This window comes from Panthera tigris, chromosome E1 (genome assembly GCF_018350195.1).
Source record: "Panthera tigris isolate Pti1 chromosome E1, P.tigris_Pti1_mat1.1, whole genome shotgun sequence".
Classification (NCBI taxonomy): Eukaryota; Metazoa; Chordata; class Mammalia; order Carnivora; family Felidae; genus Panthera; species Panthera tigris.
The window spans coordinates 14,089,555-14,233,733 of record NC_056673.1 but is presented as its reverse complement, the minus strand read 5'-3'; the positions used below and the strand labels follow the sequence as shown (position 1 = coordinate 14,233,733).

Sequence of the window (144,179 nt, the reverse complement as noted above, 5' to 3'; positions counted from 1 at the left end):
AAAGAATAGCTAAATTCATTGTAGTGTATTCACACAATGGAATACTGTACATAGTACAAATGAACAAACTGTATACACATCAGCATGGATGAATCTCAGAACAATAATATGTGAAAAAGTAATTCATAGAATAAATACATTCCTGTTAAATTTAAAATAAAACTAGGGGCACCTGGGTGGCTCAGTCATTGAGTGACTGACTCTTGATTTCAGCTCAGGTCATGATCTCACGGTTCATGAGTTCAAGCCCCCCACCCGGCTCTGTGCTGACAGTGCGGAGCCTGCTTGGGATTCTCTCTCTTTCCTTCTCTCTCTATCCCTCCCCTGCTTGAGTGTGCATGCTCTCTGTCTCTCAAAATAAATAAGATAAGAGGGGCGCCTGGGTGGCTCAGTCAGTTAAGCGTCCGACTTCGGCTCAGGTCATGATCTCGCAGTCCGCGAGTTCGAGCCCCGCGTCAGGCTCTGTGCTGACAGCTCAGAGCCCGGAGCCTGTTTCAGATTCTGTGTCTCCCTCTCTCTCTGCTCCTCCCCTGTTCATGCTCTGTCTCTCTCTGTCTCAAAAATAAATAAACGTTAAAAAAAATAAGATAAAATAAAATAAAACAAAAAATAAAAATAAACTTTATATTGCTTGGAGACTTGTGTGTGAAAAAAGAAAAGTAAAATATTGTGGGACAAATTCAGAAGAGTGGTCACCTCTGGGTCAGGCAGGGGATGAAACATTTGAGACTGGTAGTGTTCTAGTTCTTAAGTAGGGGGGTGGGCTCACAGGTGTTTGTTTTATTATTATGCACATGACTGTATATGTATAGAACATTCTTTTGGCTATATCAAATATTTTAAACTATAAAAAATAGAAAGAAATTTGAAATCCCCTGGCCACTACTGTGGTCTCTCAAAGTGATTTATCCTTTGTACCCACCCCATTTCTCCTCCAACAGGCACTGTGGACCAGGAAGTAAGATATCAAGCCTGAAGAGGCCAATACAAGCTTGCAAAAATCTACCTCCATCTCACCATTCAGAGACCTATTCACCTCTTCTGCCCCATCTCAGTCTGTTTCTCATAGACTATACCTGTCACTAAGTAAAGGCCTCTTTTCCCAGCCAAATATGCAGCCAAATATGATTGCATATTTAGCTAGTATGGCATTTTTCTGTGACAATAGTACTGTGCTTGGGACATTGTTTTCTGAACAAGCAAGGCATCTTAGCACTTACTTTTTCTTATCTTAATGCATCACTAGCACCCACTCTTTTCCATTCACCAGTCTCACATCCGGCTGGGTCATCCAGCTTCCTTTTGAATCTCCAGTGATGGTCATCTTCCACTCCCTTCCTCATGGCCTCTGAGCTCAGCAGCAGGCCTTGGGGTCTCCTGGGCCTTGACGGTTCTCCCTCTGCCATGTTTCCTAATTCAAAGACCACTGAACCTTTGGAAGAGGGGCAGAGCTCCTGAGGTGAGGTTTTTCCTTGACTAATGCAGTTGACTGGATTAGGAATTCTAAATAGGCAAGTTCCAACCCCCCCCCCACTTGCCTCCTGATTGTGTGACTTGGGGTGGGCGCCTCATTCCCAGGGAGCCTATCGTTTGCCTAAGAGACGGAGAACATTGTCTTTTGGGATGTTGATAATGTGCCAGGACCACTAAGAAGTGGAAAAGAACTTGAAGTTCATCTAGTTTAACCCACTTGTTTTAAAGAAAAACTAAGGGTAGGTTGGGGAAGAGACCTGGATGGGCTACGAATGATTTAATGGCAGATACTAGAGTAGAAGCCAGGCCTCCTGTCTTTCCATTATCTTCTCTCCCTGTGGCTTGCTGAGGCATAAAGGTGAGGGAGGAGGACATACAGCCACTTAACTTAGTCCTGTCCCAGCTCCATCCAAGGCCAAGACACTCAACTCTTAGAAGATGTTGCTTTTGAAACTGCTAATGAGGCTGACACGATCTGGGGGCGGAAGGAGCCTGCCTCACCTATCAGCTGGTCCATTGCATAATCTGGCAAGCTGAGACCTGAGGCTCTTCCCACGTGAGGCCCAGCTGTAGAGAGGAAAGGTCAGGGTGCAGAGAATAATAAAAAATCGGGCACTACCTGTACCTCTCTCTCAGACGCTACCTGCTCTCCCCACAGGGGCTGGGGTACATTGCGGGTAAGAGAGGCCCAAGGAGAAGCAGGGGTGGGGAAGCAAGCTCTCTGCAAGAGTTGAAGGGGAGCAGGGCTGGTCCTCCTCCTCACCGTCAAAGGGGTCTTCTATTTTGGGAAGAGAATTTATGGACAAGGTAGAAAGGAGGAGGAAGAAGCTTTTGGCTTGCTCCTTCCTTCAGCTCATGGGTTGAGAGTTCGTCTATGACATGGAGAAATGGGAGGTGAGACAGAGGAGCTGAGTTGGCACAGGAGGCTGCCAGTGTAGAATCTAATGGAGGCAGTGGAGACTGACTCAGTGCGAAGATGTCTGGGGTCCCAATTTGGTCCCCTGACCTGTGAGGCAGCAAACGGAGAGGCCGGGACTACACATGACCTCTCACAGCCCTGACACGCACACAGACTGCCACACTTCAGCCCCCATCTGAAACATAGCTGTTATTCAGGAATTCCATCAAAGGCCCCTGAGCAATTAGACTTAAAAAAATTATTTAATGGTCATACACATGACTGTAATACAAAAGGGAGTTTTTTTTCACTTAATACTGCAGTGTATACAGCAAGTCTGGGCTAGATCTTACAATCTGAACACAGGTATTTAAACTTTTCCACGTTGTTTCTGTCTCCAATGGACAGAAGTTCTGTAATTGAGGCCTTGCTTTTCAGTCACTAGAGGAGCCTTTGTAATTGCCACAAACTTCAGCCCTCAAACTCAGTTGTATAAGAAAGAGAGCTTAGTTAGGTGTTTTTTGGGGGGGGGGGTCCCATGAATTATATACTGTTTGGGGAGGATTTTTTGTTGGGGCCTCCATTGGGCTTGCAAGCAGTGGTCCCCACAGGTCACAGCGGTTCTGTCACCTGTTTCCATTCCCAACAGGGCGACATGGGACTCTGTCTCCCGGTGCAGGGAGTGGCCACGCCCTCCCAGAGGTATCACAGACTCTCAGCCCTCTGCTTTTTCTTTCTTTCCTTTCATTAGCCTGGGGGGAAACACGGATGTAGGATTATCAAAATATTTTGAAACCAGGCCTCTGACATAATAAGGTATGGATTTTTTTTAAAGTACATTAAATACCAAGATCTAGTGATGGATATAATAACTTTATACTTTCGAAGCAGTGACAAACATAGAGAATATTTGAACATATTGCAGCAACCATAAATAGGATATGAAAATTGTTGATTTCGGCTGATGACAGATGTGCAGGTAACGTTAGCACAACAGTGGTTTGTCGCCTGCATACATAATTGAAGGAAATACTACATTTCAGGTACACATTAGTGAAAATAAAGATGTAATTTTTTTCCCACCCAAGTTCAAGGGCCCCAGGTCATAAGAAACCCTTGTCAGAAGAAATCCATCCCTTCTCAATCCCTATTTCTTCAATAGAAGCCACGAACGATTCCTGAGAACAGTAGCGCAAGACCTATTATCTGCTTGAACGAAGGGGAAGAGTCAGTGCAAGGTTAATATCTCAGAGAAACTTTCCCATTTTACCTTCACTGGGGTTTATTTTCTCCCAGTTTACATACAATCCTATTATGTCTGATAATCTCTTTAATTACCTCACAAAAAAATAGAAGCAGTACATTAGAAAAAGGGATCGTAGGGGCGCCTGGGTGGCTCAGTCGGTTGAGCGTCTGACTTCGGTTAAGGGTCACGATCTCAACAATTTGTCAGTTTTGAGCCCTGCATTGGGCTCTGTGCTGACAGCTCAGAGCCTGAAGCCTACTTTGGATTCTGTGTCTCCCTCTTTCTTTCCTTCTCCCATGATCATGCTCTTTCTTTCTCTCTCTCTCTCTCAAAAATAAATACACATTAAAGATATTTAAAAAAGAAAAAGAGATTGTAGCTGCTAAGAAAACACACTTATGACACCTAAGTAGCCTGCGAACAGCCTGAAATATAGGGGGATTTTTTTAAGGGAGACAAGAATTCAAAAACTATGGAAAATTGGAAAGATTTAGTTGGTATAGAAGCAAATAACTATATGTACTTTAATTTCCTTAATTGCCTCTTTGAAATTACATAATAACTGATATTCATCTCTATGACCCTATATTCTGAAGAAAAAACTAAATAATGCATGCTTGTTAACCTATACTTAGGAAGAAGGATGTAGAATATTTAGCATGATTTCCAACAAGATGATTAAAATAGGCAAGATAATTAAAATAAAAATTACTCCCCTGGGAGTAAAGGGCAGGGGAGTGGATTTGGGGACCACTGGAGGAGAACCCATCTCAGTTCAGATAGCAACATCAACAGCAAGTTGTAGAGCATGGAGAACGGGGTCCAGTTGACTCCCACCCATCTAGTGGTGGTCAGGGAGTCCTAAACCTCAGAATTCTGAAATCTTTTCTCATCAAAGCCAAACATCCTCAACTTCCCTCTTGACCAGGGCCTGCCAGAGGGAGCATCAAGAGAGTGAGTAAGGACTCACACTGGAAGACACTTCTGAGGTTGGCTGGTTCAACACCTGCCTATTACGGACGAGGAAACTAAGGCCCAGGAGATGAAGTTAGTGTAAAATCAGCATTGTTTCTTCCTCAAAGATGTTGGTAGAATTCAATGATAAAGCCATCTGGGCCTGGAGTGACTTATGGGAATGTTTTTTAAGTCATAAGTGTAGAATTAAAAATTTTCCATTTCTTCTTGTGTCCATTTTGTAAGTCTTACTTTTTTCTCATAATCTGCCCATTTCAATGAAATGTAGAAATTACTGGAATAAAGTTGTTTGTAATATCATTTAAAAAATATTTGTCAACTCTATAGTGATGTGCATTTTTTAAATTCCCGATAATCGCTATTTAAACAGTTTCTCTTCTTGGGGCACCTGGGTGGCTCAGTCGGTTAAGTGTCTGATTCTTGATTTCGGCTCAGGTCATGATCTCACAGTTTGTGGGATCGAGCCCTATGTTGGAGCCTGCTCAGGACTCTCTCTCTCCCTCTCTCTCTGCCCTTCCCTTGCTCACACACACTTTCTCTCTCAAAATAAGTAAATAAAACTTCAAAACAATAAAATAAATAAACATTTTCTCTTCTCTTTCTTGATCAGTTGTACCAAGGGTTTAGCAATTAGTCCTTTCAAAACACTAACATTTGTCTTTATTAATATTCTCTGTTGTATGTTTGCCTTCTGCATTAAGTTCTGCTCTTAATAATTGTTTCTTCTGTTTTCTGTGGGTTTAAATTTTTTTTTAATGTTTATTTATTTTTGAGACAGAGACAGAGTGTGAACAGGGGAGGGGCAGAGAGAGAGAGAGGGCAACACAGAATCTGAGACAGGCTCCAGGCTCTGAGCTTTCAGCACAGAGCCGGACATGGGGCTCCAACCCATAAACTGTGAGATCATGACCTGAGTTGAAGTTGGATGCTTAACCAACTGAGCCACCCAGGCGCCCCCCCGTTTTCTGTGGGTTTAATCTGTCATTTAAAAATACTTCTTGGGACACCTGGGTGGCTCAGTCAGTTGACTCTTGATTTCGGCTCAAGTCATGATCCCAGGGTTGGGGGATTGAGCCCTGTGTCCAGATCTGTGCTGAGCGTGGAGCCTGCTTAAGATTCTCTCTCTCTCTCTGTCTCTCTCTGTCTCTCTCTCTCCCCCACCCCTGCTCCTCTCCCTTGTTCACACACTCTCTCTGTAAAATTAAATAAACAAACATATGAATGAATGAATGAATACATAAATAAATAAATAGGAAAAAAGAAAAAAAAGAAAAATACTTTTTGACATGACTGCTTCAAACATTGATTCTTAGTCTTTCTTCCTTTCTAATATATGTACTCAGGCTATACACTTTCTGTTAGCACAGTTACATACCACAAGCTTTGGTATGTCATATTTATATTATCATTTAATTGAAATTATTTCTCATTTCCATTGAGAGTTCTTCTTTGACCTATAGGTTATTTAGAAGTGTATTTAAAAATATTTAAGCATACAGAGATTTCCTCGTTAAACTTCTGTTATTCATTTTGAGTTTAATTACACTGTGGTCAGTGAAAATGCTCTAAATGATTTAAATATTTTAAAATTTGTTGATACAAATATTGTCAATTTATTCAATTTGGTAAATGTTTCATCTGCCTAATATATACTAATTTGTATTCTCCAATTGTTGAGTATTCTACATGTGTTAAAGAAAGCAAGTTTTTAAATTGGTTTTTGAAATCTTTTATAACTTTTATATCTGATTTTCTCATTTGCTTCTTCTTTAGTTACTAAGAGAGGAGTATTAAGACTTCCAATTATGAGTGTAGATTTATCAATTTTCACTTTTTGGTGCATTAATTTTTGTTTGCTGTATTTTGAGACTATGTTATTAAGAGCATGGAAATTTAGAATTGTTACATTGTCCAGATAGTTGAATATTTCATTATTTGAAACGTCCTTATTTATCTCCAGTGATGCTTTTTGCCTTAAAGTCTCCTTTGTCTGATAGTAAGATAGCTACACCAGATTTTATGGTTCTTGTTGACATCTGCATGTTGTATCTTTTTTTTTATTTGAAGTGCACAATTTCACTTTCCTTTTTAAACATTTAAATTCATTATGTGATCCAATTAGCAAGTTAAAAATAGATAACAATTAAAGATATTTTCCATTTTTAATTTTTTTCTCTCTCTCTCTCTCTTTGCAAAATGTTTATTTAGGGGCACCTGGGTGGCTCAGTCCCTTAAGCCCCTGACTTCGACTCAGGTCACGTGAGTTTGAACCCCATGCCGGGCTCTGTGCTGACGGTGCAGAGCCTGGAGCCTGCTTTGGATTCTGTGTCTCCCTCTCTGTCTGCCCCTCCCCTGCTTGTGCTCTGTATCTCTCTCAAAATAATAAATAAACATTTAAAAATTTTAAAATAAAATAAAATGTTTATTTATTTATTTTGGGAGAGAGAGAGAGCATGAGAGCACAAACAGGGGAGGGACAGAGAGAGAATCCCAAGAGGCTCCTGGCTCATACTCAGCGCAGAGCCCGATGCGGGGCTTGTGTATGGCTTGAGCCTAAATCAAGAGTCTGATGCTTAACCTACTGAGTCACCCAGGCGCCCCTCCCATTTTTAATTTTGGTGGTCTATTTACCTCTTTTCTTTCTTTCTTTGTTTCTTTGTTTCTTTGTTTCTTTGTTTCTTTCTTTCTTTCTTTCTTTCTTTCTTTCTTTCTTTCTTTCTTTCTAAAGATTTTATTTTTAGGTAATTTCCATACTCAACGTGGGACTCAAACTCAAGATCTCAATATCAAGAGTCACACACTCAAGGGTGCCTGGGTGGCTCATTCGGTTAAGCGTCCGACTTTGGCTCAGGTCATGATTTCACCGTCCGTGAGTTCGAGCCCTGCGTTGGGCTCTGTGCTGACAGCTCAGAGCCTGGAGCCTGTTTCAGATTCTGTGTCTCCCTCTCTCTGACCCTCCCCCGTTCATGCTCTGTCTCTCTCTGTCTCAAAAATAAATAAACGTTAAAAAAAAATTAAAAAAAAAGAGTCACACACCCAGCAGCACATTATTTACTATTTGATTTGAATAAAAATAAATAAATACTATAAAGAAAAAAAGAGGCACACTCCACCAACTGAGCCAGCCAAGTGGTCCTGCTTTTCTTCTTTTAAAAATTTTCTGTTTTGGGGTTCCTGGGTGGGTCAGTCAGTTGAGCGACTCACCATTAATCTTAGGGTCATGGGTTTGATGCCAGCATTGGGCTCCACCCTGGGCATGTAGCCTACTTAAAAAAATAAAATAATTTTTTTTTATTTTTTATTGTGGTAAAATACACATAACACAGATTTTGCCATCTTAACCATTTTTTACCTTTGTTTCATCACCTGTATTTTTTAACTTATATATATATATTTTTTTTAATTTTTTTTTCATTTTTTATTTGAGAGAGAGAGAGAGAGAGAGAGTGCTTGAGCAGGGAAGAGGGGCAGAGGGAGAAAGAGAAAATCCCAAGCAGGGTCCATGCTTAGCATGGAGTCCAATGCGGAGCTGGATCCCACAGCCCTGGGATCATGACCTGAGCTGAAATTAAGAGTCAGACACTCAACCAACTGAGCCACCCAGGCGCCTAAGATATATATATATCTAGTATACATATAAGTTATAGGCTTATATACTATAAGGTATAATATATATTATATTATATTATATCATATCATATCATATATAGTTTATATATATAATATAGTTTATATATATAGCTTATATATAGTATATATATAAGTTATAGGCTTATATACTATAAGGTATAATATATATTATATTAATATAATTAATATAATATATATACTTAATATATATTAATATATAAAATATATTAATATATAGTAATTTATAGTCTTAATATATATATTGTAGCTTATAGTCATCTTTTTAAATTTTTTTAAAGTTTCTTTATTTTGAGAAAGAGAGAGAGAGAGAGAGAGCATGTGCACAAGTGGGGGAGGGGCAGAGAAAAGGAGAGACAGAATCCCAAGCAGGCTCCATGCCATCAGCACACAGCCTGATGTGCTGGAACTCACGAACCCCAAAATCGTGACCCAAAACAAGATCAAGAGTCCAACGTTTAACTAACTGCACCACCCGGGTACCCCTATATATATTTTTTAAACTCAAGTATAATTAGCGTACAGTGTTATTTTCATTTCAGGTGTACAATATAATGGTTCAACAATTCTATACATTTCTCAGCGCTCATCAAGATAAGTGTACTCTTAAATCCCATTTACCTATTTCACTCATTCCCACCCCCCCCACCTCCCCTCTGGCAACTTGTTTGAAACCAATATGTTTCTCTGTATTTAAGAGTCTGTTTTCTGTCTGTCTCTTTTTTCATTTGTTCATTTGTTTTGTTTCTGAACTTCCACATGTGAGTGAAACCAAACAGTATTTGTCTCTCTCTGATTTGTTTCACTTAGCATTATAGCTAATAATATGTAGCATTATAGCTAAGTGAAATAATTATAAATAATTATATAATTATAGCTCCATCCATGTCATTGCAAATGACAAGATTTCATTCTTTTCTATGGATGAGTAACATTCTGTTGTGTATACATACACACATATTCCTTATTTATCTATCAATGGACACTTGGGTTGCTTTCATATACTGCAATAAACATAGAGGTGCACACATCTTTTTGAATTAGTGTTTCTGTTTTCTTCGAGTAAATACACAGTAGTGGAATTACTGGGTCAGATGGTAATTCTATTTTTAATTTTTTGAGGAACCTCTATACTGTTTTCCACAGTGTCTGCACCAATTTATATTCCCACCAATAGTGCAGGAGAGTTACTTTTTCTCCACATCCTTGCCAACATTTGTTATTTCTAGTGTTTTTTGTTTGTTTGTTTTTATTTTTGTTTTTGTTTTAGCCGTTCTGACAGGTGTGAAGTGATAGCTCATTGTGGTTTTGATTTGCATTTCCCTGATGATCAGTGATGCTAAGCATCTTTTCATGTGTCTGTTGACTATCTCTATGTCTTCTTTGGTCTGTTCATGTCTTCTGCCCATTTTTAAAATTGGATTATTTGTTTTTGGTGTTGAGTTGTATAAATTTTTTATGTATTTTGGATATTAACTCCTATTGGATATATCATTTACAAATACCTTCTCTCATTCAGTTGGTTGCCTTTTTGTTTTATTGATGGTTTCCTTTGCTGTGCAAAAGCTTTCTATTTTGGTGTAGTTCCAATAGTTTAATTTTGCTTTTGTTATCCTTGCCTTATGAGACATATTTAGAAAAATGTTTCTGGGTTGCCTGGGTGGTTCAGTTAGTTAAGCATCTGACTCTTGATCTCAACTCAGATCTTGATCTCAGGGTCATGAGCTCAAGCCCCACATTGGGCTCCACGTTGGGCATGGAGCCCACTTAAAAAAAGTTTCTAGGGGTCCTGGGGGGCTCAGTTCATTAAGTGTCTGACTCTTGATTTAGGCTCAGGTCTTGATCTCATGGTTCATGGAATCGAGCCCTGCACTGGGCTCTGCACTGACAGCATGGAACCTACTTGGGATTCTCTCTCACCTCTCTGTTTGCCCCGCCCCCCACTCATGCTCCCTTTCTCTCACTCTCTCAAAATAAATAAGTAAATATTTTTTAAAAAGTTTCTATTGCTAACGCCAAAGAAATTACTGCTTATGTTTTCTTCTAGGAATTTTATGGTTTCATGTCTCATATTTAAGTCTTCAAGTCATTTTTAGTTTATCTTTATGTTTGGTGTAGGAAAGTGGTCCAGTTTTATTCTTCTGCATGTAGCTGTCCAGTTTTCCCAACACCATTTGTTGAAGAGATTCTTTTTTCCATTGTACATTCTTGCCTCTTCATCATTAATTAATTGACCATAAATGCATGGATTCATTTCTGGACTCTCTATTCTGTTCCATTGATCTATGTGTCTATTTTGTGCCAGTACCATACTGTTTTGATTACTACACCTTTTAGTGTATCTTAGAATTTGGGATTGTGATACCTTCAGCATTGTTCTTCTTTTTCAAGATTGCTTTGACTTTTTTGGGTCTTTTATGGTTCTATACAAATTTTGGGTTTGGTGAAAAATGTTGTTGATTTGGTGAAAAATGTTGTTAAATCTGTAGATTGTTTTGGGATGTATGGGTGCTTTAACAGTATTGGTTCTTCCATTCCATGAGGATGGAATATCTTTCCATTTGTTTATGTCTTCTTCAATGTCTTTCTCAATGTTTTATAGTTTTCATCTTAACCGATTTTTTTTTAACAGAGGAAGATTTTTTAATTTTTTTTCTTAAAAAAGCTTCATTTTTAAATTTAGTTTTCAGACTCTGTGCTTATGCTTTCAACGCTTTCACAATGATTTTCCGTTTCTCAGTAAGGAAAGCACATTTAATCCTGTCACAAACACACTTAGCACACATGGAACCACCATAGGCCCTGCTGATGTGTGCTTCATTTTAGACAGCCTCATAAGCTCATGTCAGAGCATGAACTCCCCTAAGTCGTGAACTCCACACACCACATGTGGATTTGGTGCTGTCCCACACTTCTTGATATAAAGGTACACGATTCTATTACCAGGGATTCAGGACAGCCTAGCTTTGCTAGAGGCTCTATCGTAGGACAGACTACAATGGTCTATCATATGCTGGACCATATCAATGCCTATGGACACCATCCCCAGAAGAGTCATCTTAACCATTTTTAAGTGTACAATTCAATGACATTAAGTACATTCACATTATTGTGAAACCAATCTTGAGAACTCTTTTTACCTTATAAACTGAAACTCTTTACCCAGTACTGCCCCTTCTTCCTCCCCCCAGCCCCTGACAACAACCATTCTACTTCTATCTCTATGAATTTGACTATTCTAGGTATCTCATATAAGAGGAATCATACACCATTTGTATTTTTGTGACTGATTCATTTCACCTAGCATAGTGTCCTCCAGGTTCATTCATGTAGTAGAATATGTCAGAATTTCCTCCCTTTTTAAAAAATGTTATGTTTATTTATTTTGAAAGAGGGAGAAGGGGAGAGGGGCAGAGAGAGAAGGAGACACAGAATCCAAAGCAGGCTCCAGGCTCTGAGCTGTCAGCACAGAGCCTAATGCGGGGCTCAAACTCATGAATTGCAAGATCATGACCTGAGCTGACTGAGACACCCAGGCAGCCCAGAATTTCATCCCTTTTTAAGGCTCAGTAATATTCCTGTGTGTGTGTGTGTGTGTGTGTGTGTGTGTGTGTGTACATACCACATTTTTACCACATTTTGCTTTTCCATTCATCTGTTGATGAACACTTGGGTTGCTTCCACCTTTCAGCTATTTTGAATAACGCTGCTGTGAATATGGGTGTACAAATATCCCTTTGAGGCCCTGCTTTTAATTCTTCAGGATATATATACTCAGAAGTGGAATTGCTGGATCACATGGTAATTCTATTCTTAATATTTTGAGGAACCACCATACTGCTCTCCATCATTTTCTATTCCTACCAATGATACACAAGAATTCCAATTTCTCTACATCCTTGCCAACACTTGTTTTCTGTTTTGAGTTTTTTTAAGAGTAGCCATTCTAATGGGTGTGAGGTATTATACCATTGTGGTTTTGATTTGCCTTTCCCTAGTGATTATGACGTTGCATATATTTTTGTTTGCTTTTTGGCCATTTGTATATTTTATCTGGGCAAATGTCTATTCGAGCCTTTGCTTATTTTTAAATTGGATTGTTTGTTTTGTTATTGTTGCTGAGTGCATGGTTTTTGCATTCTTTTATTTCCATCCTTTCTGTACCTTTATATTTAAGGTGTGCCTTTTGTAAGAAGCATAAGCTTTTTAAAAAATCTAGTTTGAGGGGCGCCTGGCTGGCTGAGTTGAAAGAGCAAGTGACTCTTGACCTTGAGGTCACGAGTTCAAGCCCCACACTGAGTATAGATATTACTTAAAAATAAATAAAACTTTTTTAGGGGCACCTGGGTGGCTCAGTCGGTTGAGCATCTGACTTTGGCTCAGGTCATGATTTCGAGGTTCATGAGTTTGAGCCACATTGGGTTCGCTGCTGTCAGCCTATCAGCACAGAGCCTGCTTCAGATCCTCTGTCCCCCCTCTCTGCCCCTCATTCACTTGCACTCTCCCCCCCTCAAAAAAAATTGAATAAATAAATAAATAATAAAACTTTTTTAAAAATCTAGTTGGAGAATCTTTTTCTTTTAATTGGAGTATTTAGCCTAATTATAATTACTAATTATTATCTATTGCTGCATTACAAATTACCCCCAAATTTAACGACTTAGACCGCAGTAAACATTTCTTGTCCCACACAGTTTCTGTGTGTCAAGAATTCTCATGAGGTTTCAGTCAAGATATCGGTGAAGGCTACAATCACCTGAAGACTTGACTAGAACTGAAGGATCCATTTCTGTGATATCTCAGTCACATGGCTGTTGGCAGGAGGCCTCAGTTCCTTTCCAGGGGACTGTTTGAGTGTCCTCACAACATGGCACTCTGGCACTCTGGCACTCTCCCAGAGTGAATAACCCAAGAGAGAAAGCAAGGAAACATGTGTGTGGGCTTTCATGATCTGCTCTCAGGAGTCACAGACTATCACCTCCAATTATATATGTTAATTAGAAGCAAGTCACTAAGTCACTTAAGACAAAGGAAATTAGGCTCCACCTTTTGAAAGGAGAAGCAGTCAAAAAGAGTGTGGATATATCTGAAAACCACTGCCATCCCTCTGGCCATCAATTATTTATATTTTTCATACATGCAAAATGCATTTACTCTTCTATGGTCCCCCAAAGTCTCAACCTGTTACAGCATCAATTCCAGGTCAAGACTGTCATCATTTAAATTAGATCCAGCGCACATAAAGCTCCTTGGGTCTGGTTTCTCAAGTATAGCTCCTCTCCATTGGAAAGCCTGTGGAGTAAAGAGATAGGTCTCCAAAGATTCAACATATGACGTCAGAGGGTAATTGCTACAGACTCTCCCATTCAAAAAGGGGGAGAAACAGGAGGCACCCAGGAGTCGATGGATCATAGAAATTCTGAAATTCAGCTGGGCACAAGCTGGTAGCTCCTTGATTAGGACTTAAGGTCTCAGAATAATCCTGCATGATTCCTGGCTCCACTAAACTCTTGTTTCTGCCATCTAAGTCATCCTTTTTCATCCACAAAAGATAGATTGTATTTTTAACGGAATCGTTTTTTTCCCCTTTCTTACTGCTAGTAGATTTGGGTGGGGAGGGGTTGCCCACAGGCCTCTTTTCATTTTATGTGGTCTTGGTCCCATTCAGTCCAAACTGGCAGTAGTTCTGCCAATGTAATAATTTAAAATTTTTTGTGGGTCTATTATTGATCTATTATTGGAATTTCACTCCCTTAGACAAAAGCTATATCCACAAGTCTTCTCTAGATAATCTTTACTCTACCTTGGGATTTTGCTGAGACTGTGGAGGATGAACGGTTATTCTATGAGATTGCTACCAAGACTACACATATGCAAACACACACACACACACACACACACACACACACACAGCTGATCCTCACCCTAAACAGTTCCAACATGCATGAATTTCAGTTACCATGGTTTAATTAAATAATACCAGTGCCTCAACAACATAGTTCTAATTTTATTTGCCACAGTTTATTACCGGTGAGTAATTAATTGTATAAAGTACAAACTTCACTGCTAGCGATTTAGTCCATAAATCACCATGTGAATAAGGTGCACATCATGATCAGTGACTAGTCCTGTCACTTCTTTCAAAATCTGTTGGTGACTGGTCATTGTATATCTGTTATTCAATTCACTCACAGCCAGCAAAACCTGTACCTGCGTTTCCTCCTTGTCTCCCAGGGATAAACACGTACGATGTTTTACAAAAATGGAAAATTGAAAGAGAGAATTGGCCAACAAAATGATAGTGAAACAAAGAAACTAGAAATGAAAATGTTAGCAGTGAAACTGGATGTGATTAGATTTGAAGATAGAGACAGCAAAGCAAAGATAGAAAGAGACCTAGACCTATATGAAGCTATACTGCAAATCAGACTGAAAAAATCTTGATGAACATGAAAAAAACAGGTAAAGGCACTTTAACAGCTTTTAGTTTAAACTGCACAAGAAACGGAGGCACCTGGGTGGCCCAGTTGGTTAAGCATCTGACTCTGGTTCAGGTCATGATCTCATGGTTCATGGGTTTGAGTCCCGAATCGGGCTCTGTGCTGACAGCTCAGAGCCTGGAACCTGGCTCAGATTCTGTCTCTCTCTCTCTCTCACCCCCTCTCTCCATCCCCCCCTCAAAAATAAACATAAAAAAACTGATTCTCTCTCTGCCCTTCCCCATGTACACGTGTGTTCTCTCTCCCTCTAAATAAATAAATAAATAGCCCAAGAAACAGAAAGCCATTTATTTGCACTTTTTTTTGATGTTTATTAATTTTTGAGAGAGAAACAGGGCATGAGTAGGGGAGGGGTAGAGAGAGAGGGAGACACAGAATCCAGAGCAGGCTCCAGGTTCTGAGCTGCCAACACAGAGCCTGACATGGGACTCGAACCCTCCAACTGAGAGATCATGACCTGAGCTGAAGTCGGATGCTTAACCGACTAAGCCACCCAAGTGCCCCTATTTGCACTTTCGATTGAAGAACATAATAATTTTTTCTGAATCAGTTTGGCTAGCGTTCAGGCCAGAGCATTGAAGTTAATAGCCACACTGGAAGAAAACAATCATTGCAAGGAGACTGAAGAAAACCCCTCGACTGCTGGTAATGGCTGGTTCTACCATTTCAGAAATCAGCATGAATTGATTAATATTAAGCTAAACTGGTGAGACTACTAGTTCAGAGAAGGGTGCTGCTGTGAAATTTGCACCCCGATTCCAAGGCAGGTAGTTGTGACAAAAACATGAATGTGTCATCGAGGAAATGATGCTGGCAAAAAAGAGTGAATGTTACGGGAGCTCTCAGAGAGATTTCATGACACTGAAAGCTCAGAGGATAAAGTGTTGGAAACAGACCCAAACTTAGAAAGGAATCGGACAGTTCAATAAGCCATAGAAAAGACGCTTGCTCTATAAGTTACATGATTAGAAGGCAAGCACTGTTGTTTTTTACAAAGAAATAAAACATTTAAATTTTTCAATGTTTCTAAACAACTGTGTGCTAAATAAATATTAACTTTTCTTTTTTCATTTTCCTAATACACTTTTAACAGTAGTTTTTAATGTTTTGACCAAAATATTTAAAGGTCATAGAACAATCGTACTTTTTCTCACTGACTATTCAGATGGCTTTGAATGGTTTCAGCTTGCACTGTCTTTTTTACAGTCCTGCATTACCATGCAAAGCAAAGACTGCCTGTACATATTTATTACAGAGATTTGACCTTATTTAATTGTTAGCTGGTTAAGCAGTTTCTGGAAAGCTGTTGTCTTCACATCTGATGCAGCTTGAAATCTAAAGGGCAGGCATTTGGGAATGGACAATGGTTATAAAGTGGAGGAGACCACAGTAAACTGTTACTCGCAAGTGTGAGCTGAGGCCCATGACGACCGGCTGAAGCCCACGTCAGTTCTTGTTGCCTCTAGTGTTGATGGTGTGGGTGTGCTACAGAAGCCAGGGCTCTCTGCACGGAGCTAATCACCCACACCTGGCCCAAGAGTCAGAGAAGGTGAAGGAAGATTCAGGAGAAGGCAAAGCAGTTACATGCATGCCCACTGCCCCATGCTAATGAGATGAGACAGCAGTTAATTGGCAACATGTGTCAGCTACAAAATGGCTGCTGCTTCACTTCCGCCCTCTGAAGCTCCAACAAGAATCGCTCTTGTGGCCCATGCTAATTGGAAACAGACTGGAAGGGGAATTCTGGGAAATGTAATTCAGCCTAGCCAAGCCGTCAAACTTAACTCTATACCTTAAAAGTTATGAACACATGTCCTGGAAGTCAGATTTCCCAGCTTTGAATCACAGTTCCTTTAACTCAAGCTGTGCGTCCAAGAGTAAGTTACTTAGTCTTTTTGTGCCTCAGTTTCCTTGTCTATAACATGAAAATAGGACTTACCTTAGATTTGTGTGAGGTTTAAATGAGATAGTATATGTTAGCCGTTGATACTATATATCAGTATGTTATATATACCTATCAATATTGACCTTATATATTATATATCAATAAATTGTTATATATATAATATCAATATATATAATATTGTTGATACATAATATATCTTGTTGATATATTATCAACAAGATTTAGCCCATGGGGAAAGCTCAATAAATATCAATTATTATCAGTTGTGTGATCATGGGAAAAATCCTTTAATCTTTTTGATCCCCAGTTTTGTTTTTTTTTCTTCTTCATCTGTAAAGTGGGGATAACTTCCTTGGCTCATTTCAAAGGCTTCTGCTAAGAATCCCATGAAATGACCCATCTTAAAGTCTTATTCAAATGTGAATATTGGTGATGGTGATGATAAGCTCCTCTCTTAGCTCCTTCCAGCCTCAGGGCTGATACCTGCCCCATGGTGACCAATCTTATGCGGGCTCTTCAGTGATTATTCATTAGAAAAGTGGTTCTCCAGGGGGCACCTGGGTGGCTCAGTGGGTTAAGCGACCGACTTCGGCTCAGGGCATGATCTGAGTTTGCGGGTTCGAGCCCCACATCGGGCTCTGTGCTGACAGCTTGCACAGAGCCTGGAGCTTGCCTCTGATTCTGTGTCTCCCCCCTCTCTCTGCCTCTCCAATGCTCATGCTCTCTCAATAATAAATAAACATTAAAACAAAAATTAAAAAAAGAGAAAAGTGGTTCTCCAAATAGATCATATTAATGTAAGATGTTGATAATAGGGGAAACTGGGTGTGTGTGGGGGCGGGGGGGGGGGAGGGGAACTCTGTACTATCTTCACAAGTTTTCTATAAAACTGAAAGTGCTAAAAAAATATTTTAAAAACCCAATCTTAAAAATAAATTAAAATAAAACTTGGGGCACTTGGGTGGTGGTTCTCCAAATAGATCATATTAATGTAAGATGTTGATAATAGGGGAAACTGGGTGTGTGTGGGGGTGGGGGTGTGTGTGGGGGTAGGGGTGGGGGCGGGGGGGGGAAGGGGAACTCTTTGTACTATCTTCACAAGTTTTCTGTAAAACTGAAAGTGCTAAAAAAATATTTTAAAAACCCAATCTTAAAAATAAATTAAAATAAAACTTGGGGCACTTGGGTGGCTCAGTCGGTGAAAGCATCCAACTCTTGATCTAGGCTTGGGTCTCAATCTCAGGGTCGTGGATTCAAGCCCTGCCTACTTAAAAAAATAAAATAAATAAAACGTTAAAAAAGAAAGTGGTTCTCAAACTGTAGCAGGCATCAGAATCCCCTGGAGGCCTTGTTAAAATACACCTCGCTGGGCCCCGCTCCCAGAGTAGTGATTCAGTAGGTCTGGGGTGGGGCCAGAGAGGTTGCATTTCTAATAAGCAATGCTGACTTTGCTGATCTGAGGATCACACTTTGAGAACCACTGACTTCAGATTTCAACTATATGGGCTTTCCTGTGTTTCCCTTGAACAGAGGCTCCCATTCATCTTAACCTGTCATTTCTTGGCTCATTCTGCCCGTGACATTACCCAACACTGACTTACCCGGCAAGAAGAAGAAAAGTGATGACCAACTTAGCCACTCAGCAGTACAGTTAAACAGGGCCCAGAAAATCCCCTTTACCTTCTTCCCCCTTTTCTCCAACCTTTTCAAAGCTCTAGGCCATTGTAATAAAAAAACTACGAATAAATAACAAATAAGTCAACTACACTTCAATTTAAAAAAAGCTCTAGGCCATGGATCAAGCCATGCTTAAACTAATGCACACACATACATATTTAAATATATAAATTTCACTGTAAAGAAAATTGTGCTCATGGAGGAGAATTAAGAAAAAGTAGAAAGAGGAAAAAAAAAATTTAATTACCCACGGTTTTCCCACCCAAAGATACTCACTTAATATTTTTGTATATTTACTTTTTGAATTTTATTTTAACTGTATGTTTGGAGGTTTTTCTTTTTTCTTTTTTAAGTGTTTTATTCATTTTGAGGGAGAGAGTGAGAGAGCACGAGCAGGGGAAGGGCAGAGAGAGTGGGAGACACGGAATCCAAAGCAGACTCCAGGCTCTGAGCTGTTAGCACAGAGGCTGACGCCGGGCTCAAACTCATGAACCGGGAGATCATGACCTGAGCAGAAGTCAGACGCCCAACCAACTGAGCCACCAGGCGCCCTGAGGTTTTTCTTTAAAACACTGTTGTTATCAAAAAGGACACACATTTTTGTATACTGCTTTTTCACTTAACATTATATCATAAATATTTTTATATTATTATATAGTATTTGTAAACATTAGGGGAGTCTGGGTGGCAGTGAGTGGAACAGTTAAGTGTTTGACTCTTGATTCTGGTTCAGGTCATGATCTCCCAGGTGGTGGGATACAGCCCTGTGTGGGACTCTGCACTGGGTGTGGAGCCTCCTTGGGATTCTCTCTCTCTCTCTCTCTCTCTCTCGCTCTCGCTCTCGCTCTCCCTCTCTCTCCCTCTACCACTCTTCACTTAGGTTCTCTCTCTCTCTCCCTTAAAAAAAAATTAGAAAAAATTAAATGATTGCATAACTCTGCAAAGTTCCCCTCTTAATGTTCCAGTTTTCTTAATTTTTCACTATTGTAAAAGGAGGTCCAAACTTCACAGTTACAAGAAATCAGGTGAGGAAAAACAGAACTTTTTTTCTTTCTTTCTTTTTTTTTAAATTTTTAATGTTTATTTACTTTTGAGAGGGAGGCAGTGGGAGCAGGCGAGGGCAAAGAGAGAGGGAGACACAGAGGGTGAAGCAGGCTCCAGGCTCTGAGCGGTCAGCACAGAGCCGGACGTGGGACTCGAACTTGTGAACCGCTAGATCGTGACCTGAGCTGAAGTCGGACACTTAACCAACGGAGCCACCCAGGTGCCCCTAACTTTATTTTCTTATAACTGAACAAGTTTCCTTCTTTTTTTTTTTTTTTTTTTTTTTTTTTTTTTAAATTTTTTTTTCAACGTTTTTTATTTATTTTTGGCACAGAGAGAGACAGAGCATGAACGGGGGAGGGGCACAGAGAGAGGGAGACACAGAATCGGAAACAGGCTCCAGGCTCTGAGCCATCAGCCCAGAGCCTGACGCGGGGCTCGAACTCACGAACCGCGAGATCGTGACCTGGCTGAAGTCGGACGCTTAGCCGACTGCGCCACCCAGGCGCCCCAAGTTTCCTTCTTTTTAAAAAAAAAAAATTTTTAACATTTATTTATTTTTGAGAGACAGAACACGAGTGGGGAGGAGCAGAGAGAGAAGGAGACACAGAATCCAAAGCAGGCTCCAGGCTCTGAGCTGTCAGCACAGAGCCTGATGCAGGGCCCGAACTCACAAACCGTGAGATCATGACCCGAGCCAAAGTCAGTCGCCCAAACGACTGAGCCACCCAGGCGCCCCCGAACAAATTTCCTTCTTAAGCCCCCAGTCTCTAGAAACAAAAAACGTAGGTAGGTTACTTCCAGGTAAACTCAGTCATACTCAGAATCTTTCTGCTCCTCTCAGCTCTTTACCTCTCAATTACTGAGACACTTAAGGAAATGTCACCAAGAAGTAAATGGGGAGGGGACAACCTCTTGATTTTCATCTGCTTTGTCCCATGGCAGCCTCCTGTTTCAATGGAGCGGGCAAGCCACTCCTGTCCTGCTCGTGGACAGGCCACAGTGGTGGTGGTGTGGCAGTGGGAGTTGGGAAGCATCCCTCCTCTATGCTGACAATCTGCTGATATATAGCCACCTCCTCATCTGTCCATGTGGCATCCTCCTAACCCATGCGGGAACCCCTCCAGCCCTTCCTCCCACGAGGAGGAGAATCTAGGGGAATCTGTTCCTGATCTCAAGCCTTGCCAGGCCGAGCTCTCATTTCAATTCCATGGAATCTGTGCCATAATGCTGGGAGATTTGTAGAGAAGGCTTATTGCCTGACAAGGCCTTGCCCCGGAATCAAGGTCTTTTCAATCCCCAGTGAAAGTGGTGTGCCAAACTCCAGATGGGGCCAGGTGCATAGCCCCCATTAGTTTTGCTTCCGCTTCCAACTCTCCACCTGTCTTATTCTGTAATAAGGTCTTATCTTCTCTGGAGTGGAGGTGGGGTTTGGACATGTTTTGACAGGTCTCTTCCTACATCTCTTGGTCTCACATTTAAACACATGGCTTTGAGTTTAAAGGCTGAAATGTTGCTGCATTTCTTCTGGGGTTCTGTTCTGCAAATTCTTTACATGGCATCAAGCCTTACAAACTAAAAGGGAGGGTGGTGGTATTGGATTAAAAAGAAGTTGGGGAAAGGGAAAGAAAACACCAGTTATCATCAGATCATTATCCTTCCTAATAAACAATGCTGCAAATGGGCACATGTCACCAGCGACCTTTGAAAGAGTGGGGCAGACAACTGTGTATGAACTAAAGCCTCATGTCATCGAGGAAGGTAGGGGAGGTTCTGGAGGCTGAGGTACACAGAGTGGCATAAGCAGGGGGTCCATCCTTTGAACATTGGCGGCACTGTCCTAGGTATGATGAGTAATCCCCTGCCCCTCCTCCCTTTGAGCAAAGACAGAAGGCCCTGACACAAGAATGCCCTTCCCAACGCACAGGGACAGTGAGGATCTTCAAAGCAATTGTCCAAAGCAATTGGTTTACTCACACAGCCCCCGATTCCCAAAATCTATTGTGTACCTACCTATTATTTATCTACCTATCAGCACATACTTCTTATATGTGTGTAGTTTAGACCCTTTCTTTAAATATTTCCCCCAAGAGTGGAAATACTGAGTCAAAGGAGAAAGCTTGTATAATTTTGATGTTAAAGGAGAGATGGACAGCCATGGTATGTGGCTTAATATATGGTCTTAGTACGAAAAATGCCAAAGCTGTTAAATCCCAAAAGGTGATAAAAAAAAGAAAACAAACAAACAAACAAACAAAACAAAGGGTGCCTGGGTGGCTCAGTTGGTTGGGCGTCTGAGTTCGGCTCAGGTCATGATCTCACAGTCTGTGAGTTCGAGCCCCGCGTCAGGCTCTGTGCTGACAGCTCAGAGCCTGGAGCCTGCTTTGGATTCTGTGTCTCCCTCTCTCTCTGCCCCTCCCCTGCTCGTGCTCTGTCTCTGTCTCAAAATAATAATAATAATAATAAATTTTAAAAACATTAAAAAAATTAAAAACAAAAACAAAAACAAAGGGTGATCAAGCATCAGACATTGGTACAGAGATTTAATTGGTACAATCTTTCTGCAGGGAAATTTGTCAATATGTCAATATATACCACTATTTGACCTAGCACCTCCACTTTGGGAAATTTATTGGAAGGAAGGATGTATGTGCTAGGATGTTCAAAGTAGCATGTTTATAATAGTTAAAAAATAGACATTATTCAAATAGCTAATAAAGGGTTGTTGCATAAAAATAGTACATCCACATGAACGAAGAACATGCCATCATTAAAAATGATGATAAGAAAATGGGGTGCCTGGGTGACTCAGTCGACTAAACGTCCAACTTTGGCTCAGGTCGTGATCTCATGGCTCGTGAGTCCAAGCCCCACATCGGGCTCTGTGCTGACAGCCCAGAGCCTGGAGCCTGCTTTGGATTCTGTGTCTCCTTCTCTCTCTGCCCCTTCCCTGCTTGTGCTCTCTCTCTCTCTCTCAAAAATAGATAAACATTAGGGGCACCTGGGTGGCTCAGTCGGTTAAGCGTCCAACTTCAGCTCAGGTCATCATCTCACAGTTCGTGGGTTCAAGCCCCGCATCGGGCTCTGTGCTGACAGCTCAGAGCCTGGAGCCTTCTTCACATTCTGTGTCTCCCTCTGTCTCTGCCCCTCCCCTGCTAGCACTCTGTCTCTCTTTCTCAAAAATAAATAAACATTAAAAAATTAAAAATAAATAAACATTTAAAAATGATGATAATATTGACTGAGAAGAAAAAATATTCATAATGTAATGCTCAGTGAAAAGAGCAGATTAGAAAAAAGCATGTACAGTATTATCTTTCAAAAAATTATATAGCATAGGGGCCCCTGGGTGGCTCAGTCGGTTAAGCTTCTGACTCTTGGTTTCAGCTCAGGTGATGACCTCACGCTTCATGAGTTCAAGTCCCGTGTGGGGCTCTGTGCTGACAATATGGAGCCTACCTGGGATTCTCTCTCTCCCCCTCCCCATCTTGTGGTCTATCTCTCAAAAATAAACAAACTTAAAAAATTATATAGTGTACATATGCATAAAATAAAAAACCAGAAAGAAATATACCAACGTGTTGATGGTGGTTATCAGTAGGTGGTAGGATTATGCTGATTTCTCTTTTCTTATTTACTCTTTTCCGTATTTTTTACCTTACATTACTTTTTAAACCTAGAGTGGGGGAGGGGAGGGAACACAGAAAGGTAGCATATGTAATTAGGCTACTTGGAATATGTTATTTTATACCTTCTAATCTGTTATTCACACAAAATTCTACCTGCACTGAAATAGAGTTCTTGGACTCTATGCCTCTTTTCACTTTATGCAGCTCAAGCCCTGGTCTTCCTTTGAGCTAACTCCAGAGTTCTCTACTCTTGTCCCTTCCTTGCCTCTGCCTCCTTCCACACAGGAGCCCCTATTCTATTCCAGCCAGCCTTCCTTAGTCCACATTCTTTTGGAAAGTGGGCCTTGCCCTCTTGTGACACCACTCTGAAGTGGCTCAGCCTGGGAAATCTCCAAGGATCGTTGCCCTTTACTGACCTTCACTGCAGCCAGACTTGGAAGTCACAAGTCCCCTGCAGTGTGCCTGGCATGGACAAGTCTACCAGCCAAAGTGGCCCTTTTGGGGAGGAGGGGAAATAACCAAAGTCCACTGCCAAGTAGTCACCTGGGCTGGGCCAGTAATGGGTCCTGATAAGCTGGTAGGAAAGTTTGGTCTTCAACCCTTGGACTCCGGCCATGGGAGGACTCAGCAGAACTCAAGGTTCTGCTCATTCAGCTGGCTTTGGGCGTCAGATGTGCCAGCTCCTGCCCTTAAACCCGGAACCTGGGAGTGAGGGCGGGACAACTAGGAGGGACACCTCCTGTGAGTACAGGATGGGATCAAACCTCTCAGATGCAGCCCCTTCACCCACTGAGGGCATTCACTTTCCCTTCTGATTTACTTCTCCAGAAAAATAGGGCTGACGCCTTCGTGGTGACTTTGGAGCGTAGGCTCATATAGGACCTCAGCACTGGAAAGGCCATCAGACATCATCTTCTCCAAGCCTCTCCCTTTACAGCACAGAGAAGCACGGCGACCTGCCCAGTGATACTCAGTTTATGATGCAGCACGTACAGAGCCCAGATTTCACGTCTCCTAGCTCAGAGCTCTTGCGTTAGTATAATTCCATTTATCTTATTCACAAATGGGGTGTTTCTTTTTTTTAATCTTTAAAAAGTGTTTATTTATTCATTTTGAGGGAGAGAGCACGTGCACGCATGCACAAGTGAGCTGGGGAGAAGCAGAGACACAGAGGGAGAGAGAGAGAGAGAGAGAGAGAGAATCCCAGGTAGGCTTCCTCCTGTCAGCGCGGAGCCTGATGCGGGGCTCAAACTCCCGAACTGAGAGATCATGACCTGAGCTGAAATCCAGAGTCAGATGCTTAACCGACTGAGCCACCCAGGCACCCCACAAATGGAGCATTTCTAAAGCAAACTGTCTTATGCTTTGTGTCGTCTTACTCTGAAAGATTGGGTCAACACTGACCCAATATATGACTGTAAGCCATCAAAACTAGAAAATAAATGGATCTAACCTATTTTACAAATGAGAAACTGAGGCCCAGAGAGATTACCCAGAGTCACTTGGCTGTCCAGTTTCAGAGCCACATCTCTGGTTTATCCACAGCTATTTCTATTACTGACTGCCCAGATTCTTAGCCAACAAGGACTGAGAACCATGGAAAGCAGTTCTATGTCTCCAGGTGTACATAGTCACCAGGAACTCCTTCAGCAGATAACTATTCTCTGCCCCTCTGTTGTCTTTCTTTTAACTGACTGTTCTTGTGTTCAATTCCTGGAAAGATGAGTGACCCAGCATCTGTGGATGTTGGTGTTAAGGAATAGACATCTCACCTATGAACGAGTAACTGAGAGGTAGAGCTAAAGCTAGGGTGTGTGTGTGTGTGTGTGTGTCTGTGTGTCTGTGTGTGTCTGTGTGTGTGTGTTAGGAGGAAAATTTAGGCTGAGTTTGAGGGTGTTATGGTGACCACATTTTCCAAATAAAATATTGAGACTGAGGTCTAATGCTTCATTTTATTAAAGGGCAGAATATTTTGAAATCAGGATTGTCTTCTTTGTAGATAGTTTGCAATTCTGAAAGATACCTGTGAATGATTTGTTTATCTGCATCATCCAGGCCAGACAATTGCCAAATGTCAGAGCAGAAAATGACAATGAATCAATACTCTGTTCCCAGCTTCTAGGCTGGTAAATGTCTTAACAGTCCAAAATAAATGACTGTCCCCTCCCTTCTTGATGTCTCCAGAGGAATGATATCACATCCTGGGGCACCTGGGTGGCTCAGTCAGTTAAGCATGGGACTTCGGCTCAGGTCATGATCTCGGAGTTCAAGCCCCACGCTGGTCTCTGTGCTGACAGCTCAGAGCCTGGAGCCTGCTTCAGATTCCATGTCTCTCTCTCTCTCTCTTTCTCTCTCTCTCTGCCTCTCCCCCGCTCACACTCTGTCTCTCTCTCTCTCAAAAATAAACAAACATTAAAAGAATTAAAAAGAAAAGCTCCTACGTTTGTTCAAGGGGCTTGCTCTTCTCCAGGATGCTGCAAAATTCTCAATTTTCACCATCATCATTTTTGTGCCTTGCTGAACACCTTCATTCTTTCATTTCACCAAAAACACTGTATGCCAAAAACTCTGTGTGCAGCAGACTCTACTGAAGATTTGAGGTAAGAATCACAACACTTTACAGTCTGGGTTCCGGCTCAGAATTGAGCATTAGACATCAGTGCCCTAGAGAGCCACCTGCCATTCCCCCAGCTGAAGGCATTTCTTGATGTCCGTGTGTTTGCCATTTTCCCCACGCCTGCCCACTAGCCTACATGGTGACTTCATGCCAATTAGAAAAAGATGCCTCCTCCGAGTGGGGTTGAGGTAACACCGGCCCAAAACGAACGTGTGTGGGCAAGAATGTGTGGGCGACTGAAGAGTTTATACTCCAACTTACCTGGGCAGCTGCTACTCCATTCTGGCCAATTGTAGCACTGTAGAAATGCAAGGTAGCGTTGCCAGGCCTTGCAGAAGAAAAAAAAAAAAGCCAGAAACCTAGGTTTTCATTTCAAACTCCATTTGTTAATAACTAATAGGCAAATCAAACTATTGATTTTTTAAAAAGTATTTATTAAGTACTCACTATATGTCACTAATGCACTTACTTCCTTAAGCACCTTAGAGATATTAATTATTTGGTCTTTATAACACCTATGAGGTGGTTACTATCATTATCTGTACTTTAGAGATAAAAAAAAAAAAAAAAAAAACTGAGGCAGAGAGATTAAGTTGCCCAAAGTCATATGGATAATAAGTGGCAGAAGCGAGATTTGAACTTGGGCATCTGGCTCTAGAGACTACCTCTTAAACATCATGCTTTGCCACTATGTACTAAATTTCGCCCATGCTTTGCAAGTTTTGATCTTCGTTAGAGCTCAGTGCAATCCAACAGTCTTCTACGATGATGGAACGTTCTGGTGTGTGCTGTCCAGTATGGTAGCCTCAGCCACGTGTGTCTTGTTGAGTACTTGAAATGGGGCTGGTGCAACTGAGGAACTGAATTTTTTATTTCATTAAATTTTAAGAGCCTCAAAAATAAATAAATAAATAAATAAATAAATAAATAAATAAATAAATAAATTTTAAGAGCCTCCTATGGCTAGTGCCTACCATATTGATCAGTGTGGCACTAGACCCTTCTCTCTCAAACTATCAGTTTTTTCAATCCCTTGATTTTTAAATTTAATGTTTCAATGCCTTAATTTCTACCACTTTGTCCTCATTTTCTTTGTTTTTTGTTTTTTTTTTTCAAAAACACTTTCCTTGTCTTCAAACCATGTTCTGCAGGGACAGGGGTGGAGGCAGGCAGAGGAGTGGAGTGACATTTTGTATTCATCCTCTCACTCATGGGGCCCAGCAAACCGTTTTCTTCCACGAAAGAATCACCACTCAGACGGGAGTCATGCTACTCTCCTAGGGGCAGAAATGTAGCTGTCCCAGCTTTTGTTTTCTGGATCGTATTTTCCTCTCTTTGATGTATATTGCTATGCATGCACAAAAAAGATCAAGAAGATATATAACAAAGTGTTAACGGTGATGTTTAGGTAGGAGAATTATATATCACCTTTATTTTCTTTCTTACACCTTTTACATTTTTCCACAATGAGCAAGTCAGACTTGTGCAATCATATAAAATAGTTATAGAACAATTCTCTTCAGAATTTGAGGTCAGCAAAGGAAAGACTCAGGAAAGGAGCTTTGCAAACTGTCCAGGTGGGGGGAGGGGCTGCAAGAGGGGTGCACCGGGAGTGGTGGGGGTGAGCGGAATTGAGGGATTATCCGACAAGTTTGACTGTGCAGAAAATGGGATTGAGAGGACTTTACGGAGTCCTTCCTTGGAGGGTTTGGGGAGACTCACGGATTCAAACAAAGCTGAGCGTGTGACAAAAAGAGAATTAACTCCAGGGAAAACAAAAGAGAAATGTACTTCAGTCTGTCATCGTCGATATTTACCGTTCTAATAGTGAAGCCAGGATGTATGGCTTTAACCGAAATTGTGTTAAAAGACATTGAGAAGGGAGAGGAAGAGGTGGAGAGTTAAATCCTTCAAGTCCTTAACAGGGAGCCCATTCTGCAAATGAAATTTTCAGAAATAAGCTTGTTACTAGAGGTTATGTGTGTAAAGCCAGAAGAAACAGCTAATAAAGAATTAAAAGTGGCTGGATCTGACCCGCTGGACTTGAGGTGGGAGTGAGAGAGCACAAGGCTGCTGTTTTTCCTTTAAGCCTTTTTCTTCTATTTCACTTTTTAGCTTTTTAACTCTCTGTACCCATATTATTTTATAAAAGATAAAAAAATTTTAGCGGAATTAAAAAAAAAAAAAATCCCTTCCATGACCAGAAAACAGGTGTGGCACTACCTTGGCTTTCTCTTCTGGTGATGTCACAAATGGATCCCTGCTTCCCGCTCTAGTCCTGGTTGGGTCACATTTTTGTCAGGGATGGTGACCAGGATGGGACACCTCACCCACGCAGGTTGACTGACTAAGAGGGCGGGAAAGGACTTCCCCACACGCATGCCTTGGGTTCTGAGTCTTGTCTTGCTCAGGCAGCCACATTGCGGAGGGCATTTCCACAAGACGATCAAATCGCTACGGCTTATACAGCAGCAGGACTGTCACTCTCGGGAGGAACCCTACGGCCAGAGGACAGTGGCAGGAGTGTAGAGGAAGGAAGAAGCCCGGGTATAGTTCCGTCAGCTAACTCTCCAGGCCCTGCACACCTCACTGGGGCCCAGACAGGGCGACAGACAGGATCTAGTGCGTGTCTGCTCCCCCTGATGAAGAATCCAGAGACCAGGGCAAATTCACCACGTCCTCTCTGGATGATCCAGGCCCTTCTCCCCACCCAACCTCACTGGAGGCAGAGTGCCTAAGGAAGACAAGACAAGGTGACTGGACAGATCTTCTCTTCCTGCTTTTTCACTTTCTCCACCCCTGGAAGCCCAGCCTAGGAGTCCTGCCGGAAAACACTTTTTTTTTTTTTTTTTTGGTATGTGTGTGTCACAAAGTATGTATAACATACAATGAAGCATCGTAATCATTCTTTTTTTAAATTTTTTTTTTAACGTTTATTTATTTTTTTGAGACAGAGAGAGACAGAGCATGAACAGGGGAGGAGCAGAGAGAGAGGGAGACACAGAATCCGAAACAGGCTCCAGGCTCCGAGCTGTCAGCACAGAGCCCGACGCGGGGCTCGAACCCACGGACCGTGAGATCATGACCTGAGCCGAAGTCGGACGCCTAACCGACCAAGCCACCCAGGCGCCCCAAGCATCGTAATCATTCTTAAGTGTGCACGTCTGTGGCATTAGGTGCCTCCATATTGTTGTGCCACCGTCATTAGCATCCTTCTCCAGAACGTGTTCATCCTCTCAAACCGAAACTCTATATTCATTAAACGATAACCGCCCGTTCTCCCCTTCCCCAAACCCCCGGCAAATAGCATTCTGCTTTCTGTTTCTATGAAGTTACTCTAGGAACCTCGTGTAAGTGGAATCCCACTGCCTTTGTCCTTTCGTAGCCGGCTTCTTTCACTCGGCATCATCTCTCTAAGGCTCACCCGTGGTGCAGCACCTGTCAGAATGTCTTTCCTTTGCAAGACTGGATAACGTCCCATTATGTGCATATACCACATTTTGTTCCATCTTTCCATGGGCAGTTGGCTTACTTCCACTTTTTGGCTCTTGCGAATAATGCTGCTGTTAACACAGGTGTATCTGTTTCCTGTCCTGCTTTCACCCCTTTTGAGTATTTTCCCAGAAATGGAGTTGCTGGATCATATGGTAATGCTGTGTTCAATTTTCGAGGCATTGCCATACTGGTTTTCATGGTGGGTGCATCATTCCGCATTCCCATCAGCCATGAACGAAAGTCCCGATTTCTCCACACCCTTGCCAACACTGGTTTCTGTTTCGGGGGGTTTGGTTTGGTTTTAAAAATAGCCATCCCAGTGGGTGCGAGCGCTGATTTTTTTTCACTATCCCTTCCTACTTGTTCTAGGAGTGGTTTAGTTATAAAGACTGTGGGTTGAATGAAGCTGCGGTGGTCTGAGGCGGTCTGAGGTGCCCAGCCTGCACTGGGGGGTGCTGGGCTGACCGGGGACGGGTGGGCAGGAGGAGTAGAGGAGGTAGAATTTGCCACTTTGCACCCTAGTCCCGGAAGGGGCTTGAGTGACGGCTGGCAGCTCTGATTTCTGTGCCAGAGCCCGGTTCAAGTCCTCATTCTGCTTTCTCCCAGCCTGTGACCTGGAGCAAGACGTCAGCCTCTTTGCACCGCAGCCTCCTCCTCTAAACAAATGGATAACCTGAAACCTCCCTTCTAGAGCAGTTCTAAGGTTTAGGTGACAATGCCTAGAACACAGCGGGTACTCAGTACATGTCATTTGTTTCTGTTAACTCTGGCCAGGAAGTGCTATAGTTTTTAGGTCGCCCAAACGGCACCAAGGCCCCTGCTGTGGTCTGAATGTCGGTGTCCCTCCAAAATTCATAGGTTGAATCCTAACCCCAAGGTGATGATATTAAGGGGTGGAGGCTTGGGAAATGATTAGGTCATGAGGGTCATTAGCCCTCATAAATGAGATTAGTGCCATTATAAAAGATTCCAGAAAGATCCCTCACCCCTTCCACAATGTGAGGCTATGGTATAAAGATGGCCGTCTGTGAACCAGGAAATGAGCTCTCACCAGAAGGTGAATCTGCTGGCAGCTTCCTCTTGGACTTCCCAGCCTCCAGGACTGTGAGAATTAAATGTCTATTAATATTCTCAGCCTGTGGTATTTTGTCATAGCAGCCTGAGCTAAGACAGCCTCCTTTCCACACTTGGTCCACAAATCCTGGCGGAAAGCACCACGCTAGGCACAGGAGACACAGTGATGAACAAAATCAGACAAGGGCCAGCTCTCATGGAGTTTCTGATCTAGTGAGAGGGAAGATTTTAGCTGAATGATCACCTTAAATTTGAGAGTATGATTACAAAACAAGATAAAGGCTACTGCAGCAGAGACTCTAGTAGTCCCTCAATACCCACTCTGCCCTTCTTGATGAGTAATAGAACTCTCCATTTCCAGGTGGACGTATAGTTACCTAGAATAAAGACTACATTTACCAGCCCTCTTGCAACTAGGTGTGGTCATGTGGTAAATTCCAATCAATGGGGTGTAAGCAGAAGTGGTGGGTATTACTTCCAGGAAATGTTTTTAAATGCTGGATGCTTGCGTTTTCCCCTCTTTCTTCTTCCTGCTTGTGAGAATGTGGATGTAATGGCTGGAGCTCCAGCTGTTCTCCTGGGTCAGTAGGGGACCTTGGGAATGAAAGTCATGGGTAGTGGAGTAACAAGATAGAAGGGCACTATGGAGCCCAAGATTTCTGAATGCAAGAGAGAAATGAGCTTTGGTTTCGTTTAAGCCATTGTATTTGGAGTTTTTCCGTGATATGCCGCAGTAAGGGACGATAGGTGGTTTTAAGCATGTATAACATGGAATCTGACCCATACTGGGGGGCTTCTCTGAGGAGGTGATGCTTGAGTTGAGTTAGCCCAAAAGAGAGTGGGATGCAAAAGGTTTTCAAGCAAAGAGAAAGTCCCATGCAAAGACCCTGAAGTGGAAAAGAGCTTGGGCGTGTTGGAAGGAAGAGAAGGAAAGCCAGGATGGTTGGGACGAAAAAAGCAAGGAGGGAAGTGGCACAAAATGAGGTCGGAAAAATGACCACATAAGGCCCAATCAGTCTGCTAAGGCTTTTGTCTTTATTCCAAGAGTAATGGGAAGCCACAGAAGGGGTTTCAGCGAGGGGTTGCGGGGTCAGACTTGCTCTCCCTGAGGCTAGTGGTTGCAAACACCAGGAACGCAGTTAGCATCCCCCAGCCCCAGAACATCCTTGAGGCCGGGACCAAATATTGTGAATAAATTTGTTTGTTTGCTCTTTCTTTTTGAACTATTTCATTGTCGTGGTAAAATATAGAAGATAACATTTGTCACTGTAGCTATTTTAAGTGTGCAATTCAGTGGCTTTAATAACATCCACCATGTTGTGCAACCATTTCTACAATCTATTTCCTTTTTTTTTTTTTTTTTGTGAATGAACTTTTGCACTTAGTAATCATTTACCAACTGTTGTCTTGGCTTGAACCGAATCATTGTAGCCGAGATTGTGTACAAATTCCTAGAAAGTAGACTGTGGGACGTGTGGAGGAGATGACCACGTCAGAGACAGCTGGGGCCAGTCTGAGGAATGTCACGCCCTGGGTCAGCAGCACTGCCGATCAGTCAGGGTCACCAGACAGGTCATCTGGTATATTTTACTTAATAGGCAGAAAGAATGCATCTCCTGAACGGGAACCAGGGTAGAAACTGAAGTTAACTGATGTTTGGTCTCTTCCAAGGTCTTAGGAAAAACATCGAGCGCTGGTTGATCTACCAGAGAATGCGAGAGACGCGAAGAACAGATTTTGTGCGCGACACCGTTCTCTGGACATTCACAGTGGCGCGACCCGGACACACAAAGCCCCAGGATGGACGTGATGGGAAACAGTTCGCTTGCTTTCATTTTCAAATAAATGTATAGGTATTTGGAGACAGAAAGTATGTTATGAAGTTAGAAGGTAAAATATAGGGGCGCCGGGGTGGCTGAGTCGGTTAAGCGTCCGACTTCCACTCAGGTCATAGTTTTACAGGTTGTGGGTTCGAGCCCCGTGTTGGGCTCTGTGCTGACAACTCACAGCTTGGATCCTGCTTCCGGTTCTGTGTCTCCCCCTCTCTCTCTGCTCACACTCTGTCTCTCTCTTTCTGCCTCAAAAATAAACATTAAAAAAAAAAGATAAAATATAAAGCTTTTACGAGATTGTACTTGCTGCTTGGGGTCTTACTCTCAGGTTTCCAGGGATATTTGTCCCGTTCCCCTGCTAACAGTGGTATTTGAGCATAACATAGTGATTATAAATAAACCTCTCAAACCAAACAGCCCAGAATCAGACTCTTGCTCTGACATTTCTTAGCTATGTCATCTTGGGCAAATTATATAACCTGGCTGAGTCTCAGTTTCCTCATCTATAAAACAAGAAAAATGATTGTACCTAACTCATAGAGTTAGTTATGTGTTAAATACTTAAAAAAATGCTTAGCACATACAAAGTAGTCAATAAGAGGTGTTTTTTTTTTTTTTAGTTTATATATTTATTTTGAGAGAGAGAGAGTGAACACGAGCAAGGGAAGGGCAGAGAGAGAGGGAGGGAGAGAGAATTCTAAGTAGGCTCTGTGCTGTCAGTGCAGAGCCAGATGGGGAGCTCGAACTCCACAAGCCATGAGATCACGATCCGAGCTGAAATCCGGGGTCAGGTGCTTAACTGGCGGAGCCACGCAAGTGGCCCTCACTGAGAGTTTTCATTATTGGTAGTAGTGGTAGCATCAGATGGAAATGCTTCAGACCTTTGGCTCTTTTTTCATTTTTAAACTTACGGCACTAGCAGTCTTATCTGCTGATTGTAGAACATTCAAACAATGTGGAAGTAAATATTGGAAATGAAAGCAACTGTCCCCGTTACATTCCAGTGACTAGACCAGAGATAAACACAGATTACTGTTAGGTGTATGTCCTTTCTTCTAAGCATTTAAAAAAAAAAAACAAAACCACAAACGTTTTTAACTCATTCATTTTTTGGGGGGAGGGGCAGAGATAGAGAGAGATACAGAATCCGAAGCAGGCTGCAGGCTCTGAGCTGTCCACACAGAGCCCAACACGGGGCTCCAACCCACGGACCACGAGATAATGTCCTGAGATGAAGTCAGAGGCTTAACCAATTGAGCCACCCAGGTGCCCACCCCCATTTTTAAAAAATTTGAATCATTCATTGAGCACCAACCATGTACTTTGTATCATTACATTTAAAAATTTTTTAAATGTTTTTTGATTTATTTCTGAGAGAGACAGAGGGAGAGAGAGCATGAGCAGAGGAGGGGCAGAGAGGGAAGCGGACAGAGAATTTGAAGTGGGCTCCACCGTGACAGCAGAGAGTTCAATGCTGGGCTGGAATTCACATGAACCGTGAGATCATGACCTGAGTGGAAGTCGGACATAACTGGTTCGAGCCACCCAGGCGCCCCTCATTGTTACATTTTCAATGCCGTTCTTCTGTTGTCTTCTAGGGCGTTTTGGCCATGATGCTGATCATGGACTTCTTCCGGAAACATGTGACAGGTGGCATTCCTGAGAATGAATGAAAAAGACTGTGCTCCAGACCCAAAGCTGTGAGCAGTAGGCACTCTGTCCACAACCTCAATCTGGGAAAATCACTTCCACAAAGGATCTTTTATGAAGAATGTGATCTGATGAGACTTTGGGAGACTGGGGAGCCTCAGGAAAAATGGCCTTGTCATATTTCTTTTGTTCTGCTCGACTTCAGAGTTCTGTCTTGATTTTGTGATTCCATGTTTAATGTGTGAAAGGAAGCTGATTGGAATTTGAAAACTGATTGAAGTTGGTAGGTCTTTGACTTTGTTTCTCAGCGTTCCCCTCATCCTCCCCCTCCCTTTCTACCCATTGAGAAGCCACAATAGAGAGGGTCACAAGACTCCTTGGCAGTCACTTCCACCAGGCAGTTTTGCCTATGTTTGTCACCCAGTGTGCCTCATGCGTCCCCCACCTGCTTGCATGGTGTCCCCTAAACGTTGTTGGGGCTCCAATTGCACCGCATTGTGCTGTTAGCTTAGCTGTCTGTGTGTTCTTCCCTACATTAGACCTTCTTGAGGACAGAAAATGTTTTGTCTTCTCACTAGGTCCTAGCATATGGCACTTGATATTTACTAAATAAAAAATATATTGAGTAGGTGGTAGGGGTGGTCATTTGTTTACAAAGATGGCTGCAATAATTTTTCCCATCCTACCTGCAAGTCCATTTGCAGTGACTCTGCACTCCCCGTCGAGGGGTGGGGGTTAGTCCTTCACTCCTTGAATCTGGGCTCGGCCAATGGACGTTAGCAAATGTGATGCAAGCAGAAGCTTAAGAGCCGCTTGCACAAAAGGGCTGGCCCCTTTTCGTCTGTGTCCGTAACCCTGAGACTGAGATGTGAACAAACCCGAGCCAGTTCCACAGAGGCCATATGCAGGAGAACTAAGGACGCCAGACAGCAGGCCGCCTGTATCCAACTGGCCAACTGCGGACAAGTGGGTGAGGCCACCTTCGACCATCAGCCCCATTTAAGACCCCAGATGACTACAGACAGATGAATGACTCCAGACGGGACCAGCAGAAGAACAGCCCAGATGATACCAGCCCGAGTCGCTGACCCACGGAATCATGAACAAGCCAGTAAGTTTAGGGGTGGTTTACAATGCAGCAATAGATAACTGCCATTGAAGCGATTTTATAAGTGATTCTTCCTTTGTACAGGTTCTCTTCCTACTTTACCTTTAATGGCTACCTCTTGGTTTTGCTGCCCAGACTATTCACTTTCTTCTCGTAGCAGCAAGTAGATATTTTCAGTGGCAAAAATTCTTAGAAACGAAAATTCTGTATCAAAGTGTAGTAGACATTTTGATTTTCTTTCCAGCCCAAAATTTTGATAGGCTTAATGGTGGTAATTTTTCTTTTTTTTTTAAATGTTTGTTTATTCATTTTTGAGAGAGACAGAGAAAGTCAGAGTGCAAATGAGGGAGGGGCAGAGAGAGGGAGACACAGAATCCGAAGCAAGCTCCAGGCTCTGAGCTGCCAGCAGAGAGCTCGACACTGGGCTCAAACTCACAAACCGGGAGATCATGACCTGAGCCGAAACCAAGAGTCAGCTGTTTAACTGAGTGAGCCACCCAGGCACCCCTATGGTGGTAATATTTTCACACGCACACATGCACACACACATACACACACACATGTCAAAACTTACAAAATTGTGTACTTTAAATATGTGCATCTTATTTGTATGTCACTTATACCTCAATAGAACTCAAAATTTGGCAGGGCAAATAAATATAAGCTTTGATTTTACTATTTTAGGTGCACAGGTGTGCTGGACTGGCTCATCTAGCTTGTGGGATATAATATAATGTTATTATATTATTAATCATATATTAAATATATAATGGTGTCCTGTTGTACCTCTCTTCCCAACTCCATGTTCAGTGATGTCATTTTGGAAGCCTCAAATTGGCCATGATGGGAGTATTTATACCGTAGAAATTGGAAAACACTACAAATCAGGGCATCCCTCCCACCCCCAAGAACCAACTAGAAAAGATTTGCTAGCACTGTGCTATTTAAGGGTAACCACAAGGAAAATAAAAATAGATGCATCATTTATTTATTTATTTATTTATTTATTTTAATTTTTGAGTAAGAGAGAGAGAGAGACAGAGTGGGAGCGGGGAAGGGGCAGAGAGAGAGGGAGACACAGAATCTGAAGTAGGCTCCAGGTTCTAAGCTGTCAGCACAGAGCCTGATGCGGAGCTCAAACCCACTGAACAGTGAGATCATGACCTGAGCCAAAGTAGGATGCTTAACTGACTGAGTCACCCAATTGCCCCAATAGATGTATCTTCTAAATCAACAATAGAGAATTTAGTCTATACAACATAAGGCACTAACAATAAGAAGAAAAAAAAGAAATATGATAAGTAGAAAACACAAATTAAAGGGCACCTGGGTGACTCAGTAGGTTAAGCATCCAACTCTTGATTTCTGCTCAGGTCATGATCTCAAAGTTCTTGAGATCGAACCCCCCATTGAGCTTTGCATTAACAGTGCAGAGCCTTCTTGGAATTCTCTCTCTCTCCTCTCTCTGCCCCTCCCCTGCTCACTCTCTCTCTCTCTCTCTCTCGAAATAAATAAATAAACATTAAAAAAAAAGAAAATACAAATTAAGAGGCAGAAATAATTTATTTATAATATAAATATTTATTTGTAATAACTATAAATGTATTGAACTCATCTATCAAAAGAGATTGTAGCTGTATTAAATCAAACAAATCAAGCAAGTGCTATCCACAAAAGACTTATTTTTTTATTATTTATTTATTTGTTTATTTTTGAGAGAGAGAGAGCACAAGTAAATAAGGGGCAGAGAGAGAGGGAAAGAGAAAATTCCATGAGGGACAGAGAGAGAGAGGGGGAGAAAGAAGGGGAGAGAGCATGCAGCCCAAAGGGGGCTCACCCAATGTGGGGCTCGGACTCACAAACCATGAGATCGTGCCCTGAGCTGAAGTTAGAGGCTTAACTGACTGAGCCACCCAGGTGCCCCAAAGTTTTTTTTTTTTTTAATAATACTGTAAAGTTGAAAGTACAAGAATAAAAAAAGTTAAACATAGAAATATGAAACAAAGGGAAGCCATGGTAACAATTTTAATATTAAAATAGACAAAACAGAGTTCAAGGGGAAAAAAATGATAGTAAGAGGCAAACAAGAACAGAAAGAGACAATAGATCAAGAAGATATAATAACTACTAACATACATGCACCTAATTATATAGCCTCAAATTCTATAAAGTAATAACTGGCAGAACTACAATCACTAACAGATACATCAGCACCACTTAGGAACTCGTAATTCAAGCAGAAAAAAATAAGTAAGGATACAGATGATTTGGATAAAGTAATTAATCAACTCAAACTAGTATATGTGTATAAATAAATAAATATTGTAATATATGTATTATATGTACATGCCTCTCCCCAAAATAACACCCCCAAAAGTATACAATCTTTTTAAGCACACTAGGAATGTTGGCAACACTAATAAGGTATCATGTCTTTAAGAAAACCTCAATATCACATATACTAAGATTTCTGGCCAGAATGCAATAAAAAGAAAAATCAGTAAAAAGATAACATAAAAGATGCTCATGTCTGAAAACTAAAATTTATACCACTAAATACATCTTGTGTCAAAAGGAAAATTGTAATTTGTATTTATGAAATACTTAGATTTGAATGACAAAACAATATACATCAAAATATACAGGACATAGTTAAATAAATAGAGGAAAATGTGTAGCCTCTTAGTTTTATGTACATTTATTAGAAAGTAAATAAGCTAAGGGGCATCTGGGTGGCTCAGTCGGTTAAGCGTTTGACTTCGTCTCGGGTCAGGATCTCATGGTTTGTGAGTTTGAGCCCCACATCAGCAGAGCAGAGCCTGCTTGGGATTCTCTCTCTCTCTCTCTCTCTCTGCCCCTCCACCACTTGTGTGTGCACACACATACTCTCTATCTCAAAATAAATAAAATTTTCAAAAAAATTAAAAAAATAAAAGTAAGATGTTAGAAAAAAGTAACAGAGTAAACCCAAAGGAACAAGAAAGAAGGAACGCAAAGATAACAGATTAATAAAATGGGTTATCACAAGAAAATTAATAAAAAACAAATGATGGCTTTTCAAATCATATGAATACTGGGGGCACTTGGGTGGCTCAGTCTGTTAGGTCTCAACTCTTGATCTCAGCCTCAGGTCTTGATCTCAGGGTCATGAGTAAGCCCTGTATTGGGCTCTGTGCTGGCTGTGGAGCCTACCTAAGAAAAAATAATAGGGGCGCCTGGGTGGCTCAGTTAAGTGTCTGACTCTTGATTTTACTCAGGTCGTGATCTCATGGTAGTGAGGTCAAGCCCCACATCAGGCTCTGCACTGATGGCACGGAGCCTACTTAAGATTCTCTCCCTTTCTCCCTCGACCCCTACCCCCTAAAATAAAAGATGTTAAAAAAAGTTTTTTTAAATACTACAAAATCTCTGCTTAGGCTGCTCATGAAAGAGATGATACAGATAAAATAAAAACATAAGAGGGAAAATAATACAACCACAATAAATATTTTACAAATAATTAAAGAATATTATAAATAAATGTGTGCTGATAAATTTTATAACTAGATAAAAGTAAATAAATTTCTCGCAAAATCTAAAATGATAAAACTGTTATAAGAAAAATAGAAAACTTGAGTAGAATAAGCATCAGTAAAAAAAACAAAAACAAAAACAGGTAATAAAACACCTCTACCTACTTTTACCCACCTGAAGCAATCCAGATTCCAACAGTTTTGCAGGTGAGTTCTATCAAATATTAAAATAATAGATACAAGAATAAAACTAAATAACAGTAATAAACAGACTGAAAACTTTTTAACTCATTTTAGGGCTTAATATCATTACGTTTGTTTGTTTGTTTGTTTGTTTGTTTGTTTGTTTTAAAGTAAGTTCTATGCCCAATGTGGAGCTCAAACTCACGGTCCCAAGGTCAAGAGTCACATGCTCTATTGAGTCACCCAGGCTCCTACACTATGTGTCTAATTCAGATGATGACAATTAAAACACACACACACACACACACACACACACACACCACAAAAAAACTAAGATCTATGTCACTTAGGAACATAAATATGAAACTCTTAAATAAAATATTAACTAACAAAATCAATTTGTATGTAGAAGTAATAATACATCATGATCAATTAGGAATATAAAGATGATATGGCATTAGAAAACCTAGCAAGGTAATTCATTAACAAACTAAATAAAGTAAAGCATGGGATTATCTAAATAAATGCAGAAAATAATTCGATAAACTTCAACACCTGCTTATCACAAGAATTCCCAGAAATCTTAGAACAGAACTTCCATAACTTTGCTTATCCATCAAACATCTACAATGTACAAACATAATACATAACAGAGAAACTTTAGATAACATTCCTTTTAAGATCAGGAATAAAACAAGGGTAACTACTAAGGCTATTGGTGGTCAACAATTTGTGTCTTTACCAACACAACAGGAAAAATTTGAAAATTAGAAGTATAAGGATGTGAAGGTGTGGTAGATAGAATGATAGCTCCCAAAGATGTCCATGCCCTAGTCCCCAGAATTTATGACTGTTGCCTTTCATGCCAAAAGGGACTTTGCAGATGTGATTACTTTGAGGAGTTTGAGATGAGAGTATCTTGGATCATCTGGGTGGGTCAATGTAATCACAAGAGTACTTGTAAGTGAAAGAGAAAAAGAGGGGCAGAGTGATGCTATGTCCAGCATACATTAGGGACCAAGGGTGGACATGTGAGGAAGTCCGGGATAATAGTGCTTCAGGAGGTCTTCGAAGTAACTGATCTATGTTGGAGCAGGAGGATGGAAACTTTCAGTGGTCGCATTACCAAGACAGCTGTGTTTCACTTAGATGGAGAGAAGTTTTAGAGGTATTCTGCAGACTTGGAGCATGTGATAGGTACCTAGAAAAACAAACTAAGTGAGGTCATTTTTAATGCCAAGGAAAATACAAAGTCGTCAAAGAAAGGACATGGCATACAATATGGCTCAGCTGTGAACAACATTACATGGTTATAACAAGATAAGCACTGAGTGCCAATTTTTTAAAATGGTAATAAAACTATATTGGGAAGATGTGTATGTGAGTGTGTATCTGCGCGTCTCTATCAGCTATAAAATGGAGCAAAATTTTATTTCTATAGTAAGGGGTCAGTAGGTAACATCTAAAATAGGAATACTTAAGGGGCGCCTCGGTGGCTCAGTCGGTTAAGTGTCCGACTTTGGCTCAGGTCACAATCTCGCAGTTTGTGAGTTCGAGCCCTGCATCAGGCTCTGTGCTGACAGCGTGGAGCCTGGAGCCTTCTTTGGATCCTGTGTCTCCCTCTCTCTCTCTGCCCTTACCCCACTCATGGTCTGTCTGTCTCTCTCTCTCAAAAATAAATAAATATTAAAAAAATTTTTTTAAATAGGAATACTTAAAAATGACAGTGTAAATATCTTGTTTAGAGGTATAGAGAGACATAGCAGAAAAAGGAGCTAAGGAGATACAAGGGGTAGTTTCTGGGGAATGGAACTTAGGGTCAGGGAGGGATAGAGCGAGGAACAGCTGAACTTTATTATGAACCTTATAATTTTATTTTATTTTAGTTTAGTTTAGTTCAGTTTAGTTTATTTATTTTGAGGGAGAGAGAGAAAGAGAGAGAGCAGGGGGAAGGACACACGAAGAAAAGAAAGAATCCCAAGCAGGCTCTGTGCTGTTAGGGCTGAGCCAGACACGGGGCTCAATCCCACGCACTGTGAGATCATGACCTGAGCAAAATCAAAAATAGGACACTCAACTGACGGAGCCACCCAGGCACCCCTTTATTTTATTTTATTTTTTAAGTTTTATTTAAGTAGTCTCTACATCCCATGTGGGGCTTGAACTCGTGACCCTGCAATCAAGAGTCACACACTCCTCTGACTGAGCCAGCCAGAGCCCCTAGTTTTATTTTATTTTAAAATTTATGGACTTTTACTACTTTAAAAGTCAATTCTCCCAAAATTTACCTATAAATTAATGCAATTCCAACCAAACCAAAATTCCATCCGAATTTTTTGAGAAATTGAACAAACGTATTCTTGCTAAAATACCTAAATTAATTTTAGAGACAAAGCAACAAGAGGGGATTGTCTCAGTCACATTTTATGATCTACTATAATAGTCGTAAAACCAGAATGGCAATGCTACAGGAATGGATGGATCAACCAGAGCAACAGAGTTGAGAGCTCAGAAACAGACCCATATATCTATAAGGAATTTGATATCAGATAAAGACGACACCACAAGTCAATATGGAAAGGATGAATTTCCCAGTAGATGTTGTCAGGAAAACTGTCTCAGTATTTGGAGAAAAATAAAGTATGATTCCTATTACCTACTACTCCAGGGAATTGAATATCTATATGTGACAGCTAAAAGAACACGGAAAGGGGTGCCTGGCTGGCTTGGTCAGTACAGTGTGTGACTCTTGATCTTGGGGTCATGAGTTCAAGCCCCACATTGAGGAGTAATTGTACTTAAAATAAAAAACAGTTAACGCACACACACACACACACACACACACACAGGAGACCCACTAAAGTAATGGGTTACTAGAGTAATGGGTACCTCACAGATGGGGAAATGCAAATAATTCACAAGAATAAGAAAGAGATGTTCAAACTCCCTTGGTAATCAATGAAATGCAAGTTAAAACAATGAGATATCATTTTATACCTATCAGGGGCAAAAATTGGAGCGTTAAAAAACAGCAAGTGATGGGGAGAATCAGAGAAATGAAAATCCTCCCGTGTCATTATGGGAGTACAAACTGGTGCAGATATTCTGGAAGGAAATCTGGCAGAATTGAGGACGTCAAAGATGCAGAATCAACAACCAGCAGTCCCAATCCAGGGTATGTACTTCAGAGAGTTTCCAGGTCTATAAGGGATCACATACAGGGATATTCGCTGCAGCTCTGTTGTGAAAAGGAGGATTTGGGACATCCAAGGTGTCTGTCATTAGTGAAATACTGGGGTGCATCCTGTGCTCTTCAGCCGTGGACCTGTGAACTAGCTGTACGTGCAGCAGCATGAGCAGGTCATAAAAACAGTATTGTGCAAAGAAATAAAACAAAACCATCCTTAGACCATTACTATTCTGTCAATTTAAACATCTGCACAAAACAGCCGTATGTATTTTACGAGAATATATACATACATTAACACATCCAGAGGCGCATTTCAAACACATAACTGTGGGTTAATGTTAAGAATAAGGGAGGGCTAACATGCCTTACACAGACCATGTGTACTATGAACTGAGGAATCTGATGAACTCTACTCTCATCATGCAAGGCCTCCCCAGCCCCGGCTATTTTCAGCAAAACTCTCAGTGGAATTTCTTGCGGACTTGGCGACATAATTCTAAAATTTTTCCAAAAGAATAAATAGTGAAGAAAAGATCAGAAAACCTTGGGAAAGAAGAGCATCTAGTGATGAGTTGGCCTCCCAGATAGTTCAATGTATAAATAATGCAGCAGTCACCATAAGAGTATGTTACTGGCACAAGGATGGACAGGACAATCAATAGAAAGGACATAAAGGGAGGAAATAGACCCAAGAACTTAGCAAAAACTTGATGGTAAGAGTGGCATTCCCATCGGTGAGGGAGATGCTGAATTCCACAGCAAAATGTATTTGCAAAATTGGCTAATGATTTTGGGGGAGGGAATTAGAAAATAGATACAGCGATAATTGCTTCTCGGCCTTTTGGCTAAAATCAAGTGTAGAAAATATATACCGTGATAATTAAGATGTGTAACTAGATAGACGTAGGGTTTGAATGCCAGTTTTGCCACTGTTTAGCTGTGTAACTGCAGACAAGATACTTAACCTCCCTAAACTTCAGTTTGCCCAGATTTAAAAACAAAGTAATAAAAACAAGTACATCATTGTGAGGATTAAAAAAAGTAATGGGTGGTGAAAAATAAAAACACGGTGCCTGTCACATAAAATGTGCCTCATAAATGTTAGCTATTATTATTTCTACCCCATACCACATGCAAAGTAATGTGCAAAATGAAACCATAAACATTCCAGAAATAAAATAAATTGAGCATTATTATAATCTGGGGGAGCAGGAAGACTTTCTAAATATGACCCCAAGGGTGGAAAACATGAAGGAAAAGATAATAGTTCAGACTACAAACAAACAAACAAACAAACAAAAAGAACCCCAAACATAAAAATGTCTTTATGCCAAATCTCACCACATTCAAAGTTAATATACAAATGACAAACTGGGAGAAATATTTGCAACATATGCAATAGACAAATGGTTAATAATCTGTTACTAATCAACAAGGAAAAGGTAGATACAGCAGTAGAAAAATGCACCAAGAATATTAACAAATAAACAAGCAAAAAAGAGATTACAGATAAACAGAGGGGGAGATGTTCTGAAAACCCAAAAGAGCTCTGACTAAAACACAGCGTTGCTGAGACAGAGGCAAATGGTTGCTTACGTATATCTGGAGGCCAATAGCAGACACTTTCAAAGCAGATCCCGATCCTCGGGATAAAATTATGGAGCTGGATGGAACATAACCCTTTTTCCTTTTTTTAAGTTTATTTATTTATTTTGAGAAAGAGACAGCTCGTGCTCGGCGAGTGGAGGAGGAGCAGAGAGAGGGAGAGAGAATCCCAGGCAGGCTCCCACTGTCAGTGCAGAGCCTGACGATTCGTGAGATTGAGACCTGAGCTGAAATCAAGAATTAGACGCTTAACCGACTGAGCCACCCAGGCTCCCCAGAACATAACACTTTTTAAGTTGAGATACGATTGGCATATAATATTGTGTAAGTTTAAGGTACACAGCATACCGATTTCATAATTGAAATTGCAATGATTGCCGTTCTCAGCTAATAACCTCTATTGCGTCACATAATTGTTTCTTCTAGTGGTGGGGACATTAAGATCTAGGCTCTTAGCAAATTTAACATTGATAATACAGCTTTGTGTATCATACTGTGTATTCGATCTCTGGGATTTATTTATCTGCTAGTTGCAAGCATGTACCCTTGAACAACATCTTGCCCTTCCCCCTACCCCTCAGTCTCTAGTAAACACCATTCCACTCTTTTTCTGAGGGTTTTTGTTGTTGTTTAACATTTCACAAATGTAGGATATCATGCGGTATTTGTCTTTCTCTGTCTTATCTCATTCAGCATAATGTTCTCAAGCTCTTTGCATGTTGCAACTAGCAGGATTTCCTTTTCTCTTATGGTGAATAGTATGTCATTGTGTATATATGAACCACATCTTTATCCATTCATCTTTGATGGACACTTAGGTTGTTTGCAAATCTTGGCTATTGTGAATAACGCTGCAATGAACATAGGTGTGCAGATATCTTTTCGATCATCTGCTTTCATTTCCTTTAGATATATACCCAGAAATGAGATTGCTGGGTTGTATGGTAGTCCTATTTTTAGTTTTTTTGTAACATAACTGTTAAAATTTTTTTTCATGTTTATTTTTCAGAGAGAGAGAGAGAGAGAGAGAGAGAGAGAGAGAGAGAATGAGTGGGGGAGGGGCAGAGAGAGAGGGAGACACAGAATCTGAAGCAGGCTCCAGGCTTTGAGCTGTCAGCACAGAGTCCGATGTGGGGCTTGAACCCACGAACCAGGAGATCATGACCTGAGCCAAAGTCAGACGCTTAACCACCGACAGAACCACCCAGGCTCCCCTTGAAACATAGTATCTTAATGAATGTTCACTATGTATACTAAGTGCTTTACATATATCATATCATTTTATCCTCAAAACAACCTGAGATTAAAATTTTCCTGTAGTTATGCAAATATTGTATCATTATGTTGTTGCACCTGGAATTAATAATGTTATGTGCCAATTATACCGTAATTTTTAAAATTCCTATGCTTATTTTCTAGATGAAGAAATCGAAGCACTGAGAAGTATGACCGACACAGCATTGCTCATCTAAAGTTCTACCTGCTCTCCCGCATGTCCCAGCCCCTTGCAGTTGGGTGGGACCGGAGGTGCTGGCAAAGTAAAGCCTGTGCATGATTCTCCCACTCTTCTCCTTCCCTGCATGGTGCCTAGAAGGGTGGTGTCCACATGAGGTAATGCACAGGGTGGTGGAGCTTCCATCAACCTGGTACTTTGAGAGTATTTCAGAGCAGAGCCCCCCATGTCCTCCACCATCCGTATTGCATATCAGATATACAATGTAAATAAGAAAGAAATCTTTATTGTGCTACCAATATTTTGGTGTTTTGTTTTGTTGCTTTGGTTTTAGCTGTAGCACAACCTGGCTACTCTAACATATCCAAGTGGGTTTGCATAACTTACCCAAGGAATCACAGCTGGTACATGGCAAAGCCCAAATTCAAACCCAGCTCCACCTGTGCTCTTTTTTAGAGGCAGTAGTAAAATAGAGATAACATAAAATTTACCATTTAAACCGTTTTTAAGTGAACAATTCAGTGGCATGAAGTACATTCACAAAGTTGTACAACCATCGCCACTTTTCACTTCCAGAACTTTTTCATCACACCAAAAAGAAACTATGTACCCAGTAAACAATAACTCCCATTCCTTTTTCCCTCCCCCCCCACCACCCCATGACCACTACTCTACTTCCTGTCTCTATCAATTTGCCCATTCTAGGTAACTCATGTAAATAGAATCATACAATATTTGTCCTTTTTGCATGTAGCTTACTTTATTTAGCATGTTTTCAAGGCTCACCCATGTTGTATAGTGGCTTGTATCAGAATTTCCTTCCTTTTTATGGTTGAATGATATGCCATTGTATGTAAACACCACATTTTGTCGATCCATTTATCTTTTGATGGACATCTGGATTGTTTCTGCCTTTTGGCTAACGTGAGTAATGCTGCTATGTCTGTTTGAGTCCCTGCTTTCACTCCTTTTGGGTATGTACCTAGAGGTAGAACTACTAGACCATATGCTAAATCTACAGTTAACGGTTTTGTTTTGTTTTTTTTCTAACGAACTTGATTTTTATTTATTCATTTTTAAAATGTTTTTATTTTTTAAAGTTTATTTATTGCTTATTTTGCGCATGAGAGAAAGAGAGCACACAAGCAGGGGAAGGACAGAGAGAAGGAGAGACAGAATCCCAAGCAGACTCTGCACCTTCGGACTAGAGCCTGACGCAGGGCTCCAACTCACCAACTGGGAGATCATGACCTGAGCTGAGATCAAGAGTCAGACACTTAACCTACTGAGCCACCCAGGCGCCCTAACAAACTTGATTTACAAGAAAAAAGTTTATTTATTTTTGAGAGAGAGAGAGAAAACGCAAGCAGGGGAAGGGCAGAGAGAGGTAGGGACAGGATCTGAAGTAGGCTCTGTGCTGATAGCACAGCAAAGAGCTAGATTCGGAGCTCAAACTCTGGAACTGAACTGTGAGATCATGATCGGAGCCCAAGTCCAGCTCAATCAACGGAGCCACCCAGGCGCTCTCTTGTTCCATTTATAAAAGTCAAGTTTTAGGGGCACTTGGGTGGCTCAGTTGGTTCGGCATCCAACTGTTGATTATGACTCAGGTCATGATCCCAGGGTCATGAGAATGAGCCCTGAGTTGGGCTCTGTGCTGACAACACAGAGCATCCTTGGGATTCTCTCTCTCTCTGCCCCACCCCCACTTGCATGCATTCTCTCTTTCTCTCTGTCTCTCTCAAAATAAATAAACATTAAAAAAAAAGTCAGGTTTATTAAGGAATAATTTACACTTAGTAAAATTCAATTTTTAGGTGTACAATTTTATGAGCATTTTCCAACACATGAATCATGTAACTACCACCACATCAAGGGATAGAACAGTACCATTACCCCAAAAAGATCCCTCTGTAGTCTATACCAAGCTCATACACCTGTCAGCTGCTGATCTAATTTCTTTTCCTATACTTTGACTTTCCCAGAATGTCATACAAATGGAATCATTGGAGCCTGGCTTCTTTCATTCAGCACAGTTGACCTGAGAGTCATCTATGTTGGTGTATCAATAATTTGCTCCTTTTATTTTTTTTTTAATTAAAAAAATTTTTTTTAAGTTTTAGAGAGAAAGAGTGCAAGTGGGAGAAAAGGCCAGAGGGAGAGGGATAATCTTAAGCAGGCTCTGTGCTGTCAAAATCAAGGGTCGGAAGCTCAACCGACTGAGCCCCCCAGGTGCTCCCAAAATTCGCTCCTTTTAATAGGCAATAGTACTCTCTTGTATGGATATACCACATGTGTTTATCCAATTCACCAATAGATGGATATTTGGTTTGTCTTTAGTTTATGGCAATAATGAATCATGCTGCTGTAGATATTTTCCCGTAGTTCACTTTGCACACCTGTGCTCTAATTTCTCCAAATAAATAAGTCAGAGCAGGATTTCTGGGTTGTATGGCAAGTGTATGCTTAACTACTTTAAACTGCCTATCTGACCTTTTGGGATGAGCACTGGGTGTTGTATGGAAACCAATTTGACAATAAATTTCATATATTGGAAAAAAAAACAAACTGCCTATCTGTTTTGTGAGAAACTACCAACTTTGCATTCCCACCAGCATGTATGAGAGTTTCACTTGTTCTGTATCCACTATGACATTTGGTAGTGTTAATTTACTTTCGTTTTAGCCATTTTAATAGGTATGTGATGTGGTATTTCATTATAGCTTTCATCCTTCATATCCCTAATGGCTAATGATGTTAAAATTTTTTCTATATGCTACTTACTTATCATCTTACTTGGTGAAGTGTCTATTCAAATCTTTTTCCCATTTTTGAGTTGGGTTGTTTCCATATTGTTGAGTGCTGAAGTTCTTTATATATTCCGTATACGTATCTTTTTATCAGACGTGTGTTTTGCAAATATGTTTTTCCATTCTGTGTCTTGTCTTTTCATTTTCTTAAGTGTCTCTTCAAGAGCAGAAGTTTTCATTTTAATAAATCTAACTTATCATTTTTTCTTTTATAGTTCATGCTTTTTGTTTCTTTTTTTAGTGTTTATTTATTTTTAAATTTTTTTTTAACGTTTATTTATTTTTGAGACAGAGAGAGACAGAGCATGAACGGGGGAGGGTCAGAGAGAGAGGGAGACACAGAATCTGAAACAGGCTCCAGGCTCTGAGCGGTCAGCACAGAGCCCGACGCGGGGCTCGAACTCACATACCGCGAGATCGTGACCTGAGCCGAAGTCGGACGCTTAACCGACTGAGCCACCCAGGCGCCCCAGTGTTTATTTATTTTTGAGAGAGACCATGAGCAGGGGAAGGGCAGAGAGTGAGGGATCAGAGGATCCAAAGCAGGTTCTGCCCTGACAGCAGAGAGCCCAGTGTTGGGCTTGAACTCACGAACCATGACATCATGACCTGAGCCAGTTGTACGCTTAACAGACTGAGCCACCCAGGTGCCCGGGTGCTTTTTGTTTCTTATTTATGAAGTTTTGCCTAACTTTAAACCACAAATATTTTCTCCTCTATTTTATTCCAGAAGGCTTATTGTTTTAGGTTTACATTTAGGTCTATGATTTATTTCAAGTTCATTTTTGTATATGGTACAAGGTATGTATCAAAGTTCTTTTTTTTTTTTTTTTTGCACAATTTATTGAAATCAACCTATTTATTTATTTGTTTGTTTGAGAGAGACAGAGAAAGAGAGAGAGAGCAAGCATGAGCAGGGGGCGGGGCAGAGAGAAAGGGAGAGAGAGAGTTCCCAGCAGGCTCCAAGCTCTGCATGAAGCCCCACAAGGGCTTGATCCCATGACCATAACATCATGACCTGATCTGAAATCAAGAGTCGGATGCTTAACCAGGTGAGCCACCCAGAGGCCCTGAAACCAACCTGTTCTTAACTACCATATTATGTTGTAATAAATCTCTTCTCATTTGTACCAAAATCTGATGAGGCTTGGAGATATACAGGTGATACTTGTACTATTCTTCATAGCTTACACAGGGCTTTTGATTCTATAACCTCATTTTGAACCACAATCAACAATTACAATGAAGAGGCCCAGGGAAACTGTGTTTGACCGAGATGACAAAGCTTTTGGTGCTATGTTCAATACATTATCAACCATCAATAAACACTGAGCTGCCTTTTCCAAGATCCAAGGTATTCCCACAGCTCTTCCCAGTTACTCAGGAACACTGGAAGCAAAAGTCAATACTCATTGCTTAATTTTGAGTTTATCAGCCTTTGAAAACTGGAAAGGTTAAGATATTTGGTGTAAGGATGGTCATTTGGACCACCCATAAGGAGGGGTCACATATCTCAACCCTGCTATGTGAACTGGCCATAGTCATGTAAACTTTATTCTATAAAAATGCAATCAGAAATCTTTTCTTTAAAATATTACTGAGCTTCATCAAGAAACAATTTGTAGCCAAATAGTCCAAGTATTAAAGCAATAAACAGATTTGGTTCATGCTTTGGTCATTTCTTCAGCCCCCTACCATCCCCCTCTCTTTGGGAAGCATACTCACACATCACATCATTGGCATGGGCTCTTGGGAGCCATTGTGCTACCACCTGATTCTGTCTTTGTGCCCAGGGGTGGACATGTCGCTCAGGGTGATAATTAGATTGTTTCTTTGGAGAATCTAGGATTGGACTGAGAAACAGATCATCAGCCTGCTGTTGGCTGGAATTTTAACTTATGCACTGGGAGATGCACTGCAGCCATATTCCGTCTGTCACGTGAATCAGAGAAGAAATTAAGGCAGATACGCAGAGAGAAAAACAGATACACAGAGAGAAAAGGAATGAAGTAGGGAGGGAGAAGTAGGGTTTACTTCTTTAGGAGGAGAAGTAGGGTTTACCCAGCTTTACTGTTTCTGATTTCAGACTATCTCGGTGGCTTCACTACACACCTGTCCTTTGGTGCTGTGAAAGCACCTCTCCCTATCCTTTAAAAGTTGCCCCTTTTTTTCTTAAGCTACTTATAACCAAAGAATCCTAACTAGTACAACAGTGGTAAATTATCAGGGAGTAGGAAGATATGACCTTGAACTGGTTAATGGGCATCTAAAAACAGAGCTGACTTTTGGGACAATGGGTGCTATAACTGGGAGAAAAAATCCCCCCACCCTTTATTCTTTATAATATAAATTGCATGAAAGGTTTGGGCCGAGTGAGCATCAGCTTATACAATGAGGAAATGGAGAGTGTTATCCAGGTCGAATTATCATTTGTTTCCCACTGGGAAGGAGTAGGGAGGAGGAGGAAGAAAAAAAGTAGGGTGGGAGGGAAGGCAGTGAGTGGAGGAAGGAAAGAAAAGTCTGACATGATGTAGTGCCCAGAAAGGTTTTATACATTTACATTTGGAGACCCCTTTACCTTTGGATGAAAAATGCTGATCAACTGCCAAGTATTATTTTGTAAATTAGATGCTCTCTGTGAAATTAGCCTTCTGACACATTTCCAGCCATTTTTCTGAAGCAGCCTCTGTGAAATCCTGACTCTTTCTTTACAGGCAGAACTAAATACTGTGGCCTTGTGTTCTCCTCCTTGCCCAGAGTCTCAGTTTTTTGTTGTTGTTGTGTGGGTTTGTTTGTTTTTTTTTTTTTTTTTTTTTTTTGCCATCTTCCTGCCTTTGCCATTAACTTTGATGAACAAAATAAATGATGCAAAGAAACGGGTGGGACAATGAGGCTGATTCATGGTTTGGGAAAACAGGGAATTGTCACAGAGGAAACACTGGCCCTCCTTTTTGCTGGGGACACTGCAATGTTTGGCTGAAAGCATCTTGTTTGGATTCTTCCAACCAGTGGATAAGCATCTAAATGACAGGCACAATATGGGGTTCCCAGGGTTCCCAGAGTCCCCAGGGGCGCTTAAAACAATCCTGAGATACCCTGGCAGAGCTTGTGATCTTTGTGAACAGATAGAGAGAGGTTATTCAAATAGCCCTTAATTTCATTAAAAAGTCTCATTGTAAGTTCCCCAAACAGGCATTTATTTTTATGTCAGGATTATCTCCAAGTTTTATATTTGCATTCACTCCTGGTAACTTAGCTGGGATGTCAGGTGCTAAGCTTACATTGCATTGATGTTTTGGGTTGGCCTTCAAAAATAATTTACCTTGATTATTAAGGTAAGCTCAGTTGATTAAGCTCAGGTCGTGATCTCACAGTTCATGAGTTCTAGCCCCCATCAGGCTCTGAGCTGACAGCTCAGAGCCTGGAACCTGCTTCGGATTCTGTGTCTCCCTCTCTCTCTGCCCCTCTCCCACTACTTCTCTGTCTCCCAAAAATACATAAAAATTTTAAAAAATAAATGATTTACCTTTAGACAAACTTTGAACAAAATAAATTGATGGGTAATTTAGAAGAATCTATGTTTATATTGGTATCATATTGATATGCAGTTTTATGATATTTTTCATTGAGCAGTATAATATGAAAATATGAAATTGTCAACAAACTTTAATCTACAATATAACTACTAATAGATGTGCTGTGTATGACTGTATGAATGAACCATCATTTATATAACTAGTCCCTTGTTGGACATTTAGGTTGTTTCCAGTTTTTCATAGCTATAAACCATGCTTCAGTAAAAATTGTAGCTAAATCTTTGTATATTTCCTTATTTCCCTTGGAAAGAAATCCTGGATTTTGATTGCTCGATCAGATGTGATGCATATTTTTAGTGTTTTTGACTCATACTGAAATACTGCCTTCTAGAGTATAATATATACTTCCTCCAGGTATGAGAGTGTTTTCCTTCAAACACACCCAGCTCTCTGGTCTAAACATTACTCAGGTAATTTTTTTTTTCCAGGTAAGTGATCATATAATCTACAAATAATGCAAATAGTTAATTTTTTTTTTATTTTTTAGAAGGCAGACTGCCACATGCAGCACCTCGTTTGGATGTGTCTCGAGTCTTGGAAGCTTGAATACCCTACGTTCTCCTACAAATAGACCTTGAGAGCTTGTTTGGAGGTTCTAGCAGGGGAGCGCAGCAGCGTATATATACTCTTGACTAGAGAACAGTCCTCATCCATTGGGGAAGGTCATCCTCTTCAACCAAAAGTGCAGCTTCTGGAGGGACGCACATGGAACAGTGAGGGAGGAAGGGGACACACATCTAGCCAGCCAGATCACTTGAATTAACCCTGGCAATCAATGGGGTGACAGATGTCACAGCCAAGATTGCCCTCACATCCATGACTTTGTTTTTTCCTGTATCTGCCAGATGGGCAAAAGCTGCAAGATTTTATCTTTGTTGATGAGAATATATATATATATATATATATAATCTTTGTTGATGAGAATATGGATAGATGGATGCTTTCAAACCCTATACCTGGGAAGAATTTTTAAAGGATACCTTGAGAGTATCTGTGAAAAATGTTAAATTGCATATCCTTTGACCTAGCAATTTCTATTCGAAAAGACTATCTTTCACAAGTGAACAAAGATGTATGTATAAAGGTTTCATTGAAGCACTTTTTTAATAGTAAAAAAACCAAAACAACTTAAAACTCATTAGTAGAATATAGTTAGGTGAATTATAGCACATTTATGTTATGATATACTGTGCAACCATGGGGCGCCTGGGTGGCTCAGTAGGTTAAGTGTCTGACTTTGCCTCAGGTCATGATCTCACAGTTTGTGAGTTTGAACCCGGTGTCTGGCTCTGTAATGACAGCTCAGAGACTGGAGCCTGCTTCAGATTCTGTCTCCTTCTACCTCTGTCCCTTCCCTGCTTGCACTCTCTCTCTCTCTCTAAAATAAATAAACATTAAAAAAAAAAAAAAAGGAATACTGTGCAGTCATTAAAAAAGAATAAGGTAGATCTCTAGTAGCAACCTGGAACTCAATCCATGTTATTTTGTTAAGTTTAGAAAATATATTGCAGGATAATAATATATTATGATCCCAATTTTATTTTTTAATTTTTTTAATGTTTATTTATTTTTGACAGAGAGAGAGAGAGAGACAGAACATGAGCGGGGGAGGGGCAGAGAGAGAGGGAGACACAGAATCCGAAGCAGGCTCCAGGCTCTGAGCTGTCCGTACAGAGCCTGACTCCAGGCTTGAACCCACGAACTGTGGATCACGACCTGAGCTGAAGTTGGACACTTAACTGAGCCACCCAGGCTCTCCAGTACCCTGCTATTCTTATTCAAGTAGGAGATTTTTATTGAATACGTTTATTGAGTTTTATTAAGGATTTTTTCTTGTCATCCATCATGGTGATCATGTAATTTTTCTCCTTAAGGTAAAATAGTATTATGAATTATATTACTACATTTTCAAATGTGAAACAATCCTATAGAATAAATAATTGTTGGTGATAGTGTTATTATTTTTAATGTACTTGATAAATTTGATATGCTAATATTTTTACTGTGGTAAAAAACACACAACATAACCATTTTTAAGCAAACAGTTCAGAAGTGTTAAGTATATTCATGTTGTGAAATAGATCTCCAGAACTTTTCATCTTGCAAAACTGATACACCCATTAAAGAACTATTCTCCTTTTCTCCTTCTCCTCAGCCTCTGGTAACCACCATTCTACGTTCTATTTCTATAAATTTGGCTACTTCAGATAGCTCATAAAGTGGAATCATACAGTATTTGTGTTCTTGGGATTGGTTTATTTTACTTAGCACAATGTTCTCAAGGTCCATCCATGTTGTAGTATGTGACGGCATTTCCTTCCCTTTTTCAGCCTGAATAATATGTCTTTGTATGTATATATTACAGTTTCTTTATTCTTTCATCCATCCATGGACATTTCGGTTGCTTCCGCCTCTCAGCTATTGTGAGCAGTGCTGCTATGAACATGGTAAATATCTCTCCAAGACCCTGCTTTCAATTCTTTTGGACACCCAAAAGTAGGATTACTGGATCACATAGAAGATCTATTTTTAATTTTTTAAGGACCCACTGCACTGTTTTCCACAGTGGTTGCACCATTTTACAACCTGTCACCAACAGTGTGTAAGGGTTCCATTTTCCAATTTCTCCACATTTTTGCCAACACTTATTTCCCTATTTTTTTGATAGCAGCCATCCTAATAAATGTGAGATGATATCTCATTGTGGTTTTGATTTGCATTTCTCATGATTAGTTATGTTGACTATCTTTTTATGTGCTTCTTTACTATTTTTGCAGACATAGAAAAATCCATCCTAAAATCCATGTGGCATCATAAGGAACCCCAAATAGACAAAAAACAAGAGCAAAATTGGAGGACTCGCACTTCATAATGTCAACATTTACTAGCCACAGTAATCAAAACCCTGTGAAACTGGCAGAAGGAAAGACACGTAGATCAATGAAACAGAAGAAAGAACCCAGAAACTGATGCATATACGATCAGTTGATCTTCAGTGGGGTGCCATGATCCTGCAATGTTGAAGGTACAGTCTTTTCAACAAATGGTGGTGGGAAAACTGAACATCCGTGTACAAAAGAATTAAATTGGACCCTTACCTTACACCATATACAAAAATTATCTCAAAATAAATCAAAGACCATTTTGGACTTGACGTTTGTAAATTATAAATTCAATATCCCTAGTAGGGCTATTTGAATTGTCTATTTCACATTGGGTGAATTGGGGTAGTTTCTGCTTTTAGAGGAACTGGTCCATTTCATCTAAGCTGTCAAATTTATGTGCATAGAATCTTTCATAATATTCCCTTATTATCTCTTTGGTGTCTTCAGAGTCTGTAATTATATCTCTTTTTTCATTTCTGATATTGGTAAATTGTGTCTTCTCACTTTATTATAACTTTAAGACTTCCAAAGATAGATTTCCAGGCCCAAATGGAAATCAAACTTTTAAAGAAAAATTAACATCAGTCCTCCATAATCTATTCTAGGAAGTAGAAGGGAACACTTCCTATTTCATTTTATGAAGCAAGTATTATCTTTGTCCCCAAACCAGAAGAGACAGTATAAAAAACAAACAAACAAAAAAACACTATACACCAATATCCCTCATGAATACAAACCCAAAAACCTTTAACAAAATATTAGCAAATAGAATTCAGGAACATATAAAAATAATTATACATCATAACCAAGTGGGATTTATCCCAGGAATGCAAGGCTGTCTCAATATATGAAATGAATATAATCTACTGTATTAACAGGTTAAAGAAGAAAAATCACATGATCATAATAATTAGTGCAGAAAAATCATTTGAAAAAATACAACACTCATAATTAAAATCACAAAAATAGGAATAGAGGAGAACTTCCTCAACTGATGAAGAAACCTACAGAAAGCCTAAATGCTTTCCTCCAAAGACTGGGAACAAGTGAAGATGTCTGCTTTTATCACTCTTAATCAACGTAGTTCTGTAAATGCAACAGGCATGAAAAAGAAATAGAAAGCAAAAAATCATGAAGGAAGAAATAAAAATGTCTCTATTTCATATAACATAATTGTCTGCATAGAAATCCCAAGGAATCTCCAAAGAAAACATCCAGACTAATCAATGACTTCAGCAAAGTTTGAGGATAAAAGATAAACATACAAAAATCAGTTCCATTTATGTATACTAGCAACAGTAGTTACCAAAATTAAAAATACAGTGCATTTATAATCACTCCAAAAACGTGAATTACATAGGTGTAAGTCTAACGAAATGTGTACAGGACTTATATACTAAAAACTACAAACTGCTGAAGGACATAAAGGACATAAAGAAAAGAAAAGACATATGATGTTCATGAATTGGAAGACTCAAAGTAAAGATGTCCATTCTCTCCAAACTGATATACAGGTTTAATGCAATTACTACTAAAATCCCAACAAGATTCTTTCTTTTCTTTTTTTTTTTTTTTTGTAGATACAGATAAGATTCTTCTACAATTTATATGGAAAGGCAGAGGAACTAGAAGAGCTAAAACAATCTTGAAAAAGTAGAATAAAGTGAGAGGAATCACTTGTCTCAATGTTAAATTTTGCTTTTGTTTTTGTCTTTTGGGGTTTTTTTGTTTATCTATTTATTTTGAGAGAGACAGAGAAAGAGAGAGGAAAGGAGAGGGAGGGGCGGAGAGAGAGAATCCCAAGCAGGTTCCACACTGTCAGCATGGAACCAGACGTGAGGCTTGAACTCACAAACTGAGATCATGACCTAAGCTGAAATCAAGAGTTGGATGCTTAATTGACTGAGTCACCCAGGTGCCCCTCAACATTAAGTTTTATCATGTAGCTACATAATCAAGACTGCGTAGTATTGATGGACTGGTCTATGTAGATCAATAAAGAACCAAGAAACAGACTCACACAACTGATTTTTGACAAAGGTATAAGAAACAATTCAGTAGAGAAAAGATAGTCTTTTCAATAAATGGGGCTGGAGCTATTGAACATTTGTCAAAAAAAAAAAAAAAAGAAAAAGAAAAAGAAAAAAGGGGCATCAACCTAATTCTCACACTTTATGCAAAAAGTAACTTAAAATGGGTCATGAACTTAAATATAAAACTATAGTAATTTCAGGAAAAAAAAAATAAGAGAAAATCCTTGCGACCTAGGGCTAGGCAGAGGTCTTAAGCTTGACACCAAATAACACAGTTTATAAAAGGGAAGATTGATAAATTGGATTTCATCGACATTAAAATCTTTTGCTCTTTGAAACACCGTGGGAACATGAAAAGAGAAGTTACTAACTCTGATAAAGTATTTGCAAACCACATATCAGAGGACTAGTATCTAGAATATATAAAGAAGTCTTAAATTTAACTGTAAAATACAAACCAATTAGGAAGTGGGCCAAATACATGAAGAACCAATGTACTGAATTGGTTCATACAGTACTGAATACTGAAGAACCAATTTTTTTTTTTTTTTTTTTTTTAAACGAAGCATGCAACTATCATGTGATCCAGCAATTGCGCTCCTGGACATTTGTCCTAGAAAAATGAAAAAAAAAAAAAAAATTAAGATTTTTTTTTTTATGTTTATTTATTTTTGAAAGACAGAGAGAGAGAGAGAGAGAGAGAGAGAGCGTGAGCGAGCGTGCGCATGCGAGTGACCGAGTGGGGGAGGGGCAGAGAGAGAGGGAGACAGAATCCGAAGCAGGCTTCAGGCTCTGAGTTCTCAGCACAGAGCCTCACGTGGGGCTCAACCTGGGAAGAAGTCGGATGCTTAACCAACTGAGCCACTCAGGCACTCCCAGAGAAATGAAAACTTAATGAAAATTAAGAGAAATGAAAATGTTGAAACAAAAACTTCACACAAATTTCAGAGCTGCTTAACTCCTTTTTTTTTAAAGTTCATTTATTTATTCTGAAAGAGACAGAGACCAAGCACGAGCAGGGGAGGGGCAGAGAAAGAGAATCCCAAGCAGGCTCTGCACTGTTAGTGCAGAACCAGACTCAGGGCTTGAACTCCCAAACTGTGAGATCATGATCTGAGCTGAAATCCAGAGTCGGATGCATAACCAACTGAGCCACCCAGGCACCCCAGAGTTGCTTAACTCATAATGGTACCAAACTGAAAACAACCAGATGCTCTTTGACAGGTGAGTTGTTAAACTGTGTTATTATATCCATACAGTGGGAGTAACACTCAGCAATAAAAAGGAATGAACTACCGAATATGCACAGCAGTCTAGATTAATCTCCAGAGAATTATGCTGAGTGAAACAAAAGCCAATCTCAAAAAAACTGGCTTATATACTATTGAGTCCCATTTATAGAACATTCTTAAGTGAACAAAATTCTAGAAATGAAGAATGGATTTGTGGTTGTCAAAGGTTAGGAAAGGGGGTGGGATGGGTGGGAACTATATAAGGGTAACAGGAGGGATTCTCCTGCTGATGGAAATGTTCTGTATCTTGATTGTATCAATGTCAATACCCTAGTTGTGATACTATACTATAATTTTGTAGGATGTTACCAAAATTATAGTACAATATCACAACTGGGGTGGGGTATAAGGGATCTCTCTGTTATTTTTTACAACTGTGTGTCAATCTATAATTATCTGAAAATAAAAACTTGAATTAAAAATATAAAAATAGAGAACTGTCCCATCCAAAATGCCAATAGTGGTCCTGTGAAAAACATTAATACAACCTTAAAAAAAAAGAAAAACACTCCAATTTTACAAGGAAGAAGTCTGGGACAAAATTTTACACGCTTTTGATTTGTATTTATTTAATATTTTATTTTAAGTAATCTCTATACCCAATGTGGGGCTTGAACTTACAAACCCGAGATCAAGAATTGCATGCTCTACTGACTGAGCCAGCCGTGCACCCCAAAATTTTACATGCTTTCAAATATAGATGTGTCCAAAGGGATTATAAGGAAAATAATATTATTTTAAGTATTGTACACTGGAATCCAGGAAGAAATAATAAATTCTAGATATGTAGTCATAACCTACTCACCTTTAAAAAAGGATTGAGTTAGTGTACTAATTTTTTTTAATGAAGAAATGAATGTGGTGTGAGTTGTCAATGTTGTCAAAGATACACAGTGAGATGATAGAAACTTCCCTCTGTTGGTGTAGTATGATGGAGGGGGTGTCAGTTTGTGTCCCTAAACCCCTACTTCAAACAGGGAAGCTCTGTTTTTTGTTTATTTTTATATATACAGACATTCTATATAATATTTTGTTTGAAAAAATAAGCCTTGCGGCACGTGGGGGGCTTGGTCAGTTGAATGTCTGACTCTTGATTTCAGCTCAGGTCATGATCGTGGGATCAAGCCCCGAGTTGGTATTCTCTCTCTTCCTCTCTCTCTGCCCCTCCCCCCTCTCTTTCCCTCTCTCAAAATAAATAAACATAAAAAAAGAAAAAAATAAGCTTTGGAGAAAAAGAAAGTACAAAAACCATGATTTAGGGTATGTCTTGTTATAACTTAGCATTAGTGGTTTTTCTGGACCATCATTTGGAGACTCAAAATTCAGTCCTTCCTTTTTCTGCACAGTCAATAGGGGAAGGAGAGACAGTAGAAATAGCAACTGAGAGAGAAAAGGTATACTATTGAAGGGAGTCAGGAAAGTTCTCTTTGGAAGATGAAGGCTATTGGTTTATGATCTTACACAAAAACAATATAAGCAGCCCCATAGCCAACAGGACAGTCTAGCCATCAAGATACTCAAGACCTTGCAGTCCACATTACCTTTCCAGTCTTACAACCCATGTATTTCTCCCTTCTTCCCTCTCCAACCCTCCATCTGCCTTCCATGCCTCTCTCACATGCACCAAATTCCTTTTCAGCTACACCAGAGCCATTTTTTGTTCCCAGAACTTGCCTTCCACATTTATAGCTCCATATCCTTGCTCGAGTCATTCTTTCTACCTAGATTGTACTGTCTAGTATGGGATATTAAAAACTTGAAATGTGGCTAGTGTGGATTGACATATGCTATAGATGTAAGTATACAACAGATTTCAGAGTATGAAAAAAGAGAAAATGAATTCCATCTCTTTTTACTTTTAAAAACGTGGCTACCACAGAATTTAAATTTACATTTATGGTTTATATTATATATCTATCAGACAGTGCTACCCTAGACCCAGAAAGTTTTGACCCTTATATATTGACCTTAAGAACATGATACCTCAGCATTTGCAAATCCAAGTGATTTAATCAGAATTATACCAACTTCAGGAAATTTTCAGGGAAAGTATATTTATCAGAACACACTCTACTTAAGCAATGTAATTATTTGATCAATTCTCTATTTAGCAGAGTTAAACCACCTCCAATTTTTCTATTTTCATTTTTATTTTAATGAAATTATTTTCATTGGCATCAGTTCTTTCTTCTAATAATTTTACAAAGGAAATTTGACTTGTCAAGGTTTTTTTATAGTCTCTTTTTTTTTATGTTTTCTATTACTGTGAATATGCTTTTGTGGTCATGATTTTGATCATATGCAATTTTCCTGGGTCAAATTTTATAGACAAAAAATTTACTCCAGCTCCTGGGTGGCTCAGTCTGTTGAGTGTCCGACTTCAGCTCGGGTTCATGAGTTCGAGCCCCATGTCTGGCTTTGTGATGATAGTGTGGAGCCTGCTTCTTGAAAAGCCTGCTTCGGATTCTCTGTCTCCCACTATCTCTCTGCTCCTTCTCCACTAGTTCTCTCTCTCTCTCTCTCTCTCTCTCAAAATTAAAGAAACATTAAAAGTTTTTTTTTTACTGTTTCCTATTTTAGCCATTGCCACTTACATGCTGTGCAAATCACTTCTATAGTAATATTCATTTTAATTGGATATAAGACCAATCATTCGCACTAATTTTTAAAGTAATCCATGAAAAGTTGTGGGTAGATCTCAAGTGATCGAGGATAGTTCCTTTAAAAAAATTTTTTTTTAATTTAGTATTTATTTTTGACAGAGAGAGAGGCAGAGAAAGAGGGAGACAGAGAATCCCAAGCAGGCTCCAAACTGTTAGTGCAGACCCTGACGTGGGGCTCAAACTCAGAACTGTGAGATCATGACCTGAGCTGAAATTAAGAATCAGACACCTAACCGACTGAGCTACCTACGTGCCCCCCTAGGATAGTTCTTTTGTCCAAGATTGCTTAACTGAATTGCTTGTCCAATTTCTCTATAACTTCTGATCACTCCATGGTTTTGGTGAGGCAAAGATCAAAGGACAGGGTCAAAATATCCTTAAGGAATGATTGTTATTATTCTTTTAAGCATAATAATGGTATCATGATTAAGGTCTTTTTCTTTTAGACATACTATTTTTTTTTAATTTTAATGTTTATTTATTTTTGAGAGAGTACAAATGGGGGAGGATCAGGGAGAGGGGGACAGAGGATCCAAAGCTGGCACTGCACTGACAGCAGTGAGCCTAATGTGGGGCTTGAACTCATGAACGGGGAGATCATGAGCTGAGCCAAAGTCAGAAGCTTAACTGATTGAGCCACTCAAGGGCCTCTAGAGATACTAAACTATTAATGAGTGAAATAATGTGATATCTAGAATGCACTTCAAAATAATATGGCGGGGCACCTGGCTGGTGCCATGATCTCGGGATCATGAGTTCAGGCCCCATGTTGGGCATAGAGTTTACTTAAAAAAAAACCCAACATACATATATATATATATATACATATATACATATATATATACGTATATATATATACATATATATATATACGTATATATGTATATATATATGGAAATGAATGGGATTATATATGAAACAAGATTAGCCATGAGTTTATAATTGTCAACCTGGTGACGGGTTTATGAGGGTTCATTATATCATGCTGTCTATTTTTATATATATCTGAAATTTTACATCTTGAAAAGGTAAAATAATAACAATTATTTTTTTAAAGTTTATTTATTTATTTTCAGAGACAGAGAAAGTGCAAGTGGGGGAGGGGCAGAGAGAGAGATAGAATCCCAAGCAGGTTCCATGCTGTCAGCACAGAGCCCCACATGGTGCTCGATTTCACAAACTGTGAGATCATGACCTGACCTGAAAACAAGAGTCAGATGCTTAACCAACCGAGCCACCCAGGTGCCCCAACATAATTTTTTTTTAAGTCTTTGAAATCAAAAGTCAGGGTCAAAATGTGTCTGTTTTTTGTCTTTATCCACAGCTACAAAAATGAAATCCGAGTTCTCTCCTATGTTCTCAAGGTCCTGGTCTGATTCCTACTTGTCTTTCTGATCTTGTCTCCTTCTTTCCTCTTCTGGGCTATTCAGAGAATAAAATGCGAATGGTGTCCCCTAGACCAGTGTAGTCGATAACACACCGTGCTGGAAGAAGCTGTAGGAAAAGGGGCATTTGCACTGTTAGTGGGTGTGCAAAGTGGTACAAATGCAACGGAGAGTGATGCGATCATATCGGTTAAAATGTGAATGTACATTCCCTGTCTGCCTGGACCTTCTTTCATTTCCTGGGACACAGCAAGCATTTTCCTGCCTCAGGGCCTTTGCAGTTATTCCTTAATCTGGAATCCCTTGGCTACTCAAGTCTTAGCTTAAATGTCATTCATTCCTCAGAAATGTTTTCCCTTACCACCCTCACTAATATAGTCGTTCATATTTTAACCATCTCAATACTTTTATTGCTCTCAGAGCTTTGTCACCTTTTTTCTGTGTCTTTTACCAGAATACAAACTCCATGATCTCAGGGATTGTTTGTCCTGGTCATTGTGTCTGGTACATAGAAGGCACTCAATAAATATTTGCTGAATGAATTATAATTCTAACCTTTTTTAAGGTCTGCTTTAAATCACCTCCTTCATAAAGCCTTCTTTGAGTCCTCTTGGTGAGAATCTTTTTACTCTACTAGGTTTACAAACAGACATAAAGGGGAAGCTGGCCTGTTTTACTTTTCTCATAGTCTATTGTAGTGACATCTAGAATAAATCTGGTATGTCCTTTTGTATTTTTTCTTTTCTGTTTATTTATTTCGAGAGAGAGACTGAGCGAGCGCAAGCTGGGGAGGAGCTGAGAGTGAGGGAGACAGAGAATCCCAAGCAGACTCTGCACTGATTGAGCCCTGGTGCGGGGCTCAATCTCTTGAACCATGAGACCATGACCTGAGGCAAAATCAAGAGTCAGATGCCTAACTGACTGAGCCACCTAGGTGCCCTGTATTGTTTCTTTATGTTAACATTTTGCAAATTATTTTTCTATCTAAATTTTAAAAGGTTTCAGATTACGAAGTGCTGCTTCTAAACATGTTTTCTACGTCCAGGTTGAGAGTTTCACCTTTTTTAATAGTCTTTGTTTCTATGGCCTCCCAGCGTTCATGACACATGAGGATGTCATGATCCTGAGATGAAGAATGACTGGTTTAGTGGGACTTGCCCTCATTGACATGTCCATGCTTTGGGGAAATGCAGGTACACAAATTAATCAGCTAAAATCTCCTACAGTGCGTCTCTTGCCAGTTGGGTCATGGTTCTCTTTGAAATGGGGCTTTGATTCACATAACTTATATACCTGAAAGCACTCTTGTCACCATTTGCTAATTGCTTCCTATCAAATATGAACATATAGCAATGTGCATTTGCCTATAAACAGAGGACACTTTAATTCTCTAGGTTTTAACGTGTGTGGTGATTGTCACGCCTAAAACTAATGTAACACTGTATATTAACTATGCAGGAATTAAAATAAAATTAAAAAGTAATATTTTAAAAAGAAAAAAAATTATGCTCATTGTGAACAGATTTTAGAAGACATTTTGTCCTCTTCCCAATAGCAGTATTTTTGGAGTGGTTCTTCCAGTCAGCTTATTTGCAGAATTGTTTAAACTAACACTAATTTTACTGCAGCAATTGAAACAAATGTTTCCATTTTGAAAATGTCTGCTGGAAAAATAAAGATCTGCAATTCAAATGAATGGGGAGGTTGTTACATTGTGGTAAGTAAGATGGATGTTTATACTTACATTTTTTTTTCAAGAAACATCATCCAAAAAATTCATTATTAAAAGTTTCCTGGATGGATGTAGCAGGTTCTATATAAATCTTCATGGATTATGATTGATAGCATAGATATCCTAATTCTCCAATCTCAAAAGACAAGTGTTTATTAAGACGGATCTATCATTTCAGCAACTGAAAAGAAAGTGCATAGAACCATAACACATCACTCCACAACAAGTTAAGCACATAACACGGTTTTATATCTGTTTGGAAAAATTATAACTCAAGAAAAGTTTTCATACATCCCTCCCAAGAGAGTCTGTATTTTAAATTTTTTTTTTCCAACGTTTTTTATTTATTTTTAGGACAGAGAGAGACAGAGCATGAATGGGGGAGGGGCAGAGAGAGAGGGAGACACAGAATCGGAAACAGGCCCCAGGCTCCGAGCCATCAGCCCAGAGCCTGACGCGGGGCTCGAACTCACAGACCGCGAGATGGGGACCTGGCTGAAGTCGGACGCTCAACCGACTGCGCCACCCAGGCGCCCCTAGAGAGTCTGTATTTTAAAGGATTGCTACAGAAATAAAACTTGATCTCAATTTAGTGTGTAATTACATAATAACAGATTTTAAAGATTCTAAATACAGGAGTCTATGAGCTCAAGGTTTATAGCAGTTAGTACTACCTATTTGTATTAAAAATCAGTGTTTATCAATGTGATTCTGATTTCTGGGCAATTTTGTTGGCTTTTGAAATATTCATTTTAAAAATAACTGATTTACTCAGCTGATTAAATATTAAGCAGTGTGATATCACACAATAATAAATATTTTAAAAGGTAAAAATGAACCAAAAGTGGATTCTTCGAACAAGAGAGGTTAATTTATTTCATGTTTACTGACTGTTACTGGACATAGCACAAACCAAACCCCTGTGCCTCCTCTTGCTGTCCTTGTCTAATTTGAGAATTCCAAAGCTGTAAACCTGGAAAAGACCTTCCAGAGACCCTTTGATTTCCCTCCCTGGCTTCATGAAGAAGAAAAACCCAAACCCTCCAGGCAACCAACCCCACTCATGCTCTTCCTGAACACCTCAAGGATAGAGACAACCTTTCTTTACAAAAGGAAACTTTGCTTTGGTATCAAGCAACAGTAATGGTTACATGAGATACCTACGTTCCTCACCACAGCAATATCTTACACATGCAGCGTCACCTCTCCATTTCTCACAGAAGCCTTATGAATTAGCTATTTATTAGGTCTGTTTTATAGAGAAACTCAGGCCAGAGAGTAATTTAGTCAAGGTCACACTTATGCTAAATGGCTGATCCAAGATACATACACCCAAGTTATCTCTTTCATTAACTCAGCTGCCTCTCAAAGGCAGCGTTTACATTTACCTACATAAAGGGAAGTAATAAAATCAGTAAACGTAAGCTTAAACCTATGTTTTAGGAAAAGAGTTTCTTTGTACAATATAAATTAATAATTAGATAATCACACCAGATACCTCTTATTAAGAGTATATTCCATATTGAAAAATTCAGAACCTCAAATCTGGCCTGTTTTAAATCAAATATCCCGGTGCGGAATAAAGAGACTACAAATCCCCAAGACTTCTTTGTCATCAGTAGATCAACTCATAATTTAGCAAGCGGGCGCGCACACACAGGCGCGCGCGCGCGCGAACACCTTGTGAGGATAAAGTTCCAGGTCTTTCTTTGGGCGTCAGTTTCCAGACTTCAAGTATCTCAAATGTGTGTGGGACTAAGGAAAAGAATAGCTGAATCACGGCTAAAAGCGAATCCTCCCAATTAAAAATCTATAAAAAAAAAAAAAAAAAAAAGAGACAATTAGGCATTCCATCAGCCTTTTACCCTCGACAGCTCTTCTCTCCAAGCCAACCCAACCTACTTCCCTCTTCTTTGCCCCCACCAAACTGGGAAATAAATCCGAAGGCCAGAGGTAGAAGGGGCCTCAGCCTGGCCGGGGCTCCACTTTATTCTGAAGCCTATCGGGGCCCGGAATCCATGGGTACCAACGGGTCCCCGCTGTTGGCCGGGAGAAGCGGGGAGAGCTCAATTTGTGAGCAAGAGCAGAGCGGGGCGGTGAACAGAGCCGGAGTTCATGAGGTGCCTGAACAGGCAAACGAGGGTCTAGGTAATGGGAGACCAAGGTTCCAGAGGCAAGCAGAGCGCGAGAAGGGGAGCAAGCTAGCCCTCCCGCCACTCGGTACCGCCAAACCGCAGAGCCAGCGCGCCCGCTAAGCGGAAGGCAGCGCGGCTCAGGGCCCGGCCCAGGCCTGCGCATGCGCCGCAGCTCCTCTCCTCTCCCGGCCCCCCTCCCTCCCTCCCTCTCTCATCCCGGCGGGTCTGGGGCGGCGGCGGCGGCGGCGGCTGCGGCGGCGGCGGCGGCGCGGTGACGTCAGGGCGTTGGGGCAGCTCCTGTGACAGACGGAGCTGGAGCGGCGGGGCGGCGGCGGAGTCCGGCGGCTGAGATAGCGAGTGAGCGAGCGAACGAGCAGCGATCCCGGGGCTCAAGAAGCGAGAAAGAGAAGGAGGAGCGCTCGGGCGCGAGCGAGAGGAACCGCGAGCGCCAGGCTTGGGCTCGAGCCCCGGAACGGCTGAGGAGCCCGCCCGCTCCCCTCCCCTCCCCCTCCCCGGGACCGGGCCCAGCGCGCCATCCTCCCCCTCCCTCCTTCCCTCCCTCCCTCCTTCCTCCCTTCCCTCTCCCTCTCCCCCTCCCCCGCCGGTGGATGGGAGTGAAGGACGGAAGAGGCCCTGCGGAGGCGGCGGTGCAGCGCTCCGGTAAGGCGGCGAGGGTCTGCGCTCTCCCTTCTGTCTTCTCCTCCGCGCTCGGGCTGCTGCGGGCCGGGCCGGGCGGCCTGACGAGGTGGCTGCGCCGGTCCCCTCCCTCCCATTCTCCCCTCCCCCTGCCGCCGCCTCCTCCTTCTTCTTCTCCTCTCCTCGCTCTCAAAATGGCGGCCGCGACGGCCGTTGAGTGAGAGACACGGGAGGAGGGGGGACAGGCCGGGGAGGGCGCTGTCCTCGCTCCCCTCCTCCCCGGCCCGGGTTCGGGGGGTGCCGGGGCTGCCCCGACTCCACCCGCGGCCCTCCCCGGGAGGAGATCGCCCTCCTCCCTCAGTGACTTAGCAAGAAAAGTATTCTTGGGTAGGAAGGGCGTGGAGAGCAGGTCGCTCTCTGATCTTGGGGAAAGGGTTCGGCCCTCCTCTCCCTGGCCGCGGAAGGCGAGCACCGCAGTCCCCACCCCACCCGTGGTTGGCGGCTTGGGGACCGGGCTCAGCCCCGCGCGGCCTCGGCACCCATAGGCCTTCAGGCGTTCCGTCCCCCACCTGTCCTTAGGATGGGATTGACCTAAGGAGGCTGGCCCAGCCCTTCTCTGGTCCCTCTGTGCGGTGGTCCAGCCTCTACATCCACTAAAGAGGAGCGGCCGACCCACCGAACCATCCGCAGCATCCACCCACCAAATCAGGCAGGATTTTCTTTTCTGCCACTAGCTCCTGAAACGGGAGTTGCCTTTTGACGTTGTAACACAGCTTCGAGGCCCTCAGCCATTCCCCTTCATCTATCTCCCCACTCCTTTAGGAAACGCAGTGTCTTCTTTAGTCTCCCAGCTGAGAAAATAGAGAATGTCTTTGAGGTGGTGGGCAGATTTTAACTCTCTCTCTCAACATTAGAGAAGAGAAAGAGGTTTTCAGTGTCTTAGATAAGAGAGAGCAGGGTGCCTTGGCTTTATTTGTTTTTCTGCTTTTCTTCAGTGACTTAGCAAGAAACTCCCTGGGAGGAGGGCAGGAGATTTTCTTTTGGGGTTGGGGTTTGAGTCCAGATTACATCAATCCTTTGGTTAAGAATTTGTACTTTTGAAGAGAAGAACCAGATTTGTGGTTTCATTCTCAATGGGCGATGTCATGCCAAGGTTCCCCCCCCCCCCCTTTCCTTAAGAGGCAATCGGGAGAGAATAAAGATATTACTGTTGTTCTGACCTCTACTTTAACACGTAACCCTCGACATTCATAACGTTTTAAAGGGTAAACAAATTTGTGCCATTTTTGGAAATTCTATTTTTGTTGGTAGGTGGGTTGTTTTGTGTGAATTTCATTTTGAGTCTAGGGCGGAGGAGACATAGCTTGGGCCTTTAATACCAGTAATGTCATCCATCCCCTTTTGCCTCAGTAGTATTTACTTAAAATTTTTTTCTTCTTTCTTTTTATCCTTTTTTTTTTTTTTTTTTTTTTTTTTTTTTCTCTTTTCTGCAGCAGGGCTTGATTGCTGCAGGGTTCAGCCTCTTATTCAAGAAAATTTCCTGCCTGGGTTATGTCGGCAGTGATATAATATTGACTGTATAAAAAGCTTTTACTTAAAAAATTCTGATTTGGTTCCAAGATATTAGCTAGCTTTTAATCTCTCATGGGTATCTTTCAGGACACAATTTTGCAAAATAACTGGCAATTGCAAATTGCAGTTTTTATTAAAGCAGAAGTGTAATCTGTATTTAGGGTGATTTATTCTTGTTCTATTATAAATGATCATTGTTTGAACTGTTCAGAAGGGGAGGATCTCTGAAAACAAATCTGAACCTGTTATTTTTTATAAATCAAAGGAAGGAACACAATTTCTCACACAATATTTCTGTGTATATTAATCTTGAGAAAGATTGCCCTGTTTTGGTACCCACTCCCTCCCCTTTTAAAAATGGGTTAATATTTGTGGATGCTGTGAACAGCCATTGAGCTGAGGAGACTGGGTGGAGTAAGAGAGCAGAAGCTGTGAAATGCTAGATTGCCCTTTCATAGCATTTTTCTCTTGCTTATGTTTTGTAAGGTTATTTGATACTATTTGGTGCTACAACAAAGGCATTTCTCTGTGGTAAATCTTAAAATCTGTTGTTTTTAGTTTCGACCATTTTTGCAAGGTGAGTGTTGAACGATTGGGGTAAAAAGCAATGCCCCTGCTCTTAAGCAGACACTTATTGTCTCTCTGTATTTGTGTGTATATATACACACATACAACCCTTGTTCATGTTTTTTATTCTTTTAGTAAAGTAAGTGTAAGTTAATGAATGCCAGAAATATTTGGCGAGAAATAGTGGTAGAAAATATGGCAGAAATCTAAATGAGAATACTGTATATGTCTTCTTTTACTTTAGTTTGCACTGAAACATTAAATCTATGATTTTTCAAATAACATCACTGAGTAAAAAGGGATAAGATAATTTGTGTTAAAGCCTATTTATAAAGGCTTTCTTCTTGTGTTGTCCCTTGAAAGGGACCTTTTGTAAGGTACTACCATAAGAGAGGGTAGGTCGCTTTAACATCTTGCATTGGGCATTCATGTGAATAGACATCTTCAGAGAATGTCACATTCATGTGGTAAATATGATTTTGATGACCCTTAAGACTGTTTGTCAGTGTATGATATATTTTTACACTTTTGTTATTTTTAATGTGATTAGAAGGTAGAAGGGTTCGTATGGTGAAGGATGGGTAAGGTTAAGGATGGTAATTCACTATGTTATGTGACATATTCCCATCCTAGTATTTTAAGGTATAAAAGCGCACTAAGAGTGGTGATTTTTCAGTAGACTATTAATTACTCAAGAGCGTAAAATAATTTAACTTAAATAAGAGAGCTGTAGCTCCAAATATGTATCTGTGAATATATGAATGTTTCTGATACATGTGATAGGATCTTTAGCTTAATTTAGAGATCAGTTTTTAAAATTCTTCATAATCCTGTATTTATAAAACTTTTATGAGATTGGGATAGATTTCTTTTTTCTTTTTCTTTTTCTTTTTTTTGTAGAATTATTTGGTATCTATTTTCCAGATGACTTTACTACATAAGAAATTTGGAGATGTTTCTGGAAGGGAAAAATCAGTACCACAGTTTTTCATTTTATAGCTAGAACATCCATGTTTCATTTTATTTTTTTTTTCAATGTAAATGTTTCCCTCCTATGTACTCAAAAATACACATACATAGATAACATGCATATATGCCTTATGGCTCATATTGTAGGTACCCAGAAAAAAATAGGACCTTACTTTTTGTTTACATGTGGCTCCCCTTATTCACATCTTGTCATCTTAAACAAGTGATAGAAACTATATGGAAGTTGACAACATTAGTATGGATGTATCTTTAAAAAACTCTGGGCGAAACCTTAGGGCAATCAGAATGAATTTTCCAATTCTTTCCATTGAATTCTGCGGCAGTGAGTCACACACTCTTTTGCCAAAGAGACTTAAGGCCCAGTTGGTTTTGAACTGAGCTAGCCATGTCTGCTGTGGTCCTAAGAGAGATTTTTTAATTTGCTTTTAAGTCTCTGTTTTGAATATATCATGACAGGCAACCTGTTTTCGTATCATATATGTTGGAAAAAGAGAAATAGTTAAATTGAAATGGAAATTCTTTGCCACTGTTCTTAAGTCTTCTACAATAGGACTGTAATTGTTTTGTTTTTACATAAAATGTTGCTCTATTTAAAATAAAACTAATGGTATGCAGTGAGTTCTGAAAAGATAAAGGAAAACCTAGGCTGAAGATATTAAGCTGTAAAGTGAATCCTAGTTGCTGAAGGCCAAGTGTTTTGAGAAATCTGTACTTCATGAAGAAAGATACTATAATATAAGCCTAATAGTTAACTACAGTGAAGGCTTTTTGGATTACTTAGCTTTGTTGCTGGTTTGGCATGACACTTTCGGGTAGTTATTAAATAGAACTGTGTTTTATGTGTATAAATGCTATGTGTATAATTTTTAACTTTGCCATGGCAGTTAGAGTTAATTGATATTTGTGAAATGCTTTATACTCATTGGATGCGGGCATCATAAGTGCTTATTATTTAGATTTATTGCTTTCTCTTTAAAAGATGGTGGCTTTTGGTTGAAACATACCTAGTTAGCATTGATGTGTGTATTCATTAAGGATACTTCTGGAAAGGTATCCTCTAAAGTTACTGTCATTTAACATTGCCAGAAACATTTCCCTCGAACTTTGTAAATATATTGAATGTAGTACTTATTTTCATTTGTTCTGTCAGCCACTTTTGGGCAGATTGGTATTCTTATGGATGAGAGAACTAAAATTTAGAGAATGTCTTTCCCTAAGGTCACATGTTCGGTTAGCAGCTAGAATGAAGTAAATATAAGCACTGAACCACTTGGGTATTTATTGCCTTGTGTGATCAAAGAAACATTCCTTATTCCTTTGACAAAACGGACCCTTCTTATGTGTTTGTGAATTTCTTTCTTTTTGAAAATGGTGAAAATCCGTAGCATTTATTGTCTCCATCATATAAATTTGCATTTATTAACTTTCAGTCTTGTTAACTATTTTGCTTGCATAAGGCTTTAGGCATTTGAGTAGGGACTCCCAGAAATTGTCTACTACAGCTTTACAGTAGTATTAATAAGTAAATAAATACTTGGTGCATACATGCAGGTAGTATTAATAAGCAAATGTTAAATAATATTTAATATTAAATATTTAAGTAAATATATAAGTAGTATTAATAAGTAAATACTTGTTGCAATAGATTGAATGCAGGATTATGTAAAAGGAAATGTGCTGTGTTGTAGTTCTTTGTAATAGCTAACTTCCAGCGATCTTTCAGGAATTGAGGTGAAGGTGGGAGAGATGTTTATCCTTCCTTTACAGAAATTTCATGTGTCCCACGGAACAGAGACATGTTCCTGACATACTTGTATCAGGGCCACAAAATTCTCAACTTAGTGAATTAACCCACCTGGGTACCTTACATTTGCATCTTGTAGTTACTTGTTCTTTGCATTTTGATTATCTTTGAGCTCTTATGTGTTGACAAGAGTTATTGACAGTTAACTAAGGCTGTTAATAACAAATTTTCTGAGAGACTGTCTTTTGATAGTCATAAAATTAAGTAAGAATCTGGGAAATTTCCAAAGACTTTAATTTTTAAAACCATACGAAAGTTTCGTGTTTATTAAGATCTTGCATATTGTTTAATCCACTTTTAGTCTCTGGCAAAGATAGAAGGATATGTTTTATGATTTTATTGCTCTGTATGCATAAGGCATATATTTTGTCTATTCATCTTTCTGTATTTGTTTTTATTTTATCAAAAATATGCTGACTGCAGGACACCTGGTTGGCTCAGTTGGAAGAGTGTGTGACTCTTGATCTTGGGCTCGTGAGTTCGAGCCCCACATTGGGTGTAGAGATTACTTAAATGAGTAAATAAAATAAAAACTTTAAGAAAAATTATGCTGACTGCAAAAGAAGGGAAGGTGCAGATGAATCGGTGTTATTAATTATTTACCTTTTTTGGTTAATTTTTATTTTTTAAGGGTGGGGAAAGTTCTATACATTTAGTATTATCACAGAAAATAAATTAAGGTGTTGACTAAACCATATATGAATATTTTAGTAGTCCTAACTCCACAATTTGCCAGCTATGTGCTTTGAGTAGAAGCTTCGATTTCCTTTTCTATAAATGGATAATATTGACAGTATCTAACTCACAAAATAATGGCTACTGTTGAATGATGAATGGCCTGTAAACCCTTCATAACTATTTTTATTGTTGGAGACCTTTTTTTAAGAAAGAGAATATAACATACAGTTTAATCAAGTAAACAGTCATTAATATATTAATATAGTAGCTTTTATAGTTGTAAGTATATTTCTTAAGAATTAGTATTGGGTTTTTTTTCCCCTTCTTTGGTATCCATTATGTGTATCTGAATCCTGTAATGGCTTCAAAGTTTCATAATAGGTAAAGAGTACCATGTAAATCAATGCTAAGTGGAATACTTTTTTTTAAATGTAAAAAGCATGTTGCAAATGAGCATTTTATTTAAACTGAAATATGGTTTACATCTATTTTAACAATCAGTATTTTTGTTTGTACTGTTAAGTATTATTAATTTAAATAATCCCACATTTTTCCTATTTTTTTTTTTTTAACAAAGTTTTTATTTTGGAATAATTTTAGATCTACAGACAAGTTGTAAAGATAGTGCAGAGAGTTCATACATCCCTGAGCCCGGTTTTCCCCATTGTTAATACCTTATGTTTTTGAGGTACATTTGTCAATCTTGGTAATTACTATTGGCTACACTCCAGACTTTATGTGGATTTGACTAGTTTTTCCATTAATGTACTCTTTCTGTTCCAGATCCAACCCAGGGTACCAAATTGCATTTGGTTATGTCACTCCAGTCTCTTCTGGTCTGTGACAGTTTCTCAGTGGTTCCTTGTTTTCCAGTACTATCTTGACAGTCTTGAGTAGTTCTGGTCAGGTATCCAGTAAAATGTCTCCCAAGCTGGGTTTGTCTGGTGTTTTTTCATTAGGCTGGGGCTGTAGGTTTTTGGAAGAAATAACCACGGAGGTAAATGGCACTTCTCATCACATCATGTCAAAGGCTACATGATACTCACTAAACATCACTGGTGGTGTTAACCTTCATCATTTGGTTAATGTAGTGTGTGCCCATTTTCTCTACCCTAAACTTACTGTTTTTTCTTTTTCTTTATCCTTTGGAAGCTAGTCAAGTTCCATGTAGAGGGTGAGCAGTGTTTACATATGTTAATTGGAATTCTTCATCTCTTCTTCTCCATTTATTAAAAAATTTACATCTTTGACTATCAGAAAAATTTTGTTTAGGATTTTAAATATTAAATAATCCTAAATTTTGCCTGGTTTCCTTTTTTTTTTTTTAATGTTTGTTTATTGAGAGAGAGAGAGAGAGAGAGAGAGAGACAGTGCAGTTGGGGGAGGGGCAGAGAGAAAGAGGGAGACAGAATTCAAAGCAGGCTCCAGGCTCTGAACTTACAAACCGCGAGATCATGACTTGAGCTGAAGTCAGACACTTAATCACCTGAGCCACTCAGGTGTCCTTGGGTTTCTATTTAAAAAGTATCCAGCACCATTACATATCTTTTTCTTCTAAATGTTTATCAATTTTTCTGTCCAGCAAACATTTATCTATATTGTATCCCAAGTGCTGAGGATACAAACATGATTGTCAGTCCCTGCCCTCAAAGATCTTAAAGTATATAAGTATATATTTAATATGCAAAGGTAGCACAATAGTGCTGTAATCAAAATATGTACTTGGTGTGATGAGAGTCCAGAATTTTCAAGGAAGTCTTCACAAAGATGTTGAACATTTTTGAAGAAACCTTGTCACATTGTTTGGGGTTCCAGGCAGAGGAAGTGATTTGTGCCCAGTCTCATGAGTATACCTTGGTTGGTGAGGAAAGGTCCCAAGTAGTTAAGTATGGCTGGAGTGATGGGTTAGTATAGAGGAGTTGATCTGGCCTGATGACATTGATCTGGCCTATAAAGTAGGGTGTTACATGGACCGTCTTCATCAGATGTAGGTTTTTATCTATTAAAAATGGAAATTTCCAGGCTCCATCGTAGACTTAAGCAATAAAAATTCCATGGGGAGCATCTGGGGTATCAGCATTTTCTTTTTTCTTTTTCTTTTTAATTTGGATTTTCAATAAGCTTCCTAGTTGATTGAGAACCACTGTTTCTGCTCTTAAACTGCCAGTGGAGGATTTTGTTATGGTAAGTGCCTTTCTTTAAAAAAAAATTTTTTTTTAATGTTTATTTATTTTTGAGAGAGAGAGACAGAGTGCGAGCAGGAGAGGAGCAGAGAGAGAGGGGGAAACACAGAATCTGAAGCAGGCTCCAGCCTCTGAGCTATCAGCACAGAGCCTGACAGGGGGCTCGAACTCACGGACCGTGAGATCATGACCTGAGCCAAAGTCGGCCGCTTAACCATCTGAGCCACCCAGGCACCCCTAAGTGCCTTTCTTTAAGAAAAGCTGCTGTCAGCAATGTGTAAGATGCAACTATGGAGTGGATGGAGGCAGACAGACCTGTGAGGAGACAGTTTAAGTGGCAGTGCAGATTGAAAGAGTAGATTTGAGAGAGATTCAGTCTGTTTAATATTAGTAACCAGTTAGATAATGGGAAGTGAGGAAGATGAGGGAAGTGAAGAATTGAAGTATTTTGTTTTGATTTGGGCTATAGAGAGAATGTCAAGAAGGAACAAGGAAGAGTTGAGAGAGGATCTAGGTTGAGGAAGGTTTTTTTGTTATGGTTGCTTGTGTGTGTTTTAACTGGATAACTGTTAGGTGTACTACTAAAACCTTTGGTGTTTTTGTGTTTCATATGTTTACCAGTGTAATTAATAATAGAGAATTTTTGTTTTTTATTGTTTACAACGTTATGAGGCATTAAAAAATTGATTCTCTAATCGGAATGTATTCAGTGTACTCTGTTGTAGGAACCATGCTGAGGTACTAGAAGGTGCTCCAGACAGGGGACAGCAGAAGTAGAATCATAAAGGTCACATCGTGGGGAGAAGGAAGACCTACATTTCATGATGCTCAGTGTGTGAGCAAAGTGGGGCTTGATTAGAAATGAGACTTGAAATGTGGGCAGGGACCAGCTACTAATCGAAGGCCTTATAAACTGTTTTAAAGCATGTAGACTTTAGGAAGTAGGGAGGCAGCATAGTTCAGTGATTAAGAGGCCTGATAATGGAGCCCAGATGCTGGGTTCAACTTTCAGCTCTGCTGCTTACATAGCTGTGTTATTTATATTTTACACGTGTGTGTGTACACACACATGCACACTAAATAAAAGCTAGTTATTTAAATTCTCATAGGTAGTTGTGAGAAGTAAATGAACACTTGTAAAATAACTTAAAGCAGTGACTAGCATATAGTGAGTGCTATGTAAAAAATAGGGAGCCTATGAAGGTTTGTTTTTAAGTAGAGAAGTGATATGGTCAGATTGTACTTTAAATAGATGGCTTTGGGAGCTCTATAGAAGGAAGATAGATGTTAACGGGCCAAGACTGGATTTAGGTAGACCTGTTGAAATTAGTCCAAGTGAGAGGTGATGGTGTGAACTATGGTAGTAGTGGTAAGGATAGACAGGATAATTCAACAAATATTGAGGAGATAAATTTGACAGATCAAGGTAATTGGCTACAGAGGAAGAAATAAAAGAGTTAAGGTTGACTGCCATATAAAGTATTATTTCTAACATTTCTAAAGGGATACTTTTTTTTTATAGCTTTTTAAAAAAAAATTTTTTTTAACGTTTATTTATTTTTGAGACAGAGACAGAGCATGAACGGGGGAGGGTCAGAGAGAGGGAGACACAGAATCCGAAACAGGCTCCAGGCTCTGAGCTGTCAGCACAGAGCCCGACGCGGGGCTTGAACTCACTGACCGCGAGATCATGACCTGAACCGAAGTCGGCCGCTTAACCGAGCGAGCCACCCAGGCGCCCCAAGGGATACTTTTTAAAGTACCTTGGATCTTAGCTATTCTCTGTACTAGTGGTATTTGAAGCTTTGGGAGTATGTTGTAAGCTTCCATAAAAATGAGAACTAATGGGGTGCCTGAGTGGCTCAGTCATTTAAGCATCCAACTCTTGATTTCAGCTCAGGTCGTAATCTCACCGTTTGTGGGTTCGAGTCCCGCATCGGGCTCTGCACTGGCAGTGTGAAGCTTACTTCAGATTCTGTCTCCCTCTCTCCCTGCCCCTCCCCTGCTCACTCTCTCTCAAAACAAACTTTAAAAAAAAAATGAGAATGGTCATACTTTTTAATTTCTCTAAATTAATAGGCTTTTGTTTTCTTCTTAGTCAATAGAGATAAATTTTTCTTAAAGGATATACTGTTAGGCAGAAAACTTACTTTACTTAGGTCAAGTCCAAAGAGCCGGAAATCTTGAATAATAATATTATTATATATTTTCTGTGTTCTCTTTATGTTGAGATTTGTGATTATAAAGATAATAGCACCATGGTGTAATACTTTAAAAATTTGAAGTACTGTTCAATCTTTGAAAACATTACAATTTGGGGGACGCTTGGATGGCTCAGTTGGTTAAGCATCTGACTTCAGCTCAGGTCATGATCTCACAATACGAGAGTTCAAGCTCTGCGCTGGGCTTCGTGCTCACAGTGCAGAGCCTGTTTGGGATTCCCTCTCTCTCTGCCCCTCCCCCACTCACGCTTTCTCTCTCAAATACATTCACTTTAAAAAAAAGATTAAAATTTGAGGTCCCTGGATGGTTCAGTCAGTTTAAAATGTCCAGCTCTTGATTTCAGCTCAGGTCATGATCTCATGATTTATAAATTTGAGCCCTGCATCAGGCCCTGGGCTGACAGTGCAGAGCCTGCTTGGGATTCTTTCCCTCTGCCCCTCTCCTGCGCGCGCGCTCGCTCTCTCTCTCTCTCTCTCTCTCTCCTAAAAATAAATAAATAAACATTAAAAATACCATTAAAATTTGTTAGTTCTGTTACATCCAATTTTTTCATTGTTTATTCACGTGATAAATAAGCTTTTTTTGATAAATAAACTTTGATAGCCAGAATATTTAATCACATTCATTTCTTGGGTAAATCTTAGTTTGCCTCCCTATTTCTAGATTTGTTAGGTTTGGGGAGGGGGGTATTTTATTTTTTATTATTATTAATTTTAATTCCAGTATAGTTAACCTACCGTATTAGTTTCAAATGTAAGGATTTGTCAGATTTTAAGAATGGCTTTTTTTTTTTTTTTTTTTGGCCAGTTTTATATAAAGGGGGTGGGGAGCTTTTGGATTTGAATTTTCTCTAGATTATTAGTGAAATAATTAAATTATAGGAAATTTAGTATCCTTATGTAGTTTTTTTTTGTTTTTTTTTTTTTTTACTCCTTTATGTAGTATTTTAAATCTGGGTCCTGGATTATAGAGTATCTGTCCCTTAGGGTGTTGCAGGCCCATCAAATCTCCCCGCTGTTGAGAAAAATGATATTTAAACTGACTCTTGAATGAATAATTGGAGTGGACATGGAACATTGTAGGTAGAGGGAACAGCAACATACACAGGTACAAAAGCATGAAAAACCATTGTGTATTCTGGAAAGTAGTTTGGCAGAGGGGATTTGTAGGGTATGTATAGATATGAGGCTGGAAAGGTACATGAGTCAGATTGATAGACTGTGTAAAATTGTATTCTATATACATACATTGTAGGCAATTTGGAAGTCAACAAACAGTTCCAAGCAAAGACGAGCATTATGATCAGATGTGTATTTTAGATAGTTTATGTGGGTGGAGTGAGGGATATAGATTGGAGTTTGAAGGTCACTTGGGAGGCTTTCTCAGGAAAGAATGATTAGTGCTTGAAATAAGATCATGACAGTGAAGGTTACTGATGGTAGAAAGGTTTAGGAGGAAGAATTGTGAATGAGTAGTGTGATGGGGAGAGGGAAGTATCAGAAGATATCTCAGATTTGTAGCTTGGGTGTCTGGGTAAAATTGAGAAACTGGGTGTTGCTAGCCATAGAGAATAAGAGGAGGAATTATGTGGGATGTTAAAGCAGCCAGATTAATTTTCCTGAACCATAGTTCTGAAATACTTGGCCCAAACCCAGCTTTTTACTGTCTTTAGTGATCAAAAACATGAAAATGCAAAGCACACATTGGTGGACACATGGTATTTAATAGATATCAGGTTAATCCCAAGTAGGTGCTAAAGGACTCTTCTTGTGTTCTGGCTCATCGTCTCATCCTTTTTCTTATTGCCTGCCATGTATCCTGTGATTCAGCCTTATGAAGATACTTCCGTTGCTTTATGTGTTTTCACTCTTTACCACTCCTTTTCTCTTTTCCTCTCTGTATCCTCTGCCTGTCAATCTTTTGAAAGTGTGCATATACCAGATTCTCCTTTTCCAGGCAACTTTCCCTAATTTTTTTCACCTGAAAGAAATTTTGTTTTCCTTTGAGTTCATCATCTTATGGCATGTGTTACTTTTTCTCTTGTTCTAGCTTACGTCAAAGTTTATCTGATGTATCAAATGAGCTAATGCATTTAAAAAGCCTAGAACGGTGCCTAGTACTCACTAGACAGTAAATGTTGGTCATTGTTATTATGGTGATGATGAAGATGATTAAGATGAGTTAATAATAGTAATAGGGCAGTCCACCTTTACTTTCTGCCATCTTGTGATGGCAAAACTGATTTATTCTTGTCTTGGACACTAGGAAAGCAGTGTCTCTTTTACTTTGCTTATGTATGTAAAAGTGCAAAAGGTACTGCATCATATTGTCGTCTTCAAGGTGAAATTATCTCTATCTTCACTATTCCTGAGCTCGGTTGAGGTAGCTGAAATGGTAGACAAGTCCTTAACACTGATTATCTCATTACGCTTTGCCACAACTCTTCGATGTGGGTAGTAGAGCTTCTTTTATAAATGATCAAATAGGCTTAGGAAATTTGAAAATTTGCCCAAGGTCACATAGTTTATAAGTGGCCAAGTTGATATTTGAACCTCCACTATTTGACTCCAAAATACTGCACAGTGGGACCTCAAAAGTGTAGGATTTATTCCTTCAGTGCTTTCATATCATTTACATAATCAGAGGGCCTATCATGGGACGTATAGTCAGAAAAGTGCTTTTTGTTTTTTCTTTCACATATTTCCAGTTTAATTATGGAATATATCAAACATGCAGGAAAAGTACCTGTAGTAATGTAAAAAAAAAAAATCCACACAAACTACTACCAGAATTGACAGATGTTAATGTTTTTGTCATATTTGCTGTAGTTTAAGAAATAAAGCATTATTGGGGCACCTGGGTGGCTCAGTTGGTTAAACGTCTGACTTCAGCTCAGGTTCTGCTTAGTACTTCTCACAGTTGGTGGGTTTGAGCCCTGCATCGGGCTCCACACTGACAGCGTGGAGCCTGCTTGGGATTCTCGTTCTTTCCCCCTCTCTCTCTGCCCCTCCTCCACTTGCGTTTTCTCTCTCTCTCTCTCTCTCTCTGAAAAACAAACTTAAAAGAAAAAAGAATGCATTATGATAGTCACAGTTGATGTCCCTTTTATACCTCTTTCTAATCCCTTTCCCCTCCCTTGCTCTTCACAGTGGTAAAGTTCTCTTAAAGTTTGTATATATCCTTTGATCTGTCTTTATACTTTTACTACACATATATGTATCCATAAACTATATATAATGATGCTTAAAATTTACATGAATGTTATATGTAAATGTAAATATTATTGTACAACTCGATGTTTTTAACCTAACAAAATGTTTTCTAGATGTGTTATTAGTATATGTAGATCTAACTTATTTTGTTGTATAATTTATTATATACGCTTATACTGTAGTTTCTTTATACTACAGAAATAGGCATTTAGGTTGTTTCTAAATTTTTGCTATTACAGATAGTGCTTCAGTAAACGTGAAAGTGTCTGTGGATAACATGATAAAATAGCTTTTTATTTGGTTTTGCGTTACAGAATTTATCCTAAGGTTAAATAAATATTTGTTCTTCCATAATTTTTATGCTTTTAATTGAATAAATAGAACAGATTGTATTGTTGGCATTGTTTTTTTTTTTTTTTTTTTTTTTTAAGCATAAATTCCTAAATCCTGTTCTACTTTCTTCAGTCTCTTCAACTGTTCAAAAACCATATCAAATCAGTACTGAGCTGGGGATTTGCACATTGGTTGGCTGCCTTTAGGCAGAATGAAATCTGTAAATGCATTTCTCTTTGCCCTGCATTGTTAAAAAAATTATTTTAAGTTAACATTTAAAAATTAGCTATTTTGCATAAAGTCTCTATTTTTGGATTATCCTGAAAAATTAAAAGCTCTTGCAACTGTGAGGCCCACATTTTCCCATGACAACATTTGGCCTAAGCTGCATCAAACTGCCCTCCTTTAGATGGGCATAAGCTCGCCAGTGAAACAAGTTCCTACCACTTATTACTGTTTATTATTGCCCTTGCACTGTTTTTTATGGTGAAGAAATACTTCTCTGTTGGTGTTTCTATAAAACATGGGAAAAAATGGGGCACCTGGATGGCTCAGTCAGTTAAGTGATCAACTCTTGATTTTGGCTCAGGTCATGATCTCATGGTTTGTGAGATTGAGCCCTGTGTTGAATCCCTTCTTGGGATTCTGTCTCTCTGTCTCTCTCTCTGCACGCTCCCCGCACGTGTGTGCTTACAAAATAAATATTTTTAAAAATGGAAAAAAGTATAGTGGGACGACTGCACTAGTCAAGAAAAGTAGAATAGAGCATATATCTCTGGAAAGTGAATATATTGTAATATGATTTATATGCAAACAAAATGAGGCTTGTATGGAAAGATTATAATCTTGCTATCATTTATATCACCTACATTGTTCTCTGTAGACATGTGCTTGTGATCTCTGCATTTTTGTGTAAGTAGCTGTGAGAACTGCTGCACGGTGCAGGTGAAGATCAAAAAGATATGAAGACAGTTTATAAATCATGAAGTTCTGTGCAAATAAATGCAAGATATATACCTGTTTTGTTTGTTTTTTAAACCTGTGTTATATATACCCTTGTTCTAGAAAGGTTTTAAACAGAGGGGTTGAAAACTGGTTTAATGTCCTCAACGATCCTACCTTTTACCAAGTATATTTATTAAGTACCTTATCCAGAGGCTACAAGTGGATGGTCCAGAGTTTTCTTTTTTTAGGATTTTTTTTTTTTTAAAGTAATCTCTACACCCAACACAGGGCTTGAACTCACAACCCTAGGATTGAGTCACAAGCTCCATCAACCAAGCCAGCCAGGCACCCTAGATCCAGGGTTTGGATCACAAACATGTTTTGTCTGCTCAGTCTTCTATTATTTTTTAAAATTATTATTATTTCTTTTTTAGAGAGTGTGAGCATGGGGGAGTAGCAGAGTGGGAGAGAGAGAATCCCAAGTAGGCACCATGCTCAGTGCAAAGCCCAATGCGGGGCTTGTTCCCACAACCCTGGAATCATGACCTGAGCTAAAATCAAGAGTCGGATGCACAACCAAGTGAGCCACCCAGGTGCCCCTCAGTCATTTTATTTTTAATTAAACTTATATTAAAAACCCAGTTCTATCACTGTTGTCTTATTTTTAGCTGATTTGCACTTTTACCTAGTCTCTGTATTTGATTTGTAATCCTTTAAGGCAGTTGATAAAGATGCACAAACTGCAAAATACCACAGATTATTAAAAGTAAAGAGAAAGAAGAAACAAAAATAAAGGGTAAGGATAAAATGTAATCAGAATCTAGGGCAAAAAGGTATATTACAATGTTCTTGCTACAGGCAGAGCACAAATTTAAGTCTTAGCTTTCTGTGAGCTAGCAGGAGAAACAAAAAACCTGTTAAGGTTATTTTCACAATGTTCTTACAGTAAAAGTAAGCTAGTTAATTCAAAAGGATAACTAACCACTTGGCACTATCAGATTAGAATTTCTCATAAGGGTCTTCATAATGAGGATCATGTACTGTTTTCATTACCCTCATCAACATCTCTAAGGTAGATGGATGTTTAGCATTTAATAATAATATGGAAAGACCAACCCCATCATGTGAGAGTCAGTCTGAAAAAGTGTGTAGATTGTCCTTTGGTGTCCGACCAATGGATATAATTTCTCTTAACCCAGGTTTTGATACATATTGAGATTGTAAATCATTGGCATGTACCTAAAGTGCAGATGTTGCATACATCAAATACAGACCATTTATAATGTAAGATTTATTTTATCTTTTTTTAAGTTTATTTATTTATTTTGAGAGAGAGCGAGAGCGTGTGCGCACGAGTGGGGGAGGGGCACAAAGAGAGGGAGAAAGAATACCAAGCAGGCTGCCTGCTGTCAGTGAGGAGTCTGACATAGGGCTGGATCCCACGAACCATGAGATCATGACGTGAGCCGAAACTAAGAGTTGGATGCTTAACCAACTGAGCCATCCAGACACCCCTATATATGTAGGATTTAAATGTTTTTGTGAAAACTAAGTTTTACCCAGATAGGATTTGCGTGAATGCTTGAAGCTTAAGGTTTTTCTTAGAAATTTTAAATCTGCTACACAACTCTCTTGTTTGAAGGTACACAAAGCAGTATTCTTCCAGAGTATCTCCAAATGGTAAAATCATTAAGAAGTAGACTTAAAGAAAAAAGGGGACAGTACACAACCCTATTTTATGCTGCTGGAAATTGACTCAGCAGACCATTTTTTACTTTTATTTTATTTTATTTTATTTTATATTTATATATATATTTTTTTAATTTTTTTTTAATGTTTTTTTATTTTTGAAGGAGAGAGAGACAGAGTGTGAGTCGGGGAGGGGCGGGGGAGGGGGACACAGAATCCGAAGCAGGCTCCAGGCTCTGAGCTGTCAGCACAGACCCGACGTGGGGCTCGAACTCACAAACGGCAAGATCATGACCTGAGCCAAAGTTGGATGCTCAACCGACTGAGCCACCCAGGCACCCCTATTTTATTTTTTTGAGAGAGAGACAACAGAGTGTGATTGGGGGAGGGGGAGAGAGTGAGGCAGACACAGAATCTGAAGTAGGCTCAAGGCTTGGAGCTGTTGGCACAGAGCCCAACATGGGAACCACCAAGTGCGAGATTATGACCTGAGCCAAAGTCAGATGCTTAACCAGCTGAGCCACCCAAGTGCCCCAGCAGAAGACCATTCTAATGGATCAGGACTCATGATAGTTTTTGCATAGCTAAATGTAAGGAGGTATTTTTATTTATGTTTGTAATAGATATGGTCTCTACCCTCAAGAAATATACTATATGGCTTTGCCCCTTAAAAAGATTTTTTTCCTTCAGCTGTAGTAGAACTGCAGTTCTGTATCTTGTTACCTTCACTACTGAATCTTTTGAATTCAGGGTCAAAACCTATTTTCTGATGAGTGCCCTTTGTATTTCTCAGTTTGCCATCTTTAGCCTCAGCTTTCAGCAATACTGTATTTTCCAACTGCTTAAAATAATTTTGCATTTGGATATGTTATTGTCCTATTTTATTTAACATTATTTTTCCTTCTTCTAAACCCTGCCTCAAAAAATTTCCAGTCACTTCCATTTTTTTAGTCTTTCAGTTTATAAAGCTAACTTAGTCTTTAGCTCATGTTATATTCTCTTTATCACCTTCTTTCCTGTCCCCTCCTTCCCACTTTATTTTTAATAGATTGTACATTCATTTAAGGATGGATTGCATTTCTTTCATCTGTCATCTTAAAACCTCATAGCACTGAGCCTAACATAATGGTTAATGAATGAGTTAAAGGATATGTATAGCTCACGGCTTCTAATTATATTCCATTTATATAGGTTTCTTATGGGCAGGAACTATTTCTTAACATTGCTTTTATGTCACATGTAACTCCTATGTGGTGAGCTACATGGGACACAGATATGTATTGTTGGGTTTGAACACTGGGTACTTGGTAGATCCTCGGTAAACAAATTGAATAATTGATACCCAAGAATATAGTCCTCATGTATCCGTTTGAGCAGAGATAAACATTGCTGTGGATAATAGTAAACTGGAAATCAGTTGAGAGACACTGCAGGTTTTCCAGTGTGTTGTCATAGCACCTGGGCAGTTGTCCTTGGATGTAAACAGGGAATCTGCCTTTAGGACCAGAGAAGGTCCTCTTCAAGACCAAGAGCAAATAGTGGACCGTGTCAAAAAAAAAAAAAAAAAAAAAAAAATTCCACTTTTGCTTAATTGCAGTTTGACCATAAAGCTCTTTTTTAAAAAAAAATCATTCCCATTGGTGGCTCAGTCGGTTAAGTGTCCAACTCTTGATTTAGGTTTAGGTCATGATTTCATGGTTCCTGGTATCTAGCCCTGAGCTGGGCTCATCGCTGACAGTACAGAGCCTGCTCAGGATTCACTCTCTGTCCCTCTCTATCTGCCTCTCTCTCTCTCTTTCAAAATAAACAAACATTAAAAAAAAAAAAAAAATTCCCATTGCTTCCATCCCAGTCCAGGCCTCTGTCATCTTCTACTTTCAGCTTCCCCTTGCTTTAATATGTCTTATGTATTATCTCCAAAACAATCACCGTGAAATACCAATTTTAGAACATTGTTCCTTTGCTTAAGAATTGCAGTGTTTTCGGGGCACCTGGGTGGCTCAGTTGATTAAGTGTTCGACTTCGGCTCAGGTCATGATCTCACAGTTCATGGTTTGAGCCCCACATCAGGCTCTGTGCTGACAGCTCAGAGCCTGGAGCCTGCTTCAGATTCTGTTGTCTCCCTCTCTCTCTGTCCTACTCTGCTTGTGCTCTCTCTCAAATAAACAGACATTTTTTGAAAAATTGCAGTGTTTTCTGCATTGTCATAATTCCTTCGGGCTATCTGCATTAGGATTCACCAAATCTTATGCTAAAAAAAAAAAAAAAGGCACTTAGCACAGTGAGTCTTCTATTATTTGTATGACTGGAAGTATTAGAAAACTGTTTTCTTGTGTTACAGCAATGGATTTTTTGTGTGTGTGACTTATTTTTAACTTAAAAACTGTTGTAGCTGTGCTTGCTTAATTGTTCCCTGATTAGCATTTGTAAGCAGAAACCAGAAAATATGCATGTTAGAATGTAAAAAGGTCTTTAATTTTTAAAGTTTTAGTATAAAGTTGAGACAGCCAATTGATTTTCTATAGGATTTTAAAATTGATGTACTTTATCTGATAAATACTAATCAGTGTTCAGCCTTTAAAAAGAAAAAAATTATATGGAAACCAGCCCCAGGGAGCTGGACTTTGACTTTTGCCCATATTTCAGAATTTAAATTGTTTGGAATTTTAAAAAAGAAGGATGAGAATAAAGTGATACAGTGCACCTTTACTTCCCTGAACATAGTAGATTTTAATCTGTTTTACTACGATACCTGTAGAAGTCATTTAGAAACATCTATTAGATACCAATTGTGTGTCAATTACCATGATATTTGATAGAGATAACAATGAGGAATATGTCAAGGTTGGGGCTTTGGAGGAGTATTGTTGAGGAAACATCAAGGCAGATGATTACAGTGAGTGTGAGAATTGTTAACTATGTGTATGCATAACTATGAAATCACAGAAGAGGGAGTTACTCTGCTTAAGTTTTTGGTTAAAACTGTAAATAAATTCCTCAAGTTCTGCTATTTATGCTAGCTACTGTAACTTTGCTAATGTTCTTTTTTTTAATGTTTATTTATTTAGAGAGAGAGTGTGAGCAAGGGATGGGCAGAGAGAGAGGGAGAGTAAGAACCCCAAGCAGGCTTCGTGCTGTCAGCACAGACCCGGACTTGGGGCTCAAGCCCACAAACTATGAGATCACAACCTGAGCCGAAATCAAAAGTTGGATGCTTAACCGACTGAGTCACCCAGGCGCCCTGCTAATGCTCTTTAAATACCCTTAATAAGTACTAGGTTGAACCTGTGTAATTGCCATTATTGGCAATTTAATATGGTTTAACCCTAATAGTATTTTGGTATGGCAGTTAAAACATGGTTAATGGCTTTTGCCAATACTGTTTGATAGTTGTTGAATAATTGATATTCTGTTAAAATAAAGCCTTGACTATTGAATAAATGCCATTTTGGAAAACATTTTAAAAACTTCAGCTTGGTTTCTCTTTTTAAGAAGATATTATATTATATTATATATGGGGGTGCCTGTGTGGCTCGGTCAGTTAAGTGTTGACTTTGGCTCAGGTCATGCATCTCATGTTTCGTGAGTTTGAGCCCCACATTGGGCTCTGTGCTGTGACAGTGCACTACACGGAGCCTGCTTGGGATTCTCTCTCTCCCCCACCTTCTCTCTCAGCCCCTTCCCTGCTCAGGTACTCTGTTTCTCAAAATAAATAAACTTAAAAAAAAAAGAAAATATATGAAAGAATTTCATTAAGTATAAATTGCTATGCAATTATAAATTATTTTATAATTGCTTATGACTGTGGAAATACAGTTAATTAATTTGCAAAGTTTTGCTTTCAAAGCTTGATTCCTTACAAACATTTGTTGAGTGCTAAGACCCTATGCCTGGTTCTAGAGAAGCAAAGAAATCAGTTCAGTGTTTGCCTAAAGAGGTCAGTGTGGTACTAGAGACAGCATGTATATAATTACTTAAAAAGAATGTGAGAGGCAGCACAAGGTAGCATCAGTGATTTTTCAAATTTATCTTAACAGTGGAAACTTTCCCCCAAAAATCTCTTATGCAGAAACTCAATATATAAGCAGATAAAATAGAATTTTGCCTACCTGGCCTCCTCTCTGTTCACATTCCTGCTGTTTGAAACCATTGCTGTGGGAGTCCAAAGCAAACCTGGCTTGAATCCTGGCCCTGCCACTATCCAGCTGTTTAACCTTGGATACATGACTTCTTTATCTGTTGAACGAGGATATTAGTTTTTTTGCTGGGTATTGTAGGAATTAAACATTTTAGGAAAGAGGTGTAGCATGTCATGTCGGTAAATGGTAATTAGGATTATAACATAGATGGCACCGTGAGACTTTAAAAAAGAAGAAACCTACTTCTGACAAGGGGGGTGGGTTAGCCAGGGAGGGCCTCACAGAGTTAGTGATATACTGCTTTCAGGCTGAATCTTGAAGGGGAGGAAAATTGCAAAACATGGTAAAGGGTGTGTACCCCAAATAAAACATTTTAATAATGAAGACTTGGACATGTGGAATCTGCCTCATTACACCTTTTTGGAGATAATGACCTCACCTGTGTTCTAGGTAGCATTTCCTTACATTCTTTGACTCACATTTTAGTATTAGTCTGGGTCGGGCCAGGCCAGAGTAAGAATCACTAACTTTCTTTAGCTAGCTAGTTAAACTGATTACTTAACTAAAGGAAAAAAAGTACCCTAAACCTGAATTTGTAAACCATGCCTTGGTTATAATGTAATGGTGCATTTACAGGGAAGTCCTTCCTTTTTTAAAAAAATTTTTACTCATTTTTTGAGAGAGAGAGAGAACAAGCTGGGGAAGGTCAGAGAGAGAGAGGGAGAGAAATCCTAAGCAGTCTCTGTGCTGTCAGCACAGAGCCAGACATGGGGCTCAAACTCACAAACCGTGAGAGCGTGACCTAAGCGAAAACTGAGTCAGATGCTCAACTGACTGAGCCACCCAGGCACCCCATAGGCAAGTCCTTCCTAAATGCAATTGCATTAGTGTGTTGGGAATTAGGAATCTTTATGTCCTCCTCTGAGGTCTTAGTATGTAGGTAAGGGTTGTTTTTTGCCTGAGATTGCAGTTAATGGGACTGCTGCTATGGATAAATTGCAGGTAGATATTTGCTTTAGATTTTTTGGAAAGAGAGCTAGAATGTTAGTTTCTAGGAAAAACTATTGAATCATTATTATTATTATTATTTTATGTTATTTATTTTTGACAGAGAGAGAGAGAATGTGAGCGGGGAAGGGGCAGAGAGACAGGGGGGCGGACAGAGGATCCAAAGTGGGCTCTGTGCTGAGAGCAGAGAGCCCAATGCAGGGCTCGAACTCACTGAGCTGAAGTTGGAAGCTTAATCGACTGAGCCACCCAGGTGCTCTTAGTGAATCATTATTGGATACTTTTTTCTACCTCAGCAATGAAGGATTTTTCTTTTTATATAAATCCGATTTTATTTGTTTTTAATTTATATCTTGTTTATTTTTTTATTTTTAGGTTTTGGAGAGAGCACGCACAAGCCAGGGAGAGTGGGGGGTTGAAGTGGAGAGAGAGAAAGAGAGAGATTTATTTTGAGAGAGACAGAGATGGTATGGGGGGGGAGGCACAGAGAGAGAGAGAGAGAGAGAGAGAGAGAGAGAGAGAGAGAATCCCAAGCAGGCTCCGTGTTCAGTGCAAAGCCCGACAGGAGGCTCAATCAACTCTGGGATTCTGACTGAGCCAAAATCAAGAGTTGGATGTTCAACCGACTGAGCCATCCAGGTGTACCTATGACAATCAGATTTTAGACAAAACATTTCAGTGTGATAGACAAATACATTGAAGGAGTATTAAAGTGGGGGAGATATAGAAAGAAATTAAGGTATAGATACATAAAATCATATAACACTTAGTGTATACCAGTCAGTGTTGTAAGTACTTTACATGTAATCAACTCTTTTAATCTGTCTGACAGTTCTGTGAAAGGGATACTATTAGTAAAAGTAGCCTGTATCAGTTAACTTAATTTGTTTGGCTAAGGGAGTTTGCAAACTATGGCTGGCAAACCAAATCCTGCCTCTGCTACTTATTTTTGTACAGCCTGTGAGCTGAGCTGAGCATGGTTTTTACAATTTTTAATGGTTGAAAAAGCAAAAGAATATTTTGTAAAATTTGATTTTAAAAAATTGCATGAAATTCAATGTCCGTAAAATTTTAGGAACAGAAACAACCTATTTCTTTTCACATTGGGTTTTTTTAATCATCTTTTTTTTTTTAAGTTTTTATTTAAAAATTCCAGTTAACATACAGTGTAATACTAGTTTCGGGTGTACAGTATAGTGATTCAACACTTAAATACATCACCCTGTGCTTATCACAAGTACACTCCTTAATCTCCATCACCTATTTAACCACAAACCTGTTTCTTGGTTTGCCTCTCTCTTTTTCCCCCTTTGCTCATTTGTTTCTTAAATTCCACATATGAGTGAAATTGTACAGTATTTGTCTTTCTTTGGCTTATTTCACTTAGCATAATACTCTCTAGCTTCATCTGTGTCCTTGCAAATGTCTTTTACATATTGTTTATTGTTGTTTTCTTGCTACAGAAACTCTTAAGGTTAGCAAAACCTAAAATATTTACTTTCTGGCTCATTACAGAAAGTTTGCTTACCCCCTGGTCTAGGTAAATAGGGGAGAAGATATGATTAAAATAAAAGGTGGGGCGCCTGGGTGGCTCACTTGGTTAAGTGTCCAACTCCTGGTTTTGGCTCAGGTCATGATCTGTCTCACAGTCCTTGAGTTTGAGCACTGCATTGGCTCTTCGCTGACAGTGTGGGAGCCTGCTTGGGATTCTCTCCCACTCTCTGTGCCTCCTCCCGCCTCCCATACCATCTCTGTCTCTCTCAAAATAAATCAATAAACTTAAAACAAATTGTTTAAAAATAAAAGGTTATAAAATTAATATAGATGCAAAAGAATGTGTCTTTATTAGAACATACCAGGAAGACTAGTTATATAATGAATAAGTCAGCTGTATTTTCTTCTTGAAAAATTTTTTAGAAATCTTCAACAGAAGCTTAACTGTAATGAAAAATGCTTGCTTATTTCAAAATGTTGGACTGACGTCTTTTTCCTATTAATATCTCTTCAAGGTATATCTGAGGAGTCTTGTAAATATGTATATTATGTTGTTTGTTTTTGTTTTTTTTTTTTGAGAGAGAAAGAAAGTGCATGTGTGTGTGCTCGCGCGCATGTGGAGGGGAGGGGCAGAGGAAGAAAGAGAATCTTAAGCAGGTTCCATGCCCAGGGTGAAGCCCAATGGAGGAATCCATCTCAAGACTGAGATCATGACCTGAGCCGAAATCAAGGGTTAGATGCTTAACAGACTGAACCACCCAGGCGCCCCTTGTAAATATTTTTTTGAATTTGAGTGGCAGTTGGAATTATCAATTAAATCTGAGTACCTGGACCTTGTAATTTGATTTTTGCCATTAGAGCCCAGATATCATTTTCTGACACTGATGATTTCTTGATGAAATATTCATAATTTTGCTTTTGACCCTCTAGGACTGGCTGTGGTTTATACTGTTGAGGGTATGGTTCTCTACTGAGGATGTGCATCAGAATCACTTGGAGACATTTAAAAAATTTAGATGCCTCCTCAGAATCTCTGGATAAGGCCCTTTACCATAATTATCTTTAGGAAATTCTTCAAGTGGTTCTAATGTACACTCCTGGTTACTTCCTTCTTCAACTATTTTAATAAGTCCAATTTGACAAAAATATGTGTGTGACATTTATTGTTCTGTTTCCCATAGATGTTTTTCAATCTAAAGAATCATTGTCTAAACTGATACAAACTTGCAGAGGTCAGTGGCATCCGTTTGTTGAATTCATTTTCTTTTGATGTTACTTAATCATGTAATAGAATGCAAGTTGAAAGATATTTATATTAGAGAGCAAGAAGTATAATTCAGTATTCTTCATTTTTATAAGATATTTATTTGGCATCATGGAATCCCAGAGATTCTGGAAATAATGAATTTGATAAAGTAAAACACAACTTACAGGAAACAAACATTTTTAGGAGGAATAATTTATTTATATTTGAGAACCATTTTGTTTTGTCAGTGTTCTTATCAGGCTGTGTGTCTGTAAAATAACCATATAAATAGATGTTTTTGTTTTCATTTAAGTAAATTTACAAGAAAAAAAATGACCCACAAATCTCTAAAATCATATTAAAACAAGAAATGTTTGTCTTTTTTCACATTCCCTTTTACTGTTGATAGGCATGCACTGTTGTACCATACAGAACAGCTGGTTTGCGATGAAAAGCACTGGAAACTATATACAATAAAATCCAAGTAAATCAGAATTTATTTCTTTGGAACCTTCAGCTGTTCAAAGTGGCTACATGCCTTAAGTCAAAGAAGAGAAGGAAACCTTTATTTGTTTGTTTGCTTGTTTATTTATTTAAATGCTTATTTATTAGAGAGAGAGAGAGGGAGTACCAGCAAAGCCTGGGAGGGGCAGAGAGAGAGGAAGACACAGAATCTGAAACAGGCTCCAGGCTCTGGGCTGTCAGCACAGAGCCCGATGTGGGACTCAAACCCACGAACTGTGAGATCATGACCTGAGTCAAAGTTGGACACGTAACCGACTGAGCCACCCAGGTGCTCTGGAAACTTTTTTTTAATCCGTGAAGAAGCAGTATTAGAGCACTCATCAACAAGTAAATACTGCTCTGATGAAGGTTATATCTAGCATGTTTGATGGGTGTGCCATGGGAATGTGAAGATGCATCCTGATCAATGTCCATAAAGGGAGAACTAAGAAATGGTGAGGGAGACAGGCCAAGAAAGAAGAAACCGGGAGGAAAAAAAAGAGGAAGAATCAGCAGTAATGAGATGGTGCTTATAAATTCTAATGGTAGTGAATATCAAAAACTTCGTGGAGAGTATGATGAAAATAAAGAGGGGGTAGGATGAGTTCTCAGTTACCTATTTTGCATGTCAGTAGCCCTTATTTGGATATCTTTCTTGTTTGTTGTAGGTTGGAAGCAGTTTTTTACTTTTGGTAACCCTTGAAGGTTTTAATTTGCCTGGAGGGTATCCAGGGTGTAGAGTTTGAGCACTGTGAGGGGTGAAGAGTATTCATTCAAGTAGAGTTCATTGACCAAGTCTATAATAATAAAGGCTGCTATATTACAACAGAACTGAGGATATGGGGATATATTAGGGTACTCCAGAGAAAGAGAACCAACAGAATGTTATATATATGTTTAAAAGGAAAAAGTAACAATCTCTCTCTGTGTGTCTCTGTCTCTCTGTCTCTGACTCTTGGGGGGGGGGGGTTGGTTAGATTTTAAGGAATTGGCTTACATGATTGTGAAGGTTGGCAAGTCCAGAATTTACAGGGTAGGCTGCCTCGATGGAGATCCAGGGAAAAGTTCAGTTGCATCTAGAGTCCAAAGACAGTCTGCTGTCAAAATTCCCTCTTCCTCAGGGGTAATGTAGGTCTTTTCTCCTCAGGTGTTCAACTGCTTGGATGAAACCCATCTACATTATGAGGTTGGGGGGAGTGGGTAATCTGCTTTACTCAAAGTCAGCTGATTTAAATGTTAATCTCGTCTAAAAAATGCCTTCATAGCAATATCTAAACAAGTGCTTGACCAAATATCTGGGTACTGTGGCCTGGCCAAGTTGACACATAAAATTAACCATCATGGGAGGTATAATAGAAACCATCTCATAGCATGATTTCAGTCTTGTAGTGACAAGCAAAAAACAAAGGCAAAAAAGATTGATCCTAAGATGGGCATCTAGATATGATTTATATTGTGTTACTTAAGTCTAAGTCTGTTGGATTTCAAAGTTCAAAAACTATTTCTGCTTTGTTTCTTTAGATTCATAATCTAGCTATGGAGCATCTGTTTGCAACACTTGCCTTTAATATTAGAGTTACTAGGGTTGAGATTGGTAGGAATAATTTTCAGTGAAAAAGTGGTATCTTAATTATTGGCCAAAGGCTAACTGAAAAATGCAAGATATTTTATATGTACCCAGATACTTATCTGATAAGTGATTTAAATCTTTCAAATTGAGATGTAGTTGTTGGCTGTAACTGATAGAAAGTGAGGAGGTGGTGTAGCTGTTTGAAGACTTTTACTTTTTCAGTGAACTGTGTGCCTGAGCTTAGTCTGTCCCTCAGTGATGAATCAACCTAGTCTTGTTTTTGTTATGGCCTGCCAACACTAAGTCCCAATGAATCATGGGCCTCCAGGCTGAAGCAGAGTAAGAACAAGTAGACATTAAAGCCCAGATGTTTGATTAAAAACAATCAGTGATCTAATATTTTCAAATTGTGGGCATGGGAGAAGCTTTATACTTAATTTTTCACACAGAGCACAAGATACTGCAAGGAATTAAAATTTTGGTTAATTTTACCACCTTCATTTTTATTAGAAAATGATTTCAGAACTCTAGAAACTTATCTCTGTAGATGGGAAAGTAAGGAAATTATAAAGATTGATTTAAGGAAATGAAGGTCCTCTTAGGTCCTTTTTATATGTGATCTCATGGATTTAAACTATATACTGGGGTATTTTTCAGCATATTCAGTGCATTGACTTCATAGATAAGTTTATTTCTTTTTTAATTATTTGCATTGCTGTATAGCACTAATGATGCAATTTTAAGTATTTTTACCTAGAATAATACTCAGACTCAAATATTGAGAATTTAAAGAAACATATAATCTGGTATTAAGTCTGATGTCGTGTTAAGGAGCATCATCATGATAAAGTGATAATTTTCAGGAACTTTCAAAATACCCACCACTAGTTCTTTAAGTGAGAGATGTTCCTTCTTTTAGCCCATACCATGGGAACTGTGCAAATCAAAACACATATGTATGTTCTGATAGGTTAGTTACACATAGATCAGAATGATTTGGATGGTGCAGACAGTTCAGAGACAGCGAGGGGAAAAGAACATGGCACAAGTGAAAAAAAAATTGTTTTCCAGAGGGCAAGACCGTGTGTGTTTTGGGAGAGGATTGTTTCAGTTTTCATTTCTCAAAATTTATAGAACATCAGTCATGTGGCACTAACCAGATCATACACATTCTTCATTATACTATATAAAATTGTCAAAAATTAAGTAACAAATGAAAAGATGGTCAACGTTGCTCCTTATCAGGGAAATACAAATCAAAACCACACTCAGATATCACCTCATGCCAGTCAGAGTGGCCAAAATGAACAAATCAGATTATAGATGCTGGAGAGGATGTGGAGAAACGGGAACCCTCTTGCACTGTTGGTGGGAATGCAAATTGGTGCAGCCGCTCTGGAAAGCAGTGTGGAGGTTCCTCAGTAAATTAAAAATAGACCTACCCTATGACCCAGCAATAGCACTGCTAGGAATTTATCCAAGGGATACAGGAGTACTGATGCATAGGGACACTTGTACCCCAATGTTTATAGCAGCACTCTCAACAATAAGCCAAATTATGGAAAGAGCATAAATGTCCATCAACTGATGAATGGATAAAGAAATTGTGGTTTATATACACAATGGAATACTACGTGGCAATGAGAAAGAATGAAATATGGCGTTTTGTAGCAACGTGGATGGAACTGGAGAGTGTGATGCTAAGTGAAATAAGCCATACAGAGAAAGACAGATACCATATGGTTTCACTCTTATGTGGATCCTGAGAAACTTAACAGAAACCCATGGGGGAGGGGAAGGAAAAAAAAAAAAAAAAGAGGTTAGAGTGGGAGAGAGCCAAAGCATTAGAGACTGTTAAAAACTGAGAACAAACTGAGGGCTGATGGGGGGTGGGAGGGAGGGGAGGGTGGGTGATGGGTATTGAGGAGGGCACCTTTTGGGATGAGCACTGGGTGTTGTATGGAAACCAATTTGACAATAAATTTCATATATTAAAATAAATAAATAAATAAATAAAACTAAAAAAAAAAAATTAAGTAACAAGAACTTTGATAAGAAAACTTGTGTCATGGGGCACCTGGGTGGCTCAGTTGGTTGGGTGTCTGACTCCTGGTTTTGGCTCAGGTCATGGTCCCAGCTTGGTGGGATCTAGCCCCTTGCCGGCCTCCACACTGAGCATGGAGCCTGCTTAAGGTATTCATTCTCTCTCTCTCTCTCTCCCTCCCCCCCCTTCTCTCTCCCCCCACCCTTCCTCTCCCCTTCTGTCCCTCTCCCCTGCTCTCTCTCTCTAAAATAAAATTAAAAAAAAATTTAAAAACCAGTTTATTAAGTAGGAACATTATGGCATACAACATGAATAGACGACTTGATGTCTTTGTTGGATGCCGGTTATCCTGTGCTCTTTAAAAAACCTTTGTCCGATTCTTTTGAAACATAATATGTGGCCAGCATAACTAAGAAAGTAGCTTTTAGTTTTCTAAGTCAAATTGAGATCTTAATTCATTAAATTATAGACAATAATTTTTTCATCCTTTTTTACCACCTTGTAAAAAAAAAAAAGGTTAGCTTTATTTTGCTTAATTGAATTATTGTGTACGAAATCTATGTAAGGATATTAGGATAAAATGATAAAAATAGTTGTAAGTATCAAGACGGGCATATTTGTAATATGAAATAGTAACGCAGTTTAATAAAATATCTTACGTCCCATTATTGACTTTGAGAAAAATTCTATTTTTTGTTACTTTGCTATAAACCTAATGATTTGTAGAGTACCATGTAGCATGTAGTTAATTGGGAAACAACAAATTTTATTGAACTCGTGAAAATTAACTATTGTGCAAAGGTACTCAGTAAATCTTGATTGACAGTAGTTTCTGCCTTGCTTCATTGCTGTATGTGGACAATATTGTTTGGATTAGGATTAAGAGCTATAATTTAATATGTGCTATTCAAGCAAGGTAGATAATCTGCTAACCCTTTTTAAATAAAGCATTGTCAAGTGACAATTTCATGAGAGCAGGAGCCACTGGAGCCAGCTGGAGCCATACTCCAGTTACTGTAGTATATGACTTTGGTGGCTCTCCTTTTTTTTTTTTTTTTTTTTTTAAGTTTATTTACTTTGAAAGAGAGCTGCGGAGGGGTGGAGAGAGGGACAGAGAGAGAATCCTAAGCAGGCTCCATACTGCCAGCACAAAGCCTGATGCAGGGCTTGAACTCAAGAACTGTGAGATCATGACCTGAGCTGAAATCAAGAGTTGGATGCTTAACCGAGTGGGCCACCCAGGTGCCCCTTTTTGGTGGCTCTGCTAAACTCTTAGATCTACATATAATAATAAATAAATCTGATGATTTCTACTTTTTATGCTAATGTGTACTGTTATTTTTATGTTTTCCCTTACACACATCCTTTATTTTCTGTATTTTCCTATTTCATAAACTCAGGGTTGGTAGGTAACAATGTACAAAATAAATTCTTAATGAAATAGGTCATAAAGCTTGTTTAGATAAGTGTGAAACCTATGTTGTTAACACATGGAAACTGAAAAAGAAAATAATGTATTTTTTAATGTTTGTTTATTTTTAAAATTTGAAAGTTATGTTGAGAGAGAGGCAGAGAGAGCGAGCTGGGAAGGGGGCAGAGAGAGTGACAGACTGCATTGACAGTGCAAGCCTGGGCTCGAACCCAGGAACCATGAGATCGTGACCTGAGTTGAAACCAAGAGCTTAACCAACTGAGCCACCCAGGTGCCCCTCCCCCTTTCCTCTTTCTTTGGTGAGGTACTTAACACAGGCAGTAAACATTTTTGCCTAGGAGAGTTGCATTTGTGTAGTAGATAAGCAGGTGTAACATTAGAATATACAATGGTTAAGAATTCTTCATTCCAAAAAACCTACTGAAGCTTCAGTTTCTAGTGCTTAGGCAACACAGATCCCATCTCTAAGAACGTCTGGATATTGACATGCAAATGAATAAATGAGACTCCTCTTTGAAATATGTTTGTAATATATACAAGTAGCTTAGAAGGGATTATTGAAGTGCTGCCAAAATACATTTCAAAATGTTAAGTCTTTTCATTCATTATGTTGACTTTTAGAAGGATTTGTAAATGCCTTAAAATGCATAGTAATAGTTTATATGTGTTTCTTTGAGGGAAGAGGTCTTGACTTTATTGACACTCCCTCCCCTCCAAAAAAAAAAAAAAGATTAAGAATTCTTTTACCAGGTGGTATGAAAATATTGCTTGGTTTATTTGTACTGTTGGTTATAAGTATGGATTGTTCATTGCAACATATTCTAAACTGTTTTGCTCCATTTGAAAACCATTTATTTGTGTTGTCATGTGGTATTTTGCAATTATATATTAAAATATTACGCTGAAAGTTAACAGAAGGTAAATCAGAAATACTTTATATTCTTAGGTATAATAGCTCAATTACACTTGTGATTTCTGATAGCCATATATTATATATGTAGGAAATTGATAGAGGATGAAATAAGTAGATATTATCTACTTATTTCTGGGAATGTTAGATGAATTACTCAGGGTTATAGAGTTGATGACAGACTTAAACCCACATCTTCTTAATATGCATCTAGTGCTCATCATATTCATTGTCTCTCTTTACCATTTGTCATCAATACTTACCTTGTGATAAAAAAGTTATTAACATATAGTTAATAATAACATAAAGATAATAATAGCTAATAACAAATTAGGAAGTCTTAGATTTAATCATCCTATTTTGTATTCTCTGATTACAGCCTTCGGGTGTTCTCCCAGAATATAGAGACCTCTGCTTTCTTGATCCCTCTACTCTCAATTTGCCTTTCCTGTTTTCAGTTTCTGTACAATGCAGTTTAAGCTCTTAGATCCATTATTTTGACTCTCATCATCCATTCATCGCACAAACCTAGCAGACCCTCAACCCAACCCTGGATCTCTAAATGTGTGATTTTGTGTCTTCAGGCAGAGCTTATATATTTGCTAAACAAGAATCACATACCTTTGTAGATGAGGACCACTAAAAATTCAGTCTCCAATCTAAAAAAATGTACTTCCTATTCCATTTCTTTGTCCTCATTCTTCACAGCAGCTGTTTCAAGTCTCTAAACTTAATGCTTTCTTTCTTACTACCCCTACTCAGCAAATGACCTTACTTCCTATTTACTCAAAATATAATAAAACATATTTGCATCTATTTTTGAGAGAAAGTGTGAGCAGGGGAGGGGCAGAGAGAGAGGGAGACACGGAATCCGAAGCAGGCTCCAGGCTCTGAACTGTCAGCACAAAGCCCAACGCGGGGCTTGAACTCACCAACTGTGAGATCATGACCTGAGCTGAAGTCGAACACTTGACCAACTGAGCCACCCAGGCGCCCCTCCTTTCTTTCTAACACAGTGGAAGAGGCGACCCATCTGTATGTGTAAGACTTCTCCTTGTGGGATCTCATTCCTTTCTCATCCTCTTCCCTTAGTTCCTTGTTTCATTAAGTATTCCCCTCTTCTGGTTTTAAAAACAGACTTTATTATAGAACATGTCAGTACATAAATAAAGTTAGAGAATACTGTAATGAATCCTCTTTGTACCATTACCCAGCTTCAATAGTTACCAACCAAGGTCAGTCGTGTTTCCTGTATCTTCCATGCACACTCTTTCCACCCCAGTTTTTTTTTTTTTTTTTAAAGATTTTATTTTTAAGTAATCTCTACACCCAGTGTGGGGCTCAAACTCACAACCTCGAGATTAAGAGCCACATGCTCCACTGACTAATAAGCAAGCTAGGTGTCCCACCACTCACATTTTTTCATGCATATTCCAGACATAACATTTTATTGATAAATTTTTTGTTGTATATTTCTAAAAGATTTTTAAAAATAAGCACAATACCACATTGACTCTTGAAAAATTCATAATTATTCTTTAATATCATCAGACATCCATCCAGTGTTCATTGTCCCCCAATTTTTGTTCATTGATTTGCAGGTTTTTTTTAAGTTTATCATTTATTTGAGAGAGCGAGTGAGCACAAGCGGGAAAAGGGCAGAAAGAGAGGGAGACAGAATCCCAAGCAGGCTCTGCGCCATCAGCACAGAACCTAATGCAGGACTCAAACTCACAAACTGTGAGATCACGACCTGACCCAAGATCAAGGGTTGGATACTTAACCGACTCCACTACCCAGGCACCCCAGCAGTTGCTTACTCTTCAGTTTTTTTAAAATCCAGATATAAATAAGGTCTGTAAATTGCACTTGGTTGATATGTCACTTGTGTCTTTTAATCTATAGGTTTCCCTTTTGACTTTTTTTCTTCCTTTCCTTGGAATTTGAGAAAACTGGGTCATTTATTTTATAAGACTTTTTACAGTATTTTATAAGGCTTCACAGCTATTGGTGGTTATATCCCCATGATGTCTTTAACATATTCCTCTTTCCTCTGTACTTCTTGCAAATAGATGGTTGGAGCCAGAGACTTAAACAGATTCAGATTTGATTTGAAGCAAGAATATTTTATAGGTGGTTTAGTGTTATTTTGTCAAGGGATACATCGTGTCTGGTTGTCTGTTTGCCTTTGGTTGATTAGGGGGTGAAAATATTGATATTAAAATTCTTCATTCCCTTCTTCATTTCTCCTGTGTCATTTTTTCCTCCACCAGTAGCATTTAAGCATCTCATTTGCTTGAGAAAAACTCCTTTTCAGCATTTCCAGCTATTTCTAAGATACTTATTTATGGTACTATCTTTACTTCATCTCCCTCATCAGCTAATTTAAACATGGTTTCTGCATGTTAAACCATATCCTTATCATTTTACTGAAACCATTCTCATCAAGGTTATCAGAGCTCTAGTCTGAATGGAGCAGACCCATTTCAGACCTTATTTTGCTTAATAGTTGGATACTTTTGGATACTGTTGATTGCCTCTTCTTCATGAAATACTCCCTTGGCTTCTGTGACATACTCTCTCCTGTTTTTATTTTTTCCTCTTTGACTCCTTCTCTTAGCCTCGGTTGCAGACTTTTTTTTTTTTTTTTTTTTTTAAGTGTTGGTGTTGTTCCGCCTGGTTCTACTGGTCCCTCTGCTCATCTAGCTCTATGCGTTCTCCGTGGGTCCTCCATTGTCATGCGCTTCAGTTATACCATCCCTAAGCTGATAAGTACCAGACCTTTTTTTTTTTGTAGGTCAGTTCTCTTCAGGGCAGACTTGTTTGTACTACTCCCTACTAAAAATCTCAGGCACCTTGGAATCAACATACCGAAAATGGAGTAAGTCCTACTTTCCTCATCCCCTCACACACAGGAATTTGCTGTTCAACTTAGTTCTAAGCCAGAAATCTCTGCAAGTTATCCTTGACTCCTTGCCTGACCTTTCTCACCTTCTTGCTACCCACATCTAGTCACCAATCCTGTAAGACCTGGTAAATGATTTAAATCCATCTAATTCTCTTCATTCACTACTGCTATGCTACTGTGAATCTCCATCATCTATCACCTTCATTACTGTAAGTTTCCTGTCTGGTCTCTTCCTTTCCTGTCTTTTAGGTCCATTCTTCACTATATAAGCAAGAATAGTTTTTATGAAAAACTTACCTAAAGGCACCCCATTGTGGGGCGCCTGGGTGACTCAATTGGTTAAGCCTTTGACTTCAGCTCAGGCCATGATCTTGTGGTCCATTGAGTTCGAGCCCCATGTCGGGCTCTGTGCTGACAGTTCAGAGCCTGGAGCCTGCTTTGGATTCTGTGTCTCTATCTCTCTCTGCCCCTCCCATGCTCACGCTCTCTGTCTCTCTGTCTCTCTGTGTCTGTCTCTCTCGCAAAGATAAATAAACATTGAAATTTTTTTAAAAAGCTGTCCATTGCCCTGAGGATAAACGTAAAGAAGACCTGAGCTTGTTTTGTGATATACACCCTGCTTACCTTCTCAGCTTCATCCTGAATCATCTTTCCCTATGTGGTAATACTTGTCCTGCTTTTTGTACTATGTCAGCTGCCTGTATCTTGGCTGACTGTTCCAGTAGACTGTGAACTTCTTGAGGGTAAAGACCAAGTATTTTACCTTATTAAACCTGGTGCCTGGTACATAGTAAGTGTTTGGCAAATGTTGAATTAATAAGTTGTGCAGGGCACAATTACACGTTCAGTGATTTGTTTGTGCCTTGGTTTTATTGTTATTAGATCATCCTAGTATTCCAGAAGTATTGTTATTCATGTACATTGATAGGGTTTATTGGCTAGAGGTGGTCTCTCCATCATTAAACTGGACCTGTGGGTTACCATTGTCCCAGATAATAGAAGCCTGTAGGCAGTTCGGATACTCGCCACCATCAGAAAAGCCTCACCCTAACATGAGTTCCTAGATATGCTTGGCTTGGTGAGGGTTAATACTTAGAAAAGTGAGGCTTAAATAGTTAGAAGTTGTTAAATACCAAAGAGAGATAGTTTTCTGGGTTGTCCATTGTGTTTGGTTCTCATTCCACTACTTATTGCTGACATTAGTCATATTTTTTCTGGATTTAAACAGATGTGGTGGTTTTCAGCTGTCATTTTAGCCAGCTGATCTCTAGGTTGGAAGAATCATTAAAGATGATAAAATAAATTCCAGATTATATATACTAGAATTGCTAAACAGAGAAGGACCTTCATCAAAGTCAGTAGCTACCATTGGGAACATCTGAGCACTCACTTTTTGACTCGGGGCTTGTATTTAAAACCAGGGTTTGTTCTCATTTTTCCTCCTTGACTGGCTTGTTTGCCACTATATATATCCCCTGCGCATGGAATAGTGTGGCTGGCATGGTATGAAAAAGGTACTCAAGAAATGGTGTCTTCTGTCCATGATTTGTCTCTTGATAGGTGGTCCCGCAGGCCTTTCATTAGATGTTAATTTCATTTTATTTAGAGGATGATTTCCTGTTTCTTTTTTCTTTAATTGTTTTTAATGTTTATTTATTTTTGAGAGACAGCATGAGCGGGGGAAGGGCAGAGAGAGAGAGGGAAACATAGAACATGAAGCAGCCTCCAGGCTCTGAGCTGTCAGCACAGAGCTCGACGTGGGGCATGAACTCACGAGCCACGAGATCATGACCTGAGCCGAAGTTGGACGCCCAACCAACTGAGCCACCCAGGCGCCCCTGATTTCCTGTTTCTTTAAAAAAAATTTTTTTTTTAATGTTTATTTATTTTTTGAGAGAGAGACTGAGTGCCAGCGGGGGAGGGCAGAGAGAGAGGGAAACACAGAATCTGAATGAAGCAGGCTCCAGGCTCCGAGCTGTCAACAGAGAGCCAGAGCTGGGCTCAAACCCACGAACTGTGAGATCATGACCTGAGCCAAAGTTGGACGCTTAACCATCTGAGCCAACCAGGCGCCCCTCAAATATATTTTCTAAATACAGTGGAAATTCTGTCTAGCTGTTTTTGTACAGTGTGATAAATTAAATGAAACTTGTTTTGTAAAATAGGAAACTTGAAGAATAATTTTTTAAGAAGTAATTCTTTGATTTTTCTTAACTTTCACCTACATTTACTCTGATTGAACTGATTACAATACTTTTTAGATGTTAAGTAGAAATTGATTTTATTTTGTTACAAATATAAAGGAAAGACTCTGAAATATTGGGTAATATTATCCAAAAACTAGGTTAGAGAAATTGAATTACTATGTGAGTACATAGACTCTAGGGGGTAGTCCATTAAGGTTTTTGTTGTTGTTCTTGTTTTTTAAGTTTATTTATTTATTTGAGAGACAGCCCAAGTGGGAGAGGGGTAGAGGGAAGGAGAATGAATCCCAAGCAGGCTCCGCCCCACCAGCGCAGAGCCCAGTGCAGGGCTTGAACTCATGAAACGGTGAGATCATGACCTGAGCCAAAACCAAGAGTCAGATGCTTAACTGACTGAGCCATCCAGGTACCCCTAAAACACATGCCTCTAAAGAACACAAAATAAGTTGAAATAAAATTAAATTGTTTCTTCCATTAAATGCATTAGTTAAGAGGGCATGTGATTGCTAAGTAATTTACATTATAAATAATATCAACTAAGATTATTAGTGACTAATAGTCTTGAAGATTATCAGTTACGGTTAACTTCTTTGGCTTGTGGACATTGAAATCCTTTTTTCAGATTATGTGTTTTTTGTAAATTAGAATTTGTATTTTTTTTTGTCTTTTTTAAGATTTTATTTTTAAGTAATCTCTACACCCAACATTGGGCTTGAACCTATAACCCCAAGATTAAGAGTCACATGTTCCACCACACACCCTGATTTTTTTACTTTGAGGGAGAATTATAGTCTGGAGAAGTTATATGTTAATATTTGAATTTTAACAAAATTGATATCTATATTATCTGGCTGGTGACATCGTTGGGAATGGGTAAATTTGAAAATAGTGCTATTTAAGCTCAGTAGAAAGATAGTTTAAAGTACGTACTAATATGATCATAACAAAACGTCCCCTACCATTCATTAGCATCACAGTAAATCGTCTTTGAAAGTATAAACTGCAAATAGTAATGCAGAAATAATTTAAATTCTAAGTGAAAGAAATTATCTTCTCTTTCTCTCTTTTTCTCCTTAGGTGGAATGAACCCTATTTGTTGACTATCTCCTGATTACTGGTTGGATTCACTTGTAAAAGAATCGTCTTCCCCTGTGTGGACGCCACTTAGTGGCATATTTAATTATAAATCCAGGGATCACAACGCTTTTTGATTTCCCAAAGGAGGGACATACCACTATATCAAAGAAGCTTGATATTACAGCAAAAATGGTGCTGTCCCAGAGACAACGAGATGAACTGTAAGTCTCTCTGTTTTGTGTTTTTAAAAAAATCCTTTCATAAAAGACAAAGTAGTAAGTTAAAATAACAGATTTGGGAGATCTATTCTTAGATTCCTAAAGTATTGTTAGTGTTCAGATACTGGTTTGGGCAGTTAAAACTGGGTCTTATTTTGAAATAGTGTTATTTACCCTTACGACTTTGTTGTGTAGAAGTTTAAAGCAGAACAGACAAGTAAGTTACTTGGGATAAGTTTTATCCTAAGCTTGTCTTAAATATGTTCAGTAGGAAGATAGAGGATTCAAAGCTCTTCTAAATTTTTTTTTGTCTAGAATCTGTGTATTCGGAAAATGAAAGCTTTTTTTGTTGTTGCTAATGCCTTTCCTTTGCCTTCTTGTATTTTTTATCTTTTATCAGCCAGTGGCTATTAGAGAATTTGATCTTTATGAGGTGGATAACATAGTATTAATGCAAATGCATTAATGAGAGCCATAAGATGATTTGACCACTGCTATTTTATAGTATCTTATAGCATCCCATATTTTATAGCATTCTATTTTTATAAGGTAAAGAATATAGAGGAGTACTTTAGCTTCATGTTCTAAATTTTTAAAAAAAATTTTCTGTGGCTTTTTATAAAACTTTAGTTGCAAATAATTTCAAATTTAGAGGTAAGTTGTAAGATTGGTACAAAGAATACTTAATTACATTTTATCCATTTCACTTGTTTTTTTGTACCATTTGTTTTATCATTTGCAATCTGCACCCGTGTGTGTGTGTGTGTGTGTGTGTGTGTGTGTGTGTGTGTACACGTGCAGTGTTTTTTCTTAAACCATTTGGGAGTAGGTTGCATACATTAAGGATCTTTACCCCAGGGGCACCTGGGTGGCTCAGTCGGCAAAGTATCCGACTCTTGATTTAGGCTCAGGTCATGATCTCACACTTGGTGACTTTGAGCCCCACATTGGGCCCCATGCTGGCAGTGCAGAGCCTGCCTGAGATTCTCTGTCTCTCTCACTCTCTCACTGCCCCTCCCATGCTTGCATGCTCGCTCTCTCTCTCTCTCTCTCTCTCTCAATAAATAAACTTTAAAAAAAAAAAAAAAGGTCTTTATCCCAGATACTTGGGTGTGCAGTTCCTAAGATTAAGGATATTCTATAAAACCACAGGACAGTTAGCCATTTGTGTAAATTTAACATTGATACATTTATTGATTTAATCTGCTTTGCATATTCCAGTTTTGTCAATTGACCCAATAATGTCCTTATGGCAAAGTTTCCCTCTCACCCCCCACCTCTTTTCTCTCTAGTATATTCTCTAGTAACCCAGTCCAGGGTTAGGTAATGTATTTAGACATTTATTTGAATATCTCCTTAGTCCTTTTTTTTTTTTTTTTTTTAATTTTTTTAATTTATTTTTGAGACAGAGAGAGACAGAGCATGAGCAGGGGAGGGGCAGAGAGAGAGGGAGACACAGAATCCGAAGCAGGCTCCAGGCTCTGAGCTGTCAGCACAGAGCCCAATGCGGGTCTCGAACTCATGGACTGTGAGATCATGCCTTGAGCCGAAGTCAGATGCTTAACTGACTGAGCCACCCAGGTGCCCCACTCTTTAGTCTTATTTAATCTGGAACATTTCCTCAACCTTTTTTTGTTGTTGAGGACGTTAATAGTTTTGAAGAATAGTTTTTGTTTTTTGGGTTTTTTTAATAGAGTGTTTCTCATTTTGTATCTAATGTTTCTTCATGATTAGATTCAGGGTATATATTCTTGGCCAGAAAACTACATAAGTAATTTGTCTTCTTAGGATATCATGTCTAGAGACGCATAATGTCTATCTGCCCCTCTGTAGTGATGCTAATTTTGATCCCTTAGTCAAGATGCCTGATTTCTCCACTGTATAGTGTATAGTTACTATTATTTACTTTTCCATAAATATAAGCAGACCATGCAAAACATTCTTATTTCCATCAAATATTCCCCCACTAGATTTAACATCCATGGATAATTCTTGCCTGAACCATTCTTTACTACAGTGGTTGCAAAGTGATGATATTCTTTACACAACCACTCATTCCACATTTACTAGTCATCACTCAGCATTTTACTGTAATCAAGGGACTTTTCTTCTATTCCTTTTTATTTACTTGTTCTTTCATTATTGGTATGAACTCCTCTAAATTTTCAGTAGCTCTTATCATTCATTACTTTTCTTATACTTTTGCTGTTTGAATATTCCAGACTTCCATAGGAGCCCCTTCAGTTGGCTCTTATATATGGCCCTGTCTGTGGGCACTTTCTTACTTTCTCGCATCACAAGGTGTTCCAGGCTTATTGTGCACCCATCCTGCATTAATCCTAGAATCAGTCATTGTTCCAATAAGCCTTGGTTTCTCTTAGTGAAGAATGGTATTAGACATCAAGTTATGGGTACTAAGTATACTTACTGGTACTGGGGTGTTTGCTTCTTGGTCCTTAAAGTAGACAGAACCAAGAAATATGTATTTGTAAACACATATACAGGTACCTTGGTACACATGTGTATTAAGGTTTCTCACTCTTGGCATTGTTAACGTGTTGGGCTGAATAATTCCTTGGTGTGGGATCTGTCCTGTACACTGCTGGTTGTTTAGCAACATCCTTGGCCTCTACCCAAGGATGCCTCTACTAAATGCCACAATAAAAATGTCTCCAGACATTGCCAACTCTCCTCTTGGCGGGGGAGGGAAAATCTCCCCCAGTTGAGAACCACTGATACACAAAGGCATGTACACATACTTATTTTAGAAATCATTAGGCTATCCTGATACTTCTAATTTTCAGTCTATTCTCACTATGTTGTTTCTTGTTTTCCTCCCTACCATATTTGTATCTTCTGTAGCAAGACCCTGTCTGCCAGCAATAGCAAGGCTTTGACTCATTTGCTCAATCCTGTAGTACTTCCAGAATAGTTTCAGAGTTGTTACACTCTTACTACACATCCTGGAAAGGGTTTAGAATTTGTATGTAGTTCTTTCTCTCCCCACCGCCCCCACCCCCCCCCCCCACCCCCATCCACTCTGCTGTGTTTGTAAATTACTTGGATTAGTTGGAAACTCGCCCTGGTTTCTCTCCCTCTTCCCATGGTTTTGTTATTCATTTGAAATGTAGTTGGGTTCATAGGTTCTAGTTTTTTTAGTTTTGTGTGTTTTGCATTTCCTCTGCCTTCCTATCCTTGTTAATTTAATATTTTGGATATTTAGAACATTATCTGTACAAAAATGTATACTCAGAAGTATTACTCTTCTGAATCCCTTCTAAGTTCCTCCCTCCTTGCCCCATGTAGGAACCAACTTCATGCATTGTTTAATAAAGATAAGAGAGATACATGTATGTTTTCTTGTTTCTCCTTTCTTAAGCAATAGGTAGCATACTATAAGTGCTCTTTTGCACCTGGCTTTTTTCAGTTAGCAGTATCTCCTGCAACTCACTCTGTATCAGTTCATAGAGATCCTCTTTTTTTTTTCCCCCTTTTAACAGCTAGATAGTACTCTACTCTGTATATACCATAGTTTTTTCAACCATTCACCCATATTTTAACATTTAGGTAGTTTCCACTATTTTGTAATTAGAAATATTATAAGTAATAAATCTGCATATGTACTTTTGTGTTATTGAAGGTATGTCTGGTTTTTAGTCATTCTTGTTTCTAAGTCAGTTCAGACTTTTTTCTTCTAGATGCCTTGTGTGTGCCTTATTACCCTCATAATCAAAATTAATATTTAAACATTATGGCCAAAAATAGAGATTTTAATTTGAATAAAAATCAATTGATGAGAGAACCTAATTTCAGGTGGCTAAATTTGTAGAGAATTTTAGGGAAGAATTGACCTAAAAGTGCTCATTAAGCAAAGAATATTTGTCTTAGATATAAATGTAAATTTAGGGAATTTACACTTAGGAATTTGGGGAATAGAAAAAATCTTGGAGTTTTTAGTAAGGAAATAAAATGATGGTTTTTGCTTTTTCTACCATTTTTGAAAGTATTATGGAATATATATTATGAGAGGCAGAAACAAATGTTTATATACTTCTTACAAGTAAGATACATTTTGGCATTCAGTTTGCCTTTGTAACATTTTAACATTTCTAACAGGTTGGATACCAATTAGTATTAATTAATTTTGAGTAGTATTAATTAATTTTGGGAGAGGCAAAGAACAAAGAGGGGAGGGGCAGGGAGAGGGAGACATAGAATCCAAAGCAGGCTCCAAGCTCTGAGGTGTCAGCAGAGCCTGACGTGGGGCTCGAACTCATGAATCGTGAGATCATGACCTGAGCCGAAGTTGGACGCTTAACCGACTAAGCCACCCAGGTGCCCGTATTTATTTTTTCAATTTACATTCAAGTTAGCATGTAGTGCAACAATGATTTCAGGAGTAGGTTCCTTAATGCCCCTTACCCACTTAGCCCATCCCTCCTCCCACAACCCTTCCAGTAACCCTCTGTTTGTTCTCCATATTTAAGAGGCTCTAATGTTTTTGTCCCCCTCCCCGTTTTTATATTATTTTTGCTTCCCTTCCCTTATGTTCATCTGTTTTGTATCTTAAAGTCCTCATATGAATGAAGTCATATGATATTTGTCTTTCTCTAATTTTGCTTAGGATAATACCTTCTAGTTCCATCCATGTAGTTGCAAATGGCAAAATTTCATTCTTTAATTGCCGAGTAATACTCCGTTGTATATGTATACCACATCTTCTTTATCCATTCATCCACCAGTGGACATTTAGGCTCTTTCCATACTTTGGCTATTGTTGATAGTGTTGCTGAAAACATTGGGGTGCATGTGCCCCTTCTGTATCCCGTGGATAAATGCCTAGTAGTGCAATTGCTGGGTCGTAGGGTAGTTCGATTTTTAATTTTTTGAGGCACCTCCATACAGTTTTCCAGAGTGGCTGCACCAGCTTACATTCCCACCGGCAGCACAAAAGAGATTCTGTCCCTCCGCATCCTCGCCAACATCTGTTGTTGCCTGAGTTGTTAATGTTTGCCATTCTGACAGGTGTGCGGTGGTATCTCATTGTGGTTGTGATTTGCATTTCCCTGATGATGAGTGATGTTGAGCATGTTTTCATGTGTCGGTTGGGCATCTGGATGTCTTCTTTGGAGAAGTGTCTATTCATGTCTTGTGCCCATTTCGTCACTGGATTATATGTTTTTTGGGTGTTGAGTTTGATAAGTTCTTTATAGATTTTGGATACTAACCCTTTATCTGATACGTCGTTTGCAAATATCTTCTCCCATTCTATCGGTTGCCTTTCAGTTTTGCTGATTGTTTGCTTCACTGTGCAGAAGGTTTTTTAATTTGATGAGGTCCCAATAGTTCATTTTTGCTTTTGTTTCCTTGCCTCCGGAGACGTGTTGAGTAAGAAGTTGCTGCGGCCAAGATCAGAGCGGTTTTTGCTTGCTTTTTTCTCGAGGATTTTGATGGCTTCCTGTCTTAAATTTAGGTCTTCCATCCATTTTGAGGTTATTTTTGTGTATGGTGTAAGAAAGTGGTCCAGGTTCATTTTTCTGCCTGTCGCTGTCCAGTTTTCCCAGCACCACTTGCTGAAGAGACTGTCTTTATTCCATTGGATATTCTTTCCTGCTCTGTCAAAGATTAGTTGGCCATACATTCGTGGGTCCGTTTCGGGATTCTCTGTTCTGTTCCATTGATCTAAGTGTCTGTTCCTGTGCCAGTACCATACTGTCTTGATGACTACAGCTTTGTAATACAGCTTGAAGTCCAGCACCAATTAGCTTTTAAATACTTGGAGGGGCACCCGGGTGGCTCAGTTGGTTAAGGGTCTGACTCTTTATGATTCTTGATTTCGGCTCAGGTTGTGATTCATGGTTCCTGGGTTCAAGCCCCACATCAAGTTCTGCGCTGACAGCGCAGGGCCTGCTTGGGACCCTCCCTCTTTCCTCTCTCTGCCTACCCCTCTCAAAAGTAAATAAGTAAACTTTAAAAAGAATAAATAGAGGCGCCTGCCTGGGTGCCTCAGTCAGTTAAGCGTCTGACTCTTGATTTCGGCTCAGATCATGATATCATGGTTCCTGAGATTGAGCCCTGCATCAGGTTCTGTGCTGATGCTGTGGAGCCTGCTTAGGATTCTCTCTCTCTCTATCCCTCCCCTGCTCATGTTTCTCTCTCTCTGTCTCTCCCACCCTCTCTCAAAATAAATAATAAATGTTTTTTAAAAAGAATAAGTAAGTTGGAGTTGCTTGGGTGGCGTCCAGTCAGTTAAGCATCGGACTCTTGGTTTCAGCTCAGGTCATGATGTCAGAGTTTGTGAGTTCAAGCCCCGTATCAGGCTCTGCTGGTAGTGCAGAGCCTGCGTGAGATCTTCTCTCTTCCTTTCTCTGTGCCCCTACCCTGTGCACGTGTGCGCTCGCTCTCTCTCTCTCTCTCTCTCTCTCTCAAAATAAATAAATTTTAAAAAATTAACAGGATGAGGTATTTTGGGGGTAAAAAATGAAAAGAATTTTGATGTACTGGAAAACAATAATTTGATCGGTACTAATAAGTGTGACTCAACTCAGCAAATGTATATTGCCTGCCTTCTTTGTTTTTACCACTCTGGGGCATACAAATATTGAATAATAACAAAAACATTTTGGGGCGCCTGGGTGGCGCAGTCGGTTAAGCGTCCGACTTCAGCCAGGTCACGATCTCGCGGTCTGTGAGTTCGAGCCCCGCGTCAGGCTCTGGGCTGATGGCTCGGAGCCTGGAGCCTGTTTCCGATTCTGTGTCTCCCTCTCTCTCTGCCCCTCCCCCGTTCATGCTCTGTCTCTCTCTGTCCCAAAAACAAATAAAAAACGTTGAAAAAAAAAAAAATTAAAAAAAAAAAAAAAAAAAAAACAAACATTTTTGTGGATATGACAAATATCTTTCTTTTACAGATAAATTGAGGATGGGAGAAATTAAAATTACCAGTTTCATGACTAGTATTACAGTCAGAATGAGTTTCCTAATTTTAAGTTCACTATTCATTAAACACAGTTCTATCACCAGAATTAACATGTGTCAAAATGCAAACATTGCTCCCTCCTCAGTTTTTCAGTCCTATTTTCCAACGGTGGCCCCCATTGCCTGTATATTACAGTCTTTTCAGATATTTTTCAAGTATTTGCAAAAATTTCACGAGCATCTTTTTTTCTTAAGATTTGTAAAATAGAATTATACTTTACAATCTCTTTTTAATATTTTTTGTCACTCTGTGAACTTGGAAATGATATTACCTGTTAGGTCATCTCATAATTAACTCTTAACAAAATAAGCTTACACCTCTATTTTTGTATGAGATTTTACCCATTGATCTTTCTCCATGAAAGATGAAGAAAGTCTGTTTTGTTTTGTTTTAGGTTGTCCTGGTTGATAATATTTGTACTTTGTTTGATTTGTTGCTCATCCCTAATTCTTTTTTTTCCACAACTTTCCCATTCTTGTATTCCTTTTTTGGTTAACAGCTATATTGTAGTATAATTGACACAAAGAACTGTACATACTTAATGTATACCATTTGTTGAGTTTGAAATATTTTGCTAATTTTTTTTTTAATGTTTATTTATTTTTGAGAGATAGACCGTGGGCGGGAGAGGAGCTGGGGGCAGGGGGAGACACAGAATCTGAAGCAGGTTCTAGGTTCTGAGCTGTGGGCACAGAACCTGATGCGGGGCTTGAACTCCTAAGCCATGAGATCATGACCTGATCCAAAGTTGGACGCTTAACCAACTGAGCCACCCAGGTGCCCCAAGTTTAGAACATTTTCCTATTCTTCTTTTGATTACTGTGTTAGTTGGGTGGATTTTGTCATTACATACCTTTTTCAAGATGGGCTCCTAAATGGATTTCTGTGAGCCTTTTTTACATGTTAGGGGTTAATTTTTTTTTCTTCCATAAGTGAATGGCAAGTAAAAGTTGGATGAACAATTCTTAAGTTACACACTTTTCCCACTTAGAGTTACAGATACTAAGGAAAAAGTTCCCATGGATAGGACTGCAAAAAAAAATCTCAAATTCAAAAAATGCAGAAATCTCATAGGACTCATTTGCTGACTGTAATGAAATAAAATGAAAATTAGTAGGAAAAGGAGAGCTAAGAGAAATCTATCCATGTGGATGTTTTAAAATGTAATTCTAGAGGCACCTGAGTGGCTCAGTCGCTTAAGCATCCAACTTCAGCTCAGGTAATGATCTCAAAATTCATGAGTTCCAGCCCTGCATTGGGCTCTGTGCTGGTGGTGCAGAGTCTGTTTGGGATTCTCTCTCTCTCTCTCTCTCTCTCCCCGATTGTGTGCTCTCTCTCTCTCTCAAAATAAATAAATAAACTTAAAAAAAATATTAAAATGTACTTCTAGGGACACCTGGGTAGCTTACTTGGTTAAGCATCTGACTCTTAATTTTGGCTCAGGTTATGATCTCACAATTCATGAGTTCAGGCCCCACGTTGGGCTCTGTACTGACAGCATGGAGCCTGCTTGGGATTCATTCTCTCTCTCTCTCTCCCTCTCCCCCCCTTCTCTCTCTCTAAATATTTTTTTTAAATGTACTTCTAAATACTTGAAGTCCAAAGAACAGCATGTAACTTAATAAATGAAGACATTGATAATAATGAGGGTACTTACAATAAAAACCTATAGGGTGTAGCCAACAGAGCATACAGAAAATTAGATAGTCTAATGAATCTTTTAAAAAAACAAAGGTCAGAAATGAACCACACATTCAGTTCAAGAATAAGACAATAAAATAAGCCCAACAGAAGCAGAGGGAAAGAATTAATTTTTTTAAAAGCAGAAATTAATAAAATAGAAAATATAACCTGGTAAACTTGATTGGCAAAATTAAAAACTATCTTTTAAGAAAGACCATAAAATAAAATATAAAGAAACAAAGAGCATAAAATAAAACTGATGAATAAAGAGAAAAGACATAAATGAACAGTACAGTAACAAAAAAGGCAACATAAAATGAACTCAGAGGAAGGGCACTTGGCTAGCTCAGTTGGTAGAGCATGCAACTCTTGACCTTGAGGTTGTGAGTTCAAGGCCCATGTTGGGTGTAGAGATTACGTTAAAAAAAAGAAAAAAGAATCAGTAGTTAGAATTAAGTCGTTTTTGTTTTGGGGTAATGTTGTAAAAAAGACTTCTTTGCCCTGTTTCTAGTGAAAATAAATGAATAGTGGAAAGATGTCAGAGCTCCCAAATTATTAATAAAATTAAATACAATCCCAATTAAAATCTAAACAGAATTTTTCTGAATTTGACCAGATTGATTCTGAAGTTCATCTGGAAGAGGAAAATGCAGAAAAATAGTTAAGGAAAAATTTAAAGGATTAGTGAGAAAGGAACTAATTGTACCAGATACCCAAACATTGCTGTAAAAGTAGTAAGTAAAATATTTTTGTAATAGGCGCATAGGTTAGGGGAACAAATAATATTCAGAGACAGGCTCATTTTATCTATGGAAATTTAGTATATGTTACATGGCATTTCACATCGATAGGAAAAAGTACTGTTCAGCAAATAGTACCGTAGGTTGTACTAAATAAAACTTGAATCCAAAGGATGTGAAAGCCCAAGTGTTAAAGTAACAATATAAAAGTGGTAGAAAAAAGTACAGCCTTTGGTAGGAAAGGACTTTGTAAAGGTACCAAATGTGGAAACCAGGAATAAAATAGATAAATGTGACTATATCAAAATATAGGGAGCACCTGGGTGGCTCAGTTGGTTAAGCATCAGACTATTGATTTTGGCTCAGGTCAGGATCTCACTATTTGTGTGTTTGAGCCCCATGTTATCCTCTGCTCAGACAGTGCAGAGCTCACTTGGGATTCATATTCTCTCTCTGTCTCTCCCTCTCCCTCCTTCCCTCCCTTCCCTCCCTTCCCGCCTTCCCCCCCCCCAAATAAATAAACATTAAAAAAAATAAAATTTCCATATGAAGATTTTTCTGAGTCCTCAAAGAGAGATTTAAGTAGTCTCAGTTTGTGGTATATTTAATCTTTCTATTCTTTGAAAACTGATTTTTTATTGAAATATCTCATTCAGTAGAATGCATCGTATTCTGATTATTCCAGATAACAAGTAACCTATTCCTCTTTTATATTCCCTAGTATGAAGCTGGGAATATAACAGACACTCATCCCTTCCCTTATTCTCCCTCCCCTACCTCTCCCCTTTTTCTTTACTTTGTCGTTTTATAGTGAACATTTGCTTTACATTTTAAAAATGGAAATATTTCAAACTTACCAGTATATGGTAGCTATATTGCCTATCCTTATTGTACAACCTGACTTTTTTTTGGGTTTTTTAAGTATGCAAAATAATTTTTTACAGAAATATATTCTAAGTGGGCCTCATAATTAAATAAATATCTTATAATTACTATATAGACTTACACTTAAGTTAGAGGAAAGAGGAGAAAATGTTTTAAATGTTTAAAAATTGTACCTTGGAGCTGAGGCAAAATCTCCATTTGTTTGTTGACATCACTGACTTCTGACTTACAGTAGGTCATGCAACTTCTTTTTAAATGTCAGTAATAAATGTGTGTATCATTAACTTGAAACAGCATAATCAGAAGTCTAGCCTAATTAGTGTGAAGTCATATTATAATTGTACCTTCATTTACCTTAGTTTTCAGTAAGGTTCTTTTCTTAACAGGTTAAAGTAGTAAAACAGAAAACATAAGGAAGAGGATCAAAACATATCTGCTCAGTGATGTTTCTGCTTTGTGATTCTGTAACTCAGAAAAATTTATCTAGGGGCGCCTGGGTGGCTCAGTCGGTTAGGCATCTGACTTGGGCTCAGGTCATGATCTTTTGGTTCATGAGTTCGAGCCTGGCATCAGGCTCTGTGCTGACAGCTCAGAGCCTGGAGCCTGCTTCAGATTCTGTGTCTCCCTCTATCTCTCTCTGCCCTTCCCCTGCTCACGCTCTGTCTCTGTCTCTCTCTCTCAAAAATAAATAAACTTTAAAAAATTTTATCTAAATGTAAGAATGAATAATGATGCATATTTTTGTGATTTTTGTTTATTTGTTTGTTTTGCCTTAAAGAAAATCCAGCATGGTATACTTACTTGGTAGATAGTTTTGTTGCTGCTGTGGTGTGGAGAGGGAGGGGTAAATACTACCTCAGACCCAGATCTCTGCTGAAGAGAAATGAATGCCAGTATACCAGGCATGTGGTATTTTCCTTAATGGTGAAGCTGAGGGTCCACTCGTACTGACTCACCCAAATTTCATTCTATTTTACTTCATCATTGCCAGGATAAAGTCTCATTGTGACCTCTTGCTGTGCGTGTACTTGTCCCAAGACTAGTAGTTGTTGAATCCTGGTCTACCTTTACAAAGTAGGTACATCTTTTCAAGTGTGATAGTAAAGGATGATCATTGTAACCCTTTGTCATGGCACATGTGGCTAGCGAGGTATAAGACCTCCTCAATGTTTGTGTTGTTCGGTGGGCAGTTATAGTATATTTAAGAAGTCATGCATGGTACCTGTCTGAAACTTGGTTGCTGTCCAATGGCAGCAGCTTATGGGATGATCCTCAGTAGTGTCTCTGCTTGAAATGAACTTTATTCCTGTCTTCCCCAGGGACTGTGTAGTTCATCTTGGTTTTTGTCTAAAATGGCTCAGCCTAAATAAGTAAGTAAGTAAAGTAAGTAAGTAAGTAGCCTAGCTGGTATGAGGGTTGTCTTCTGGAGCAGGGCACTAAAGATGACAGTGTCCTCCTAGTGGTATGAACTTGATTGCTTGATCCCGCCTGGTCTCTTCTATTATCTTAACAGTGTGCCTTCATAACCCTTCAGACACCCCAGATTTATTAGGCCTTTTAGAATAAAGCATGTTAACTCCATTGCTTTTCTAATTCATGAATATGTGAGCTCCGCGTTTTCAGTGTATCTCTTTTAATGGGCTTGGTAAGAAAACATCTCACTCACGGGGCGCCTGGGTGGCTCAGTGAGTTGAGCCTCCGACTTCGGCTCAGGTCATGACCTCGCAGTCTGTGAGTTCGAGCCCGTGTCAGCTCTGTGCTGACAGCTCGGAGCCTGGAGCCTGCTTCCGATTCTGTGTCTCCCTCTCTCTCTCTGCCCCTCCCCCACTCATGTTCTGTCTCTCTCTGTCAAAAATAAATAAAAATTAAAAAAAAAAATCTCAGTCTGTCAGTTTTTGACTTAACCCTGTTTCTCCTCACATAAACAATGAATTTAAAATAAAATATATATAGAATTCCCAGAACATTTTTATTCAGCCTTAGAGTGCTAGAGTACACAGTTTGAAAAACAGTTACCATTGTATTGGCTTTAAAAGACCCAAGTTTGATTCCTAGCTCCACCCCTTGCTAGCCAAAAGGTCAGTTAAGTTCAGGGAGCCTGTTTCTTTATCTGTGAAAAACATCTTCTACCTCAGTCTCCTCTAATGCATGCTCTGTAATTTCCTCCGCTCTGATTTAAATTTGTAAGAGATGCTGAGGACCCTGAAGTATTCTGCTTTTAGTGTTGGTGCAATCCAATCTTTTTAGACTGGTTACTGTTTAACTAGTAGTTCATAGCATTTACAGTAACTTTAAAAAATCTTACCAGCACTCCTGGGTGGCTCAGTTGGTTGAGCGTCTGACTCTCGGTTTCAACTCAGGTCATGATCTCACAGTTCCTGAGATCGAGCCCCACGTTGGGCTCTGTGCTGACAGGGTGGAGCCTGCTTGGGATTTTCTCTCGCCCTCTCTCTCTGCTTCTCCATCCGCTCAAAATAAATACATAAACTTAAAAAAAAATCTTCCCTCCCTTTGTAAGCGTAAGTGTGTATGGGTTGGTAGCAGTGGGTGTGATATTTCAGCTACAAAAATTATGCTGGGGGATAAAAGAATAATGAAGAGAGTGTAGGAAGTCAGCTAAAATGCTTAAAATCTAACCCTGGCATTTTTTTTCCTTTTTTTTATTTTAGAGAAAGTGCTCGAGTCAGGGAGAGGGGTAGTGGGGGGGGGGGGGGAGAGAATGAGGGAGGGAGGGAGGGAGGGGAGAGAGAGAGAGAGAGAGAGAGAGAGAGAGAGAGAGAGAGAGAGAGAATATCAATCCTAAACAGGCTCCACGCTCAGTGCAGAGCCCAATGCAAGGCTCAGTCCCATAACCCTGAGATCATGACCACAACCGAAATCAAGTGTTGGACACTCCATTGATGGAGCCACCCAGGTGCCCCTAACCCTGGCATTTATAAACCTGGAGTCGTTTAGAAAACACAGGGGTGCCTGGGTGGCTCAGTTGGTTGAGCAACCGACTTCAGCTCAGGTCATGATCTCACGGTTTGTGAGTTCCAGCCCCGCATCAGGCTCTGTGCTGACAGCTCAGAGCCTAGAGCCTGCTTCAGATTCTGTGTCTCCCTTGCTCTCTGCCCCTCCCCCACTCATGCTCTGTCTCTCTCTGTCTCAGAAATAAATAAACATAAAAAAAAAAGTAGAAAGCAAACACAGATCTCACTTGTGATAGTTTCACTAGAGTATTTCCATATGTAAGCTAAGCTCTGTGTAGCCATTCTGTTTGTTCATGGATAAAAGTCCTTCATCTCAGTTCTTCCCTTTGATTTTAACCATTTTCTCTGATTTGTATATGAGGTTACTGGTTTGGATCTACTCAGAATTACCTTTTATGTTCTGCATGAATCCTGCTTTGATTCTAGTGATTAGTTGTTTTTCTGCATCTCTTGAGACTTAATAGATTAATTTAAATCATGTATATGGAGTTTGTTGGAGAGATGATTATAAACTTGTGCCTTGATGTCCACTCTTCCAACCTTAATAAAACTGCTGAAAATCAACTCTAGATCAACAGCTGAAACTCTGGAAGCACGATTAGGCTGTTAGAACCTAGAGATTCGTCTGTCTTAATTTATTCTTAGGTTAAGTGATTGTGATACACCTTCCCTGACAGAGGTTCCACATTCACTGGGTTCAGCTCTCCCTAATGGCGTCAGACTCATTTAAACTTAGGTTCTAATTTGTTTGCTATATTTTCGTATATGTATCTTGCTCTTTGGTTGTTCTTTGTTATATTAGTAATGCTGTGTGATCTCTCTTTCCAAACTTTCATAGATATCATAGTGTTAATGAAACATTTAACAATAAAAAGAGAATCCATCCCTGATATTCTCAACTCACTGCTGCTCCCTGACTCCAGTGCTCATTTGAAACCTTAGTGTGGAATGGAATACTGAGGCCACTTAGGTTCTGACACTGTACTTGGTAAAGTAGACAGGCAGGGACGTCTTAGTAGCCAGATTACTTGGACACTTTTTAGACTCTGGATGACCTCTCTCAGATCTTTGTCACTGTTACACATCTCCATTTCTTTGAAACTTCCATCTTCATTGGCTTGCTGACATCTCTTAATTGTCTTACTTCTTGAATGTTGGTATCTGTCAAAGTTCCATCAGTTACATTCTAGTCCTTCCCCCCCCCCCCCCCGGCCCCAGTATATACCTTCTTCTGAATTGTCTGTCACCACTTACATTGTTCAAATCACTGCTACCTGTTTGCTGATTTTCCCAGTCCTCTTGTTATGTCAGGTCTCTTTCTCAAACATGTCACCTGTACATCTAGTTACCTCTTATGTCATGTATCTTTACTTAAATATCTTATAGCTACTTCAAGTAAGAAGGTTTAAAACTGAACTTGTCATATGCCTGCCTCTTTTTCTTCGTTCTCTTTTTCCCCTGTCTGTCCAAGTGAGTGGTACTACAATTCACTAGAAACTTATGAATCAACTGTGTTCTCCCGTCTCGCATCTAGTCAGTTACCAAAACAAAAGCCTAGTGGTTAAGAGTGTGAGTCATTTTTGGTTTCAAGGATTTGGGTGTAGGGCTTTTTAAAGAGCAGTATAAGTCCATTTTTAAAGCACTTATGAAAAAATACAATACATGGAAGTATATAAATATGGGACAACTCCAGTTAAAGGAGGGAGGTGCAGAGCTCCACCTACTTAGCTAGTTTCTTCCGCATCCACTCAGTAAATGTTTTTTGGAATTATTATCCTAAATTATTTCACTACATGCTAGTTTTGTGGCCTTAGATAAATCAGTCTACCAGTATATAATTCAGGGGTAATATGCTTTTGTACCTACTTTAGTAGAATTTTTTTAGGATCAAAAGAGACAGTGAATGTTTTTAAACAGGATTTAACATTTTTTAAAAAGTATAAATGTGGCAGTGCCTGGGTGGTTCAGTCAGTTAAGCTTCTGAATCTTGATCTCACCTCAGGTCTTGATCTGAGAGTTCTGAGTTTGGGGCCCATGTTGGTCACTGTGCTGGATGTGGAGCCTACTTTAAAAAAAAAAACAAAAACCTGTAGGGGCACCTGGGTGGCTCAGTTGGTTAAGCGTCCGACTTTGGCTCAGGTCGTGATCTCACGGTCCGTGAGTTCAAGCCCCGCGTTGGGCTCTGTGCTGACAGCTCAGAGCCTGGAGCCCGTTTCAGATTCTGTGTCTCCCTCTCTCTCTGACCCTCCCCTGCTCATCCTCTGTCTCTCTCTCTGTCTCAAAAATAAATAAACGTTAAAAAAAAAATTTTTAAAAAACCCAAAACCTGTAAATGTGACATACAACTATAATGAGGTGCTGCTTTATGCATATTTGGAGTCATCTACAACTTCTAATTGATTACATTTGCCACATAACTTTTTAAAATGCAAATGTTGGGTTAAGCCACACAGACCTTAGAAAAATGTTGCACAAGTTTTAAAAATTTAACATTTAATTGACTTTTTATAAAAGTTACATAAACAGAATCAAAGGATAAAAACTGTTGGTTTTGTGTTTGTTTCTAAAGTTTATTTATTTATTTTGAGAGAGGAAGCAAGAGAGAGAATCCCAAGCAGGCTCCACACTGTCAGCACGGAGCCAGATGCGAGGCTTGAACTCAAGAACTGTGAGATCATGACCCGAGCCGAAATCAAGAGCTGGACCCTTAACCGACTGAGCCACCCAGGCACCCCAAAACTGTTTTGTTTTGTTTTTTAATCAGTAAAGGCTAAACCAAATATTTGAAAAGTAAAGATGGTGAAGGGATGGCATTCATAACTGCTGTTAGGAATATAAATTGGTACAACTATGGAGAGCAGTTTGAAAGTAGCTATCAAAATGTACTAAAAATGTATATAATTTTTGTCTCTGTCCAGGCTACTGTAATAAAATACTGTAAACTAGGAGGCTTATAAACAACGGAGATTTATTTCTTACAGTTCTAGAGTCTGGAAAGTCCCAAGATCAAGGCACTTGGCAGATTTACTGTCTGGTGATGCTTGCTTCTTGGTTCATAGTCTTTTGCTTCCTGCTTCATAGTCTTTTTTTTATAAGGGCATTTATCTCATTCATGAGGGCTCTGCTCTCATGACCTAAGCACCTCCAAAAGTCCCGTCCCCAAATATTAGGTTTCAGTGTAAGAATTGGGGTGGGTGGATATAGGAGGATAACACACATAACATTCAATTGTAGCATCATTTGACTCAAATGTAAAGATGTGAGAAAGCCTTTATATGAGTGTTTGTTTACAACATTGCTTAAGATGATGAAAAATTAGAAATAGCCTTGAAAGTCCAGCAATAGGTAATTGCTTGAATAAAATTTGGTCCATCTACATCATGGAGTATTGTGTTTGAGTATTAAATAACTAGGATGTCATGGATGAACATTTACTGACAAGGTTAAGATTTTCATGACATGGTGAACAAAATTAACAGATAATTTATTTAATTAAAAGCCATGCATACGTATCCATGGTGATGTGAATGTATGGGCAAAGAACATGGTATGAGAAGACTATACTGAATGAAGGGTTAGCAGCGGTAATCTGAAAATGTTGGGACTTTTTTTTTTTTTAATAAGGAAAAGGAATAGTCGCTTTGCATTTTTCTCCTTTTACTATTCTTACCTGAAAAGTACCACCATTTATGTATCTTTACAAAAAAATAAGTCCATTAAGATCATAATTGTTATAATTTGTGCCATCTATTACATGTGCATATTACATGTTTTATGAACTTCAAGGTTGTAAGCTGTGTGCAGTATGTTTGGGCAGTTTCAGGGATTAGGGCTTGACCCTGAGGTAAGAGCTAGGTAGGAACATTAAGTATTTACAAGTTCTATATATTATTTGTTTACCCTTGACATTTTTTAAGAAGAAAATAAAGCTAAGAAATAGGTATGTCTTTTAACTTCTTTGTTTCCCTTATTATTTGGGATATTCTAACCAAAGGGAAATTTACTTTTGTTGAAGGTTTGTAACACAGGCTTTGACAACACAATATTTGATGGAATATTTTGAGAGATCCACTGCCTTCCTATTTTGTATTCTTTCGGAAGGCCCAAGTAGAACTACGTGGTGGAAATTAAAACGAAGTAGATTTCAGCTCCATGTAAAGAAGACACTTCTTACGAATCGAGTTATCCATTAGTAGAACAGGCCAGAAGGTACAGGCTATGATATGAGCAGCACACAGACACAGACTCACAGTAATAGTAAGAATTTACCTTTCCTCAGCCCCTGTGTTCATGAATGTGATGTGCTTGACCCTATCTTCCACTAGTTATTAATGCTTTAATTTTTGGTATGCTAATAATTACCTGGAATATATAAAGTGTTTGATATAACTCCCTATTATCTTTTTCTACTGTTTGCTTTATTTTTAGCATGCCATTGAATTAAAACTGGATTCCACCAATTCGACAATACTACTAGAGTGTTTTTATTTCCTAAAGCATTAGGTGGGCAGTGGCTTTGAAAGGGTAGTCATAGCAGCATTGTTTGTGGTAGTAAAAGCATATGTCTCTATAATGGAATACAATATTTTTTTAAAAGGCAGATTTATATCTGCTGATAAAGAATGATGGTTAAGATTAGGTGGGTGTATGGGATATTGTGTGTAAGACTTTTTATATATAGTGTATTGCATTCTGTTTTAAAAAACAAATATTGATTACCTCTAGAAGAATATGCAGGAATGTGTGTGTATAGGTAGATTGTCTCTGAATATGCAAAACACTAATAAAGTGGTTACCTCAGGGAGGTCAGTGGTGGAATGGATATTTTATTGTGTACTTATGTGTTTAAACTTTGTTTAACCTTGCATACATATTAACTTTCAAATTATTTAAATGAAAATGTTTTACAGGAAATCTCAAACAAACAACTATTTGTTACAGTGGTAGTTAGGGCTCAAAAAAATTGAGAGACATTGGAATAGGTTGCTTTAGGAGGGAGGTAGTTGATTTTCTCTTTGAAAAATTATAAGGAGAGCATAAAGAGGCATCTGCTAATTCAGCTTTTCTAACCTTTGAGTTCTTTCTAATTCTAAATGAATGTCTCATACTGTGATATTGTACTAAGTTTATAGCCTGTGCCACCTTTTTCGTCCACTCTAATGGTTTAAAGTTATCTCTTATATTAAATGCATATTAATTATAATTTATCAGAACAATTCTGTGTACAACTAAATTTCAGTTGCTAGTCCTTGAGCATCTGCTAAACATAACAAGTAGTAAAGGAAGGCTAAATGTAAACATGAAAAAAATTGATGATTACTGTCACAAATTGATAGCTGTTATATAAGCCATATCTTGATCCATAGAGTGCCCACATCTTGTAAGGTAAGCAGTACATTAGAAACTTACAACTAAAAGCTCAGGAATAATGTTACAGTATTTTGGACGTACTATGGCAGGGCTAAATGTTTTAGAGGCTTTTGGGGAAGGTTCCTTTTTTGTGAAAGACTTGGATTTGGAAGGGAATACTCTTAAAAGAATGTCATAGATTTATGAGATTTTAAATGAAATATTTCTTTAACATGGAAATCAGATTTGGTAGAAGTAAAAATTTGAATTTGTTTTCTTTCAGAAATCGAGCTATAGCAGATTATCTTCGTTCAAATGGCTATGAAGAGGCATATTCAGTTTTTAAAAAGGAAGCTGAATTAGATATGGTATGTTTGACCTTACAATTATTCATATAGTATTTAATAGGTGGATTTTTACTCAAGTATTAGAGGTTAACAGTCACCTCAGCTGTTCATAAATCTTTTGTTATTGTGGTTTACTTTGGTACTAGGTTTTCACCCCCCTTTTTGGTATAATCAGATATTTATTAACATTTGGGCTTAGATGAATGGTCTGTATGGTTTGAACTATTGTAGGTGAGCCATTTTTCAAAAGGTTCTCATTTTTTTCTCTAGAATGAAGAATTAGATAAGAAATATGCTGGTCTTTTGGAAAAAAAGTGGACATCCGTCATTAGATTACAAAAGAAGGTATCTGTATCTTCTTTCTTTAAAGTCACTTGTATTTGGAGTGTTAATTATATAAACTTTCTGAAAATATTAACATCAATTGTTCTGCATTAATTAATAATTATATTTAATCTTGAAAGGTAAATGAAAATACATTTTTATGCATTAAAAAACTTTGACCTAGACAGGTCATTGCTGATACATGCTAAATCATGCATCCCAGGTATTGGGCTCCATTTAATCTACACAACCCTGACTTCAGGGAATTGATACCAAAAAGAACTCATTTGTGCACTTAGAAGGGAAGAAAGCATGTAGCCAACATGATGTTGGGGAAAAAACACTAAAGTGTGCTCTTAGACAAGTCATTTTCATCTCTGAGCTTTTATTTTTTTATTTATTTGTGGGGTTTTTTTTTTAATGTTTATTGTTCAGAAAGAAGAGGGAGTGAGCAGGGGAGGGGTAAAGAGAGGAGACAGGATCTGAAGCTTTCAGCACAGAGCCCAATGTGGGGATTGAACTCATGAACTGTGAGAACATGACCTGAGCTGGAGTTGGACACCCTGCTGAGCTTTTATTTTTATCTGTAAAGTGAAGGCAGCAAATAATATTCTGGTCCTAAAATTTATACCCTTAGTAGGTGAAGTTAGAATAAATAAATACCATTTTTATAACATGAGTTAATCCAGAAAAGGCTCTTAGAAAAGTAGCCAACACATAGATGCATGTTAGCTTTTATAAAGGTGCACTGTCCTTCCTTTAATTGGTAGATATAAATTGAAAAATATTTTTTTCAGTTAAATATTTGACACAATTGGAGTGAATTTTTCTCAAGTTTCAGTTGTATCACACTACTAAAATTTTGGTGGTATATCATATAGGTCATTTTCAGTTAAAATTGATGAATGCGGGGCGCCTGGGTGGCTCAGTCGGTTAAGCGGCCGACTTCAGCTCAGGTCATGATCTCGTGGTCCGTGAGTTCAGGCCCCGCGTTGGGCTCTGTGCTGACAGCTCAGAGCCTGGAGCCTGTTTCAGATTCTGTGTCTCCCTCTCTCTGACCCTCCCCCGTTCATGCTCTGTCTCTCTCTGTCTCAAAAATAAATAATCGTTAAAAAAAAAAAAATTAAAAAAAAAATTGATGAATGCTTTGTAAATTACCAAAATTTTTTTTCGAGAATCCTGCAAACTGATTTTTAAAAATATCAAATATCTTCTTTTTATCAGAATCTATCTGTATATAACTATGTGTTCCTTCTTAAGGTTATGGAACTAGAATCAAAACTAAATGAAGCAAAAGAAGAATTTACGTCGGGTGGACCGCTTGGTCAGAAACGAGACCCAAAAGAATGGATTCCCCGTCCACCAGAAAAATACGCATTGAGTGGTCATAGGAGTCCAGTCACTCGAGTAATTTTCCATCCTGTGTTCAGTGTTATGGTCTCTGCTTCAGAGGATGCTACAATTAAGGTAACTTTTTCAAAATTAAAGATGTACAATAGGATAATTGTTAAAAGCAGAGTAACATTAATTGGGTAAAAGAAATAAAACGATCCTGAAGATGAAGACCTGTACAGGACAGGAAAGACAGGAAGGACTCTTCAAAACTGTGATTGGTTCTAAGCCTTAGACAGAATTAGAATAAAATTTCATTATAGCTCCTGAGAGGCAAGCTGCCAACTAAGTTCACTGATGAATTTGAGAAAATTGGGTGTCACTAGTTTAGTATTGGGTCATAAGTCACCTAGTATGTGAGTAATAATTTTTGTTCTTGGAGAATGAAGATATACATGTGCCTTGCTTTTAAGCAGAGATGATAGATGAAAATACAAGGTTACAAAATTAGTACTTCAGAGGGTGAATATATTGTGCAAAAGAATTCACTTATTTAAATTGGACTCTCCTTGTTGTGTTTATCTATCTATCTATTTATTTATTTATTTAATTTGAGAGAGAGAGCACGAGTGGAGGAGGGGCAGAGAGAGGAGGACAGAGGATCCAAAGCGGGCTCCACACTCAAAACAGTGAGCCCCGATGCAAGGCTTGAACTCACAAACCATGAGATCATGACCTAAGCCAAAGTTGGACACTTGACTGACTGAAACACCCAGGCGCCCCTCTTCTTGATATATTTTAAATACTGGCTTGTTCTCTTCAGGGGTGTGGGAATATGGGAGGTTTTCACTTTGTAAGTTATATATTTCTCTCATTTTTCTATTTTTTTTACAGGAAGTGTACACATTTCAGTGTTCTTTTTTTTTTTTTTTTAATCCAGTGTTGGTACTAATTTTTTTTAATGTCTTTTATTTATTTTTGAGAGAGAGGGAGGGTCAGAGAGTAAGGGAGACAGAGAAGCCCAAGTAGACTACACAGTGTCAGCACAGAGCCCAATGCAGGGCTCAAACTCATGAGCGGTGAGATCATTACCTGAGCTAAAATCAAGACTTGGCCACTTAACGACTGAGTCACACAAGTGCTCCTAATGTTTTATCTTTTTGTCCAGAAAAAGGTTGTTTTTATAATTCCCTTTGATTCAGACGTAGTGCAGTGACAGTTGTATAAACTATCTGCAGAAAGCTAAGTAAAATACAGTTGAAAGGTTTGGGTAAATTAATTTATTCGTTCATTTAATTTTATTTGTTTATTTTGGAGAGAGAGAGCACGGAAGCGGGGTAGAGGGAGAGAGAAGTCCAAGCAGGTCCTGTGCTGTCAGTGCAGAGTCTGACACGGGGCTCATTCCCACAGATGGTGAGATCACGACCTGAGCCAAAATCAAGAGTCAGACACTCAACTGACTGAGTCACTCAGGGGCCTGTAGATTTCTCTGTTTTAAGGCTTATTTCAGATTAAGTTCTAGATTTTAAGAAGTTTCATTTATAGAGGTATAACTAAGAAAACATGAGTATCAGGTTTTGTGTTTTTTGTTTTTTTTTTTTAACGAGTATCAGTTTGTTAAGACTAGACATATGTCACTTAGCAGCAGCCCAGCATAAAATACAGGAATGACTTAAACATGACTATACTTAATTTGTTCTTCAAATTAAACATTGTTTTATGTTTTCCATATGTGGTTGCTTTAGTTTCTAAATCAGTGGCTTCCTTCCATCCTGTGGGTTGGTGATCCATGCAGTGGACGGCAGAGTAACTGGAAAAGAGTCTTAAAATCACATGTATATGGTGTAGGCTGAAAATACTTAATACAGTGACCAATTGGGTATTTTTCCAATATAAGTAGACATGAATTTAAATTACTGATTTCATGATAGTCTTGTGTACTATAAAACTATACTGCTGTCATGAGGCGTAAGGGTGAATTTTGTATCAGTGGTATAAAAGTATAAACAAAATTGTTAACGTGCCATCTTAAAATACATCTATTGAGGGGCGCCTGGGTGGCTCAGTCGGTTGAGTGTCCGACTTCAGCTCAGGTCATGATCTCGCGGTCTGTGAGTTCGAGCCCCACGTCGGGCTCTGTGTTGACAGCTCAGAGCCTAGAGCCTGCTTCGGATTCTGTGTCTCCCTCTCTCTCTGCCCCTCCCCCACTCATGCTCTCTCTTTTTAAAAAATAAGTAAACATTAAAAATATATATATATATATTGAATGAACCTGTTACAAATTGGGGTGCCTGGCTGGCTCAGGCTCTGTATAATGTGTGACTCTTGATCTCAGGGTCCTGAGTTCAAGCCCCATGTTGAGTGTGGAGCCTACTTAAAAAAATAAAATTTACAAATGGAAGTTTTAGGGTGCTTTTTTTTTTTTAATGTTTAGTTTTGAGAGAGAGAGAGAGAGAGAGAGAGAGATCATGCAAGTGCATGGGGGAAGGGCAGAGGGAGAGGGAGAGAGAATCTTAAACAGGTTCCACACCCAGTGTAGAGCCCGACTAGGGGCTTGATCTCAGGACCATGAGATCATGACCTGAGCCGAAATTGAGAGTCAGATGCTCAACCAACTGAGCCACCCAGACACCCCAACAAAAATCTATTATTAGGGGTGCCTGAGTGGCTCAGTTGGTTGGGTGTCTGGCTTCGGCTCAGGTCATGATCTCGTGGTCCGTGAGTTTAAGCCCCACGTCGGGCTCTGTGCTGACAGCTCAGAGCCTGAAGCCTGCTTCTGCTTCTGTGTCTCTCTCTCTCTCTGTCCCTAACCCACTCGCATTCTATCTCTGTCTCTCTCAAAAATAAATTAACATTAAAAAAAAAAATCTTATATTAAGTCCCTTGTACATTTGGTAAACACAACAGGTTTGGTGTGGGCTTTTTTTTGGGGGGTTTTTTCTTGTTGTTTGTTTTTGTTTTTGTTTCAGAGTAATTCATTTACATCACCAACCTTTAAACTTTAGGGAAAATGGAGGATAGATATTTGGAATAATTCATAATAGTATTTTTAATTTCATCATTTAAGTTTCTGAAAGGTCATTTATTTATTTATTTACTTTAATTTCATTTTTAAGTAATCTCCACACCCAACATGGGGTCCAATCCCGAGATTGAGAGTTGCACATTCAGCTGACTGGACCTACCTAGGCACCCCTAAAAAGTTGATACTTTTTTTTTTAAGTTTATATTTTTTGACCCAAAATTCTTTTTCACCAGATTTTCGCTTACAGAATGTTTTCTGTGATAATGAAAATTTTTAGCCAGCAACAGGAATTCCTTTAAAAAAGGTGTTTGCCCCAAAAGTGGGGGTGCAGTGCCTGGCTGGCTCATTAGGCGGAGCCTGCGACTCTGGATCTTGGGGTTGTGCGTTTGAGCCCCACATTGGTGTAGAGATTACTTAAAAATAAAATCTTAAGGGGCGCCTGGGTGGCTCAGTCGGTTAAGCGTCCGACTTCGGCTCAGGTCATGATCTCACAGTTCGTGAGTTCGAGCACCGCATCGGGCCCTGTGCTAACAGCTCAGAGCCTGGAGCCTGCTTCAGATTCTGTGTCTCCCTCTCTCTCTGCCCCTCCCCTGCTCATGCTCTGTTTCTCTCTGTCTCAAAAATAAATACACATTAAAAAAAAAAAATTTTTTTTTAAATCTTAAAAAAAAAAAGATGTTTGTCAAGTTTTTAATTGTATGGAAAAATCCTCATGGTGAGAAGCAAAGGGAAAATGGGGTAATGAAGTACAACACCGTCATTATGCTTAAAAATAACGTAGAAAGAATGGAAAAACCATGCCTTGGGTAGGATAATGGATATTTTTTATTGCCTTTATGTAAGTACATTATAAATGGTTTATCATGAGCATTTATTTTGTGATCATACAAAAGGTAAATATCAAGTAAAGGAAAAATAAAATTAATTCTTACTAATTCTTGATATTTACAAACTATAACTAAAATGCCTTGTTTGCTCACCATTTATGAAGAGACCCAGTTCATTTTCTGGATATATTTATTTTAGAGAAAATGCTCTAGTGTTATTTGACAAATGCATGGAAGGAAAGTTAACTGATCCCACCTTATTTATTTTTAGCATGTCAGGTATTCACTGAATTCTTAGTGTCAAAATTAAACTAAATGGGACAAAAATCTTACAAAAAAAATTATTGACCAGTATAGTATCATTCATGAACACATACGCAAAATCCTTAACAAATTACAAGTTAAATCCAGCGATTTATAAAAAGGTTAATTAATATGACCCAAGTAGGGTTTATCCCAGAGTGCAGGATTGGTGGAAAACTGAATGCTCCCTCCCTTATTGGGAACCAAGGCCAGGGTGTTCAGTGTCAAACGCACTTATATTCATGTTTGTACAAGAGTGCCTTGCCAGCACAGTAAGGAAGAAAAATAAAAACCATACAGATTGGGAAGGAAGGAATGAAACTGTTTATTTGTAGACAACATGATCTTCTATGTAGAAAACCCAAAGAATCTACAAAAAAGCTACTTAGAACTATGGCTGGATTTAACAGAATCACTGGATGCAGGGTTAATATTCAAGTGGTAATTGTATATCTATAAAGTAGCAATGAATAATTTGAAAATTAAAAATTGAAAATGTCACACAGTCGCATCAAAAAAACCCCAAAATACTTAAGGATGAATGTAACAAAATATGTGCAAAATTAGAAGTCATTTCTGTGTAGAAGTACTTGAATATATGATCAAAAACTCTGTTTATATTAAGAAGAGTATGTACATTTTTCTGTAAAAGAAATGGGTTTTAGAAGATGGTTTTTCTTAGGTGAGGTTTTTGTATTCTTTTTTACTTTATTATATTACATGTGTGTCATAAGTTCCTTATAATTGCAAATCTTGTATCTGCTTGGCCATTCCCCTAATGTTGGATAGATTGTTTCCAAGGTTTCAAAATGCATTTTCTAAGTTTCTTTAAATTGGTTGGTATATATCCTACTACTGATAAATTTGAACCCATAATAGGTTTAATGATAAATTATAGGAAGAATGGAATCAATCATTTGATTTTAGAGCATGTAATTGGTGTTGGGTAAAGATTGACTACATTTGGCCACCAGAATGAAAGTTTAGTATGTTCTTGAGGTCTGTTTCTAATACTTATTCTTGATAGCTCATTATTTCCATTATCTTAGAAAAAACTAACTTTAAAAGATGTGGCAGTGGCTTCCCATTTTTGCATCAAAATGATGTAATGCGTTTGTTAATTTACTTATTCATTGGCAGTAACATCTTGTGAAGTCTTTCCTTTGCCTCTTAGATGTCTGAGTTCTGCTGTGTATTAGAATTGAGCAATCTTGGGGCACCTAGGTGGCTCAGTCAGTTAAGCGTCCAGTGTCAGCTCAGGTCATGATCTCGCTGTTGGAGTTTGAGCCCCATGTTGGGCTCTGTCCTGACCCCTCCCTCACTTGCACTGTCTCTCTCAAAAATAAATACACATTAAAAAAAAAAAAAGAATTGAACACTTTTTATTGTCCCCGAATACCACCCCCCAGAACTTAACTCCTTAAATTTATTTGTTTACATGGCTGTTGTCTCCTGTCAGACTGGGAATGGACTTTGTCTTTTGGCTTTATATACCTACCTGCTAGTATTATTAGGTATATGATAGATGATGTACTAGAAGTGTGTTTTAGTAATTACAACTTCAGTTTCTCTATAGAGAAAAGACCAATTTACACTTGAAGATTGCTATTTCTAAGATAGTTACCCTTTGTCACTTGCTCATACTGGCCTGCTGAGTGCTAATGTGAAACAAGAAAGAAGGGATGGGTTGATGTTAACTAACTTTCTGATTATTTGACAGGTGTGGGATTATGAGACTGGAGATTTTGAGCGAACCCTTAAGGGGCATACAGACTCTGTACAGGATATTTCGTTTGACCACAGTGGCAAGCTTCTGGCTTCCTGTTCTGCAGATATGACCATTAAACTATGGGATTTTCAGGGCTTTGAATGCATCAGAACCATGCACGGTAAGGGGTAGAGGATAATATTTTGATAGTGATTTGTAATGTGACATTCCAGAGAAAAGAATATTGTTTTCTAATAGTGTGCGGGTTCCCTGCATTCGATTCTTAATTGTATCAGTGGAAGAGCATATGATGTGTAGCCCGTGGATAAACCACAGTAGTTGAGAGTTGTTTCAATTATAAGGTTTTAAGTATCTCTTAGTGGTTTATATAAAATACTTAATTCGCTTTCAGGAATATTTTTGGATAAGAAAAATGAAGTTATTGGGGAATTTTTTGTTTTGCTTTTTGTTTTCTCACCTGGGAAACAAGTTCATAGAAAGTAGATACAGTAAAAGCTAGAACCTAGCATTTCTTGCTCACTTTATAATGTTGTACATACACTGTAGAATGTGAGCTTGCTTTCCTGGTTCTTGTCATAGAGACTATTCTCTGAGGCACTTGGGCTTTGTGGGAAGAACATGGGCTTTAGAATCAGATATCTGGGTTCAGATCCCTACTTGTTTACTTGTGGCATTGGGAAATTTCAGCTTCTTTCATATGCAAGGTAGAGGTAATAATACCTGTCATAGGATTGTTGTGAGGATAAAATGAGATCATATACATAAATCATCTTGGTTTAGTATCTGGCACATAAGGGGTGCTCACTAAATAAGGATTTTTGTTGTTTCGTTGACCATGATAAAATTTGAACGTTTGGATTTTGTATAAGGAATACATTCTGTGTTGGTAATAAAAGTTTTTGGTTTTTTTTTTAATAGATAATTCAGTGATGTAAGCTATGTGTTTACATAGGAAGTGTAATTTGAAGGGTGTGTTTCCCCCCAAATTAAATGGGGAAGCTTACCAGTTAAAGGAATTCTGTTGAATCCTTTCCTAAAAACTAGTGTTTATGTTTCTTTAAGTAGCCTGTGTCTTGTTGCTCTGACTTAATGAAGAAGGAAAGTAGGAGATAGAGGCCTCCTGTTACGGAATGAGTAAGTCAAGGGAATAAAAGGCACAGTATGAGGAATATAGTTAAAGACACTGTAATAATGTATAGTGACAGATGGCAGCTACGCTTGTGATGAACATAGCATAATGTATAAACTTCTCAACTGAAACTAATGTAACATTATGTGTCAACTATACTCAAAAACAATTTTTTTTTAAGAAGAGTTCTTGGGGTGCCTGAGTGGCTCAGTCAGTTAAACATCTGACTTTGGCTCAGGTCATGATCTCATACTTTGTGAGTTTAAGCCCCGCGTGGGGCTTTGTGCTGACAGCTCAGAGCCTGGAGCCTGCTTCAGATTCCGTGTCTCCGTCTCTCTCTGCTCATCCCCTGCTAGCACTCTGTCTCTCTCAAAAATAAATAAACATTAAAAAAAAAAAAAAAAAAAAAAGAGTTCTTTCTAACCATTGTATATGTTCCTTAAAATAATGATATTTATGAGGATTCTCTAGGGCTTTTTCCACAAAGGATAACTAATTAGGAATAATGCATATAGAATAATGCATTTCTTTTTTACCCCCATTAACATCAACAACAAAATTTTTCAAACACTATTTTTTTGGGAAATGTTTACCTATTTTGAGGGAGAAGAGAGAGTGAGTGGAGGAGGGGCAGAGAGAGAGGGAGAGAGGAGCCCATCATAAGGCTCAATCCCACGAACCATGAGATCATGACCTGAGCCAAAATCAAGAGTCAAACACTTAACCGACTAGGCCACCCAGATGCCTTGGACCACTGTTTTAAATATGGAACCAAATGTGGGGCACCTGGGTGGCTTAGTTGGTTAAGCGTCCGCCTTTGGCTCAGGTCGTGATCTCACAGTCTGGGAGTTCGAGCCCTGCATCAGGCTCTGTGCTGACAGCTCAGAGCGTGGAGCCTGCTTCGGAATTTGTGTCTCCCTCTCTCTCTGCCCCTCCCCTGCTCATGCTCTCTTTCTGTCTCAAAAATAAATAAAAACATTTTTAAAAAATTTAAATATGAAACCAAATCTCCATTTTTCTTATTCTTCTGTTTAGCTCTGTAAATCTTATCTCCAATTTATATCTTAGGATATCAACCATGGAAATTTTTGTGTTTTTCTACTGTTCATATATAAACATTCAGCATATTAATACATCCAAATGCTAATGACACTGATGTTAAAACAGTTTTGTGGTCCTAAATTGAGCTAGCTGCTTTTCATTGTGGATTACTTTAATAAGCTATTATTTTAATAGCTAGCTGCTATTTCATTGTGGATTATTTTATTAAGTTGCTAATTCCTAAACTTTTTTGTGTGTAAATCCAAAGTTTCTTATCAAATTTATTAAAACCCAGTGTATTTAAAGTTGCTGTGGTATTTGAAATCCCATGCTGAAATCTCATGGTAAACTGAGATTTAATTATGCTATAGATCACTTAATACATTGCTGTGTTATGTTTTAGGCCATGACCACAATGTCTCTTCAGTAGCCATCATGCCCAATGGAGATCATATAGTGTCTGCCTCAAGGGATAAAACTATAAAAATGTGGGAGGTGCAAACTGGGTAAGTAGGTTTGGTTGAAATGGTGTCAGCTAAAGAGATATTAAACAACCAAACAAAATGTGTTCTGAACCAGTTATTTTGACTTTAACCCAAAATAATTATGGTGCTGGTTGTGTTATATACTGTAAAATGAGGTTTGAATCTCTAAATGTTTCCCAAAAAGGAATAGAGAAATTATTAAAAAAAAAAAAAAAAAAAAAAATTCATGTCCTCGAGAGCCATTTTCTATGCAATGGCTTATTATCTCTGTGGTCTTCTTTTAGGTGATTTCTCTATGGGTTGAAATAAAATGTAAATAACATTTGTGCAGGTAGGCCCCTGTTAGGCTTAATTTGGTTGTGCTTAGAATCACACATGATTGTTATAATAAAATCTTAACCTACTACTAAGTAGTTTTACCCAGATTAGTAGAGTATGCCTTTGTCTCAACAAAGCTATAAATATTTTTGTTAGGTTTATTGTGTGTGTTTAGTTTTAGAAGATTTTATTTCTCTCTATATTTTACCTTCTAGAATGTGTTGATTGGTTAGCTCCTTAATGATACTTCCATCAGCTTATTTTGACTGATGTTTGATTTTCCGGCCTGTCCCCATCTTTCATTAACCATGAATGTACATTTATTGTGCTGACTCACATATGATTACCCTAACATGGTGCCGTCCTCTTTATTCCAGTATGTACGTAGCTAGTTTTATATTGCTCCTGGGAAGTATCCCAGTGATTGCCATTCATGATGTAGATTATTATTTGTTTTGACAGCTACTGTGTGAAGACATTCACAGGACACAGAGAATGGGTACGTATGGTGCGGCCAAATCAGGATGGCACTCTGATAGCCAGCTGTTCAAATGATCAGACCGTGCGCGTATGGGTCGTAGCAACAAAGGAATGCAAGGCTGAGCTTCGAGAACATGAGCATGTGGTAGAATGTATTTCCTGGGCTCCAGAAAGCTCATATTCTTCCATCTCTGAAGCAACAGGATCTGAGGTATGTGATTTATATATCATTTCATGATTTGATTGCTGGTATCAGAATCTTAGATAACTTCTGATTCTCAGTTTCAGGGCAGTTAATGCATTGAAAAATCTGTATCCCAGAATTCTGAATCTTGAAACTCTTTACTCTTTCGAACTTGCAGAAATGTTTATATTTTTTAACTAGTGATTATTATTGCTGTCAGCTGACCTGTGATTTGGGCTGGGGATGGTGGACCCGCCTGAAGAGTAAAAGTGGTCATTAAATTTATAAGAAATGCCATTGTTGTAAGAGTATAGCAACTGGTGCAAAATAAAACTTATGGGAGAAGTTAAAAGTTATCTTTTAGAAGAATAGCCTTCTTTAATGAGCGTAATTATTTATAAATTTATGGTGGAATGCAGTTCAGTATTTAAATATTTATTTTAAACAGAATTATTTCATATGAAGGCCTCTTGATACTCTTGATCACTAGAAGCACTAGCTGAATCTGTCTGGAGTTTTATTTATTTGTGTGTTTTAAGTTTTTATTTGAATCACCCATCCTCCACCCATCTCCCGTCTGGTAACCATCAGTTTGTTCTCTATAGTTAAGAATCTGTTTCTTGGTTTGTTGCTCTCTTTTTTCCCCTCCTTTGCTCATTTAAATTCCACATGCAAGTGAAATCTTACGATATTTGTTTTTCTCTGACTTATTTCACTTAGTATTATACTCTCTAGCTCCATCCATGTCATTGCAAATGGCAAGATTTCATTCTTTTTTGTGGATGAATAATATTCCATTGTGTGTGTATGTATGTATATATATCTTCTTTATCCATTCATCAGTTGATGTACACTTGGGTTGCTTCCATAGCTTGGCTATTATAAACAATGCTGCTGTAAGGGTGCATGTATGTCCCTTTGAATTAGTGGAATTTTTTTTTCTTTCTTTCTTTTCTTTCTTTCTTTCTTTCTTTCTTTCTTTCTTTCTTTCTTTCCTTTTCTTTCTTTCTTCCTTCTTCCTTTTTTCTCTTCTCTTCTCTTCTCTTCTCTTCTCTTCTTTTCTTTTCTTTTCTTTCTATTCTTTGGGTAAATACCCAGTAGTACAATTTACAATTACTGGATCATAAGCCGTTCTATTTTATACTTTTTGAGGAACTTCCATACTGTTTTCCAGAGTGGCTGCACCAGTTTGCATTCCCACCAATAGTGCAAGAGGGTTCCCCTTTCTCTATGTCCTCGCCAACACCTGTTGTTTCTTGTGTCTTTTATTTTAGCCATTCTGACAGGTGTGAGGGGATACCTCATTGTAGTTTTGATTTGCATTTCCCTAATGATAGTGATGGTGAGCATCTTTTCATACGTGTGTTGGCCAACTGTATGTCTTTGGAGAAGTGTCTGTTCATGTCACCTCATTTTTTAACTGGATTTTTTTTTTTTTGGGTGTTGAGTTATAGAAGTTCTTTATATTTTGGGGGTACTAACTCTGTATCAGATATGTCATTTTGCAGATACCTTCTCCCATTCGGTAGGTTGCCTTTTTGTTTTATTGTTTCCTTTGCTGTGCAGGAGCTTTTTATTTTGATATAGTCCCAGTAATTTATTTTTGCTTTTGTTTCTTTTTCTTTGCCTCAGGGGACCTATTTAAAAGAAAAAAGGTGATACAGCCAGTGTCAGAGAAACTACTGCCTATGTTTTCTTCTAGGATTTTTATGATTTCAGATCTTATATTTAGGTCTTTAATCCATTTTGAATTTATTTTTGTGTGTGGTGTAAGAAAGTGGCCCAGTTTCATTCTTTTGCATGCTGCTGTCCAGTTTTCCCAACACCATTTGTTGAAGAGACTATATTTCCCTTTGGATATTCTTTCCAGCTTTGTCAGAGATTAATTGACCATATAATTGTGGGTTTGTTTCTGGATTTTCTATTCTTTTCCATTGATCTATATGTCTATTTTTGTGCCAGTACCATAGTGTTTTGCTTACTACAACTTTGTGATAAAACTTGAAGTCTAGAATTGTGATGCCTCCCCAGCTTTGCTGTTCTTTTTCGGGATTGCTTTGGCTGTTTGGGGTCTTTTTAGACATGTTAACAATATGTGCTCAGTCCGTGAACATGGAATGTCATTCCATTTCTTTGTGTTGTCTTCAATTTCTTTCACCACTGTTTTCTGGTTTTCAGAGTACAGATCTTTCACCTCTTTGGTTAGGTTTATTCCTAGGTATCTTATTATTTTTTGGTGCCATTGTAAATGGGATTGTTTTCTTAATTTGTCTTTCTGTTGCTTCATTATTGGCTTTTAGAAATGCAACAGATTTCTGTACTTTTTTTTTTTTTTTTTTTTTGGTATCCTGCAACTTTACTGAATTTGCTTATCAGTTCTAGAAATTTTTTGGTGGAGTCTTTTGGGCTTTCTACTCAGGAGTTTTATATTTCGTCATGGTTCTTAATTTTTACTTTTCATGATTTCATTATTTATGATTAATAACTTAATAATAAATTACAGGCTGTTGTTTCTTTGAATAAATTATATGAGCCAAAATTGACCATGTTCCTTTTTTATAGAGACAGTCCTATCGTGGATATTTTAATTATATTTTAATAAATGAATGAAAAGAATCTTCTTCCCCTACCCCCACCCTTCACCCCCCAAAATTAGTTTTCTGAAATGAAACTTCTGTAGTAATCTCTTAAATTTTGGCTGGCTGTTTGGTTGCATTTTCAAATTCTTTTTACTGCCCTCTGGTGGTGGTTACTTACCATGTCATAAAGTTGATTCTGGCTTGGATGTTATATAAAGACTGAATTAGTTTTCAATTTTTTTCTTGATTCCAGAAGTCTTGAGCAATAAATTTATCATCTGTTAGTGTTATAGAAACTGAGTCTTAACCTAAATGGAGATTTTCTATTTTCATATTATCTGGGTCCTTCCTGTGTAGCCTACATATGTCAAAAAAGACTTGTGTATTTCGATAGAGGAAAATAAAATGAGTAAGTCCTGGAGATCTAATTGTACAGCTTGGTGACTATAGTTAACAATACTGTGTTATATATACGTGAAATTTGCTAAAAGGGTAGCTCTAAAGTGGGGGATGGTTATACGAGGCAATGGATATGTTAACTAACCTGATTATGATGATCATTTTACCATGTATATGTATCTCAGTATCAAATTGTGTATAGTAAACATACACAATATTTATTTGTCTCCCAAAATTGCATTTCTGTAAAATTGAAAATATAGATCATTGTTAGAAGTCGTCTAAAGTCTTCACTTAACTTCTTACATGGGAAACTTAATTTTTGTATGTTTTCTATAGACTAAAAAAAGTGGCAAGCCTGGGCCATTCTTACTGTCTGGATCCAGAGACAAGACTATTAAGATGTGGGACGTCAGTACTGGCATGTGCCTTATGACCCTAGTAAGTTTGCATAATATTAACTGCTTCTTTTGAAGCTTACTGTGTTTATATTTTGGGGGGTTAGATGCCTTGTGATATCTTACTAAATAATCTGAATTAGTCCAGGCTTTAAAATAACTTCTTTATAAAGATAATTTTTCTTAAACTTTTGTAATTCCATTGTTAACAGTGAAATGAAAGTTATTCCTGTAGGGATGCTTGGATGGCTCAGTAGGTTAAGCTTCCAACTTTGGCTCAGGTCATGATCTCACATTTCATGAGTTTGAGTCCCGCAGCAGGCTCTCTGCTTGAGATCCTCGGTCCCTCTCTCTGCTCCTTCCCCACTTGCACTCTTTCTTTCAGAAATAAACACTTAAAAAGATAAAAGAAAATTACTCCTGTAGAATGTCATGTTCTAAAAAGGATCTACAAAGCCATTAATGCTAGGAGGGAGATCCTAGCTCACTTTATCTTTAAAAATTCTATATCTCCTATGGGGAAAAATAGTATTATTACAGACCCATTCATTTTTTAAAGTGTTTGATTCTGTATTTCACTGTATTTAATTTTAATATGAATCTTATTGACATATTTGTTCTTCTTTATTTGTTTTATTTTACCATTATGACGTTAATGTTGTTACCTAGCTTTACGGCTTAGAAATGTTGATTTCATTTTCAGGAGCGCCAGAATTTAATATTAGGATATATAAATGATAGTACAAGATTGTGGGCATTTTTATTTGCCTAAGGGAGCAATAAGGGGATCTGTGGGCATTAACATTTTTTGTTAATTAACAATTTTTGTAATTTGGCATCTGTTTGTTTTAGAGACGTTTTAGGTACTAACCATACCTTGAAGTGATGGTCTCTGTAAGATATGGTAGACACTTTGGAAGTATCATCAAGAATTGATTAGAAAATTAAACTCTCCTCTAACAGTATTCTGAGCTGAGTTCAGATACACTGTATCACTATTTAAAAAGGTGATCTGCAGAGCTACCTGGCTGGCTCAGTCGGTAGAGCATGCGGCTCTTGATCTCAGGATTATGTGTTTGGGACCCACATTTGGGTGTAGAGACTGCTTAAAAATAAAATCTTAGGGGCACCTGGGTGGCTTGGTCTGACTTTGAGTGTCTGACTTTGGCCCAGGTCATGATCTCACGATTTGTGAATTTGAGCCCGCGTCAGGTTCTCTGCTGTCAGCACAGAACCCATTTCGAATCCTCTGTCTCCCTCTCTCTCTGACTCTCTTTCAAAAAAGAATATTTAAAATAAAATCTTAAAGAAAAGAAGGAAAGCATGTGCTCTCCTCCCCTGTAAGAACAGAGGTCACCTTAATTTCTCCCGAGGTTTCTGGCTCCTGTTTTTCACCTGAAGGATAGTACTTTTTACTGCTTTATTTTGGTGTAGCCATGGAAATGTGATTTTGTATTTTACTTTTAAAATACATTTTGTATTGGGGCGCCTGGGTGGCTCAGTCAGTTAACCATCCAACTTTGACTCAGGTCACGATCTCTCAGTTCATGAGTTTGAGCCCTGCATCAGGCTTTGTGCTGACAGCTCAGAGCCTGCTTCTGATTCTGTACCTCTCTCTCTCTCTCTTTCTCTCTCTCTCTCTCTCTCTCTCTCCCTCCCCTGCTGACGCTGTCTCTCTCTCTCTCCCTCAAAAATAAATAAACATTAAAAAAAATTGTTTTAAATAGATTTTTGTACTTAACTTTTGTTGAGACTTCTACCTCTCGTTATTGGTGACTTTTATAGGTCACTACAGTAGAACAAAGTATTTTATTTATTTATTTAAGTTTATTTTGAGAGAAAGTGGGTGCAGGGCAAGGGCACAGAGAGAGTGGAAGAATCTCAAGCAGGCTCCACACTGTCCGTGCAGAGCCTGATGTGGGGCTGGATCCCACGAACTGTGAGCTCATGACCTGGGCTGAAACCAAGAGTTGGATGCTTACCCGACTGAGCCATCCAGGCACCCTGGTCAAAGAATATGTTACGTTGGTCATCTGTCTTTTTTTGTTTTTCTTTCTTCTTTCTTTTTATTTTTTTTTTATAAACTCCCCTTGGGTTCTTTTATAAAAGCAGTATGGTTATTTACATTATAGAAAAATTAGAAATATACAGAAAAGCTAAAAGAAGAAAATAAAAGTCACCCATATACAGCTCTGTCATACCTAATAAAACCTACCAAGTTTGTTTAATTATTTACTTATTTTGAGAGAGAGAGCAAGCAGGGTAGGGGCAGAGAGAGAAGGAGACAAAGGATCTGAAGCGGACTCTGTGCTGACAGTAGAGAGCCCAATGCAGGGCTCAAACTCACCAACCGTGAGATCATGACCTGGGCAATGTCAGAAACTTAACTAACTGAACCATCCAGGTGCCCCTCTTTTCTTTTTTTTATTTTAAAGTAATTTTTTTTATGTTTGAGAGGGAGATGGAGTACAGGCAGGGGAGGGGCAGAGAGAGAGGGAGACACAGAATCTGAAGCAGGCTCCAGGCTCTGAGCTATCAGCACAGAGCCTGGTGTGGGGCTCAAACTCAGAGTGCGAAATCATGACCTGAGCTGTGAAGTTGGCCACTTAACTGACTGAGCCACCCAGATGCCCCTCCCCCCAACCCCCCACCTGCTTTTTTTAAAATGTTTATTTATTTTTGAAAGAGAGAGAATCCAAAGCAGGCTCCAGGCTCCGAGCTGTCAGCACAGAGCCCAATGTGGAACTCAAACTCATGAACCATGAGATCATGACCTGAGCCGAAGTCAGACACATAGACCATTGACTGAATCACCTAGGCGCCCCTACCAAGTTTTGTTTTTTTAGTCTAGGGTTGTCCAGTAGAACTCTCTGTGATGATGTTCTGTATCTGTACTATCCATCATTATAGCTACTAGCCACATGCAGCTGTTGAGCTCTTGAAATGTGGGTAATGAGACTGAGGACTCAATTGCTGATAGTATTAATATTTTAGTTTATATTTTAAAAACTACATGTGACTAAATGGCTACCCTGTTGGACTGTTCAGCACCAAGCCATTGTCTTAAATTTCTATGTAGAGGAATATGGTGGATATATATTTGGCTCCAAATATTTTAACATATATCTCCTAAGAATAAAGAATAACACCTTTATTCTTAAGTTTCTTGATTATACTCAAGAAACTTAACATTGGGGTGCCTGACCGACGCAGTCGGTAGAGCACATGACTCTTGATCTTGGGGTCATGAGTTTGAGACCCACATTGGGCGTAGACATTAAAAACATGATTAAAAAAAAGAAAAGAAACTTACCATTCATACTACATATTCACATTTTCTCTAGTTATCCACTAGTGCCCTTTATAACTGTATTGTAGCCACCACCCAGGAGCCAGTCAAGCATCACACATAATATTTACTGGTCATGCCTTATTAGTTTCCAGTTTCCTTTAATCTAGAAAAATTCCCTACACTTTTTTGGGGGGATGTGGGGTTCTTTTTTGGCACTGATGTTTTGGGTAGCTTCACTGCTTTGAGTAATGACTGAACTATTTTCTTAGATGCCGTTTAAATATTTTATCCCTTTATTAAGTTGAACACCTTTTGTTTTTAAGGTGGGTCATGATAACTGGGTACGTGGAGTTCTGTTCCATTCTGGGGGAAAGTTTATTTTGAGTTGTGCTGATGACAAGACCCTCCGTGTGTGGGATTACAAGAACAAGCGATGCATGAAGACCCTCAATGCGCATGAACACTTTGTTACCTCCTTGGGTATGTACGAGTAAGGAGATTTCTTAACAAGTAGATTTTGGAGTGCGAGACACAAACAGTTTTATGTAATCATGAGGAATTTTCCAGGTAAGAAATGACCTGTGCTTTCAGGACAGACTAGAGAAGACAGTTTAAAAACTTTGTGGATTCCTACTATTTGTTTTAAATTCTCCTTTCCTTAACTCTCTCTTTCCATCATCAGCCTTATAATAAAAAAAAATTACTTTCTCCATTGCACAACATTGGTTTTGGAAACTAGGATTGTGAAGAGGATGCTTACTAACCACTCTGATGGGTAATTTTCTTCCCCTACTAGTTTGTAAGTTTCTCAAAGGAAATCTTACTCAGCCTTTTTCCCTCCGGCAGGTTTATACTCTCATGTACTGGGGACTCACTGAATTAAGTCTAATAAACAGCCTCAGTGTCATCTAGACCTAAATCTAGAATATAAGATAGTGAATACATTAAAAATATAATACACCCAGGGTATGATGGATCTAATGATAAAAATAAAGCCTCAGTAGAATAGGACCAATGCCTACCTCATAGGATTGTTAAAAGAATTAAACATGAATATAATGCATTAGTACTAAGCCTGGAACATAGTAAGTTAAGTAAGTAGATACATTAGAGCTACCCTTGTTGTTAGATTCGAGTGAAACATTCAGCCTTAGTTGGGATGGGGGTAATGGGCGTAGGTATTTTTATTGAAGTGTTAATACAGGATTTAATCATTAAGTCTCAGCTTCGCTAACCCAGGGGTGTATGTGTGGGTGTGTATAGAAAAAAATGAGCATTCCTGGCACTTGGACTTGCTTATTTTGTGGCTTGTTAAAAATTTTATCTGCGTTTAAAATAAGCCTTTTCTTTTTCTTTCAGATTTCCATAAGACGGCACCATATGTGGTTACTGGCAGTGTAGATCAAACAGTAAAGGTGTGGGAGTGCCGTTGATTGAGTCTCATTTGGCCCCTCCTCCCATTTTTCCTCTGGATGCACTCTGATGATACCATGGTTACCCCATTGAGCTCTGTTTAAATAAATATTGTCCTTTCATGTAAATTATTCTGGATGTAGATTGAGCTTATTAAATGTTACACACAAAGTATTCATGCATGGTGAATCCAAATTGTATACTGTAAATTTACATACGTTGTCTAGAAGTACCATAGGGTTTAAAAACCTGGGCTGGCATTGGTCACACCAGGCCTAAGAAGGCAGAAGTTGAATAAATTGAACTAGGGCACTAAACTGAATAGTTGACAGTGTCATTTTATGTTGGATTATTAATTCCTGTTTTTCTTTCTGCTATCTGTTGGTGCCTGACTTGATGGCCTCATTTGGGGAAAAGTGGTGATTATTAGGGCTTTTTCTGAAATGTGTATCTATGTAACATCACTTAAGTGTGCTTAATAAATCTTCTTTAAGGATGTTAGATGATAAGGCTACAATTCAAAATCTTCTGAACCATCTATGTAATTAATGGGGATTACACATTGGAATTTTTGTCATGACACATTTGCCAAATCAATAGGACACATTTGTTTTGGCAGCCTATCAGGCAGAGGCTAGTGGTATATTTATGTACGGAAATGACTGTAAATCTCAAATAAGAAAAATCTCAGCAGCTAATAGCAAATCATTTCTTTCATTTGGGTCCTAATGCTTTGTAAACAGGTTGAAAAACACTGTAATTCTCTAAGCTTCTATTTTTCACACTAGACACACTTGTAGTTGTCTTCTCCATGCTGTTAGACTGTGCAGTGACGTGACTCCCAAGTAGAATTTAATCTTCCCGTTGAGTGTGTCATGGTACAAATCACTATTTGTTTTCGATGTTCTTTAGGGATGTGCAATGTGCATTACATAATGACAAATACGGAAAAGGTTATGTTTGCCCATCTGAAGGGAGTGGGAGAAATACAGCAGTTTGTTCTTCAACACAAATCTGATACTGATTTGAACTGTATTTAACTTACAAGTTGAAAACAAGACAGGGTTTAATGGAGCATGCATAAAAATGTACTGTGTTTTCACCTTTTGTTTATATATAAATGTTATATGGGCCTATCTGTAAGTGGATAAGTCTGTATATGTATATCACACACATACAACCTCCATATCCTTGGATCCTGGGCTTTTGAAGAAGTGCTAAAATGTACAAGTAGAATAAATTTTGCCGTGGAGTACCATGCTTTAGAACAAACCCTTTTTGATCCTAATGCTTCTGAAAACTAGGTCTGACTCTGTGGGAATTGTTCCCAGCTAAAAGGAAAAGCACCCCCCGCCCCATTTGGCTGTTCAGCATTTTATGCATCCTTGATATATTGTATATTGTGATCCAAAGTTACTACAAGTAGGCTTAAGAGAATTTTTATCTATGACTTTGGAAACAATATTTCATTGCAGATTATTAAATAATTCTATTGCTTAGCTAACCAACAGCTTTTTTTTAAAGGTCATTTGAAAAGTTAACAGAACAGTGAAATAACAAGACAGTTTAACAAAGAAACTTACTCTGAATTGCATTTTATTCATTTGCGTAATGTGATTTTTAAAATGTCCCTTTTAGTATTTAATGGAAATTTGGTTCTTGAAAAAGACAAAGGGTTAGAGTTAATGTCCTGTAGATACACACACAGAGACTAGGCCTTACGTTTACTAGAAGCAGCTTTACGTCTAACTTGTGTCTTTTTGTTTGTTTGCTTTGTTTTTAATAATTCCTGAGAGACGTCTCTGGAAGGAAAAGTGTTTTGAGAACTAATGGCTACTTTTGAAGACAAAAATTACAACTTAAGCTAATTCCTTACATACAGTAGAATAACTTTCAGGACAATATTGCCTCACAACCCTGCTCACATTGAGAAGTCTTTTTTGTTTGTTTCTTTTTAGCTGTTCTGACTGGATTTTTCTACAAATGCTATGGAAGATATCTTTGTTCTCGTTTGCTGCTATTTCCTGTCCTATTTTAAGAAATATAAATACATAGAAATGGTGCATCTTAACATTTGTTTGTACATGTATAAATGTCTTGTATTTTAATTCATTTTTAGCATGTAGCAACACGAATTGTTTAAGGGTAAGCCACAACATCTAGAAATCACTCATAGATACGAACAATAAAGGAAAAAAATGGTACCGATTTAGGAGGAAACAAAGCTGCTGTCCACTGGGTTTTCCCCCCTGCAGCACACAGTGACTTTCATTGACAAAGGAGGAGAAACAATATTACTCTGTAAACAAAGTTATCCTTACTTGGGAGATTGCCACAGCCTGCTGCTTAGTTGAGTTACCAGACATCCTCCGTTTAAGAAGCAGCAAACATTGAATCTCAGGGATGGTCCTCAACTGGATCCAAATGTAACGAGCCCTGTTTGAATAATGAAGGGGGGTGGGGGAGAGTGGATCCATCCATAATCCGGAATCGGATGTGCAGCGGTTTCCTGCACTGTCGTTTGACGCTGCCCTGTTGATGCCCTTTCTTCCTGTTTCCTCCGTTTTCTCTGTCTGCTGTCTAACCCTGTGCCTTGCCTGGGATAAGTACAATGATGAGGTTACTGGTTTGGATTGTAAGTAGAGGAATTTATTAACTGGTTTAGAGGTTCACTGCTGCTTTGTCACTTTCTCAATCAAATTGGTCACTTAATTTAAGAAATAAAAAGCTGGTAGAATTGCATCCTCAGATGATTATTTGACTTTGTGTGTGTGAAAAGACATTCCAGTGCCACCCTGATATAATGTGCCCAAGAAGTCCTAGCTGCACTCTTGGAAGTGCCAGCCACAGAAACTGTGGTTTAGACGTTGCTTGGAGAATAGTTGCTTTTTGACATGGCATCTTGCACTTTAGGAGACTAAGACCGTCCTGTTTTGTCTGTGTGTGGTGTGACCAATGGTGTGCCCAGAGCACTGCTCTAAAAATCACTAGTGTTAGCAAGTCGTCCAGGCTGTGGAGCGCTCGCTGTAGTCTTCGGAAGCTTTGGCTCTAGATCACCAAGCCCAGTCTCCTTACTGTCAGTGCCCTGCTCTCCTGTTTGCCTCTTTCTGTTTCTGTGTGAACTTCCAGGTAAAATC

General features: G+C 38.8%; 1 protein-coding gene and 1 long non-coding RNA gene across 3 annotated transcripts; one reads left to right on the top strand and one right to left on the bottom strand.

Moving 5' to 3' along the window:
- Positions 1-61,247: 61,247 nt before the first annotated feature.
- LOC107179057 lies at positions 61,248-65,481 on the bottom strand. The gene is made up of 3 exons (XR_001509596.2): positions 64,610-65,481; positions 63,124-63,292; positions 61,248-61,488 (listed from the first exon to the last, which is right to left on the bottom strand). It is a non-coding gene; the product is annotated as an uncharacterized LOC107179057 (long non-coding RNA).
- A 75-nt stretch (positions 65,482-65,556) lies between these two features.
- PAFAH1B1 (platelet activating factor acetylhydrolase 1b regulatory subunit 1) lies at positions 65,557-141,173 on the top strand. 2 transcript variants are annotated; one of them, XM_042967829.1, is made up of 11 exons: positions 65,557-65,906; positions 102,615-102,835; positions 121,721-121,805; positions 122,055-122,129; positions 123,369-123,575; positions 129,316-129,484; positions 131,898-132,000; positions 132,760-132,988; positions 136,279-136,380; positions 139,953-140,109; positions 140,989-141,173. In XM_042967829.1, the coding sequence occupies exons 2-11, from the start codon at positions 102,804-102,806 to the stop codon at positions 141,060-141,062; spliced, it is 1,233 nt and encodes a 410-aa protein (XP_042823763.1). In that variant the 5' UTR covers positions 65,557-65,906; positions 102,615-102,803; the 3' UTR covers positions 141,063-141,173. The 2 variants fall into 2 exon arrangements, with proteins under 2 accessions (XP_042823763.1, XP_042823764.1); XM_042967830.1 differs by lacking the exon at positions 65,557-65,906 and adding an exon at positions 99,223-99,306.
- The last annotated feature ends 3,006 nt before the right edge of the window (positions 141,174-144,179 follow it).

What these genes read in the sequence shown, in the direction of transcription:
- PAFAH1B1 (XM_042967829.1), top strand. Translation starts at nt 102,804, where the DNA reads ATGGTGCTGTCCCAGAGACAACGAGATGAACT. An exon ending in AGGAAGCTGAATTAGATATG is followed by an intron (nt 121,806 to 122,054) that starts GTATGTTTGACC and finishes TTTTTTCTCTAG; the next exon opens with AATGAAGAATTAGATAAGAA. An exon ending in ACACTTTGTTACCTCCTTGG is followed by an intron (nt 140,110 to 140,988) that starts GTATGTACGAGT and finishes TTTTTCTTTCAG; the next exon opens with ATTTCCATAAGACGGCACCA.